Source organism: Semicossyphus pulcher, unplaced genomic scaffold (genome assembly GCF_022749685.1).
Source record: "Semicossyphus pulcher isolate SPU_LCO1_2020_fin unplaced genomic scaffold, fSemPul1.0.p SCAF_8, whole genome shotgun sequence".
In the NCBI taxonomy this organism is placed as follows: domain Eukaryota; kingdom Metazoa; phylum Chordata; class Actinopteri; order Labriformes; family Labridae; genus Semicossyphus; species Semicossyphus pulcher.
The window spans coordinates 3,121,689-3,265,867 of NW_027211759.1; the positions used below are offsets into that span (position 1 = coordinate 3,121,689).

General features: G+C 43.9%; 5 protein-coding genes across 7 annotated transcripts in view; 3 read left to right on the plus strand and 2 right to left on the minus strand.

Annotated features, from left to right (window-relative positions):
* Positions 1–12,058, plus strand: part of hyal4 (hyaluronidase 4) — a 15,613-nt gene extending 3,555 nt beyond the window's left edge. The window contains exons 2-4 of the mRNA XM_069687224.1: positions 6,713–7,702; positions 8,675–8,764; positions 10,043–12,058. Of these exons, the coding sequence (XP_069543325.1) occupies positions 6,746–7,702; positions 8,675–8,764; positions 10,043–10,543 (1,548 nt within the window). The 5' untranslated portion in view covers positions 6,713–6,745 and the 3' untranslated portion in view covers positions 10,544–12,058. The remainder of the gene's footprint in view (positions 1–6,712; positions 7,703–8,674; positions 8,765–10,042) is intronic.
* Positions 12,059–15,760: 3,702 nt separating this feature from the next.
* LOC138612852 (hyaluronidase PH-20-like) lies at positions 15,761–20,874 on the plus strand. 2 transcript variants are annotated; one of them, XM_069686336.1, is made up of 4 exons: positions 15,761–15,843; positions 17,283–18,207; positions 19,422–19,511; positions 20,311–20,874. In XM_069686336.1, the coding sequence occupies exons 1-4, from the start codon at positions 15,776–15,778 to the stop codon at positions 20,638–20,640; spliced, it is 1,413 nt and encodes a 470-aa protein (XP_069542437.1). In that variant the 5' UTR covers positions 15,761–15,775; the 3' UTR covers positions 20,641–20,874. The 2 variants fall into 2 exon arrangements, with proteins under 2 accessions (XP_069542437.1, XP_069542439.1); XM_069686338.1 differs by having other exon boundaries at positions 15,830–15,856.
* Positions 20,875–28,352: 7,478 nt separating this feature from the next.
* LOC138613400 (hyaluronidase-5-like) lies at positions 28,353–30,033 on the plus strand. Its single transcript, XM_069687066.1, has 3 exons — positions 28,353–29,282; positions 29,417–29,506; positions 29,614–30,033. Exons 1-3 carry the CDS (start codon positions 28,353–28,355, stop codon positions 30,031–30,033), a joined length of 1,440 nt encoding a protein of 479 aa, XP_069543167.1.
* A 14,162-nt stretch (positions 30,034–44,195) lies between these two features.
* gpr37a (G protein-coupled receptor 37a) lies at positions 44,196–52,346 on the minus strand. Its single transcript, XM_069686765.1, has 2 exons — positions 51,400–52,346; positions 44,196–46,338 (listed from the first exon to the last, which is right to left on the minus strand). The coding sequence occupies exons 1-2, from the start codon at positions 52,318–52,320 to the stop codon at positions 45,505–45,507; spliced, it is 1,755 nt and encodes a 584-aa protein (XP_069542866.1). The 5' UTR covers positions 52,321–52,346; the 3' UTR covers positions 44,196–45,504.
* A 1,632-nt stretch (positions 52,347–53,978) lies between these two features.
* On the minus strand, positions 53,979–111,055 carry pot1 (protection of telomeres 1 homolog). 2 transcript variants are annotated; one of them, XM_069686409.1, is made up of 20 exons: positions 110,996–111,055; positions 100,520–100,653; positions 99,393–99,465; positions 97,592–97,692; positions 94,561–94,668; positions 92,502–92,576; positions 87,575–87,701; positions 84,821–84,951; positions 84,399–84,692; positions 80,934–81,089; positions 59,678–59,862; positions 59,388–59,470; positions 57,745–57,771; positions 56,976–57,132; positions 56,609–56,808; positions 56,336–56,471; positions 55,486–55,568; positions 55,056–55,150; positions 54,428–54,533; positions 53,979–54,310 (listed from the first exon to the last, which is right to left on the minus strand). In XM_069686409.1, the coding sequence occupies exons 2-20, from the start codon at positions 100,637–100,639 to the stop codon at positions 54,171–54,173; spliced, it is 2,397 nt and encodes a 798-aa protein (XP_069542510.1). In that variant the 5' UTR covers positions 100,640–100,653; positions 110,996–111,055; the 3' UTR covers positions 53,979–54,170. The 2 variants fall into 2 exon arrangements, with proteins under 2 accessions (XP_069542510.1, XP_069542508.1); XM_069686407.1 differs by having other exon boundaries at positions 53,979–54,328.
* Positions 111,056–144,179: the final 33,124 nt, after the last annotated feature.

A 144,179-nucleotide genomic window follows, 5' to 3' on the forward strand; every position in this document is an offset into this window, starting at 1 on the left:
TGTGATTCATGGAAAGTCCTGCTGCAGAGTCATGTTTCCGGGGGGTTGAAGTGGTGACGGAGGGGACGAGCTGCAGTTTGGTCTGGATTTCCATGGTTCATGTTAAGGTGAAGTCTCTGTTTGCTGATGAAACACTTGAACAAGTCAGTTGGAGTCACCAGTTTATAAGGCTGAACACGAGGCTTCCTGGCAGAGGATTCACATGTCATTATGTGGGTGGATCTACTCGCCAAACCACCATTAACTTTACAAGAATATTCACGGTACCCAGAGCACGAATCCTTGAGATTTCTGTGACCCTCTGACCCTCCAGTGCGTCACAAATCTGCCATGGACCAACCAGCAGAGGTTAGTTTGAGGCATTAATCGTCTTGTCATCCCACGTTTCTAATTATTTTAATCAATAGTTTTTGGAGGCATCAGAGGAAGAAGGTTTGAGTTCCAGGTCTGAAGTATTGTTAACACAGAAACCTGAAAAATGAGCCTGTAGAGCTAGCCCCTCGCTTACGACAGTGCTAAGAGCAAAAGCAGCAATTTTATATGCGTCAGAACAACCAGCATGAAGACGAAACATTTTGTTAATTGATCCTAACACGTCTATAAACCCAGTTCTCCTCTGTCTCCACTAACTTTACCCAGGCTAGCACAAAACATAAGCTAGCCTTCAGTTTCTTTAGGCTCATACAAGCTGCACGAGCTAATCTCTGTAATCTGTATGTGTTGGACCGGATTTTGGTATCGGAAGTGTTCTGGTTTTTGTTTGCAGTCCAAGTATTGTTGACCAATCACATACCAGCAGGGGCTGCACGATGCCGTCGCCTCACAGCTAGAAGGCTCCTAGTTTGAAACCCCGGTTCAGACGTAGTGGGCCTTTCTGTGTGGAGTTTGCATGTTCTCCCCGTGCATGCTCGGGTACTTCCTCCCACAGTCCAAAGACATGCTCGTCAGGTTTATTAGAGACTCTAAACTGGCCATCTGTGTCAGCCCTGTGATTCACTAGCGGTATCAGTCAAGGGTGTAGCCCACCTCTCGCCCAATGACAGCCCCCCGTGTGACCCTGAACAGGGATAAGCAGTATATGGATGGACGTACCTGCAGGCTTTGGTTGCTTGCAGGAAAAACAGTCCATGTGTAACGCCATCCCGGGTCCCATCTGAGGAAGATTCCAGCTTTTTATTCATCTCTATGAACAGACAATGAACAATCTGTTCTTGGACGTCGTATCTCAACTGCATTCTTGCTTCTCAACTTGCTCGTCAGGCTGTAAACAATGCAGCGCACAGGAAGGAAGTCTTGGGTGGTCCTTCATCGCTAACCGCCGGCTGCAATGGAAGCCCTGAAGGCTATATCGCTGCTGCCGATGGGTTCAAAGATTGCACGCTAGCTAACTAACTATCTGACAGACTAACTAGTGACAAATGTTCATGAGATGTTGTAAATAACAGGAGCTTTATTCACTCAGTGCAGGGAGCATAACAAAGACCTTTTCTCAACCTGCTACACTTTCTGCTGACCAGTCTGAACATAAGCAGGGATGCACGGAAACCTCTGACTAATGTGGTTGCTTGTTTTTAATCGTTGTTAGCAGTAAGATAAGATAGCTTTGTTTTAAATGCATGTATTTAATACAGGCAGGCTCAATCAGCATACAGCAGTAATCCTGCAATGGTTTTTAAAGCTTTCGTGCAGTTACAATGTGACTTGGTGACGTCCGGTTGCTGTTGGAACATATTTACGTGCCAGATGGCGAATGTGAGGGAATCTGTTATTCTGGCTCCTGCCCCTCGGCCCTCACTCAGGGGTTCGGCTCGATTCCCAAACATCAAACCGAGGACAGGCTTCTCCCTCCCTCCTGGCATCTCTGAATGTGCTCAGAGTGCTCTCGTCTTTTTCCTCCCTCCATCAAACTGTCAGCTTCATTTACTCCCGCGCGCAAAAATGTTTTCTTTGGGCGTGAGGCTCACTCCTTCTCCAGGAGGAGCTGGTGTGAAATGAACTCGCTGGAGGTTGGAGAGGTGGCACAGCAGCACACTTACATCAAAGATAAACGCTGCTTTCCTTCAGATAAGAGTTCAAGCGCTGATCTGCTATCAGCTGTGAGGTGTTGTACAAACATTCCTGCCTTGTTGCTTCTGTTTGACCTTTGCCCTTCATCATCAGTCAGATTCAGGGACATCGCTGAGAAGCCAAAGAACTGTCCAAACTTCACTCACTGGCTACTGTGGCTCCAATTTCACCCAAAATTTCCCAAACGATGAAAATTAGACGTTCTCTCTCTTTCCTAGTTTCTGCTGAATGAATGGAGCCGCTCCACCAGAACCACAGACATCAACAAAGTCTTATCTTAATCGATGCCAGACCGGCCCGCGGCTCCAAGCTCCTCTGGATAAATAATTCACTTTGACACAAAGCCAAACCTGAACTAGACATGAACTTCAGTTTAATCTGAGTCTGCTCCCTGCCGTCTTTATGATAAGAACCATCGACCCGAGCAAGTGGAGGTCCAGTTCAGCCTCCCAGGTGACCCGGTCTGCGCTCACAGGGTGCCAGATTTACTCCAGCTCCTTTGATTAAACAATAAACAGTGTGAAGCTTCCATCCATCCATTATCTTTACCTCTTACCCCGTTCAGGGTCGGGGGCTGGACAGCTACCAGCTGTCATTGGGCGAGAGGCGGGGTTACACCTGGACAGGTCACCTGTCATTCACAGGGCTGACACACAGAGACAGTGTGATGAAATTTGAACGGGGGTGGTAATGCATATGGAAAGAAAGAAGGATTTAAATTGTATTGTACAGCTTCGTTTGAGATCATCGGGTGAGAGAGCAACACTGACAGAGATTCATGGAGCAACCACCGGGATCTTTATTTACAGGGCTGAATAATTTACACAGCACCAGTTAAACCCACTAAAGAAAGTCTTAAAACGTCTCTGATGAAAGTGGGTTAAAAAGGGGTAAAAGTCCAATAAAAGAAAGGGCGAGCAGAGCCAAGAGTCCTTCAATTAAAATATGAGGTTAAAAAGTCTCTCTGGTGAAAACAAGGGGAGACGACCGAACTCCGTTTGTCCTGGTTGAGCCGGTCGCCTTCCTTACTGCCTCCCACCGCTTGGCAGAGCTCCTCACTCTGCTGTTGCGTGTACTTTGCGTCGTGATGCTCTGGATTTTCCTCTTCTATCCAGCTGGCGTTCGGGCTGTCACTCTGTCGTTGCTCTTCTAAAGCAGGCTGTCTTTCTGTTAGCGCCGCCACCGAAGTTCTCGTTAATGCGTCCCTTGTTTGTCCGTCCTCGTGTCCCGCTCTCCTGTCTGCTCTCCCTCCGCAGTCCGTGTCTTTCCTTCCGTTTTCTGGGTTGGATGCCCTTCCCTCAGCCGCCGACTGGACATGGCGGCCATGTTCCCCATTTTCATTGGTGAATGAAACTGTCAATTAAAAGCAGGGCTACACAGCTGCAGGTAATCACACATTAATCGTCACCTCAAGGCCAGAAGTATACTCACGATCACGAAACCAAAAGCAATCCTAGAAACACAGCAGTCATAAAATCAATTAAAAAACAAGTTATCATTAAAATCATGAATAAAACTCAATATAAAAACATGCATAATAAAAATGTTCAATCAATAAATAACCTTAAAATCAATCCTTCCCCCTTTTTAGAGACAATTCAGAGTCACGAGTGAACCTAACGAGCATGTCTTTGGACTGTGGGAGGAAGCCGGAGAACCCGGAGGGAACCCACGCATGCACGGGCAGAACATGCAGACTCCACACAGGAAGGCCCACTACGTCTCGAACTAGGAACCTCCTAGCTGTGAGGCAACAGCGCTAACCACCTCACCACCGTGCAGCCCTAAAAATAAGCAGTGTTTTAAAATGTTCTTGCTTTTCATAGCTTTGAAAAAAGTTGTAAACATCTCTTGCAGAAACTTGCAGCCACTGTTTGTGAGATCTTTCAGATTAAAAACGGATCTCTACAGAGATGCACAACCATGTTTACGGCCTCCAAGCTTATTGAGAGGAGAGTGATCCATCTGTCACACCTTGATGCTGCCTAACCAGGAGGAGCAGTTAGTAGTACTCTGAGATTTCATGCTCACGTGGAAAACTTCCAAAGAGAATAATCAGAAACATTCCTACCATCAAATCAAGTGTGCCCCGCTCGCTGCCAGGCTTCTGATGGAAGTGGTTTCAGCTCCATTATCCCTCCGAGCATCCATACGTTCGCTGCTTTGAAAACCGATCTGTTTTCACTAAGTGCGGCAGGCAAATGATTTCCAAACGAAGGGGGAAAACTGGCAGGAAAAGAAAGGAGGGAATAGACCTTGATTCCAAACCGACATATTTCAGAAGGGAAAGAAAACAAGGGGAAGCGGATTCATTAAAAGTGTTTAATAGTGCTTTTCAAGAACACTGCTGCCTGAGAAGATGGAGTGTTTTCATACTGCCATCCTGGTTGACTTTTTATTTAATGTTCACTTGAAATCTAAATTGATGTCTAAGTTTTGTATCACATATCTTGGGTCCCTTTTATGCCAGTATAACACCAAACAATGACTCTGTTGTTTTATCTATATTTAACGGAACCTTTGAGCTCGTATTTCCTGGAAAACATGTTGATGAATCACTAACCAATATCAAGTCCTTTTCTGCCCATAACTCCCCCGAGCTTTCACTGGACCTTAAACTGTATTTCTCTGAGTGACACAGAAAGAAACTAGGCCAAAACAACTTACGCTCAGAAGTCAGACGTCTTGTTGCCCTCTCCGTCTGCTCCCCGGCTGGACGTTTGGGACGCGGAGACGCAGCACACTCGAAACCTCACCGAGACATTTGGCACAGAGGTCTGTCATTGTGGCCTGAGGCTTCAGCTCTGGTCAGAGGAGGACTACATGTGGACGGGAGAGCGGCGGTCTGTTCAGCTGAGGTCCTCCCTCCAGTCCCTGGGTGTCAACTGACTTCCTCTCTGTGACCTCTGACCTTTGTGTGCCGTGGAACTGAGCCAAGAAGTATTTATGTTTCTGAGGACTGTGGTGGTCAGGGGATGAAAATAGACGTGGAGTTTGATTTAACACAGAACCAGAGTTTAGATGTTAGCTGCCAGTTGTTCCTGTATCACCATGTAGTTGTTTTATGGACTAAATCTTCTTTTTGTCTGAAAAACAGAAACCAAAGAAAAGACTAACCAGGTGATTTTTAGAAGCTGGATTCAAAACATGTTTAAAGAAATAACTTGATCAAATAAAAGCTTTTTTATTTTCTCCAATCAATTAATCAACTCGTTGTTTCATAGTATTTGTTTCTGTAAGACAACTCTGTCGATCTATCATCCATCCATCCGTCCATCAATCCATCCATCGTTCTATCTGTTCATTGGTCTGTCCAAGAATCCGTTCAAACATCTGTCCGTCCGCCCGTCCATCTACACATCCTTCTGTCTATTCATCCTTCTATCTGTCCATCTATCATCCATCCATCTTTCTACCCCTCCATCCATCTATCCCTCCATCAATCTATCCCTCCATCAATCTATCCATCTACCCCTCCATCTATCCTTCTATCTGTCCATCTATCCATCCATCCTTCTACCCCTCCATCCATCTGTCCCTCCATCTTTCCTTCTATCCCTCCATCTATCCCTTTACCCCTCCACCCATCTATCCTTCTACCCCTCTATCTATCTATCTATCTATCTATCTATCTATTTGTCCATCAACCTATCCATTGTTCTATCTGTCCAGCCATCCATCCCTCCATCCATCCCTCCATCCATCCCTCTATCCGTCCCTCTATCTGTCTATCTGATGGTGGCCTTCTGTCTCTCCGGTCCCTCATGAGGAATGTAAATTGAATTTCCTCAGCTGGATCCTGACGGAGGATTTGCTTTGATGCTGAATGTTCCAGATGTTTTACTCAGACGCAAACATGGAAAATCTATCGGCTCATAAAATCACATGTAAGATCCGAAGCTCCCACAGAACTCTGCTGTGAGTCGAACACTTTAACACTCAGACAGACGGACAGTAAAACGGGCGTTTATTCAGACGACACAAGCGGTTTGGGATCTGTTGAGCTCATCCAGCTGTTACATCCATGAATCCACTGAACAATAGAAATCCAGTCACAGGGTCACGAGAAGTTGAAGAGACGTCTGCAGACGGGCTCAAACACAAGCTGTCATTAAAAGCTTCGGTTCCTGCTGTATGTTCTGCCAGTCGGCCAGCATTGTGAAACACTGCAGGAGACGTGATGTCAGACGCTGTGTGGAAAACACCGGAGGTTTCTCCGTTTACACTCGAACGCAATGTTTGGTTCAGGAGGTAAACAACTTCAGACTTAGAAAAATACGTCCGATGATCCATTTCCTCTCTTGTCTCTCAGATATTTTATGTATAAGGTTATAGTTTCTCGTGATGGTGTCACCTGGAGCTTTTGGTAAACCTTCGCACCTAAACTAAGACAATGTTAACATCGGTCAGGTTTAGTTAAAGATCAGGGTTTTGCTTAAACTATAAAGTCCTCGACATTTGTTTTCAGACAGGACATACAGCCATCTCCAGGGGAAGGTCTTGTATTGTAACTGCGACTCTGTTGTGGAAAGAATTGTGTGTACATGCACATACATGCTGTGATTTTATCCAAATTATACGACCATGCTAAAAAAAGTTGGAAAAATACTCAATATTGATGTTTTTTCTCTCTCCCACCTTTTAGGATGATTGACAGCTGCTCCTCCTGAACCCCAGGATGCCTGTGGTGCCAGTGGGCGGGTCATCCTCCTCCCAACATGTGGTACCTGTCGCCCTCACCTGCTCCTGGCTGCTCCTGCTCTTCCACGCCGCCTTCGGTCAGAAACCCGCCAAGCTGCCTCTGATTGGCCGGAAGCCCTTCATCGCCGCCTGGAACGCCCCGCTGGACTTGTGCACCATCAAGTACAACATCACCACCAACCTCGACCGCCTCTTCCACATCCACGGGAGCCCGCGTGCTGATTGGACGGGCCAGAACGTCACCATCTTCTATGCCAACCGGCTGGGCTACTACCCTCACTACACACCGCAGGGTGTCGCCGTGCACGGCGGCCTGCCGCAGAACTGCAGCCTGGACCTGCATCTGTTCAAGGCCTACCAGGACATCAACCACTTCATCCCTGCGGAGGACTTCCGGGGCCTGGCTGTCATCGACTGGGAGTTCTGGCGGCCTCAGTGGAGCCGTAACTGGCACAAGAAGGACATCTACCGGCGCAAGTCGAGGGAGCTAACTGCCAAGGCGTACATTAATGTGACCAAGGCGCAGGTGGAGGAGCTGGCACGGCGGCGGTTTGAAAAAAGCGCCAAGGCGTTCATGCAGAGGACTATACAGCTGGGGACACGCCTTCGCCCCAACGGACACTGGGGTTTCTACCTCTACCCTGACTGCCACAACTACAACCTGCACGAGCAGAACTACACGGGCCTCTGCCCCCTGCTGGAGCGGATGAGGAACGACGAGCTGCTGTGGCTGTGGAATAGCAGCACGGCGCTCTTCCCCTCCGTGGCGATCAGGAGAAGCCACACCAACAGCATCAGCAACCTGCACTTCTCCCAGCACCGGATCCGAGAGTCGCTGCGCATCGCCTCGCTGACGTCTAAGGAGTACGACCTGCCCACCTACGTGTACCTGAGGCTGGGGTACCGAGATGAGGCCCTGGCCTTCCTCACCGCAGTAAGAGCTGACTTTATCACACAATGTTTTATCTGAGTTTATTATTAAGTGATTTACATACTGAGCTTATTTTCTTGTATTCTCCTGTTATCATTGTCCTGGTGCACAACAAAGGAGTTCATATCCTTACTCTGATTAACTGGACAGGCTTATAACAGACCTGTAACAGCCACAGGTGCTGTAGTTCTCACTTCTAAAACAAATTGCCTGCCCTGCCTTTAAAACAACCATACCTGCCTCGCTCTGATGCACACATGACTGGAGATGCTCTCACGTCTGTTTCAGCGTCTGCAGTAAAAACATCATTTGTTTCCTTTACCAGAAGCAATCCTACTTTAACCCTGTCTGCACAAAGACCATACATTATTATGTTGATTATTTTCTGTTTCATCCATCTGAATCTGAAAACGTAACTAGTGAATGTATTAAATTATTTGAATTACTTTACAATCCACAGTATCAAACTAATGCAACTTTTTCACATGTTACAGATCTTCTGCATGAATGATGTTCTGTTTCTGCACGCCTGTTTGCACTCATGGTCATTGTTCTGTGCCTGAATTTAATGACTGCTGCCATCTAGTGGAGATGCACAGAAAAGGCAGCCAAACACTAAACGCTGTGGTTTCCTTCCTCGACCACATTTTGCTCACTGCTCTGCAGATATCCGTCACCCTCTGAGGCCCTTTACTTTGCATAATATCATAGTACACATCTATAAGTCATTCTGTCGGTACAGATGACATGTAGTTATGTCTTTACAGCTGCATTATGTAAAAAAAAAATGATGATGATGCTTTATGCTTCATTAATTGCTTCCTGCCACTTGCTAAACCCTAAATGAATGTTCCCTCTATTCACCTGCCTCTCTCAAAGCTTTGGACGTCACAAGAGCAGGTGCTGCTTAAAGTAAGTTAATGTGTGTTCGTGACAGAAAATGTGAAATCTGAAGTCTGTCTGTGTTTCCTGCAGAAAGACTTGATCCACACCATCGGGGAGAGCGCTGCGCTGGGGGCTGCAGGATTCGTCATCTGGGGAGACCTTAACCTGACCTCGTCCAGGGTGGGTGTCCTGTGCTATCTGCTAAAATCCCACAAAATCTTCCCTCCCTCCTTCTCCCTATTTAAGTGACCTGCTGGCTACTGATTCAATGACAAACAGGAAATACTCAGAAATAGATTACACTGTATTTGTTGTGTAGACAGACGTGCTGTTTTCACACGTGAGGAAGTCTGACTGTTACTTTGATGTGACAAATATTCTTTTTCAAGCTTCGTTGGACTCCAAACTAACCACAGCAGGAAATACTTGGTGAATTCTCTTTGACAATTTGAAAGCGACGCATTCCTCTTAATCGCCTGCAGAAGTTCTGTCTGCATGAAAGAATAAAAGATAATCTAAAAAGCAGTTTTCTGGAAAGCTAGCGAATTAGAAGAAAGTGGGCTTTAAGGGAGGGCTGCCTGGAAACATGAGCTAAAAGAGCCCACAGAGGAAAAACTGAGGGCCAGTGTAGCATAGAGAAGGATTCATTACAACTGTGAACCCTGCAAAGCTACGACAATATAGAGCTGTAACATGTTCTCTCTGACTCTCCTGATGTGTCTGCTTGGTTTGACAATCTTAGTTAGCTGCTACACCAGAAGTCAACTGTCGTCATCATCTCTGTACTAACCATAGATTTTTAACTCTACTTTGATGAGATTGAACGCTCATTTAATTTAATTTTCGGCCACTAGGGGGTACGTTACCCACACAACACGGTGACTTACACAGAGTCAGGTGTTATTTCTTTCCTATCTTCTCCTCTTGAGGACAGTGCTGACAAAGCTTCACTTTTTACTTCTAACAAATCTGCATCATGATGTTGAAATGTGGGCAAAGGTAAGAACCGTTAATAACAAGTTTCTCTTTCTGTAACAATGCAGCATGCGGGAATGGAAGGCTCGACAGGAAGTCGGTTATCGCTTACCGCCCGGCACGTTCACAGGTGTCGTCAGAGGCGAGATCGTCTCAAACTATAGCCGATGGGATCTGAGATTGATTCTTTCCTAACGTGGCAAACCTAATCATACTCTGCTGTTATCAGCTTGAATTCATTGCCTCAAAAGAGCTACAGAAAGAAGTTCCTGGTTTTGGGTTAATACGGTACTTCCCGTACGACCACTCCATCGCACTTCGTGGCTCTCCATATTATGCACTTGACTTCATTAAGGCTGCATGTTGCAGACAAGAAATATACTTCCAATTAACATACTGTAGTTTGATATTTGTGCAGAGGGACGCACAAAACTCAGTCCGACTGAACCTCACAGTAAATGTTGTGTTGTTGTGTTTCCTCAGCATAACTGCTCCAAGGTGAAAGCCTTCCTGAGCCACCGCCTGGGTCAGTACATCACCAACGTGACGCGAGCCGCCGAGGTCTGTAGCGAGTATATGTGCCAGGGGAACGGCCGCTGCGTCCGCCGGGACCCCCTCTCCCCCCATTACCTCCACCTGAGCGGCAAGAGCTACCGCATCAAGAACTCAGGCGATGGAGACTTTACCGTCACTGGGTGGCACTCGCAGCACGAGCTGCAGCTGCTAACTGAGAGGTTTCGATGCCACTGCTACGAAGGCCACGAGGGCGAGCGCTGCGACAGCATCAACATAGTGAAGGAGGACGACGGGCCGTGGAGGGAGGACGGGGAGGACGAGCAGGAGAAAATGAGGACGAAGTGGGAGGACGAGCAGGATGAACAGTTGGAGGGAGGGCAGAGTGACGCTCCACGGACCAGCTACAGCCTCCACCTGATGCTGCTGATGCTCCTGTTGAACTTATCGTTAGCAAGAACAGTCGTATGATGCAAGCAGGAGCCATTTTTAACACAGCTGTGTACAGGTGTTACTTTTCAACATACAGACACACACACAATGTCTTTGTTTTTAAGATGAAAGCAGGCATGCATCCATACATTATATTTACTCAGTCTTCCTGTAAGAACGAGGTGGTAATAACCAGCGTAACGTCAGATGATCATCCAGAGCTGCAAAAGCACAAAACAAACACTGAAAGTGATCCTGTTATCACGAGAAAACCAGCTTTGTCATCTCTAGGTAACAGGATAAATAAGTCTCCAGCAAACAAATGAAATTACTCGTCATCACGGGAAAACTTGGTAAATAAAATGTATGGATGCATGTCCGCTCAGGGCTTCCGTAGCAGAGGGAACCAGGCTAACTCCTGTTTGGCTCACAGGAAAACAAACTTCCTGCAGCTAAACGCCGAAACGAGCAAAATGATTGGTGTTCAATGTGAAATGAAAACAAAGAATGTTTCTGACAGCCGTCGTGTTGAAAAGTAACTCGTGTAAAGTCTCTTTTTGAAGGAGTGAAATGGCACTTTACATGATACAGAGATTTAGCATGTTGACTTGAAACATGAAGGTCCGGTTGATTGTAAAACAGGTCACCTGGTTGAACGATCCGCGCGGCCTCAGCAGCAGGAATGTTCAGCTTTATACTCTGTTTGTTAAACTGTGGACTGCATCGCTTTCAGCAAAGAGGCAGGTTGGAAAAGATCTCAGTTACTTTTTTTTTTTTTTTACTTTTCAGGCTTCACAGGATAATCCTCTAGTTCCTTTCGTGAAGACACAACAGCCAAGACTTTTAATGGAAACCAAAGGGTGATAATACTAACCACTCAGCCATATGCAGGAAAGTAATCACTAACATTTGATGCTTGGTCTGTGCTGTTTTTGAAGCCATCCTTAAAAGTGTCTTTCTGAATTTTTTAAATCACAGACCTTATTTTTTTCTACATATTTGATGTTCTAAATAACCCATAGGTGCAAAAGGTTTTTGGTTTTCTCTGCAGATTGCTTCAGTCGGCAGCCACGAGTCTTTATGGCAAACGTTCCCAATCAAACGTTCACTCAGAGTGCTTGTTTTTGCCACTGACAGGATGCCAACATTACAGGAAGCATCCCTACAGATACAGCCAGTTATTTTACCTTGCAGAACACGGGCGTTGCTGGTCTACCTCTGCCTTGATCTGTTGGTTTGTTTGACTTGTTATGTTGTGCTGCATCTTAGCTAACCCTGACAAGCTAACAATGCAGACAAGACTAACCAGTCTAAGCAGCAGTGGACCAGCGACTGCTGTCTTCTGCAATGTAAAATTACTGTTTTTGTCAATGGAGTCTGGTGGGTGAGAAAAAAGTGATGTAACGGCTGTTTCTGGTTTCCCAAAAAGGATCTTCCTCTTAACAAAAAGGTCTGTGTCTGTAGGGATCCTTTCTGTAATGTTGTCAGACACTTGGAATAACAATCTGAGCCCATCAGTGTACGGTGGCCAACAAGGGCGTGCTCGCTGCAACGGCCCATGTATCTGCAGGCGTTTGCTCTTGCATTTGTTTTGGACTTTTGCACGTTATTGACTTTTGCACGTACACCTTTGCAGCGAGACTGCCCTTGCCGGCCACCAGAGTCCAAGGCCGAATTTAAGTGAAATCTCCTTCAAGTTCATTTGTAATGACAGGAAACTATTTCACTTGACATTCTACATAAAGTTTGTATATCTATTGTGTCATATTCGCTGGTAGTACAGCTCGTCAGGAAAGCCCCATATTTGAGCCTGTTGGGACGTTATGTGACGTGCACATCTTGTAGGTGCTCTTTATTTCACTATATTATGTATCTGTATCCTGTCCTTTACTCTTGTTGGTTTTATAACTCCTAACGATAGAGGATCGGGTTTGTTTTTTGGTGATTATGTAGAGGTGGATGTTGCTACATCTCAGTTCAGAGGATTCAGATCAACAGACTGTGTGAACCTAAAAGAGATATCTTGTTGTGGCTGAGAGGACCAAGCATGTCTCTACCTCTGAAGCTGCTGTACAGTACTGTAGGTATGACGAAACACTGAACAGGATGTAAAAGATGGCACATACTTTATCTGGACTCATGACTCAATACAGGTTTCTAACAGCTACTTCTTGCCAAAGTTGGTGGTTCAGTTCAAATCAAAGTGTATTTCTAGGGAAGTATATTAAAAAAAATGTCTCCTGCAAAAGTATGACTGGAAAGAGGGGGCTGACTCTGCAGGTTGGAGGTCTTTGCAGGTGTGTTCAGACCAAAAGAGACAATGATATACACGGCTTTAGGTCATTTGGGAAAGTTGCTTTGTTGCAGGAAGCTGTGCTTTCATCAGCTCTGAGATTTGTCTTGATGTTGCATCCCAGTTGGTCCCCTTTGGACTTTTGTTGCAAGTTGCTTGTCGTCTTGCAGGCAGACCTGACAAAGCATGGATAGACTTTCTAGGAATCTGCATCCTGATTTGAGTTTTTCCTGCATCCTTTCGTCCAATTAGTGCAATTAAATGGTTAATTTTGGCGTCCTGCTGCTGTTGGAGGCCAGATTTCAGCCCACTTGTGACTTGCGAAACTGCCACTCAGCTGAGACAGATGGACAGACGCTGCACAGCTGAAACAGAACGCTGGTAGTTGGTGTCTATCAGAGAAATCTTGGTGCTGATCTGAGCAGCTCATCACACTGGGCACTGGTCAGCCTCAAGTAGCAGGAAGCATGAACACAGCTCCTGGGGGAGGCAGTGAAACGAAGTGAGCTGTGTGCTCTGTGTGGTGGAGTCATGAACTCTAACCTGAGAGGGTGGTTATTGTTGCTTTTGTTTTAGTAATGAGATTAAATAAAATGATCCGACTGTCAAACTCTCTCTCGCCTGAATCGTTCCAAGCTTTACCCGTAATCCAAGCAGCTACTTAAAAATCGTTCTTGTCATGAACTCCACCCGCTGTCGATGGCAGAATTCCATTGGACGTATGTGGGGGAGGTCTGTGTTTTTCTGCCAAAGCTCAGCGTAGTTTGACCAGTAGAGTAAGAAGATGGAGGAGTCCGAGGTGAGGCAGGACATGTCGTCTTCAGGAGTCGATGCTGCATTTGATTTTAAGGGAAATGCAACTAAAAGAGGACTCCAGGACTTGTTGGCTTTCGCTCTGAGAAAAAGACCTTTTGGGACGAAGTTCACTTTACACTTGAGTCTTTTTACTTCACACTCAGTCTGAACACACCTTCACGCCTCAGCAGCATTGACTGCACACAATGAGCTGCATAGTTTTTCTAATAAACTTGAGCTGGCTAACGTTAAGAAAAACCTGCAGATTCACGATTGTAATTTAAAAGGTCAACAAAAGCCAGAGCAGAGGTGGAGATGGGACCATCCCCAAGACGTCTCATGAAAGTTTTTGTACCTCTCTGGTCTTTAAAGTTGAACATGTAGCATCTGTAACACTGATCCTGTTTTAAACTGAATCAGTACGTTCATCTCAAACAATCCTTCAGGTCTGAAGAGTTTCTCTCGACTCACCATGATGCAGTGACCGTTTCCTGCACTTATTCTGTATCTTTGTTCGAAAGATTGTAAACTAAATATGCAACGAGCACTATGCAACACATGAGAAATGTTACCTGAATGTAAATGCACTGCAAATAAAGACTTTTCTTCTGTACACCTGCGTCTTTTTCTGTGCACACAAAAAGAGGATTTCATGGGAGCTGTTGGCGGCCATGTTGGATAATAGAAGAAACAAGTTGTGCACGTCACGTATGATTAGTGTAAGAGCCTTTCAAGGGTGCTAGTGTGGCTGCAAAAAAATATCCTGAAGGGGAACGGAGATGGAAACAAACAGTAAGTTTCTACAGCAGACCTGAATTATCTCTCAGCTGGTTTCTGTCCAAAAGGAGGAAGAGGTGTGCGCGAAAAGTGACGCTCGCTGCTTTCTCACCAACGATGACACATGAAAAATATCACACTCACAATGGTTCATCCGTGGGAAACAATTCAGAGACAGAGAACTGTTCCTGAAGAAGCTGCTCAATCAAAGAGTTGAACCTCTCGATAGTCATTAAAACGACGGGAAGCTCAGAACAAAAGTGAACAAAAGGGGGATCAATGAGTCGTCGATGAGTCACCGGTTTGGGTTACCATCCCTGACAACAGCTTTTTGATATGGGGCAACACTGGCGGAAAGTTGCGTCAAAGCCTGGGCTGTTAAAACACTACCATCTTCTCTGCATCACTTTGCAATAGTTAAGACAAAACTCACACATGAAACATAAAAATAGGCAGTGAATAAAAAAAGGTCAAAAGCGAGGGAGAAGCATGCAGAGGAAAAATAGGCCAAACATTCCCCTCATGTAGTCAGCAGCAAAGAAAGTGTGACCGACTGCAGAAGACGGTACAAGATGTGGTTCTAGTAACAAACGCACTAACTTTGGGACTTTCAAATAACGAGAACACAGAATACAAGCTTCAAAAACGTCGGTACCAGCAGGGTGATTGCCTAAATGTTGTCACCAAGCCAGAGGCCTTCTGCTAACTCCACAATAAACACTACAAACACATGTGATAGAGACATTAAACAAAGGGCACATTTGAGGTGACGGCATGCAGAAGAAAAAAAGGCCACTGTTCTGTAGGCAGCTCAGGCCCAAGTCAGATAATGCTAAATATACTTTAACCTTTCCCTTTAATCATGCCATCATCAGTTTATCTGTGTGTTTTCTGTACGGTCGGTCTGCACTTGAGCAGCTGCTGAACTGTACAGAAGAGCGGAAACTCTCAATGCTCTGTCATTGTGTTGCAGACATTGAAAAAAGGAAGTACTAATACTATCTTTCAATCTATGATATTAAATGCATGATATGCATGATGAGTGTAATTAAAGTTTAATAATTAAAGATTTGTTGAACTTTTCTTCATCTCGTTCACTTTTCTTTTAGTCGTTTTGGTGCTTTAGTCTAAAGTTGTTTCCACGCCTCCTCATGGCAGAGATCCTAAACACGAAGGTCTCTGTTTCTGCTTTAAATCTGACATTAGAAACACAATACGAATGGTGAGCTAATGTTTCCATGTCTGTAAATGTAAATAAAACCAGTAACGAATAAATATAATTAAACCACAGAAAGTTTTGTTTTTTCAACCAACAAGAGACTAAAAAGAGTAAAAGTCCAGGCTGGACCTGAAAACATCGATCAGATAACGATCGATCAGAGTGAAGAAACAATTTCCTCCGACACATGAAGCAGCAAAAAACAGACGAGGCAAAGAGAAGTTCAGAATCAGCCAACAGTCTGAGAAGCAGCAGGTAAGAGCTGATGGTGAATATGTAAAAATATTTACTTACTGTGTCTGATATGATGAAGGAGGTTATTGTGTTCATGTAATCTTAAACATGTGTTTTCAGTTTTAGAGTTTGTGGGATCTTTTAGCATATTGGTCGCTAACTGTGTGAAAATTAAAGTAATTTAAAATCACTGTTTGTGCGGTAAAATAAACTTATGTTGAGTTTATATTTATTTATTTAGCTACAAACATTTTTTTCTTTTTCGTTTTATTTGGTATCACAAAGTGATTCACGCGTAGACAGAATCGTATATATGAATATGCTTACAAACTGTGGTAACCATGTTAACATTATTGTTGCACATGTCAAACTTATAAAGTGTGAAATGTTACTCAGCAAGTTTTATTTTGAAACTCCAACTGAACGTCTTTATTATCTGTGGTGTGACTGCTGTATTTCAAAGGCTAAGGGATGTTACATATCTACTAGGGCTGTCAATCGGTGAAAATATGTAATCGCGATTAATTGCATGGTTGTCCGTAGTTAACTCGCAATTGATCGCACATTTCTTAGCTGTTGTAAATGTCTCTTAAAGAGACATTTTCCAAGTTTTTTATCCTCTAATCAACATGGGAATGGAACAATATGCTTCCTGCAAATGTCTGTTTATGATGATTGTAACATTCCAAAACAAAGACAAATACTGTCCGGAATATTCTAAAGAATAACCTCAAAGGTGCTGCATGCTCAGAAAATATGCTGAAAGCAGAACATGGTAAACTGAAGCCCAACCAGCGACAACAGACGACATGCTGACCTGAATGTAACATTCAGTAATAAGTCAGTGAGTCTGCAGCAGGAGATAAAAATAACTTCATTTTAGTCAAAGTTTGATCACTTAAAGACATTTTCACGACCTGTGGCTCTCTGCATCAGCTGTGTGCTCGGCCGGCAAGTGGTATTTAAGACTCGACGTCCTCCGGTGGTAACTCCGTTCACATCGACAGTAACTACAAAGAACTTTTGTCTTGTCGAGAGAACCATCTAGCAGGGCTTTGTGGCTGAATTTACCATTTAAAAGACCCTTTTCTTTTTCCATTTCTGCTCAGGGAGCTTCCTAAATTTCCCAAACTACGGGGCGGGCAGAGGGTCATAATAATAGAACGCACATGCGTTAATCGTGTGTCAAAATAAATAGTGGCGTTAAAGGGAATGTGCATTAACTCGTTATTGTCAGGTTAACTTTGACATCCCTAATATCTACCAATGCTAAGTTGACTGCAGAGAGAGAGTAACTAGAATGTCATATAGCATGAATCCCAGGGCACAGACCAAACTGTCCTATTTGATGAGTTTCTGGTAAGAACATTATACAGCAAACCTTTCAGGTGCAAGAGGAGGTGAAAAATTGTGAAAAGGGCCATTTGGAACTGATTTTTGTCTTTCCTCCTTTTGTCCAGAGCCACCATGATGACCCCGCCCTTCATGTCCCACATTCTCTTTTGCATCATTGGCTCCATCACCACCATCTTTGCACTGCCGCCTACAGAGCCCCCGCTGATCCAGCGTCACCCCTTTGTAGCTATATGGAACGCTCCCACCGACAAGTGTCGACAGCTCCACATCCCACTGGACACCGCAGCCTTCCAGGCGGTGACCACACCCAAAATTGTCCCGGGTCAGTTCCTCACCATCTTCTACGAGGAGCGCCTCGGCCTCTACCCCAAAGTGGACACTGCGAAACACAAGATCTACAGAGGTGGAGTCCCTCAAAAAGGCAACCTGACCGAACACCTGACAAAGGCCAAGGGTCAAATAGATAAGTACATCTCCCAGGATTCCTCTCCTGGACTGGCAGTCATCGACTGGGAGTCCTGGCGCCCACTTTGGGACCGGAACTGGGGAACGAATCGTATTTATCACAAACTGTCCATCACTCAGGCCATGCAGATGGCCCCATTTTTATCAATGAAGGAAATCACCAACCTGGCAAAGAGAAACTTCCAGCATGCCGGGAGACGCTTCATGAAGAAGACCCTCAACCTCGGCATCAGGGAGCGTCCGAGTCGGCTCTGGGGCTTCTACCTGTTCCCCGACTGCTACAACTACGACTGGAAGAAGACTGGCTACACGGGAAAGTGCTCTGCCAAGGTCCAGAAGCAGAACGACCAGCTGCTGTGGCTGTGGGAGTACAGCACCGCCCTCTTCCCCTGCATCTACCTCCATCTGAAACTGAGAAACTCCCCCAAGGCCACGCTGTTCGCCCGCAACCGAGTCCAAGAGGCGATGAGGGTAGCGAAGCTGCCTAAACGTCCATACACTGTACCAATCTATGTTTATTTAAGGCCACTGTACCGGCAACAGACCGTGAAGTTCCAGAGCCAGGTGAGCCAGCATGCTTACAAGAAATAAGCCTATTTTAGTTCTTCGAGTGGACTTACAATAAAATAAAAATATTAAAAACCTCTGAATATAACAAAATCACCTCTAACTATGACTCCAGTGCAAAAACTGTACTTGAATGAACACCTCTAAGGCAGTGTCTTCATTGAACTCAACCCACTCCTGCCACTGTTTCCAAAGGTTTTCCAGTGGACAGTGTTTTACAGAGAATGTTGGTGTGGTTGATACTCAAACATCATCCATTACCTTGGCAGCCAGATTATCATTCTCGCATACAGTCCCCTCACTTAATTGTAAGTCTAGGACTTTTACAGTACAGTTGGGTTTCTTGCCGGGTTTAGCTCCCGGGCTGACGTAAATGTGCCTGGTCTTCTTTATTGTCCCAACCACTGTAAACCAGCTCAGTACTGAATGCCCTGTAGCCAAACTAGCCTCCTTCCTGGTCCGTGTTTAATGGAAGGCTGCTGTCGGTTGTCTCCTTACTTGGCTCCTCGCTGGCTCCTCGCTGGCTCCTCGCTGGCTCCTCGCTGGCTCCTTCACTGCCCTGGATTTAAAAACCTTCTCCTCTTGGTGGTCCAAAGCTCCTGTCATAGCGGTCCAAACACTAACACTCCCTTAGGGCTCGTACTTTCCAGTTTGGGCACTAACGAAGCTAAGTAGCTGACAATATGATGCAGTTGCACTCCAACCAAGTGAATGAACTTTGACCCTTAAACCAATACCTCAGGTCATGGATGGACGGATAGATGGATGATGGATTGATGGATGATGGATTGATGGATTGATGGATAGATGGATGGATGGATAGATGGATGGATGATAGATGGATGATGGATAGATGGATAGGTGGATGGATGGATGGATGGATGGATGGATGGATGGATAGATAGATGGGTAGGTTGATGGATGGATGGATGGATGGATGGATGGATGGATGGATGGGTAGGTGGATGGTTACATGAATGGATGGATGGATGGATAGATAGATGGGAAGGTTGATGGATGGATGGATGGATGGATAGATAGATGGGTAGGTTGATGGATGGATGGATGGATGGTGTGCCATACAGTTCAGAGTAGAGAGCTCCACAGAGCAGGAGCAGAACAAAGTGCAGTTGAATACTAAACAGAACAGAGAGCAGCTTGAATGAGAGAATCAGGATGAAGGTATAATACATGTATGTCTCCTCTTTCAGAAGGACCTGGTGAGCACGATAGGAGAGTCTGCAGCTCTGGGAGCTTCTGGGGTCGTAATGTGGGGAGGAACCAAAGACTACAACAACAAGGTGACCACAGTTTTCTGCAGCATAGAAGCATAATCACTAGATGGATGGCTTTATCTCTTACAGTATGAGAACAGTCTTCCTCTTTAGTATACAATATTCCCTTTTTATTTTCACTGACAAAGTTTCCTCGCTGAGTTGCAGCTCAGTGTACGTCACTTAGCTGGAAAAAAGCACATAGAATTAAAGATGTAGGAGCCTAAATTCAGTTTACCTTTTAAATGCACAACATGTCACTATAGTAGGAAGGTGACTATATTGCTGCTTTCTAATCACTGCGCCCCTTTAAGCTGCTTTTATCTGGGGAGAAGGAAGTTTGGCTGCAGTCATGCAAGCAGAGAGTGAAGCCACCTCTCTCGCTCTCTTTTGGATCACTTTGGAGATGGACAATTATTTGTTCCAGTTTTTTATTTAAGTAAACTTTTTACCAAGTGGTCCTGTGGATTTTGTGGTGTTGAATACGACTGAGGGAACCTTAACAGCGTCAAGCTAAGGCTTCATTCAGTGGAAACCTACAAAAGACATGTCGCGTCTTGGGTCAGTTTCTTTGCCTCCACAGCTGTGATAAAATACTGTGTGTGTAATAATCTTTACGGGTCTGAAAAAGGGGAACACACATGACGAGGCTTTAATCAGTAAAAATCTAATCTGCCCTTGTTTCCTCTTTTTGAGGTGTTTGCTGCTTAACTGACAAATGTGAAGAACAATGTGGCCTCTTCTGCTTTTGCCTGCGTGTAATATCATCATCATTCTGTCCTTATACACCTGAGTCTCACTTTTAAACCCCGCCTCCTCCCTTCAGGGTTCCTGTCTGTCTCTGTCTGAGTACCTGGAGTCCACCTTGAACCCCTACATCGCCAACGTGACGGCGGCCGCCATGCTCTGCAGCGAGGTCTTGTGTCAGGGGAAGGGCCGCTGCGTCAGGAAGAACTATGACTCCGCCCACTACCTGCACCTGAACCCTGCCAGCTTCAGCATCATGAAATCTGACAGGAAGTACGTGGCGGTTGGTCTTCCATCGGCAGCAGACCTGAACACCTGGGCTGAAAACTTCACCTGCCAGTGCTACTTGGGATCGAGCTGCTCACCAAAACTGGTGCGTCCGACTGCAATCAAACGCATCTGGGTTTAATCTGTTCACTGATCAACAGCATCATACATGATGTAGTTATTAATGTAACTAAACTACTGTCTATCATTACATGAAATTATTACCTCATTGACATTGAGTTTCTTTTTAAGTAGGAAAATGTAAGGGAGAAAATAAACATTTGGCAAGTTGCACCATGAAATGTGTCGTAACTCCAAAATCAAATCAGACAAAAGGGGTTACGATGACGTGAAAACCCAAAGACAACTAAATAAAGATTTTCTAAAACAATATTTTGCCTTTTTTGGTTTTAATTGACAAGTGAGCACCACGTTAATTAAATCTGATTAATAAGGATAATTTGATTAAGTCTGTCAAGGATATAATAATCTAATCAAGTCAAGTTCCAAGATCCAGCACTCTTACCTGTAGTCTCGGTCTTTATAAAGAGAAAACACAAGGTGTTAGCAGCCCGTCTAATAATGATATTATTGGTCAGTTTATATAACCTGTTCAAAAAGTATGACAGTGAATTGTATCTGTGTTATCTTGGCACAGACGCAGCCATGATGATGGTCTGCTCTGAGAGCGTGTTGAGTAGTAACGAGTACGACTGATGAGGCTTCTCTTTGGGGGCTTTGATGTTGCGTGTTGCCATAGCGAGGAGTTTGACTGACAGCCAGTCATCCAATCATGACGATCACATACCGGGGAGCTTTTTGAGTCGTCCAATCATGATTCCCAGTTTGTGCTGCGTACATACTCGATAGTTAGACAGAAACTTGACAACATCGAATTTTACAACATTCAAACTTATGAACACACGCAAGTCGTCCGGGTCATCGTGCCTCAAATCCAAGTCAAGTCGCAAGTCATCAAAACAGTGACTCGAGTCGACTCGAGTCCAAGCCACCAAGTCTCAAGTCCACATCTCTGCTAATCTCAGACAAGTTCATGTAGTTTTAAGACTGTATCAAGATCAAGGTTTGGACTGAAACAACAAAACTATATTAGATAAGAAATGTTTGTGCAAAAAGTTTACCATGAAAGACTGATGTGGTTCAAAACTATTGTGAGTAAATCTGGAAGTTAAAAAAAGAGTACATTAAAAAAATCTGTCAAAATATTTTTTGAAATCGAGCTGGTCCAAGTTTGATTAGAAAGACACAAAAGACAAAGACAAGTCCGAGTCAAACACCCATATGAATGTCCAAGACCACTTACAGCCTACAAGACTGTCAAAGTCATGACCAAGACAGGTCTGTCAAAACATCAGACCTCGTTGGGACGCCAACAAGTCTATAGTCTCTTTTACACATGCACTGCTCCTAAAAAATTCCCACATTGTCCAGGTGGGCTGCATGTGTGAATGCAAACGGACACATTTTTCACCCTGACTTTAATGCAGACTTTTTCCTTCTAGCCTCCTGATTAAATATCTGCAAGAAGTCGGGGTGAGCCGATGTGTGACGGCAGCAGGTAATAGTCAGGAACATTCAATACGAGCAAGTGGGCAGGGTGATGACGTTTATATCATGTGACCGGTGTGAAACCAGAAGAGCGACACACAACAGGATGATTAAAAACATCCGAGGTTGAAGAAGAAGGATCGTTTACAAGACAACAGCTAAGATGTCTGCAGACTGCAGAGATGAAGAGATTCAGGAGCATACTTATTACGTCATGTCCGGCCTCATGAGGAAATCTCCCGCTGGCAACTCTGGAAAATCTCAGGGGCAGACTAGCTAAAAAATTTTCTGGAAATTGTCAGGAGTGCATGTGTGAAAAGAAGCTAAAGTAAGTGAGTCAAAATGCACACAGGCTTAATTCAAAACACCCACGAGACAAAGAACAGTCTGAGTCAAGTTCCAGTAAGATCATCCAAGTCAAAAAAAACAGAGAGATGGCAACGAGTCAAACGACCCAAAAAACAAAGTCAAGTCAGAGTCAAAACATCCACAAGACTGCTCACGTCAGAATATTCTTGAGGCTTTGTCAAGTTAGAGTTAAAATGCCAACGAGTCAAAGGTCAGTCTGACATGAACAGGAACATTTGACATGAAGATATGAAGGGTAAAACTGAGGTGTGAAACTCTTACAGACCTTTCCCTCTGCAGACATGTTGGCTTGTCATAGCAGGAAAAGCTCAGGTAATGTTAATAACATCACTAATGGATCTTTTCCATTAAGGTGTGCCAGTAAAACAGCAAGTAGAACATCAAGGCTCGGGCGCTGACGCACATTAATAAAGTACAGTCATTATGATGCTCATATTCATGTAGGTATAATTTATCTGTCGTCCAGGTTCCTTCTCGTCTGCGAGCAGAAATGATGAGCTCTCGGGTGGAAATAAGATGAGTCAGTATTATGAAGATATAACTGAACATCTCCCTGTGACTGCAGCTCTTTTGAAAATTAGCCAACAATCCTTTTAATTTGTATCCTCCTTTTGTCCTCACCGACTGCAGACGTGTAAGCTTTGTGCACCTTGTAAACAGGAGCTGTAGAAATAGTGTTTGTGTAGCAAACCGAGCACAGCAAAGTTCGAAGGCTGTATTTGTTCAGTTTAAGCCGCTGTGACGGTTATCAGTTTTGGGATATGTGCAGGTCCAGAGAACGGGCCGTCCCCATCACGTCATTATTATCCACAGAAGTTGAGGTGGGTTTAAATTCTCTAAATTCTCCGGGTTAGGTACCTGCAACATTATCCTCTTAGCTGTCGCTTTTCTTTTCAGTCGGCTTGGTTTCAAGCCAAAAGAAAATGCCGTCAACACATTGTTGTTTGGGTCAAAAGCCTTTGCTACCTTCCTTGTATTCTTCTCCTTCCTTCTTTAGCATCTTGATTTATGCACTGGTCCAGGTGGCGTGTGTTTACTCCAACATAGCGAGCGGAGAAGTGAAGGTCATGTGTGGCCCGTCGAAGAACCTGAGATTTTGACATGCAAAATATGAAATGACATTCCATTCCCCCCTTTCCTTAAAATAGAAAGAGGGTCAACGCTTTCCATCCATCCATTATCTACACCGCTTCTCCTGTTCAGGGTCACGGGGGGGCTGGAGCCTATCCCAGCTGTTATTGGGCGAGAAGCGGGGTTACACAGGGACTGATCACCAGTCAATCACAGGGCTGACCCACAGAGACAGACAACCTTTCACTCATACTCACACCTACAGGTAATTTAGAGTTCCCATTGAACCTAGCGAGCATGTCTTTGGACTGTGGGAGAAAGCTGGAGTACCCGGAGGGAACCCACGCATGCACGGGGAGAACATGCAGACTCCACACAGAAAGGCCCACTTCACACAGGGCCAACCCTGTGACTCACAGGGCTGTATTTCCGCTCTCTGCAAGTGTTGCGAGTAAACAGTAATCTACTATGACTGAACAAACAAAGACAAGATGGATGACTACAGATACAACTTCAACAAGAAGTGAAAATCCAAAGAAGAAGAAACAAACTCGACGCTCAGATGAAGCAAACAGTCTGAAAAGGAAAGCGACCGTCAGCCAGGAAAATCAAGAGTTACAACCGGAGCCGACCATGGACGTCACACATGCAACACTGTCTGGATATCTGGGAAGTGTGCTCCTGCAGTTACCGTTTATCACCACAGGTGCTGCCAAGGAGAACGAAAATGGGATCTTAGAGATCATAACTTTAAGCAACGATAAATAAAATATGTTGATTTAATGAATAGTGAGTATTTATGTTCAAATTAAAACATTGTTATCATTGCTTACATTTAGGATGGTAAAGGTTATTGCCATCCTCCATGGGCCTGTGTAGCGTCTGGGCTCCAGACTTCCCTTCCCCCCCCTTATGAGCAGCTCTGTTAGCTTATGTTAGTCGTATGTGTCAACACATGTCGAAGCATTGGGGTAAGATCTCAACTTTTTCTTAACGCCATTCTGACAGTGTGAGCACATTCTTTAGAAAGGAATCAGGCCAACAAGTTGAAAGGTCACTGACACTACCTTCCAGCTGCAGCAGCATTTCCGTCTTTGACACGTTTGTCGGTTCACAACACAGAGACAATCAGGATAAACAGATAAGAAAACGTATACTAATACGGATCACATGCTAATTCCAGGTGTAAATGGGGTCAAAAGGTCAATAAATTTCAGATTTGGATTTTAATGAGGAGATAATAATGAAGCCACAAGCAGAAGCATGTCGGTCTGATGACAAACTGTGCTTTTATAGAACTAGTACAAGACGTTTTTGATGTTTCATCGCTTGAGAGAGGCCAATAGCTGCAGGCCCGTGGTGTCTGTTTGTTATTGGCAAGTCTCTTTCAATTCTGATCACATAAAACTCCAGTATTCAAAGATTGCCAAACATTTCTTATGGACTCTATGTGTCGGCCACCTGTTTAAAAAGACAACTGTGTGTAATGACTTATGTTTAACAGACTAAGAGAACCTGTTTTTCTGGTCAAACTTCAGGCAAACATGGTCCCTTTGTCAGCTCTTGTTGTCATTAAGCAGTAGTCGCTGATGATCTGTGACGGAGCAGCTGTGATTCATCTCCCTGCTGATGAAACCAAGTAGATTCCCTGCTCTTTAGTACATTTCCAACCACAGCTGACCAAGTTCAAACTCTCATCGCATTCTTTGCATGTCCTGACAGAGCCCTCGGATATGAGCGGCACTTGTGTCCACACATTGTCCTCATCCCGGAGCTTCCTCGGATATCTTCCTCCAGGCGGGGAGGAGGAGGGAGTTCATCCTCCACCTGGAACACATCAGGACATCCCAATAAATAACAGAACACCTCAGGCCTGCAAATCATTCTGCTCTGACAAGTTTCCACAAGTGTTCTGCGCCTGTAATTGAAGCTCCTGCGACAGCTTATTTAAAGAGGAGCTATTTGGACTCCCAGAGGAGAACAAGGTTAGCGTTTATGACAAACGGGTAATAATTTCACGACTCAGCGAGCGTGCAGGTCGGACGGCAGGAAGTTGGACCACCATAGCAGGTTGGTACTTAGTTATTTACACCTCATTTTACTGCCTAGTCTTGGTTCAAAGGTTTATTGGTGTTTTCTAAGAGTTTAACCTGAACGTTACTGGGGTCGAGTTCACCAGCAGCTGTGTTTTAACCCTCAATATAAACTTTGAGTAAGCAGTGTAGTCTCTGTAAAGTGATAGATATAAATCTGTCAGGCTGTAACCTGCCTGGAGACAAAGATACTGTAGTTACACATCCGATCCAGTGAGTGTGTAAAACTATCAGTCAGTGCCTTTAACAGTGTTTATAGGGCTGTATAATCAGCAGAACAGGTGAATGAACATGGAATCAGACAGGTGCACAGATTAGCTTAAAGAGTGCAAAGCAGGAAGCTGTTTCTTTGGGTCTAGATGCACGACTATGAGACTTGTTGGTAGCTGACTATAAATAGTGGTAAACGTCTGTGCAGCATCTGTAGTGCGTCTGGTTTCAGTTTGATCTTTTTGTTCTTAAATGTGTTGATGCTGTCAGACGAATGCCAAGAATGTTCCATAGATAAATCAGAAGATACCAAAGGTGAACAAAGATTGTTTGGATCCATTGTTTTCATATTCAGACTAAACTTTCAGCCTTCTGTGTGCCCTGCTTCTGTCCTCAAGTCTGTCAGCTAACCGAAGAGCTTTACAAACAAAAATAAACATAAGGATACATTTGTAGGTAAGTGTAAAAGACAGATTTAAGGCAATCATTTCAGAGTTTTTCCGAAATACACTTAATCTTTTTTTTTTTTGTCCCGAGAGTTTAAATATCAGAATCAGGTTTATTGTCAAGTAGGTTTGCTTGAATGAGGAGTTAGTGTTGGTGTTTTTGGTGCAAAAAGAATGATCAAAGAAGTAGCATTAAAAATAAATAAAAAGAGACAATAAGGAATAAATTAGCCAAAATAAAAAAATAAAGTAAAAAAATATGTACAATAAGTGTAATGTAAGAGCTGTACACTGTGCAGGTATGTGCAAGATGATGGTGAGTGCAAATACCTAACAGTACAATAGAAGATAGTCTACGGAGTGTGTTAGCTTAGCTTAGCTTAGCATGTAGATGAACACAGTTGGAGACAGCTAGCCCGGCTTTGTTAAAACGTAACAAAATAAAACTTACCAGTCCTTCTGAAGCTTACAAATACAGACAATGTTAATCTTTTGTTAATCTGTGAAAAAATAGAAGTACAAACTAAAACACACAAAAAATGTTGTTTTGGGGTTTTGCGTTGGATTAGCTAGCCTAAAGACCTAAAGTGTACTTTCCCGACATTTTCAAACCAAGCTGTTACTGACACACAATTCTCACATCGTGTTTTTTGTATGAAATTAAACAAATGTGTTTTTAACTTGTGAGCTCGAGACGTGTTTGTGTACCTGGATTTTGTTACCTTTGGACGGAGCCAGGTTAGCTTTTCCGGTCTTTATGCTAAGGTAAGCTAACTGCCTCCATGTTTAGCCTTCTGTATGACATGAGGGTTGTATTGCTCTTCTCGTCTAACTCTAAAAAATCAAGCTATTATTTAAAGTAAGACTCAGTTGTAACAGTGGCAAAACATGGGTTTAAAGCTGCATAACTGTTCATGTGACTTTTAGGTAACATAAAGGTGAAAAGGATCAACTCTGCAACTCATACAGTCGGGGTTTTTTTTTTGCTTCTTTTTGCTTCTTTTTGCTTGTACACACCCTGATTAACCTCCTGCACACCGTCTAACCCGCACTAAACAGCAGATATCTGTCATCAGAGAGTAAATGGCAAAGAAAGTAGAACATCGAACTTCTTAAGAGCCAGAAATGTTTCTCAGGAGTTGAACCAGAGCAGAGTGGAGAATAAACATTGGCAGCTTAGGATAAAGTGCCTGGCTTAAGGGTCCACAGTCTCAGTCAGGGAGGGAGGGGAAAGTGTTGTCGGTCCATGGCAGCTTGATTTGTTGCCACCATGAAGCTGCTGATGCTTCATACCTCAACAATGACAGACTCAGCCATTTGTTGTCAGGATATTAAAAACACATAAATCTTGCTTTAAGTCGAGACATGTGGTGCTGTGTCACCGTTACCATGTGGAAAATGTTCCAGCTCCGTGTTTTAACTTGAAGTGGAGGTCCCTCTGATCTGCTGGGATGGAAAAGAATCAGGTTAACTAAGTTTGTCCTGCAGTAAACGTAAAGACTCGAAACATATTTTTGTCACTGAGTAATCAGTGTAAACACAAATCTAGAGCTTCACACTTTTCCTTAACTTCATATAATAAAGATATTTGTTCAAAGATTTATTTATCATTTTATCTCAGTACAAGAAATAGTTCAGAATTAGTTTTAGTGTTTTAGCCCTCACAGCTAACGCGCTAATTCATATACAGTTAGTACAACAGTTCCGACCAAGTGATCTGATTGGACAAGAGGCATTCCATGAGTGCTGATATCGAGTTTAACACCCCTCGCCTCAGCCGGGTGTTCTGAATACTGTTAATTAACATCACAGCAGACTGTGTATGTCTATATTAATCAAGCTGGTTCCTCTGAATCACACAGCAGACGCTTGGGGAACCAAAAGGGTTTACTCTTCCTGTTGGAACAATAGAAGTGTGTTTGTTGCTGTGTTGACATTTATTGACCAAAAGAACTAAAGTTGATTGAGAACCACGTCTTGAATTAGGACATTTTCTCACCTCCAAAAGGTAAATGTATTTAAGAGCTGAAGTTTCTGACCTCCTAAATGATCTGTTTCTGTTTCCTTCTCTTCACAGATCATTTTACGATTTCACAATGAGCCATGTAAAACAGCATTTCCTCTCCATCTTCATCACCATGTTGGCTCTGCTGGGCTCAGGCCGGGCCTTACCGAGGACAGACCCTCCAATCGGTCATGACCAGCCTTTCCTTTTCATGTGGAACGCTCCGACCGAGCTGTGCGACATCCGCTTCGGCATGCCACTCGACCTCTCCTACTTCCACTTTGTCAGCAGCACCCTGAAGACTGCGACCAACCAGAGCATCTCTATTTTCTACACCGACCGCTTCGGCATCTTCCCCTATGTGGACGAAGACACCGGCGAGATGTACGATGAGGGCCTGCCGCAGCTCATAGACCTGCAGGAGCACCACGAGCTGGCCGTGGACGACATCGAGTACTACATCCCTGCTGACCAGCCGGGCCTCGCTGTGCTGGACTTTGAGGAGTGGAGGCCGCAGTGGGTCAGAAACTGGGGCAGCAAAGACATCTACCGGCAGATTTCCATCGAGACGGTCCAGAAGAAGAATGCGTCTTTGTCCGACGACGAGGCGGAGGACCGAGCAAAGATCGTGTTTGAACGTGCAGCTAAGAGGTACTTCCTCCGATCGCTCCGCATCGGGAAGAGGCTGAGACACAACAGACTGTGGGGTTACTACCTGTACCCCGACTGCTACAACTACGACTACAACCAGGACATGTCCGGCTTCACCGGAGAGTGTCCCGCCATCGAGAAGGTCAGGAACGACAAACTGCTGTGGCTCTGGAAGGAGTCCACAGCACTCTTTCCATCCATCTACCTGGAGCTGGTGCTCAAAGACTCCAAGCAGGCCCGGCTGTTTGTCCGTCACCGCATCCAGGAGGCCATGAGGGTGTCGATGCTCCCCGACAGCTCGTACTCCGTCCCCGTCTATGCCTACATCCGTCCTGTGTACAAAGACAGCATCGACGACTACATGTCAGAGGTCAGACACACCTTTGAACGCTCTGCACATTCAGACTGCAGAAACATGCATCATCATGCTCCAGAACTTAAATCTGTTGGAAAATGCAGCCTCCTGCTCTTTCCTGATTGTCTGGCTGTCATTTTATTTTGCAGTTTGATCTGGTGAACACCATCGGAGAGGCTGCTGCTCTCGGCGCTGCAGGAGTCGTTTCCTGGGGAGACATGAACGTCACAGACACAGAGGTACAAACTGAAATCATCATTCATTTCTGGGAACATTTTTACTTCTTAATCTGTTTGAAACTTTACTTCAAAACAAAGAACTGACCTGATATCCCATAATCCTCTAGGACTCCTGCTTTGATGCTCGACGCCACCTGGAGAGGATCATGAACCCGTATATCCTGAACGTCTCCACAGCGACCCAGCTCTGCAGCCGGGCGCTTTGCCAGGGTCGAGGTCGCTGCGTGAGGAAGCACTGGGACGACGACGTCTACCTTCACCTGGACCCCAGGCGTTTCCGGATCCAGCGTCAGCAGCTCGGCGGCCCGCTGACTGTGACTGGGGGCCTCTCGCAGGATGACATCAACTGGTTCGACCGAAGCTTCGACTGCATGTGTTACAGCGAGGAGCCGTGCAGGTCGGTCCTGACGCCCAACATCATCTCTGAGGCCGTCGCCACCCTGAGGAATCACGGTGCTGACAAGTCCTGCCCCTTCCTGCTGCTGGTGATCCTGCTCTGTCTGAAGCATGTCCTGATGGAAATATAAGTCAAAGCACAAACATGATACCTGACAGAGGACGGCTGGTTTCAGGCTTCTTAAGGACAGTGTCACTGATATTTCATTTTTTCACAAAAGAGTTATTTTTTGACTGATTTTACCTGCAATTTCATAAAATATATTTTAAAGTCTGCCCAGTCTCTCAGTCTCTTTCACACATGTTCTTTTGTAAAGCATGTGAGCACAACATACACTACCATTAGGTTTAAGATATATGAGCATTATTGTTTTAATTAAGGTCTTAAAAAGAGGTTTTATGGCATCTCTTTGATATAAAATTAACACATTTGCAGATTTCCATTACATCATTTTCAATGTGTTAAACTCTGTATGTCTTTTTAAAAAACAATGTCAATTCAAGGGCTTCTGGATCTTTTAGCAGTCTGGTACAGACATAGCCTACATGTTTCTGACATCGGCGGATTAATTGATAATGAAAGTAATTTTTAGTTGCAGCCCTAATCAGGACATTGTCAGACAAAATGTGTAAATACAGCAGCTGTAAAGTGTGATCGGGTGTTATATGATAGAAGGTGACAAAAGGAGCATCACAGGGCAGGTAAGGCCTGCCAATGCACTTCAGCTTTTTCAGTGTCCTCAGTGCAGAAACGTCCTCAGTGCAGAAACGTCCTCAGTGCAGAAACGCCCTCGGTGTCAGCTGTTTTTTGTCGCTGTGCTCTCAGTTGAAAATAGTTCAACTTTTGGAACACCGCCGCGCTCGTCAATGTCACTTCTCCCTCACCGACCAATCAGAATCAAGAAGGGGCGGGACTTCTGATGTCAACTTTGTCAACAACAATGGCGGAGGAGAAGCTCATCCTTTCATCTTTTCAAGGGTACATGTCCAGGTGTAGAGCTGCTCTAACGCCAGGACACGATTCCTTTCATTGTTGTTATGTATTCTTTGTAAAATTAATAAAAACAAATATTAAGCATACAGAGCGATTTAAAACAGACCTAACAGTCACTTCCAAGAGAAGCGGAAGTACTGCCAGCGAACTTCCGTAACCTAGCAACAGTAAGCGCTGGTGAGAAGCTCTCTGAAATTGAAGTTGTGGATGCTGCCAGTACAAAAAAAGTGCATTTACACGGCTACATCCAGCTAGCCAAGCCTTTCTGGTGTACCAGTTGCGAGAAAATCCTCTGGTGTAGGTTTTACCTTTTTCACTCGCTTGTTGGTTGATTTTAATATCTGGCTGATCTGGTTCGGTTTCTTTAATCTGTAATCTTTCACTTAAACTTCTCCTCTCGAACGGATTTTGAATAAGAGAGCGTACAGAGCTGTTTGCGGTGTCAGCGTCCATTATTGTCATTTCCATCACTCATAGACTGATCAGACTTCAACCACCGAGACTAACATAAGTTACCCGAAGGACGATTACTTTCTACGACGCTGATTGGCCAAATTCACGTTGATATGCACGGATTTTGCCCCAGCAACAGTCCCTGATTGGCTACTCGTCTCTGCTTTAGGGGCGCTTTTTCCAGCGCCCCTAAAGCAGAGACGAGTAGCCTAACGCTTGTTTCCCACATTTCCAATGAACATTAATTAATGTATATATATTTTTTGTATATATATATATATTACATATTTAAATAAGTAATTTTGTTAATATTAGTTTTTTTAAATAAAATAAATAAAAATAAAAACACACTCTCCACTAGGGAAGGCGGCGCCCTAGCGCTCTCTTTTGGCCAGCCGCCACTGAGTATAGACTATATATAACACAATGTGAAAGTGCATTTCCTTTGAACTCTGAAACTGAGATGCAGTCTTCTCCCCGAGGAGGAAAACTGTGGGGTTTGTTTGTATTTATCCTCCAAGGGTAAGTTTATAACTTCAACCATCTACTGTAACATCTTTCATATTATAACTGCTGTCCTTTTTGCCTAATGGCTTCAGGATGCTCCTCTGTGCAGTCAGTCATCCCATCAAACCAGACCCGTATCAGATCAACATTTGTGACTGGCCTGACCTGAATCCATCCTGAGAGGGCAAATAAAAAGAGCGTTCAGATTCTCCTGGTTTTCTAGTTGAGTAGAAAAGATTCCTTCTGCTCTGCTTCAGAGTCTGAGCTGCACTGCAGCTTCCTGTCCTGCAGGGGGAGCCATAGCTCTGTCCCTCTACTCTTCAGTCTCACTGGGAGAACGCCTTGACTGAACCACAGACACTTCACATACAGAAGAGAGGAAGACACCTATGCGAATGGGAAAACTTATCCCTGATATATAAATATAACTGATCTCTGGAAGCATTGAAACCCTCGCTTTCTGTCACTGATCGGAGTGAGGTCTTGAAGGCTGAAGAAGAAAAACATGTTTCTACCAGTTCTGGTGGTTCCACTTGTCGTGAAGAGTCACTTCACATGAATAAAGAGAGCCCTTTTTGCCCTGAGTTCAGTCTTAAAGGCTGTTCTTCCTCTCAGGGTGCACACAAATCCCTCCTAGTTCCCCGAGACTGACCGGCACCAACCCTGCTCAGCTGAGTCTTTAAATTCAGGAGAAGGTAACTCCTCTGTTCCTGTTTTGTTGTGTTATTGTTGATTTCAAAACTACAGTGTCCCTTAAGGTCAAAAGACAGAAAAAACATTTCATTGACAACATTGAAGAAACCAAAACATCATTCCCAAAACACTGAAAAACGTCTGAATTAATCAGCTTTGATGTTTTTTGTCCTTCAGGGCCTCCGTACAAAACGCGTTTTCTCAAAGCATCTCTGAGATGTGTAGGTGAAACTGAATCAGGCCAAAATGCAACAAATCCACTTTATAGAGAAGCCAGTAACTGATGCAACACTTAGACAACATTAGAGGACATCATGAGCTTAAAGCCCCAAAATGTAAATATGAATGTACAGTATTTGGAGCAGGATATGATGTCGTGCTCATGTGGGCCGTGTAGCTGTCAGCGTGTCACCGATCGTACCGACTGTGTCCTCGAGGCAGCAGGATTTTCTTCAGTTTTCGTTTCTGCTGTCAGGAACATTTCCCTCCTCCAGCGGCTGGCTGTGATCGCCTGCTGCTTCTGATTTCACACACAAGATCTGAGAGAGACACACAAGTCCACAGAGGAGGAGATTATTCTAATTTCATCACAGCACAGGCTCTAAAAAAATGCAAAATGTGTCGGCTCTGCAGAACTGGGACTGATACGGTCAAAGTATTTGGAGCCACAGAGGCTGCGATGCTAAGTACTCACTGAAGTTAAGATGATGAAGTTTTATTCAACAGGTTGTAAAAATTAAAGGGCAGAACAAAACATTCCTGTACTTCTTACAAGCAAAATAATAAGAAAACTTTTGCATATTTGGAGGAGGATTCTTGCAAAGACCTGCTGAAATCTTAAACGTAAAAACCTCCACACTGTCTGAAAAAAGCTAATTCACCCACCTGCAGAGAGTCAGGTAAGAAGGTACCACCACTCTCATGTGAGCACTGTGAATAGGAACAACTAGTTAGCAGCTAGTTAGCTAGCATGAGAGATGTTTTCATACCATTTTTCCGAACAACTAGACTTGATTATTAGCTGATAGCAAGTGCCCATCCGCTACTAGCGCAGTAAGAAGCTAGTAGTGCTATGCACCTAGAAACAAGCTAAGCTAACATTAGCAGCAGATCAGCTTACAAAACTTAATTTTAAAATGACAAAATGTATTTTGTTTTAGTGTTTTAATCATCTTAACTTTAAATTTTAAAGAGATATCATCCTAAAATGTGTGATGGGAGGACTGCTGCCCTTTTGCTAGCTTGAGCTAACGTTACACTCCCTGCTAGTGTGATCTTGCGTTGTGTTGTGTTAAAAGTATCGAAGACGAGGATTCCCAGTCCGGTTGTTTATTCTGGTGATGGACAAATAAGGCAATTACTGGAATGATCTCGAACATGCATTCAGGATGATACTAGAGCTATAGAAACACTCATGTTACCACACATACATGCAGCTTAGCAAGTGGCTAGAGGCGCAAGTGGCTAGCAACACAGCATACATGCCAATGTTTGTATCCAAGTCTATAAATGCACGTCTTTGTCCATGTCTAAACTACTCCAGGTACACTATACATGCATTGATATGATAACAGATTTGTGAACAAAAATAAACTCAAAATAATCTGCACAATGCCATGAACATGACTCTTACGTCGGTGAGTTAAACTGGGAAGAACGTAGGGTGCGTCAGTTGAGTAAAGTTGGAAATATATTCACAGATTCGGCTTTCTTGGATCAATAACTCTGCAGCGATTTTTGTGGTTATGTAATGATGTATTTATTGACTGGTACTGCAAACTATTAAGTCAAATTATTTTCCTTACTGACGAAATTGTTTACCATATTCATTTATCGTCATGAAAGGTTTTAGCTTTACATTTTCCCTTTCTGTAGGTTAGAGGCATTTAACTGAACACAATGGTGAGAGTCAAAAAAGAGCTACGAGGGAAGACTTATGGGCAATGGCTGCTGGAATAGCAGCCCTGGTCAAAACAATGAAAACATTTTAATAGTACGTTATTTTTGAAATTGAAAATTGAAAAGAAAAGAAAAAGCTTACTTATACAATCATGGAGCTAGACGAGAGCCACATTTTCAACGGAATCCAAGTGCAGCAAGTATTGAAGATATTCTTGTCTCTCGCAGTGGCTTTGCAATTTAATTGAAAGATGCTGCTGATTGGCTCGTGACTTAGTCAGCATAGGCATCATTGATATGATTGGTTTTAAGGCCATAGACCATGAGGCTGCCATGAGATGACCATTGGATTGGTATTTCGAGAGTATCTAGCTTCCGTATCGTGACGTATTTCCGAGTGAAACAGGACGTGCAGGCGGGACATATCATGAGAGGGATTTGATTTGATCGCTGAGAAGTGGGCGTAGACAGACGTTCTCCACAGCGCAGTAGCTAGCTAACCGACCGAGCGTTCTTGGTGCTCTGCAGCTAAATGTTGCAGATTGATTGGTTGAAAATGTTTGGTGCCAACTTACGTAAGAACGTGTCAAATTTAGTTTTACCGGAAGAAAAAATGATCAGATTTTGATATAAGAATACGAAGAAATTTATTTCCTGTATTTTTTTTGGCCTATATTGTCATTGTCAATTGTCATTGTATATTGTCCTCGAATTTAAGGCATAGACCATGAGGCAGCCATGAGATGACCATTTATGTATGAAGTAACTTTAGTGACACTACAATGATTTATAATGAAGTTATTGTGTATTTTATTCTTAAAAAAAATCCTTGATATTGTAGAGTAATATTATAAAAACAACCCTCATACATAAAAGCAAAATTTCCCCCAAATCATTGCTGTCGTGTAAGCAAAATTACCAGGGTGAAGTTATTGAATATTTTTGCAATTTGCAGACGGTCCCTGCGCACTCGTCTGACAGCCGTTTGTGCATAAACGCCAACGTAAGTTTGACAGCCCGGAGGACGGCTTGTTCTGTTGAAAATGAGGTTGTAGCTTACCGTCTGCCTTACTGCGGTACTTAAGACGTGTCATTTTAACATAAACAATGTTTCGCTGCAGAGTTATTGATCCAAGAAAGCCGAATGTCTTTCCAACTTTACTCAGCTGGGTGAGTCCATCCTTGGTGGACAACCATGCAAATATATTTAAAGTGACATAAAAATAATATCTAGATCTGGTAGCATGGCAAGTGGAAGCATAATTAACCATGTTACACTGGCACTGCACTGTTGTTAATGTTCTTCTGTCGTGCTCTGGACCAGTCGTATCTATGGGCAGCCATGATGTATTTTATTGCTTTGTAGGCGACTGCTTTGGAAAAGAGGAAACAGGTAGAAGCGTATTGGAGGCATTTCCGAGCTTAGCATAAAAGCTGTAAACTGGAGGAAACAGCTAGCTCGGCTTCGTCCACCTCGTCGCTCCGTGTGTAAAATGTCACACACAGTGTTGGTTGTGAAATAATCCACATTGTGTCGTCTGGAATGTGCAGAGCTCAGTGCTCAAACACACTATCATTGTTTTTCTGTGTGAATGACTGAGTTCAGCACAGTGAGATTTTATGTCACAACACATCATTTCACGTCCTCTCATCCATATTCACGAGTCGCCAGCATCAGCTGCTCTTTCAGAAGAGTCCGGTCTCTGACTGACGGAGCTGCTCTGATGAACAGCCGGCCTGTTGTGTTCTCTATGAATATTTCATGTCTGGATCTCTTCCTGGTTTCTGCTCTGACCTGCAAGTTCGACAGAAAATGTTAAAGCTGAAAACAGTCAGTGCGGCCTTGTGAAGGGGTGTTTCGTGCATTCAGTGTAGTTTTGTTTGCCCCCCCAATTTGTGAATTGTACCAGAGTGCTACCTCTGAAGGTAACAATCCTGTTGATGAATGTTAACCTTTCACAAAGCGATCTCTCTAATCAGATATCTGTATATGGATGTGGAAACTTTTGACACGGGAGCGTTCTGGTTAGTCAGAGTAATAATAATCTGGAGGCGCTGGACCTGATTTGGGTCTCGGGAGTGTTCTGGTTTCCGTTTGCAGTGCGTTTGTTAGCAAAGTATTGACCAATCACGTGTCAGCAGGCTTTGGCTGCATTCAGGAAACACAGTTAGTGTTCACGTGTAGCGCCCTTTTCTGGCAGAAAAGCTCTGGCAGGGCGCTGGGGAGAGCTGGGATGAAGCGCTTGTGAGAGAAAAAAACGCTGCACGCGGGTTTTGTTTCTATGACAACAATACTTACTACAGAGCTAACAACACGCTTACAACGCGTAAGACGATAAAAGCACAACACTTACCAGCAGCATTTAGTGTCGTTCTGCGTCCACAAATGGGCTGTTTGTTTGTACAGCTCACAGAAACGGCCAAAGTAAGTTGCTCCTCCATGATTAGTGGTAACCAGGGTGATGAGTGGCGCCCCATCTGATTGGTTTCCTGAAAAAAAGCACCAGTGACGACACCGGCCTCTTTCTGAAAAGTTCAGAGATATTCAACTTGAACGTCGGAGCGGCCGCACAAAAAAGGAGGAGCGCTCTGAAAAAAGACGCTGGGCGCACACGTTTTCTCTTGGCGGCCGCATGCAGCCGCATACGCTCTGTCCTCGTCGGGAACAACTGAAAAAAACACTGGCGCTCAGAAAAAGGTGCTACGTGGAGACGCGGCCTTAGACGTCTGCATGGAAATGCAGCTAACAATCCATTCTTAGACATTATATTCCAACCTCAACTCCGTTTTCGCTTCTCAAGTTGCTAGTTGGACTGTAAACAAGGCAGCGCACAGACAAAGAAGTCCTGACCGGATGCCCTTTATCGATAACCACTGGCTACACAGCAAGCCCAGAAGAGCCAGATGTGGAGAACAGTGTGGATGCAACACAATCCTGGAACCCATAAGTTATCACGTAAAGACGAAATAGCTTTTTATTGATCTCTATGAACAGATACGTGAATATCAGTGCAGATAACGATCCTGTGTTAGGCCGTCTCTGAACTCCAGCTCCATTCTCGTGTCTCAAACTGCTTGTCGGACTCTAAACAAAGTCCAGCAGACAGAACAGGAAGTTTTGGATCTTCTTTATCTGTTATTCAGATATGTGGATGGTGGATAACTGGATGTGAGGTGATCCTTACATCTTGGTGGGGGGTTGAATGTGCACCTACCTAGAAGGATATCAGTGCACATGCTGATGGCATCAGAGGAGCTGTACAGCATCATGTCATGACTGAGCATCGTTTCCATCCTCACAGTAAGAAAATCAACTGTTGATTATGAACAACGCGAACAGCTGATTCCTCACTGAGCTGCAGCCTCTTCCTGGTGGAGCTGTCGCCCTCAGTGCCCTTGCAGCCTGGTTCAGCCTGGTTCAGCCCGGCCCAGCTTGGCCCGGCCCGGTGCTCCTCCTGCCTGCATAATCTGCTGTCGTCCGGGGGGAATAAGAGCTTTATTGTCCCGGTTCTCCTCCTTTGTTGGGGATTGCAGCGGCAACATTTCTAGGTCACCGGCTGTGACTGAACGCCCCGCTGCCCCAACTGATTCTTCACTGAGGGAATTCACCCCGCTCCCCGTACTCACCCCCCTCCCCTCCCCATATTTCACCCAGTGCTGTGCGGGGGAACACAATTAGAAATACGCTCCGGGCAACAACAGCCGGGCTGCGATCTGTCAAACGATTCCAGCTTCTGTTTTCTGTCGGAGCAGAGACATTATGGATGCTGACTCAATCTGTTTGTCAAAGGGCTCTTTCATGCTGATAATTGGGCGGACGAGCTCTCAGATCCTTTGCCTTTTCTCATCTCTCCTCATAATTATCTTCAACCTTTCCCCTGATCTTTCTCAGTGGGGTTAAGCACACATTAATGTTCTCGCCTGAGGTTTGGATGCTGCTGTCAGAGGCTGTTCATCGCTGAGGATGTTTCGTTACAGTTAATCAGCAGCTAAATGCAGCTGCTGTATGAGCATCTAATTCTACACTCATTTTCAACAATCTTTATATTTCAAAATAAAAGTTTGTCCTCACATTTGAGGTCAACTGACTGGCATCACTCCAGCACATAAACCCTCCATAAAACCATTTGTCCTTTTTATAGTTAGATTTTTGTAACGATTAAACAAACTAAATACAAGATACAAAAACATTTTCATTGAGCTTTAGCTTCTAACATTAGATACATTCTGCTTTAAGCTCTGCAGTGTTTTAGACTTTTGTGGTTGTTGTTGCATAGTTCATCCTGAAAGTCGGTTCACACATTTTAGTCTGTCTTAAAATGAACTGTAATTATTTTTGCAATATCTTAAACCAACAGTGAGGAGTCTTTAACTCATTTTGAATTAAATACTGAAGCCTCTAAATGACCTGCAAAAGCAAACAAGACCATCAGCAAGAAGACGATTGGCTCTTCCTGTAGAAGGGTCCGCAGACTGGAGGGCCTACTGTTACATTTTACCTGAAGAAGTTTTGCAGTGAGTACGATGTTAGCCAATTTAAAGGAAGCGGGAGGAGATACTAACATGCATAAAGAGCAGGACCAGCAAAGAGATAAAAAAGTTATTATTTTAGTTTTGTAAGAGCCAAATTAAGGGTTCTTAAAGTCGAGCTGAAACGGCATTTCGAGAGTATCTAGCTTCCGTATCGTGACGTATTTCCGAGTGAAACAGGACGTGCAGGCGGGACATATCATGAGAGGGACTTGATTTGATCGTTGAGAAGTGGGCGTAGACAGACGTTCTCCACAGCGCAGTAGCTAGCTAACTGACCGAGCGTTCTTGGTGCTCTGCGGCTAAATGTTGCAGATTGATTGGTTGAAATTGTTTGGTGCTAACTTACGTAAGCACGCGGGAAATTTAGTTTTACCGGATTTTGATATAAGAATACGAAGAAATGGATTTTCTGTATTTTTTTTAGCCTATATTGTCAAATAGACCGGGGATGTGATCTAAAAGGATTAAAATGACATTTTTCATTTCACCTCAACTTAAAGCAAAATCCTAAATGTAGTTTTTTGCATGTTCTGATGGTGTCGCTGTGACGCTAACGTTTAGCTATAAGAGACAGGAAAATCATTGTCTAGGTCAGGTGTGTGATCCCAGAAGGGCAAGAGGTTTTGACCTGTAAAAGCACAGGTTTGTTTTTCACATGTTGCATTGAGGACTGAATAAATCAACCGTTTTAACTGCTATCCGATCCGGCTGCCTGTCATCTTTACATGTTGATTACAAACTACAGCGACGCGCGTCAGCCAATTCGCTCCTGGATTAGACGCCTTATTAGATTTAAAAAATAATGACATCCCTTCAGCCTCTGTTGTACTTTATGTTAAGCATACTAACTTGGTAAGATGTTTAACACTGAAAACACGCCTGACTCACCATTAGCATCGTCATTGTGATCATGTTAGCATGCTGCTTGCAGCCTCAGAGTGGACTTGTTAATCTAATTCTACCTGCACCCACTTCCTGTTTTCAGTCACAGCTGATGCTTTTTGAATTTTTACTACATTAACTGTAGAGCCACTAAATAACCCTGACAAAAACTTGCAGGAAAGAAGTGCATCATATCAGGTTTAATGCCACGATGCAGCCCCCTGCTGTCTTGCTTTCTGTTTGTGTTTCATATTTGTTTGTCGCCAAGATTTTTGAGACTTTCTGCTGTAAAATATATATTTCTGCAGCTTGATATCCCTTGAAGAAACTTGAGTTCAGTTGCATGAACTCAAAAACCCAGTGAAAACATGCTTCCTGCAGAGAGACAGGAGCTCAGAAAGAGCCTGAAGTTTCTCTTCTTTGTCTCCTCTGGATGTTAGACTCAGCAGCACCCTGCGCGGTCTGCACAGTTTCAGTCTGTTGTGTGAAGAAGCAGATTGGATTGGAAGAGTTTGAGCCGGAGGGAATCTATAAAGTGAATCAGATCGTTGCAGCTCTGTGACAGAAGCCGCAGTCCGCCTCTGCAGACGGGGGCTCGAGGGGCTGCTGCAGAGTCAGAGGCAGTTAGCAGCAGGAAAACTGTCACACTGCAGGGAAAAAAGTGGGTCTGCAGTCAAGATTCTTCTGCTGTACTCTGAGAACAGCAGGGAAAAGGATGGTAATCATGTCCAATGCTTTCATCTAGTGCTTGCGCTTCAGAGCTAATTTATGTTCTGCAGTGTTTTCTGTCTTTATTTGTTGCAAACAGAAAGTGAACCGACAGAAGGAGCTACATTTCTTACTGCAACCATTTGCAGAAAGGTAGTTCAGTCGGATCCCGACCCCTTTGACACCAGAGGCTGGGCTTCACATCGTCAGACATCAGTGGTTAGATTAAGTCTACAAATGCACTTTTCTTTTTACACCCAGGGAACAAAAAAGAGCAATAACAGAGGCAGCACTAACAATCAGATACAACGTTCAGCTTGCCCCAAATAAACATGTTTGAAGCATAGACTGAATAAAAACATGGACGCCATGACAGCTCCCTGAAAGTGAAGCCAAATCCTCTCTATCGCCCCCTGCTGACTGGCTGCAGTATAGCTCATAAAGCCCGCCTCCTCCATGTTAACAGATGGGACATGAGTCAAAGTATTAAATCAAAATACACCTCAAACATGGTTTCTGTCATTATAGTTAATTCTTATCATGCTGATTTATGTCCAAGTGTTCATTTTTCTGACAAGTTTACTTTAAATTAGTTATTTGATGCTATAAAAAGGGGGTGTGGCCTCATGATTGACAGCTCTGTTGGCAAATGGGGCTCCTGCAGCGTTCTGTTCCCGAGTAGCAGAGCAGAGGAGGAACGGCGAGAGGAGACGTAACTCCTGAGCAACACATTTCATTTTGTTGGATACGAAGATGTAATTAGTCAGACCTACTCGTTGTTGCCAGCCGTCCAGCTGCAGCTGTGCTGCTTTAAATCTGCATTAAGTTTGTTAAATCTTTGTGTTTGTTCAATGTTGTAGTTTGCTTTTAGGTTGTAAAGCATGCTGCCCTTAGACTTATCCATGTTTGTCTGATGTAGCCAATAAACTGGTTGCTGATACAAACAGGAAAGAGCCTGTCTGATAGTGAACATTCCTTATACATGAATACAGTCTCAAGGTGACCAAACCTCTGTCCCCTTTCATTTTATGATTCCCTTTATGAATGTTTTATGGCTGCTTTGATGTTTGGACATCTAACATGAGAAAAGAAAAGTGTTCTGTACCCTCCAGGACGAGTGGTTTTGTTTCCGTGGCAGCCTGGCTCCTGTCCACCAATCCGAGGGCAGCAATCCCGGCCCTCCCAGGACGTCTCCGTCTCATCCCTGAAAACAGTCCTGGGACCATTTTGGAGAAGGTCAGTGAGCAGCGTGTTCAGCAGCGGAGCCTCAGTGTACCCGTCGCCCCCTTTGTTTCTCAGTGAATGGGGATGTCTAATTACTGGAGCAGCGACTGGGGCCGCCAGCCTCGTTTACAAAGGACTCGAACACGCAAGTTTGGTGCCAGAGCACAAATCAAAGCCAAACGGGTGATTAGAGAAGAATGTGGTTTACATACAAAGAGTCCCCTCTTGTTGATTCTGTGATGAATACAATTAGACAGGAATGTTATGTAATTATCCAATAACATTGGAGGTGCTGCTCAAAGTACAGTAGAAACCTTATTTTTCAGATGCACCTGAAAGCATCTGATTTAAGAAAGACACAGTTAATGTAGGCTACATCCATACAGACCATGAGGCGATAAGCTGAGACAGATATGATTGCAGAAATATGTGTGCAGTTTAGATGTTCACACTATTGCCTGAATTCAGTAATGTGATGATAAAAGTTTCGAGAGCTGCAGACTATCTGTCCTGCTCGATGACTTTCAGGCCATGCACACATTTGCAGCTAAGAGTAAAGCTAATAGCTAAATTTATGGGGACTCTAAGGTCCAGACTAAAGTATCTCAAATGGACGTCAGCTTCACTTTGGGGTCAATACTATCCTCACAGGGTTACAAGCTAACTGAAAAAAACCCAAACACAAAGAAAATGTTTATCTTTATCAATGATCACATGCCAAATTAAAGCTTTTATTGATGCTAACTGTAGCCATGTTAACATGCTAAAAAAAAGATATTAGCATGCTAACAGGTTAACGTTAAAATATAGTAGCCAGCGCTTTAGCATGAGCTAACATGCATCACGTAGGCTGTGTCTGAAATTACTCACATTTTGTACAGTTGTCCGAATGTTTAGTGAGAATTATTATATCCTATAGGTGACTCAAAGTATCCCAGAATGCGTTGTGAAAAGCAGTGCACATACACTGGTCACTTACCCTGCTCTGAAGGGAAAACAACAATAGGAACAATAGGCTACTTGCATGTTCAGGTTAAGCATTAGCCTACTATGCTAACTGTACACATTCTAATTTCTTTTACATTACAGGCTTAAGATTACAAATTAAATGTTTACATCTTAGCAGTAGCATATTAGCATTTAAAAAAACTTACTGGATAAACATTATACATTATAAAATGTTCGCACATTTGTTTGTAGCACAAGTAGTCTTTACTATGTTACAAATATTCTAGATTTAACAATGTTAGCATGCTAACAAGCTAGCTGGCTCAGCCAAAAACCCTTCAGATAAAATGTTCCTGTCACTTTTTTAAATGATGAGTTACAGTGTGATGCTAAGTAACACGTTAAATGTGAGGAAGTCAACAGATCAACTTTTTAGCAGACTGTAGGCAACGTGCCTGCGCTATGCTAACACTGTAAAGCTCCAAGTTTTCAGGTTTAGCATCTAAGTGAAAACTGCTCATTCTGACCTTTCACATTAAGAATAATAGGGTAGAAGGAGCAGCAAGGTGTTCCTCGTCAGCAGTTTACTCATGTACCTGTTCACTTAAACACCTGCCGCTGTTTAATTTTGATGTTTGAACAGTTTATTAACCCCGCAGTAAACAGGAAGTGTTCTTCAGAGGTCAGACTGCACTGGATCAAACCAGAAACCATCAGTGAGCACTTCTTTCACTATAAATGAGCCTCGATGTATTGACCATAGTACTGTAGTGCTGTTCACTGAGGCGGCCAGCTGAGAGGCAGACTCCCCCCCCGGTCGGGGACAATGGCGTGCTGTGTGCTCTCCGGCTGGGCGGCTACGACGATGACGAAACGATGGCGAGAGAGAAACCAGCTGAGATTTGTTCTGAGAGTGACACAGCAAATAAACTGTTATCGAATGTGAAAATAGTTTCGAGTTTTGATGTTTTCTGTCAATAAAACAAAACTATTATTATTACAAATGATGTTCTTGCATTGACTTGTCGAATGCCGGCTGCTTTCTGTCCGTGCCTGAGAAAGATTGAGTTGTTTGTTGAGCTGACTGTAACTCAGAGTAAATGAGGACATGTTGTGTTGAGTCTGAACTGTACAAACAATGGCGGCTGTGTCCTCTGGATGGACGACCAGCGAGAGCCTCACTTTGCTTTTTTAAACACAATGTTTCCTTCTGCACGTCGACTTCCATTTGTTTTTCTTAGCGCAGTCTTCTGGAAGGTCTCAGCGTTCCCTCGGTTCAGCTGGGACTGTCACTTTGAATTCACAGTGACAGCCTTGGTTTAGCGTCCTCCTTCTCCCTCTGAGACCACAACTGAAATGTTCTGCACAAATCACCGCTAAAGTTTAAAAGAGGCTTCAAGAAAATCTATTTTAAAATATTTTTTTAATTAAAGTGATATTTCTCTGGTGGCTAAAACAAACAATCGCACATTACATGCTGAGCAAAATAAAAAGCAACACACTCGCACAACTGGAACTGATTTACAAGAGCACCATCAGCAAACACGACACAGCGTCAACAGACATTTCCAATATATTACTGTACGTCTCACACACTCACGCGCACAAACACAGAAAGGAAGAGAAAAGTACAGGAGCTGACAGCAGACAGGGTTGATCATTATTTTGTGTGCCCTTTACCTCAACAACAAAGTAAGGTAGCGCTTTATCTCGAGGTGTAATTTCCTTATAATTACTTCAAGATTTCAGATAATTAATGGCAAAGGCGTTTAATTAACTGCCACATGCCCGATTAAAGGTGGAGTCCAGTACCTTCAAACCTGGCTCTGGGTTATTGTGGGACCTAAATGGTTAGTTTGGATCAAACACCATACTTGTGTAATGAAGAATAGCACCAACAACTCATTGATTGAGCCAGAGGTAGACTATGAACTGTGTTGTGTTTTTGTCAATGGAGTCTGGTGGCTCTGAAGAGAGCGATGTAACGGCGCTGTCGCCTCACAGCTAGAAGGTTCCCGGTTCGGACGTAGTGGGCCTTTCCGTGTGGAGTCTGCATGTTCTCCCCGTGCATGTGTTGGTTCCCTCCAGGTACTCCGGCTTCCCACAGTCCAAAGACATGCTCGTTAGGTTCAGTGTGGGTGTGAGTGTGAAAGGTTGTCTGTCTGTATGAGTCAGCCCTGTGATTGACTGGTGACCTGTCCAGGTTGTACCCCCGCCTCTCACCCAATGACAGCTGGGATAGGCTCCAGTGCCCCCGCGATAAGCGATCTAGATAATCGATGGACCGTTAAAACAAGCAATTGACCTTAACAAAAAGCTCCATCTCTGTAGGGATCCTCTCTGTGATGTTGTCAGACACTTGGAACAACAATATGAGCTTCCCTTGAACTGTTTTGACACGTAAAATAAAGCCGGTCAAGAGATGGAGCAGGGACCGTATCAGGGCCGCGTCTGCTCTCAGCTTCTGTCTCATACGGTGACAGTGAACAAAAATAAGACTGAGTGCAGATTCAGTAAGAACACTGGTGAGTTAATGAAGAACTAAACACATGAATGCGTCTCACTAATACTGACTGTGTTCATTTATAAGATCTGTAAACAGTGAAGGACAAACAGTGACGTCTTCAGTCTGTTCGTCAGTAAACATCAACGTGTTCAACAGTTCAGGGTTTAAAAACTCAGGAGTTTACAGCCTGATGTGTCAGCGCGTCCACCAATCAGATTTCTAACTAGCTCCGCATAACTCTGTTGACCTTTGACCTCAGCAGTGTGTCCCCACAGCGGCGTACCCGGCGGAGGTGGACGCCTCCCTGCGGATGGTGCTGAACGGCGACAGCTCCAGCTCGGTGGTGGTGCACTCGTTGTCCACGTCGCTGGTGGCGGTGGCGGGGGAGCGCGGCGGGCCGCACTCGTCGCAGCAGCAGCAGCAACAGTCCAGGAAGGCTCTGGTGAACGGCTGGCACAGGCAGAACAGCAGCACCGGCGTCACCGCAGACTTACAGAAGAGCAGCAGCTGGCTGACCAGGTGCAGGATGTCCAGGGTTCTCCTGGGAACGCCGGCTGCCATGTACACGGTGATGATGTTGCAGATGTTCTCCGGGATGATGCAGAAGCCGTAGAGGATGGCCAACGCCACCACGGCGCAGTTCATCTGGCTCTCCAGCTGGATCTGCTTCTTGCTGCCGCGGACGCAGGCCCGCTCTGCCTGGCGGATCTTGCGTGCGGTGACCAGCGAGCTGAGAATGGTGAACAGCGTCGGCAGGCAGAAGTAGCAGCCGAAGTACCACCAGAGGCGAGCGCCGTCGTAGGTGAGTCCCAGGACATACAGCGTGTCCGGTAGGTCAGTGGAGATCCGGATCACGCAGCGCTCGCACGGCGTCACATCAGGCGGGTCGCCGTCCTCAGTGACCAGCTGTCGGATGAGCAGCTCGGGCAGTGCCAGCAGCAGAGCGCCCACCCAGATGACGGCGAGCTTGGCCGTGGTGGACGCCCAGTTCTCGATCATCTCGTAGTACATCTGCACATTGGTGGCAGCGCGAAAACGATCGATGCACAGGGCGCAGAGTGTGAAGGTCGTGACCCCGAGTGATGCTACCTGGGAAGAGAAGAGGAATGTCAGGTTACACTTTTCACAAAAAAGTTCCCCCAGAAAGAGATTTTTTTCCCTGAACAAGTGAGGAGAAGATGCAATGTGAATTTAAGTTTCTGAAGGATTAAGGCGTTTAGCAGCGAGGACGCAGATTACACCGGACAGAGAACCACTCTCCTTACCCGCCCCTTTTAAGTGTAGAGGACAGCCTACAGGTTCTGCTCTGCTCTAGAGCTGCCGTTGGGTTTGTTCATTCTGGGCTGCCTTAGAAACAAGACCGAGCAGGAGAAAAAAGGAAGAGGACTCGCAGTTCAAAAGGGACATTTTTAGCTCCTGCCTCAGTAGCTACTCTCCCAGCACAAAGAAACCTGGAGTGGCACAAGTGTACGTTTCCTGGTCAACACACGGGACAGTGCAGCACCAGCAATAGCCAAATTAAAAACCTTTAAACCGCTTGTGAACGTAGCCTAAATGAGACATGGACAAATGGCACATTGTGATTGTGTGATTTGCATGTCTCCGCTCCAGCCTTAACATCCTCATAAACATCCTCCATCTTGTTGTTTGTCTGCTTTACGTCACTTCAGCTTCTTCTTGGTGGCACAGATATCCACATAAAAAAGCTCTGAAGGCCATTGAAGAACAGTGATAGAAAGAAATAATATTTCAACAGTGTTTTAGATAAGTTTTTATATTAGGTCGATTTAGTTGATGAAGACTTCATTTAGACTTCCAACCCTCTGACTTTATCGACTCTGGTCTGTGTCTGCAGGTGTGTCACCTCTTCCATGATGTTACAGCTCATTACAGTCACACTAAACATTTAACATCATCAGAGTGATTAAAACAAAGTTTATTAAATGCCTGACTGTGATGAGCATCACCGTGCAGCAACGTGCAGGTTTGTGCAGAAACTGAACGAGTCACCTCATCAGCTGCAGTGAAACTAAAGAAAAGAGTGTGATGCATGATGGGTAAAACTATAACTATGATCACACACACACACACACACACACACACACACACACACACACTCTCTCAACCCTTCTGCTGTGTGTCACAAACCACATCTGTTGTGTCTCAGCTGCTGTAAACACTTCACACTGTATGAACAACAGACAGGCACATCGGCTGTTTGTAGGACTCTGTGTAACGCGGCCATAAACAGTCCTGATGTCACTCCTTGTTTCGCTGCACTGGCTTCTAAAAACACTCTCTCTTCGGCTGTGAGAGGTTTGTGATTTACTTTCTGTCTTATCCATAATTATCACCCAAAGTCTCTCAAATATCATAGTTACAGTTTGAATCTGTAATCTTGCAGTCTGAAAACACTGAATGTCTCTCCCTGTTTACTCTCAGAGCTCCGCTCGACCGGCCTCAGGCTGCGTCGTGTCACACAGGATGATGATTTAACGTTTCTTACATTCAGACTCACAGAGGACCTTTTGTTTAAAGATCAAAACTGATGCAGCATGGGAAATCTTTTTTAATATTGTTATTTCTTCAAACTTTGACTCCTACAGACGCATTCAGTTAATAGATTACTTTGTATGCATCTTATACTTACTGATATTGTTCCCTTTATTATAATTATAATTGTTATATATTGTTGTTGTTAATGATAAAAAGCAACTTCATATAAGATTAGATTTATTATAATATATCATTACTGCATTTTATTTATTATTATTTCTATTATAATTATTATGTATTAATGTGCATGCACCTGTCCTGTTGGAATCAGCATCCTGCTAATAAAAACTCATCTTTAGAAAATAGGAATTGATGCAGCAAACCACAAATATCTTTTCACATCTTTCATCAGTACACCTGTTTTTTTTCACCTCAGCCTGACGTCATATTTTGTTATTTTACTCCCCAAGTTTTAAGTTATAACTTTCTTCATGCGTAGACGGAAGATTAGTCGCTATCATTGGTCCCAAGAAGCTGAGTTTAATTTAAGTTGCAATGTATCACCTTATATGACTCTGCAGAACATCAGTCTGCAGCTGGCTGTTCTGACATAAACCAGGTAACAGCTGGTGATTAAAGTTTCTGCTATACGGTACGACATGAATGTGGCAACAGTCTGTGAAGCGACACAGAGAGCGCGTGTGTGTTTGTTGGGGTGGGACAATGTAAGCAGCTTTGAGGCCATTATGTTGTGTGACTGTTTGATGTTCGAATATTTGGACTTTGTTCATTAATTAGAAATTAAATCAAAGGACGGTGAAACCCTGAAATGACACTGAATAATGGGAGAAGACAAATATATGATAAATATCACGTAGGTCATGATGTCAAACAAAGAGAGCTGCTGCTGCTGCTGCTAAGAAGATTAAATGTGACCTTTAGTCTTTACATGTGGAAGCTTCTCCTCCATCACAGGGAGGCACAGACATGCTAACCTCATACTAACGTTCAATTAACATGTCAACAACAAAGCTCAGCTGAGTGTATGTGCACAGCTGAACATGCAGCTATATGGGACAGTTGGTTTTACCTCGTTTAATACTTTTGTCAATAATGTGCAGTGAAGTTATCGGCCGTGCTGCGTTTGGTTCTGTAAGTCTTGATGAGATGTTTCACTGACTTAGCGGTTTCACATAAAGTGAGGAGTTTCTTTAGCGGTGACATAAATCACAAACGTCTTTGACACCTTGATGCATCCAGTGGGATCCTCTCGAGAAGGAGGGGTACTTTGCCTCTCTGTTAGCTCCTAAATAGTTTTTTTTTTACAGATTCCCACCATATTTTAAAACCTGCTCGCAGAGATTTGCTGCAACAAGAGTGTTAGTGAGTTCCTACACTCATGTTGGGGGAACAAGGTGGCTCACAGGTGTTCCAGTTTATCTCTACAGGTGTCGGATGGTCAAAGTGTATAGATGCAGCTTTGTGCACGAGGGAATCATCATGTTGAAACCAGAAAGAGAAGCACACAAACTGCTGCCACGTCTGTCTCATCATCTATGCATTGTTTCTTCGACGTACAGCTCTCTGGTCAGCTGCTGGTTTTAAATGTGCTTTATAAATAAATAGATTGACTTTAAGAGTTTCCTTCATTGGAATAAAAAAAGACTGAATATGTCCAAATCCATCTGAGACCTCCTCATCCTGTTTCCTCTGATGGACCCTGATCAGAGGGGGGTCGTCTTTCCTTAATCCCAGTCTGCATTAATCCTGATCTTCCCTCTGATTGGACAGCAGGTGTCGTCCTGTTCTCTGCTGCCTGCTGCCTGATGTGACCCTGATCAGACTAAAGACCCTTCACATTAGGCCACATTAAACCTGATTTAGACTCTGAGTGCAGTCTGGAGCCGCCGCCCCCCCTAATGCTGCTTAGATGTGACCCGTTAACACGCACAAGGACACTAAATCTGCTCGGTAAAAACACATCTTTGAACACTAATACAGTTGATCAGCTTTCAGTCACTTTTAATACAACCACACTTTCAGGGCTTGAGACTCCGAGGTCAGCCCGTCGATTGCACTGTTTAAAAAGATTTATCCAAGAAGTTCTGACATTTTGTTGTGTTTAAAACTCTCAACAGAAGCTTCTAACAGCTGCTCGCAACCCAGAGGTTATAAGAAGATCTCCCTCCTTCCTCCTGACGCTCAGCCCGTGTGGTCTTACACAGGGGAAATGAGCACACCGTCTGAACACAGCGTGGTTGTGGAGCAGAAGATTATAAAATTATCTTTCAGTGACGCAGCAAAAAGGCAAGAACGTATGCAGATGGTGGCGTTTGGTGCTGATGGATAGCTCACACAAACACAGGACTTCACCCAGCAGACGGGAGTTACACACTAAAAGTTAAATCCTTTAGATTTGTCACATACCTAACCAACGTTAACTTATCTTAACCACAAACCACGCTCTTTGTTTAGAACCTAAATATTGTTTCGGTCCTGTGACGGCTCCTGACTGTGTCAAGGCTCCTGCTGCTGTCCTGTGTTTCTTCTCCTTGCAGGTAGAAGTGGGCGGAGCTAGTTACCCTTTGGTTCGTTGTCTTTGTTTTACCTGTACACACCACACATTCATTCATCACTGCGATCACCACTGATTTACAGCCTGCAGATACATAAGGATCTCTTTTAGTTTCAACTAATGAATGTTTTAATTATTTAAAAACCATGTGGTCTCCCTCTTTGTCCAGCTCACTGAGCCTGGGCCGTGACTGTAACCTTTCCACAATGTGAATCATGTATAATAGAAATGCTTTCCTCATCTCCAACGAGCACTTTGCAATGTTTTGCAGCTAATACTTTGAGGGCGACCGTTACATAATGCGGTTTTAAGAGGTCTTGGTCATTTCCTGTATTTGTCATGACAGGGTTAGTCGTGGGAGAAGTCGGCCTTTCTGCCAGAGAGCCCCGCCCTCCACGTCACACGGTCAGTTGCACCGTGAAATTAAAGGGAGGGTTCTTGCAGAATTTGGTGATTAACTTGCTCTGTATGTTTGTAGCTGGAAAAAAGTGGACATCCACCCACCCTCACTTTCCTCAGTACAGGAAGTAGTTTGTCCTTTTTGTACAGCTGACACTCAGTGTTGCTTCTAATGATTAAAATGAGGCTTCAGCAGTTTTGGTTTGTGGTAACGAGTTTGGATTTCCCTCGTTTATACTCTTTTATTGAAAACCCCTTTTGTTGCTTTCTCTCCAGCGCAGCTCAGAGAGGACACACTGTCCAGAGATAAAACTCGCTCATGACTTTAACTTTGGAAAATATTCTCTTGATTGGATGAACTCTTAGGATCTTTGGGTGAACATGTTTTTGCACTGAATGTGGACTTTAAAGGATTTTGCCACTGAGCACCTCAGTTACAGACTCATTAGGGAGAGTTTTTAATGGCCTGCAAGAGCAACAGGAGGGACTTGAAAAAATGATCAATCCTTGAATCCAGTCTTGCCTACAAAATGACGTCATGGTTGATCCTCCTGACATCAGCTGCCAGACCTGCCCTCACCTGTCAACTGACATCTAACTCATGTTCACTCAGTCATTCATTTCCATTCTGCACCATCAGCAACATCAAACCAAGAACCAGAACCCTCCCCCCCTCTCACCTCCAGGTAGGGGATGATCCTGCACGAGAACTCCCCCAGCAGCCAGTTCTTGGTGAGCTCGTGGAACACCACGAGCGGCAGGCAGAAGAAGATGATGACGAAATCCCAGAGCGCGAGGTTGGCCAGCAGCGAGTTGGAGATGCTCCTCATGTAGTAGTTGTGACACACGATGCACATGACTGACACGTTCCCGATGATCCCCACGCTGAAGATGACGGCGGCGATGATCATGACCGCGTACGCTCCGTACGACTCCGCGGTGACCGGATAGAACGGGTTTTTCACCTGCTTCCGCCTGGTCCGCGTGTCCACCGGCACGAACGGCGTGGTGTCGGGGAAGTCTGGCAGGGTGTACTCCTCCTCGTAGTCACTGGTGTTGAGGCCGAAGGGGGGTCCGGCCTCTTGTTCCTGCGCCATGGCCGCAGGCAGAACTTCCAACGCGTCCTGCGCCGTCCCACTCCGCTTCGTCCTGCCGGATTTTGCACTCCGTCTCTTCCGCCGGCTGTGACCGGTCCTCCCGGGGCTACACGTGCGTCCATGCGTAGTTTGTTTAAGCACTTCTCCCGGAGGGCATCCAGCACTCCTCGGCACGTCTGCCTCGTTTACCTTCGTGCGTAAGTATTTGGGTACATTTTGCGCATCGCTTTTACGCACAGCGCGCCGGGGTAGCTGTTTCCCCAGCGGCTCAGGGGATGAGGGCTTTACAGTATCCAGCCAAGTAGCCTGCGCACTCGCACCGCGCGTCCCCCCATTGTCTTCCCCAATGACTGTGCGCCATCTCCGGCTCTGCGCATTCCTTTCAGCGGGGTCGGATTCATAATGAGGGCTGAAAGTCGCCTTTGTTTGCTGCCAGTGGAGCTGACTGGCCACGGCCTCGCTGCAGAGCCACAAATACAGAAACCTGGTGAATGGAAGCAGCATCGTGTGGTTCTGTCTAACCCGTGAGATCAAACTGGTGCGTTTTCCAAATTGATCGACCCATCTCTGGATTCTGATAATGTGTAGAAAATAAGCGAAAGTCTTAACTTAAAAGTGGAACAACAACTTTTCCTTCATCTTTGCGCGCAACCAGCTTTCACAAAGTCTCTGGTCGCGTATAAGAGGTGCACCTGTCGAGTTTGGGTGCGTCCTGGAGCGGTTCCAGTCTGGAGGCATCACCGAGGAGACCAGAAACCAGAGCAGAAACTAGTCCTTAAACTGGGCTGGAAAAACCGAAGTGACCGTTCAGATCCTCCGTAGATGAGGGTGGAGATTGGGGTAGAGTGTTGGATCCCAGTCCGGGCATGAAGTTTCTGCGGGCTGCAGCTCCGGATCACTCGGAGGCCGGGGAGGAGCTCTGTGATATGCGGGCGCTGGGGACGCCGAGCTCCGTCTGAGGGAGACGAGAGCACCCGAGAGTAGGAGGAGGAAGAGGAGGAGGAGAGAAGGCGGGGGAGGTGGATGGGGGAGTCATCTGTCAAACCTGCTCTGATCCGATAATAAACTGTACAAATAACACACTCAACTGTAATCTGTGCGAGATTATCATGTGTGGATTATACTGTCAGGATTATTTTTTATGTGGACATTTTTTGAGATTTTTCCAGAATCTTTCTGTACTTAAATAAAGTCTCAAAGTCCTTTTTTAAAAGCAAAGAAAAACAAAGTTCTCCTTTAAAAAGATGCAGTTTTGTTGGGTTAAATATTTGGTAAACTGATGATTATAAATGTTACACAAGAACTAATACACAGGATAAATATACTGAAGGATATTACCTTAATTATTGTATGTAGAATAATGTAATTATACAAACAACTTTAATACACACATTTATAAAAAGTCCTCCAGGAACTCATTGTGTATTTGTAATTTAGCAACGAATTACTAAGCTTTAATTAAACAGCAGAATTTTCCCAGAATGCCACTGGAGTTTGATGAAAAGACAAAAGGAATATAAACTCCCGTAAAGTTCACCTTGTAGTCAAAGTGTCAGGACTTATAACAGCTCTCGTGCGCCCTCTAGTGCAAAGTGTGGGTATTACACACCAGCACTGTCCAGCACAAATCTGACCCATTTAAACTGGAAGAGAATGTTTTAAAAATATAAAAGTTTTTGGGTTCGGTTCTGACAGAAAGCAGAGCGTCTTTAGACTTTCTGATTAAACTGTGAGTGTTTGAATCTCTCTGTGTGTGCGACTATATAATAACCATGATGCTTTAAAAAACCCAAATTTCCTGTATTACTGGAAAGTTCTAAACCCCTCATGACGGATAAGCAGGTGTTTAAAAAGAAATGATGCTTTCCAAGGAAAAGGTGAACAATGTAAGGATAGAATACTTTTCCTTTTCCTACATACTGTTTGTATTTGCCCTGTGCTGCTCTCACAAATTACTTTGGACAAAGTTTATTTCAATAAAGGATCAATACAAGTCTTTTGTAAACTGCATCTTTCTGGCAGTTAACCAGCAGATGGCGCAGCAGCACAACAGATCAGTTTTAGGCAAGAAACCAAACACAAAAAGATTGAACACAGATGCTGCAAGACTGACCCAAGATCTGTAATCCTGGTTAAATATAGAGTAATATTTCTTTTATTTTGAAAGGTTCTGTGAACAGGAAACAGCAGAACTCTTGAACACACGCTCACATCAGACAGCAGTTTCACAGTATTTGAGGCTTTTAAGCAATAATTTAAATTAAAAAAACACACGAAGGATGTGAAATAAAAAGCAGGTAAAACCAGGCGCAGGTTTTCTGGTGACCTTTGACCTTTGACCACCTGCAGGTGGCTCAGGCCGGGTTGGGGTTGGACCGTGCGGAGGCGGGTTTGCTGAAGGTGGTCTGACAGATCTGATAGCGGGTGTGGTTCCCTCCTCCGTCGCCCTCTGCTCGGTACGCCGTCAGACACGTATCCAGCCACGGACGCTCACCTGAGGACACAAGCACACCTGAGACAGACTTCAAACACACGGAGAAACGCTGAGCAGAAGGCCTTAAAGGGTTAAAATGTCATTTCATCTAAACTTGAGTGAGTCTGAAAGATGCACCTGTGCTGCCCCCTGCTGGACAGAGGAAGTCCATTGTTTGACGGATGCTGTTCTGAGCCTCCTGATTGGCTGCTGCGTCCTCTGCCGACACGCTGAAGAACAACTCCTGATCAAAGACATAAAGAGCAACATCGTCTATTAACAACTGCGTAAGCATTCTTTTCTAAACACTGTTTCAGGTGGATTTCTGATGGAAGTACTTTTTTCATCTCTTCGCCCTTTAAGTGACGTGTTTGATGTCACTAATCAGAGAGTGGATCAGCACTGAAACACCTCAACCTGTGTGTAAGCAACTTCTCAAATACAGGTAGCCACGCCCTCAAACATAGCCTTCTTTATCATCTGTGTGACTCTAAATGGGACCATGATGACGAAATGAACATCACGCGGTATTTAAGAAGACTTCAGATCATAAAGTCATTATGAAAATGTTTATGAGGGAATAAATCAAGAGAGTCGGCTCATTTTCTAATCTGCCTTCAGACAGTTGGACTTCTTTGCAGCCGCCGGAGTCGCCCCCTGCTGGCCTTTAGAAAGAACGCATGTTAAAGGCACTTCACTTATGGTACGGGGAAAGGTTGAGAAGGATAAAACTCCTGACTGAGCAGGAATGAGATCCCAAACTCACAGCGTCTCTCCACAGGTAGACGTCCAGCGTGTCTGTGGCGTCCCGAAGCTCGAACTTCATCAGCAGGACGAACTGTAGCAGCTGAACGCCGAGAGCTGTGAACCAGAGGCATTAATATTTAATGATTTGATGATGAAGCCACCAGTTTCATAACTCTTCTTGATGGTGCATTCAAGGACAAACAGAATTGAAAAGCGAGTTACTTGGTATTAAATCAGAGAGAGAAAGTGCAATCAGAGAGAGACTGCAGGTTGTCATTTGACAAACAGCTGTTTGATTTTCTGTTAAGAAACAATCCTCTGAACTTGACGGTTTCTTCTGTCAAAGCTGCATTCAGTCACTTTTTAGCAGCAGAACAAGCTGAAAACAAAACTGCTGTTTCCTGTGTGTCTTCAGCCTCCACACACTGAAACCAAACTCTCTCTCTCACCTTCTGCAACGATCTTCTCATCGATCAGCTCCACTCCTTCGACACACGGCTCCCTCACTGCGGCCTCGGAGCACTGCTTACACCTGAAACACACACAGGAGATGATAAAGAGAATCAGCCGTGGGATATTTGTGCAGGCCTCCTGCGCTGTGAAGAGGTCTCAGACATATCCTCTAACTAACCCTGCATGTACCAACTGTTCCATATATTCCTGTATATTTAAAGCTGGTAAAAAGTTATGCTCTTTTCACCATCAGACTCTTCTGACAAAAACGTGCATCACATGAGAGTTACTGGTCTGCTAATCTGTATTTACAGATTCTGCATAGAAATGTACTCTGAAGGCACACGACCGGATTTTGGTGCGGGAAGTGTTCTGGTTCGTAGTCAGAGTAGCATTGACCAATCACGTATCAGCAGGCTGCAGCGCCGTCCATTAGGAGAGCAAAAGCAGGCGGAACATTATCTAATGTAACGTTATCCCGGCTCCCATCAGCGCCATCTGACGACGATTTATCTTCTTATTCATCTCTATGAACAGAAATCTGCATGCTAACAGCTAACAATCTGTTCTAGATCTAAAATTCAACTTGAGACAAATCAGCCTGATGTTTTCTCTGCCTGAGAGATTGCAGGTGTGCCGCTGCACAACGTGTTAGTCATTATGTTGTTTTGGATCCAAACTAACTCTTTGGTTGGATGCAGCACTTAACCAGCAATTCTTGTTTTCTTTAAGGTAAAATGTTTTGAAGAGAGAAATGTTTCTGGTTACAAAAAGCATCTTACATGCTTTTACACAATATAAGGTTGATGCTTTAAGACTCGACAGAAAACTGCTGAATTCACTGACCCGTAGTATCTCCTCCTGCCTCTGAACAGGAAAGGTGCAGAGAGGTCGAGCAGAGCCAGGTGACCTCCTGATGACCTCACGGGGACGATGTTTTGGTAGCTGGACGCAAGTCGACACGTTTCATCCAGAGTCGAACCTGCGAGACAAGAACCTCTGTCACCCGGTGTCTGAGTTAAGGATGTTAACCTCATAATTTTATCTTTAAATGCGTTCATAACTGAGTTAATGATTTGCTATATTAAGACAAAAATGAAGGTGTCAAGCTTTCTTCACCCCTGAGGAAGATGAGCTCCTTGGATTTGCCCTCAGAGACGAGCTGGGTGGACAGGTGAACTCCCATAGCTTGGTTCAGGGAACCTCCAGGGACGTCGACCTGCCCAGAGAGCGCCCACGCTGGGGGAGGGCAGGGTTCGGAGTCGCTGGACGCCTCAGAGAAGAGCTCAGCCACATGTTCATCATCTGGGACCTCCTGCCTGAGAGCACGGAGCAGACGTGCAGAGGGCGAAATCAGTTTTAGAAATCCTTTGAAAACGGCCTCTGGCTGAGCAGAGCTGCAACATATGATCAGTACAGTCTTTTGTGCATGTGATAGAAATACAACTCTAAACAGGTTTAGTGTACAGGTAAACATTGAGCCTACATAGTCGTGCACTTGCTGCAGTAGAGTTTCAGAGCCTGGTGGAGTCTGCGCGGCTCGTACGATCTCAGCTGGACTCTGACGTGGTGGACTCGACCCGGATTGGCCCGCTTCACCTGGGACAGCGTCAGCGGCTGTATGATGTGACCGCAGCTTCTCTCTGACACACAGAATAAACACATAAACTATTCAGTTCAAACTGCTTCATAAATCCCTCCAGGGGCAGAGGCAGATGTGCAGACAACAATAGACTATACACAAGAGCTAAAATAAATACTGATACTGAGTAGACTGATGAATAATTAGACAAACTGGTTAAATCAGAGGATCAGCTTTGATAAAAAGGAGCATTCAGTCATCTAATTGCAGAGGTGACGAACGATTAACAAGCAGGTAAAACATAACGACGTCCTGATGGGAACAGAGACGATTCACTTAAAGAAAAAGTCCTGAAGAAGCTAAAATACTTTGAGCCTTTCGGAGGATCTGCTGATTACAAGAGGAGTTTGGATCTCGCTGTTTCACACGGAAAGAAACGAAAGATCACACAGACACAAGCTGCTCCCGGGTCGCACAGGTACGTGAGACCACGATACGCAGACAGTGACTTTTACAGACTTTAAAATACTGTTTTTAAGACTCCATAAAAGGGAGCATTAACATGTTATCCTTTTACACACCGCTCGTCTTTAAGGCTGTGTGTCTCAATCTGGAAAGAAGGCCAGTTAAACCGAACACCAGACCTGCTGAGCGGCCGCAGCGTGTTTCTTACCTGTGCTGACCTCCACTGAGAGAGGATCTGAATGAGAAACAGAGAAACAATCAGGAACTAAAACATTCACAGGAGAACAAAAATGTACAAGTAAGAGGCCTTGAAACAAACTTTAAATAAGCAGGCTCTGCTGTCGCCTCACAACCACTTAAAACATCTTTACAAAGAAAAATCTACAGATTAAAAGCTGAGAAGAAGAAGAACAACAACATGAAGAGTTGTTCATGTTACACACACAGAATTACACACATGCACAAACAGGACCCTGTGGACATGCACTAATGGAGGGATGTCACAGTGAGGGAGCAGTGGGGGATCCGGTGCCTTGCTCAGGGAAAGGGGCGGGCACCTCTCCAGGTAACAGCCCCGATGCCATCGCTGGTCCGTTCCGGGACTTGAACCGGCCACCCTCCGGTTCCCAAACAAAGTCCCTACAGACTGAGCTCCTGACTGAAACTTGAAACACTATGCCAATTTACTTTTATTACATTATTCTACTGAAATGAGAAGGACATGACAAGTATCTTGAAGACTTTAAACGGCCTTCCCCCTGTATTAACTTCCTGTTTACTGTTTTTGCCCTCTCAATCATTACAATCTGCAGCTGGAGACCTGTTGGTGACTTCCAGCTTACAGCTTGTGGAAAAGGACGATCCGGCATTTTAATGGCCTCGATCTCTTTAATGTCTTTACATATTCAAACATATTTCTGTTTTTGTTTTTGTAAAGCAGTTTGTTAAGAAGAGTGAAATATTGTTTGTACTTTCTCATTATTCTTTGAAAGTACCAAACGTACCAGGAGCCGGTTTAGCTCAGAGGTTAAATCTTGCGTCCCATACAGAGGCTACAGTCCCCGGGTTCGGCTCCCACCCTCTGCCCTTCCCCTGTTTCTAACACTGAATTTGAATTGAACTCCACCTGCTGACTCTTGTGGATGGTTCTGGTTCTTTCTCATGATGCCTTCGAAACACTGAATCACTGTGAGGCCAAATTGTAAAGGTATGTTTTTGTGCTCTTCCTGCATCCCACAGTTTGTGTCCACTCAGAGTTACACAACAGACATCGGGCCTGCAGGTCTGAATGAAAACCCTTTATAATGCTGACGAGCTGTCTGTCTGTGTGTGTGGAAACCTTCAGGTCAGAGCCAAAGTTTGCACTTATTGTTTAATCCCTGGAGAAGTTTGGGCTTTTAGAAGAACCCTGCTAATGGAAGCAGCTCAACCCATCCATACATCCAGCCTTTCCTCACTGACGGAATCAGTCTCTCCGAGCAGTCAGGATGCTCTCATTTCCTCTGCGGGGAACACGTTTTTATTTCTTTGTATTTTGGTAAATTCGAGTAGTTCATGATATCATTCTCAGTCATTGCAATGTTTACCCCCATGTTATCTCCCATGGAAGGCCAGGGGATGAATAAAATAAAGGAAGGAAATGCAGGGAAGAGAAAGTGGGAATGACATGGGCCGGGTCAAACCTGAGGCCGATGCAGCGAGGACTCGACACGGTGCTCCACAAAGCATTTTCTTAATTATACGCTTACCAAGTCTATAATCTTTAATTAAATGCATGTAAATAAAGTGAATGTGAGTTTGGCTGCAGCGCAAAACTGGAAAATTGGAGACCTGTCCAACATCGGTTCCTACCCAGAGACTCGGGTGGAGTGCTCCAGATCTCCATCATGTCGGAGTCACTCAGCTCTTCATCCTCGTGGAGGGCTTCAATCACTCTGCAGATACACAGAGAGGAAGAACAGAACTCCTGATTTAGAGACAAAATATAGTAAAGAAATATCTAGAAGTTCCTCTCCAAACCAGATGATAGAGACCTTTAAACCCTCGACTAAATGAACAGCAGCTTTATGCACACACAGTCTGCGATATGAGAAGGGAAAACCTGCTTCATAAGTTTATTTGTCCCTCTCCTCCTGCCGTACCTCTTCAGCTCCTGCACGTCGGGGCTGTCTACTGGAAGAACCCGGACCCCCCTGCCGTACGCCGTCCCTCCGTGCAGGTGAAAAGCCATGTGGTCCACCTCCACGCTCTGGCTGCTGGTGAGGCCGGGCACCTTACTGGATCCTGGGATCGCACGGAGGTTGTAGATCCTCAGGAAGTCGCCGGGCTGATGAGTCAAATAACCAAAAATACATTGATAATGAGGAGCTATAATCAAAGTACTTATTACCATACATATAGCATCTTGGTTCGGGTGAGAGGGGTGAGCAGGTTAGCATCAGTATATCTTAGGCTGCAGGTGGGAGTGTATTGGAGGAGGTGGTCAGTGAGGTAGGAGGGGGGAGGATTGTGAAGGGCCTTGGAGGTGATTAGTGGGATTTTGGAAGCCAGTGGAGGTGTCGTAGGACAGGGGTGATGTGGTCTCTGGTGCGGGAGTGGGTGAGCGGACGGGCGGCAGAGTTCTGGATGTGTTGCAGTTTGTTGAGGATGTTGGAGTATGTGCCGTAAACTAAAGACTGCTGTTGCAATAGTCCGGTCGTGAGGTGATGAAGGCGTGAACGAGTGTTTCAGCAGCTGAGAGGGTGAGGGAGGGGCGGAGACGGGCAATGTGTTTCAGGAAGAAGGCAGTTTTGGTGATGTAGTTGACGTGATGTTCAAAGGAGAGAGACTGATCGAAAATGACACCAAGGTTAATTTTTGTTAAAAACATAACGCAGCTGTGTTTACTTCCTGAGGCTACTTCCTGTGAGTGTTGTCAATCTAGCGACTCTCTCTCTCCCTCTAGGCGACTTTTTCTAAAAAGCGACAAATTTAGCATCTTTTCCAGATCAGTGAAATATATCATATTGTATTTCATGCAGCGGGCAGGAGGAGGACAGCGGCCAATCGGGCAGCTCGCTCACCTGCAGCTGTGCTGTGATAACCGCCACACCGAACCATCCCGGCTAAAGATGGATAAGGACAATGATGGTTTTGAAATTCACCTGGCACTTATAGGCCGGGGTTTTATTATTATTTCTTTGAGTACATAAGAAATCTGCCTTTCAAGCTGACGTCAGTTTTGATGGCCGTGAGGGTTTTATTTGAAATCTGTTCAGAGGAGAGAATCTGTGTTTAACGTTTAAAAGATGCTGTTAAACAAGAGCAGTTTAACTTAAACTCTTTTGTGTTGATTCTACATTCATTTCCTGATTTTACATTTACATTATTACGAGCTTCAGTCTTAAGAAGAAAAAAGCGATTGATCACAGTACGTGCGATTAATTAGTACATTTTTTAAATCGATCGACAGCCCTAATATTTATACTTTCTCTCCAAATGAAAAATGAACATACAGTTAAACTAACTGTGAATGAACTCCTCTCTGACACAGACAGCAGATGGCGATGTTGCACTAAACACGCGGTCGGTGTGTGACAGTGATTCACAGGCGGCTGTGAGGACTTGGTTCGGAGGGTTTGTCTTTATGTTTTTTTTCCTCTCAGTTCTCCGTCACGACGAGCCTGCAGCCCTCTCCAATCTTTCCCCCTCTTCAGCAACAAACCCTGAAATTTCTCTGAGACATTAGATTGTTCTCACATGACAGGTTTGGGTCAGTACAGGAGGACCAACATACCCTCATGTATGACATTTAATTGTATTATAGCAGGAGAGCAGGAGAGAGTGAATCCTCTATAAGCTGCGGCTGCCTTTAAATCAATTTTCTCTGTATACTGAGGGAAGTTGGAGTCAGTGTCAGGGTGGATTAGCTGCTGATCTCCTGAGGCCTCCCCTCCTCTGAAGATCCACATGAAGAGCTAAAAGAGGAGAACTGGGAGGACTGGGGAGCTGCACCCACTCACACGCGAGCGTTTTATAATCTGGCATTTTGCCTTCATCTAAAATTATGCCCACAGAAAAGGATGCTACATTATGAACTGATGAGTGGAGACGCTCTGCTGCCTGTGTGAATATCACGATATAGGTTTTATCTTCTCCGTGTCTTTATCTCCGAGGAGCACGCTGTATGATAAAGATTTTTATATCAACAATAGGCGGAGCTTTCCAGCTGCAAGGAGACTTCGCTTGGCCCGTTTCCTGCCTGAACAGAAACGGCTGGTGGTTGTGAAAATGTCCAACTCTCAAAGCAAATGAGGAGGAGGCGTGACGTTATTTTTAGTTGTGCGAATTTTATCACTGCAGCGTTTCTATTCACCAAGAAAGCACATGTTAGCTTTAGCTAGCAAGAAGTGCTAACCAACTGTGTGAGTGTCAGACGCAAAACGGTCTGACTTATGCTTCGTCTTGGTTGGATATCTTCCACTTCTTCGCCTTCCTCCATTCTTCTTTCCTATTTCCATTCTTTTACCTTTCTTTTTCCCTTGTCCTTTTTCCATCCTTCTATCTTTCTCCTTCCCTCTTTCCTTTGTCCTTTTTCCATCCTTCTTCCTTACTTTGTTCTTTTTCAATCCTTCTTCCTTTCCCCTTCCCTCCTTCCTTTGTTCTTTTTCCATCCTTGGACATTTTTCCTTCCTTCCTTCGTCCTTTTTCCATCCTTCTACCTTTCTCTCTCCTTCCTTCCTATGTCCTTTTTTATCCTTCTACCTTTCTCTCTCCTTCCTTCCTTCGTCCTTTTTCCATCCTTCCACCTTTCTCTCTCCTTCCTTCCTATGTCCTTTTTTATCCTTCTACCTTTCTCTCTCCTTCCTTCCTATGTCCTTTTTTATCCTTCTACCTTTCTCTCTCCTTCCTTCCTATGTCCTTTTTCCATCCTTCTACCTTCCTTCATCATTTTTCATCCCCCTATCTTTCTTCTACCAACTTCCTTTCCTTTTTCCTTACTTTCTTCCTTCGTCCTTTTTCCCTTTGTTCTCTCTCTCCTTCAATCTTTCCTCCTCCTTGTACCTCTCCTTCATTCTTCCTCTTTTTCTGTTGCATCTGGACGGTGCATCATCATCAACATTTGACCTGGATGATGTCACACTGTTAAAACGTGGCTTATTTAGTACCTGGACTTCAAATCAAATGTTGTGCTGTAAATTTAACTTCATGTGCCCCCCTCTTTCACACAATGTCAACATGTACCCACCATCTGTGTTGACAATATTTCTGCTCCTTCAGCTACAGAGGCAAGACGGCGACCACAGGTTGTGTGATAAGTAACTCCTCTGTCTTTGTATTGAAAAACAGGGTTTACATTAAGTTACATTTAATGCAGCGAGGCCAGGAGGAGCAATCTTCTTCTTCTTTGAGTGATGGTTTTTCTTTCAGCTCTTTAGCAGCACTTTCTGAGCACATTTGCAAACATGCTATTTGACTATGAATCATTATTAAGATCAAATAAATCCCGCTGTGCCAGGAAGCAAACAGTGAGACCAAACAGACAGTATTTTTGTTTGCAGAATCCCAGACTCTGGCCTGGATATATTTCCTCTCCAGAGAGCTGAATGTTTAGCAGAATGAGACAGAAGAAACAACAGTAAGAAGCGGAGAGTCTGGCTGTGTTTTCTCAGAGCTGCATGAGAGTTTAGCCGAATCTTCCACAGTCTGTGTTTGGAAACAGGTGTCGAGAGAACTGCGAGAGTGACTAATGCAGCGAAAGAACACCACGGACAGACGGCAGAGCGAGCACAGGCGGTACCATGTGGCGTGCGCTCGGTCGAGTTTCCTGTCTGTGTTCGTATATTAAATCCTCTGCAGCAGACAGGTGTGATTATAATGAGCAAGTTTAACGGTGAGCAGAGAGCACTAACTTTAGATGATGACAGGATCATGACTCACCTGATCAGAGTACATGCGACAGCACAGAAGCTTGCTGAGACGGTTTTTTTTAGATGATAGTTGGTGCTGCAGTTCTTAGAAAACCTTCTGACAGCGAGACAACTTTTCATTAGTCGTTTTTCAGATGCTGTTTATGTAAGCGCAGCGAGGGGGACGATTTAAACCAGCTCCTCTTGTTTTTAGAAAACTGAGTATAACATAAGAAACAGAATGGACCACATCACAGAGAGGACTGCGACAGAAACAGACCTTTTTGTAGCTTTTGCGTCGCTTTCGTCAAAGCTACCAGACTCCATTGACAAAAACATAATTTTTACCCTGTAGAACGCAGGATTACGATTCCTCCCTTCCGACAATCGTAAGCAATGTTCCTGTGGTGTGAGGGATGTTAAGAGTGATTTTACTTCCCCCGATCTGATCGAAAGAACGTCGTGGCCGCAACGATTTTAAATATTAAACGTGTTGAATATTCACGATCTGATATCCTGTTGTGTGGGGGGGACCTCGAGGACAGCCGAGCACGCTCTCTGTGGATCGTCACGTGGAACCAAATGACAGCCAATGGGGAAGCAAGTTGACTGAAGAAGGAAGCACTACAACCGCAGCCATGGCGACAAAAGCAGACGTGCAGACTCCATCGCTTCATCCCACTTCCTGATCATCACCAATTCTTCCTGCCCGTCGTCCGCCATGTTTGTTTACTCTGAAGTCTCGTTTGACCGCGAGAGATTTAGTGAGATTTCCAGCTGTGAGAGTCGGTTGGTTGCTGGTGAATGAATGTGTTAGTGTGTGCTGTGTTTGGGTCACATCGTTGCTCCCCACACACCACAGGAACAAAACCGTTCAATCGATCATTGTCTGTCGTCACATTTTACACATCTGTTGAGATTTCAAAAATCTTTCAGCGAGGGCCCGGCATTAGTCTGTTTGTGTTGAATAAGAATGGACCATTTAAAACTCCCGTGTTCTTCAAGGTAAAATTTCTGTTTTTGTCAATGGCGTCTGGTGGCTTTGAGGAGCGCGATGCCAGGGCTGTTTCTGCTTAAAAAAAGGATCTAACCTGAACCCCAAAAATATAGAAATAAGGCCCAGGCTTAAAAAATACCAGAATTCCCATTTACCTTAACTCAATCCCTACTGAGCGATTATATTGGCCCTGTTTTGTACTTTGTAACTGCAGATGATTGGACGCAGAGGGCTGTAAGCCTTGAATATGACTTACATAAAAAGGTATAAATGTATGTCATCCAAACTTTAACGACAACAGAAAACAGGCATCAAAGCATTATGTTGGAATCACCCAGATAGATTCTCTGTGTGAGGATAATTGGCTGTCTTCATTAGAACGTATTACATTAAGGAAATGAAAGAAAATCACCTTTTAGATCAATCATCACGACAACAGTTGGTATAGCAACAGACAGCAGGAGAATCAGCGACATCATTAAACCTTTGTGACCGTCTTTTTGAGCTCTTTGACCAATCAGAGCATTCAGCCGAGACCACACTTAGTACAATGGGCACATTATCACCATCAGCATGTGCACAAGGGGCGTTCAGGGACTGTAGGACACAGTGGTTTCACAGTTCTGACAGAAAAAGAGTCCCTGCGGCTTTCCCTGCAAACAAACCATTTCCTTTTTAAAGAGGCTGGGGGAGCAGAGAGGAGCAGCCTGCGGCGGCTTCTGTGAGCTCTTGATCTGTCTAAAAACTAAACACTCCACCGTCCGCCCACTGCCCGACAGACAAGACGCCGCTGCCGCTGTCTCATGGTATTAGTGCTGCTCAGCTGCGCGCTGAAAAGGGATTCCTTAAAATTCAAAAGATTGCTTTGGGCTTCCACGGCTTCTCGTCGGGCTGAGGCTCCATAAAAGGCGCCAGAAAAAGTTGTGCCCTCGCTGAGAAGAAGAAACTGTTCATTTCACACCAGCTTCTTTATGAAGCAGCAGGAGATGGATTAAAAAGCCACACAGATACAGCTTAACTCCGCAGTGGGCTGGAAAAGCAACTGGATGTGGAACGGGGGACGGGACCAACTTTCAGCTTAAACACCTCCACTGCATCCTGAATGAAACAATTAGGGACATTTGGAAGGAGTATTGACATGGCTTATACAATGCTAACACCTAAACATCGATATTAGCATATATTTCTATCAATGAATTCCAAGAAATGTGAGAACAGAAAGGTCATATGAAAGCAACGTCTCCTTTACGGTCTCCTGGGAAATTTGTGTGAATAACTGAATCAGACACATTTCAAAGCATCTCAGCTCACTGGAGTTACGAGATGACCTCGCTCGTTATCGTCATGTAGCTGAACGGCTCATTCTCCCTGAAGCTTAATAGGCCTGATATTATATTTCATAAAGAGTTATAATGACTTCTGACATCGGCGGAAGTGCTCTTTAATTCAGGCGAGGAAAATCATCGTGGGTAGAGCTGTATTTAATTATCTTTCCACCAGAGAGCACTGATAACTTTATTTTTCAACCACACAACGTCCCAACAAAACTCTTCCTCATCAGATTTTCAAGCTCCACTACTGCGGGGACGGCCCCTTCCCAATCACAGGAGACCCTGCGGCGGCCAGCAGCACAACGTGAGCGATCAGAGAAGGTTTCACTTTAAGACCTTCTTGTTTTTGTTGGTTTAAAAGCCTCCAAATTAATTATTGACCTTGAAACCTTGTCGAACTTTGAAGCTAAGCTCTTAAAGTGCTCAGAAAAATAAATATTTCACCGTCTACAGTTCCAGGAAAACTGGCTGAACTCCATCTGTGATGAAGATCAATGACTGCTACTCCCAAGAATGAACTTCACAGCTTCCATCCAGCATCATCTCTGCACTCTCTGTTCTGTCCAACACTTTCACATTGTGGACCAGAACTTTTAAACCTCAGAGACAAAATCCAAAGTATAACAAAAGTTCTGAAGCATTGTATTGAACACTGAGTTATATGAGGAGGTCAGAGGTCATTCATGACATCCAGAGGGTAAAACCATCCCTGTGTTTTCTGTAAGGCCTTTCTTTCTAAGTTGCAGAGATGTTTACAATCATAACGCCTGCCCTGCACTGGAGAACGTTTTACCCACAGGCTTCCGCAACGACAGAAAGCCATGTAAAAACACGGCGTTGCGTGGTTCAGTGTAAAAACGGCAAAGGCGGCATAACAGCAATGTAACAATAGTATAATAGCAATTTAAAAAGGGCTACTGTGTCTCACAGGTAATGAAGGTCCAACCATCGCTTCACATCCAGACACGGTGACAGAAGCCCTGAGGTCTCCTCCACATCATTGAGCATCACTATTTCCATGAGGCAAGGCAAGAAATTCAAAGAAGATTAAATCGTTTAGTTTTATCTAAACTTAAGAAAAGAAAACGCAGAGTTAAGACGGCTCGGACCGATTTACAGCAAACCATCAGGATGACGGTGACACGCCACAGATCCAGATAAATTATCAGGACTTTATTTCTAAATTATAAAATCATCTGTGACGTTGAAATATCAAACAATCACAGAATAAGTTTGCTTTAAAAGTTCCTCAAACTTTTAAAGCAACAAGGAAACAAGACTTTCAGGTATACGCAGCATACGTCTGAGACCACAGAGAAGACCGTTAGAAACTGCTTTGTGTTAATAAACTGTCTTGTTGTGATTTCTCATATTTGTATTTTGTCTTTCTGACTGTCTCTTGATCTCAAAAGACTTCTAGATCAAATAAATGAAGCCTTTTTGAGTAGTATTCACTGTGGCACCTCTTTGTTCATCAATACTTCTCATAAATAATCCACTTTAATCGCTGTATTGTTCGGTAGAGTGCTCATGAAGGATCCCTGTCATGCCCTGTGTTTTCTGTTCTGTCATCTCTCTTTATGAATAAAAGAAAGAGGGAGTTGAGGAGGCTTCAGAAGTCCTGTTCCTCAGAAAATCCTTCGACATGAGATGTTTCTGAAGAAGTGAGGAGACTCGAGACGATTTTACTCTGAACATGTTTTTCCTGAACACAAGGTTGATAAAGAGCCAAAAGAACAGACTGTCAGACAATCTGACAAAGCTGGAAACTTAAAGCTGTTTTAAAACTCCTCAGATTAAGCTTAACGCCCACTCTCGTCACAGAGAGAGAAATCTGACCAAGGCTGTATTATCTTAAATAAATGATCTGTGGTGAGATGAAGCTCCACTCAGACGAGAGCTGGGTAATGAAGCGATGTGAACCTTCGCTTGTTGGACTGCTGACTTCTCAAGCGCCAGGAGAAACTGCATTTCTGTTGCGGTCGGTGGTTTCTGGAGGAGATTTGAGCCCGCAGGCCGACATGAAGTCTCATTTCCCTCAGAGCTGTGTTCACTAAACAGGAAACAGTGTGGGAGTAAAGAGCGCGCTGCATTAGCGCGCGACCCCCCAAAAAACATTCAATGACATGGAAATGTGCACTCAGTCGACCATGAGTGCTAAAAATGAGATAATGAGCGGAAGCAGTTGGAGCTGAACACAGACTCACGATGACGACGTGTAAACAACAATCAATGGCTCAAACTTCCTCCACAGCACGCCGGGATGCGGCCATGACAGAGAACACACAAGCAGCGGACTGAACTCCAAGAGCACACACGTCACTCATTTAGTTAATTTTACACAGAAAACAGGAAAAATATGGTTCATAAAGACGGGACACACAAGGTCTACACAATAAATAGCATTTTCATTATCATGCTAGTATGAACGTCCGACCGCCTGAACTGCCGTGACTCAATGTGCACTCACACTCAGAATACAAACCCCTTCAGTTGAGGCCCTCGACCATTTGGCCATGCATTTACACCGTCTGGCCAATAAGATTACGCCCCAGCTAGCCGTCAGCTACCCTTAAATTAATGGTTGTCAGTAAGGCTGGGTTTAAAAAATCTTGCCAGGCTGTGTGCTGTCAGCTAGCCAGCTATTGTCAGCAGTGACACCTGCAGCGGAATCCGTTACACGTCGGACAATTCAAGTTAGCAACTCCGGCCGGGGAGAAACATGATGCCCGGTAAGCGGGAAAAATACAAGAAGAAATACACAAGGGGCTGGTAAGAGAAAACAGAATCAAAGAAATGATAGGACGTGTGGCTCGAGATAATACAAAAGCTTTTTGTCGGTACTGTAAAACCGAGATCGCAGGGGGTGAGAGAAGTTGTCCATGATGGATGCCAGTTTTGATAGCATCCTCCTCTCACCCACCTCTATGACCTTCTGAGTTTTATTAATCTGTGTATTTTATAATGCATTTGGCAATGATAGCAATGCTGTTAAAAAGCTGTGTATATGGTTTGACGGGTACATTTTGAGTTCTAGTATTGGGCTGGTTTTGTCACACAGACCTGGCAACCCTGATCTTCATGCTAAACAAAGTTGGGTGACCCGGAACTGCGTTCGGTCTCTACACTGATTATTTTAGTCTTGATTTTCTAAGATCTGCTGGACAGGGAAAACCAAACGTCTGGCAGTTTATTTACTTCAACATTAAAGTTGGATTTGTCCAAAAACAAGTGCATTTTAGTTATCAGGGTTGTGCATTGTGTGCATCTCCACACTATCAAACCTACTTAATCATTTATCTGTGAAAGAAGATATTGTTGGAAACTAACAACAGAACATTTGTGCTCTGATATTACAGCTTTCTTTTCCATCATCACATCCATCTGACCATAAAGGACTGTAGTGTTCAGTGAGCTCGTGTGCAGGCTGCACCCTCTGTAAACGTTCTGGATGTGGACTTGGACAGCGCTCAGAACTTGCTGAGTTCCAGGGAAGTCTCATGATCTGTCCACGAGTCTGTGTGAGGAGGTTGGCACGTTTAAATTCAGCCGATATTTTGTTTAAAAAAAACATCATTATTCATCTTTTCTGAAACTCTTAGTAGTTCAATCAGCGGGGAAGACAAAACAAGCGGAAAACAAAGCTTGAAACACAGACAGCAGATGCTGTTGGACTGGTGGCTCAGAGGACTTGGCTCAGAGGCGTGTTTAAGATGCCAGCAGAGAAACTAAAGTCGGAGGATCATCAACATAAAATAAGATGAATCCTTTGGGAAACACGGATCTCTGAACAAAGCGTTGTGCCTTCCATATTTCATTTTTAGTAACATTAACGGCACTCAACACCAAGTGCTTGTGTGAGTGTCGTGTCGGGCTTTAATACCAAAACTGTGAACTGATTTTTACTGAAGCCTGGCATGCGACTTTAACAAGCACATATCATTCTAACAATAGTGTTTAAATAATCTGTTGCTTTCTAATTAACGGTAGACCTATAGGAAGCAGGATTCATGCTAGAGACAGGAGCAGGAAGACAAATGAGGCCCCTGTAGAGGTAACCAGATACAGTAAACATCCGCACTGTAGATTCTGCTGAGGCAGAGAGAGAGGAACGAGGAACTAGAAACAAGAGAAATGTAAGGAAAGAGACAGGAGGAATTAGAGACACAGTGCAGGTGAGAATAATGGAGTGACTGGAGACTGGTGGAGAAGAAGACCAATCAGATCCATTACTGCTGACTTCAGAAGTCAGCTTTCAGGACCGACACTCAGAGCTCACTACGTCTGAATTCACCCTTAAAAAAAGTCTGACAACAAAAACCTGAAAGAAGCTTTATTGCTCGTCACCTTGAAACCTTAAATCAGGTGATACAGTCTGTATCAATACTATCAACCACTCTGCACCTTTAGAAATATAAATCAGCTCACATCATGGGAAAAAGAAAATGCTTCTGTGCAGGAGTAGAAGTGAAAGCTTCTGCGTACTCATCTGGGAGACTTTGTGTTTGGTTCAAGAAAAAGACAAGAAAAGGGATGAAAATCTTACAGGAAGGAAAAGTCAAGCAGATGGCAGATTTTTCCATTGCATGAAATATCACAACAATATTCCTGTCCCCCAGGGGATAACCACTGGGTCCAAATGTCACCATATAAGAGTTAAGACCAAATACCGTAAAATCAGGAATATAAGACGCAGTCTGTTGCTGGGGGTATCCCACAGGATCCATCTCCGGCGCATGCCGTCTGCGCCGCGGTTCTGGTCCGTCAGACCCAAGCAGCTGGATTCGCAAGATCACAAGATCGCGCGAGAATTGCGGAAATCAGGCATCAACGTTAAACAGAGCAACACACAAACAGTTCAGTTTGACCTCCGAGGTTGATAATCTGCTCATCTGGAGATCATTCTGTGATTTTTGTGCTTCTACCATGGCTGAGTGCACTACTTAATTAAAAGTGATCTTTGTTCAAGATTTCAGTTTGTTGTTGTTATGAAAACGAAAAAAACGGGAGTCTGTACCGGTCTGTACGTGGTGTTTTATTTTGAAATGACTGGATGCTGTATGCTGGTTCCGTGTGTGACTTCCTGTTTGGAACGATCTGCTCTGTTCAGCTTGACGCGTGCTTGAAGCGGCCTCCGTCAAAAATAGACCCAGCGCGAGCTTTAGCGGAGGGACGCCATCGCCTGGGTTAAACACTGTAACAGAATAAAATGCCTCTCTCTGCATTTTGTACTGGTATATTTGACACACCGGTGTGTAGGAAACAGCCCACTTTTTAGATGAAAAAAACGCATTAAAAGTGTGTCTTATACACCGAATTTTACGGTACCTGCAAAACTTAAGACGTGATCCGATCAGCGTTAGCTCTACTTTGTGTTAAGAGGAAATTAGCAACTGTAATATTCCTGTAAGGGATTGTTTATTGCTGAAACTGGGTGATGTTGCTATTCTTGGCCAGGTCCCACTTACAGAAGAGTTCACAAATCTGGTTAAATAAAGGTTAAAAAAAGATGGTGAACAAGGCAAACATTAAGCCTGCTAAACATTAGCATGTTAGCTTTGCCATTTGGAGCATGCAAACAAGACTGTTCACCATTCGGTCGTGCCGTCGTGCTTCTTGCGCTACATTTGATTGTTTGGTAAAACTGTGATGGTAGGATGTTTGAGCAGACGTGTGACCAGTGGGAGCAGGTTAGCATCTGACATTAGCATTTAACTCAATGCAACTTTGTGAAATACTATTTCATCTCTTCTCTTAAATCGTAGCCTGAATATTTCCATTGCCTCACAGAAACGAGCACGTCTGTTTATATAAAATCACAAAGTCAAGTCGAGTCACGTCAAATCAAGTCACATTTTATTCAAATAGCCCCAAATCACAACTCACAGTTTGCCTCAGGGGGCTTTTCAAACTGCACAGCGGGCTGGTGTTTCTGACTGGACGCCGCTTTCCGAGCTCGGGCACAGGAAGTGGAGCTCCAGCACTCTTTATTAGCGAGTGTGCTGGCCGGCATGTTTTTGTAAGTAATATACTGTACAGTGAGTGAGGCTCTCTATGCAGACGTGTGTGTGGATGCTAAAGGTGTTGGACAGATGGCGAAATGTATGTCACATGGAGCCTCGCAGCTATGCACACACAGAAGTATGATATCTGGTAAGGACTCATCAAAGTCGCTTAATTCTGTGACTCAAATGTAACGTCAGTACTTAAGTGTTTTGTGTAAAAACCGTATGAGGTACAATGTCCATATACAGAGGGCCTAACAGCAGGCAGTCCACCATGATTTACATGTTCATCATTTGCAGACATGTTTCTGAGCATTTCTCCTGTTGAAGTTGTCAGAGAGACACAGCGATGGTTAAATGTGACATTTTGGTGCTTTAAGTCTGCAGAAGGTTTCTACCTTTCTTAAACAAGTGCCATCCAAATAAATGTTTAATCATCTGCTTGTGTCTGTTTCTGAGAAAATCAAAGATGGAGGAGGCAACACACACATTCACACGCAGTCTCCAGCACTCCTCCTCTCGCTCTCAGCTCCTCTTTTCATCATAATGGGCTCCTCTCCCTCCTAATGGCCTTCTTCTCACAGAGACGCCTCAGTCGATTTCACACAATATCACTGATGATTCACCAGAGGAGCCGGGTAATTGGGGAAATATTCCTGTTCAAACACTTCTTTAGTGGACAGGCTCCCAGTGTGTGTCACACTGTGTGAGCGTGTGGTGAACTGACTGACGGGTGTTAAGAGACAAGTGTGAAAATATTTCAATCAAAGGGACATTTTAACCATGAAACCTCATTCGGAGCTTCACTTTCAGGCTTTATGTGTTCTGAATGGTTTCGTCTGCAGCATTCAGAGGTCAGATTGGGGTTTGTGTGACGGTGTGGATCCTCCTGTCAGCCCTCGGCTTGGGTATCATTTCAATTTCATCTGGTTTTTATCACATCTCGGTTACAACTCCAAGTTATTTTGGAGAGACAAAAACAAAAACAAACGTGTAGCCAAGCGTGAAACACTGTTAAAGACACTGGAAACACCAATCAACAACTGCCTGCTCACCCTAACCCTGACTATGTGATTTAGGCGTATGTATAGAAAAGTAAGCATCATTAAAGCACAGAGAAATATCGTCATTTAAGTTTGTTTAAGCCTTTCTGATATTGGGTGTGAATGGTGCATGGTTGCAGGAATTACTTCCTCAAAACCAAACTTAGTTAAAGTTTCACAGCTCCTCAGCGGTTTACACGCAGCGTTAGCGTCGTGCGAGGTCGATTATTACGGAGGCCGGGTGTTCAGCGTCGACTGCTGTTGTCTACTTCTGGCTGTGGGAGTGCAGTGCTGGTTGTTAATGATCTATTCTAGCTGGTGATTGTTGAGTGTAAAGATCCTGACATTTTACAGCCATCATGCAGAACATTATTCATAGATTTGAGAACAAATAGGCTAATGTGTAATGTGCATGTGTACGCTAACTAAGATATCACTACAGCTCTTTAGGGAACAACAGCAAGGCGAGGATTAATGTCCTGACAGTCCCAGCCTGAACAGGCGGTGTAAAAGGGACTAAGGATAGTTTAGCAACGTATCGCACCATTCAGTGTTCCATTAAAATAATACTCAGACTGCAGTGCTTCTGCTTCTTCCTCTGACGCTAACACGGATATAAAAAGCTGCACGCTATGAGGTGTTGCTGTGCACATAATCCAGGAGTTTTCGACAACACGGTGACATTGTTAGCACGTGAACAGCAAATAATTAGCATCTAAAAATGCTAAAATGTAATATAAGAGTCTGTTTCTTTTAAAAAGTACAAAAGACTTATTTTTGTAGTTTTATTCTGACTCATTTATTGATCCCATAGATTAATATTGGGACCTATTGGGAGGGCCCCAGGATGGAGACAATAAGTGTAGAGGATTAAAACACTAATTAAATAGAATGGGACGGAACAGAAGCAACGAGAACTAAAAATAACCTGATCCCAACATCATTTTCACACCTCTGCGGAGAGTTTTCACACACTTGACAGTCGTCTTCTCATGCAGAAAAATACAGAGTCTCACTTCCATCACGGACTTCATCACACATGTTCTTCTTTCAGGTTCACACTCAGCTGATCAGGCCGGGGCAGGTTCATCAGCAGTAAAAATAAAGTGGTGTAATCACAGGTCAAACACACGACAACACAGCAGACTTCACACAGCCTGTAAGTCCAGCAATACCAGATTCAGAGGGCTGATGTAAGGGAGAACAGCCACTCACTTTGGCTTTAAGGACAGAGTCAAAACATTTCTTTCTGAATGCAAAACGTTACAAAATCATAAAGACTCTAAAGACGGAACCCACAAAACGACAGTGTAAACAGGAAACCCTACATGGCCAAAAGTGTGTGCATACCAAGCACTCAAAGTCCGGAATCTTTCACGAATACACCAAAAATCCAAGTCTGACGGCAACACTCCAAAACCCATTCATAACCAGGGGACACGGCAAAGGCCTAATGAGACATGGCATAACCCTGAAGCAAGATCGCCATTAAGATGATCCAAAACCTGATACCTAGAAAACTCACACAAATCAAGAGCTTCATCAGGATACTCCAAAAAGCCGTCCAACAGGGGACACTCTGGGATTCTTGTGTTTATTGCAGTGATCACAGTATTAGTTGAATACTTTTTCATTAACGACCAATCACCATTTGGTAAACACATGAATATTCATGTAAAACCACATTCATGTACGTTTTATGGTTTATATAAACACTAAATCTTTCCTGGTCCTTTCACACAGCTGAGCTGAGTGAGTCTTCCATTGCTGTGTCATGAGTAATTCTAGTTTAGTTATGTTGTTGATTTGTATTTTGGTGTTTTGATATTATTTCCTGTTTCACCTTGTCACTTTGTCTCTTGTCATTGTTTAGTTTTGTATTTAGTTTCTTCTGTGTTGTCAGGATTTAGTCTTGTTTAGTTAGTCTTGTATTTGTTTCACTGATTAGCCTCACCGCCTAAGTTTATTTAGTCTCTGTGCTCCCGTCTGGTTGCTGGTTCATTGTCTTTGTCGTGTTTCCTTGTTGCTCCCTTGCGTAATGTTTTTTTCCCTTTGGATTATTTTGTTACCTGGACTCTCACTCAGTAAGCCTTTTGTTTTGCCTTCTGCCTTTTTGTTTAAATAAATACATATCCAAGTCTGCTTCTGGGTCCTTCTTGTTTCAACTGAAACCTTGACAGCCTCATACAAAAAGCACATCGCTGCCTGTTACTTTTCTCGTTTGTCCCATCTCTAACATCCTAAAACACAAAAACTAATGTATGGATCATTGTGCAGAGATCCATCACTGGTTTGCAACACCCAAATAAAAGACACGTATTAACAACCTGTTGTTTTCATGTGGATATCTTGGACATAAATTCTGACTTGGGTGTAAAGACTCTTATCCCAAAGACCGTTTTTTAAACTGTGTTACTAAAGTGTTCCTTTAAAGTGTGCCTGCAGGACTAAGCAGAAAACTATCCTCCAGCTCTGAGGCTTCAGGGCGAGGTCATCATACATTTTACTCCACTAAACCAGTGACCTCAAGACAACCAGGGACAATGTTTACATATATAAACTGGAGGCAGCTACGGGATGTAAGTGTCATGGTGTTCGTAGCGATGCTAATTTGCAACACCTGTCCCTAGAAGGGCTTTTATAAAAGATGAGCTCAATCGAGGCATAAAATCAAACTCATTACCTCGTTGTTCTAAGTTAAATAATGTGTCTATGAAGTTTATTTACTGCATTTAGATGTGGTTAAAGACATCCTGTGTAATGAACCTGCTGTGTTTGATCATAATGAGCTCTTTAACGCCTGCAGGGTCGAGTGCAGATGTGCGTCACGAGGACGAGCGGAGAGCTGCTCACAGTGAAACACAGAAACAGACCCAGTGAGTGAACTGACAGATGACCGCTTCATACTGCGTTAATTAAACAAAATAATGAGAAGGAATTAACTTCACTTAAGCAGACAATTGGTAAATAAAGCGAATATTAAAGATCATCATCGGAGTAATTCACGTTGTCTTCTTTCACCATTACAGGCGTGAACTCACTGATGACTTCACCACAGGAAGAAGAGGCTCCCACTGTGTTCAGAACTAATTCAAGAATTGTATCACAGCGATTCAGAAGAGAAGAAGAAAACAGCCCCAGTCTTGTTTTGTTGATTTCAAGCACATGGATGAGAAGAATGATGGATGAAAGACGACATTCAAAAGCTGCAGTCAAGCTACGGTAAGCTGGGACGTACGTGTATCCATGATTCAGAGGAATATGATCACGTTGGAAATATCACCTTTTGGGCAGGATTCTCAAAATATCAACTGAATGGGGACATTTTCTGATTTGTGGATTACCATTTTAAAGTCTCGGGGTTGGTATTTTAGCTGTCGCCATCTTGTTTTTGGGATCCAAGTCTGAGGCCGTGGTTCTCTGCAGGAAAACAATGGATTGCTCCCTCCAGGTGGGGAGTGAGTCTCTGCCTCAAGTGAGGGAGTTCAAGTACCTCGGGGTCTCGGGGTTCACGAGTGAGACAAAAATAAATCATGAGATTCACAGACGAATCGGTGCAGCTTCAGTAATAATGCCGACGTTGTCCCGGCTGAGCCTGAAGGCAAACTTTTTGATTTTAGCAGGCGATCCACATTCCTTCCCTCACCTGTGGTCACGAGCTTTGGGTAGTGATCCAAAGAATGAGGTTGCAGATACAAGCGGCCAAAATGAGTTTCCTCTGCAGGGCGTCTGAGCTCAGCCTCAGAGACAGGGTAAGGAGCTCGGACATCCGCAGTGAGCTCGGATCAGAGCCACGACTTCTTCGCGTCAAAAGGAGCCAGTTGAGGTGGTTCGGGCATCTGATTAGGGTGCCTCCTGGGCGCCGCCCTGTGGGGGTTTTCCGGGCACTTCCAACTCAGAGGAGACCCTGGGGTAGACCCAGAGCTGGCTGGAGGGGTTATGTATCCCGTCTGGCCTCGGAACGCATAAGAATCCCCCATGAGGAGCTGGAAAACATGGCTGGGGAGAGGAATGCCTGATAAGCGGAATAAAATGGAATGTATTTTTCAATCCGCCCCGAAGTGACCACATTTGGACTACTTCTCTATCCTGGTTGACAGGTTACTATGGAAACGAGTTCATGTTAGGTTTATTCTTGAAACCTGTTTTCTCAACAACTCTAGAAAATACTGATGAAAAGCTGCCATATAATATTTATATTTACTACAGTATTTTTATAAGATCTGTTGACTGTGTAGAAAGTTTCAAGGATGCAGGGAGAGTCACTGACTCCAAACCGACGCGATGGAAGAACTTTTAATGTCGCGTGTCAAAAGGGATGGGGCGCAAACTCTGTACGGTGAGCTCCCAGGTCCCTCCCATCCATCCATCCATCCATCCATGGAGATGGAGATGATCCAAGCTGTAATTGGGCAAGAGGCGGGGTACACCCTGGACAGTTTGCCAGTCAGTCACGGGTCCTTAATTGTCTGAAGGCAGCTCTATTCTTCAGGCCTGTTAACATCCCTCACACAGCAAACGACAGCTCTTGTTCTCTTTCGTACAGAAAGGTTTTTGTACCTGCAGCCATTGCACCACTAAACACAGCTAGCAGGAGAGGATGCACCTCACACATATAAGTTGGCTGATAAAATATGAGACTTTAATGTCAATTCATTTTTGCATCTTCTTGCAACACATTTGAAGACGTCGCTCTTCAGCACCAACACATGTACGTAATTTCTCTCGCCTAGCCTTTGAACACACTGATCACACACGGCTGCTCAGGTAGTTAAGAGCATCAGGCAGTTCTACTCGGAACATCACGTTTTTAATACAAAAAGAAACATCTGAAAACACTGACTACGAGCTGAGCTGGAGCCCACAAAACCTTCATCGAACAACCATCCGAGGCCTGCAGGCTTTAGAGAGCTGTTTTAGGACTTCAGTGATGTTTAAATCAAGGTTATAATAAAAGATTCTATACAAGCGAGCACACAAGAAGTCTTTGAGTAATCTGAAGGGCAACAGCTCTCCTTCCAGACTTTTATTCAAAGCAAGTACAGAAGCAGCAGAAAGGCCCTGAAACTACCCAGAGGTCAACGCAAACTCTTCAGACTCCTGTGTGTAAAGTCAAACAGTGGCTGTGAGGGATAAGCTCTGCAGCAGGAGGTCAGGGCACGTGGTTTCCATAGCTATAATCAGTGATCTCTGCTGTTAGAGCAGAGTTATTTGTGATTATTACAGGGTGGACGTCCTTCTATGGAAACAGTGAAAAGGACAAATGAGCTCCTGCGGTTTCCCGCCTGCTCTCCTCCGTCGCTTCAGCCGCCACACAGGCCGCTTTGGACTGATTACCAATGTATAAAGACGAAAGGACAAAGAGCTCGGGGTGCTGAAACACCAAGAATAATCCAAAGAGAAAGAAAAAGGCATTTATGGCTACAAAGAGTAATTGAAAATAAAACTCTATTATTTGTAGCAGGAGAGCTTTTATACTAGAGGGGCCATTACAAAGATAAAGTGGTACATTTAGATGAATTATTCCAACTATTCCTTCTCTTTTTCCAAGCAGCTACAGAGAAAGAGATGACATTGGAAAGATAAGACTTTATGATGTCATAGTATGTGGTCCATATCGCTGTTGTGCAGCCTGATGACTGTGGAGATAAATGATGGTGGCAAAACAGCTCTTAATATAAAGCAGACCAGTAAAAAACAGCACTTACTTTGACCTCAGAGTTAAATATATACCAAACATCCTATAACCATTTCAACTCAGCAATAGAAATAAGTCAGTTCCTACATCGGGGCGGCTGTGGCTCCGAGCTATGAGTGAGAGTGCATCTTGATGTGAGATTGCCGTCAGTGTTTGAATGAACAGGACGGTTCAGGTAAATGTTCAGCTTTTATATACACTGCTCAAAAAAACTAAGGGAACACTGAAATCAAACATCAGATGTTGATGAACGTATAATTGAAGTGGAAAATCTTTACTGATGTACATTGTATGATTTGTTGAGAACAAAATGATGTAACAACGGTCATTGGAAACCAAAATCATCAGCTCATTGAGGGTTGGATTCAAAATCACACCCCAAATCAGAGTAAAAAATTGAAATCACAGGCTGATCCAACGGACGTGAATGTCATCATGGCGACTCCTGATGCGACTCAGTCGTGTGTATGGCCCCCACGTGCCCGTGTGCATCTCGTACGCATCTCGTGCAATCTAAATTCTTATTTTCACTGCAAATAAAACCGTCAATGAAACCGCCACCATTTCGTTTTTACTAAGCTTAATTCTGAAAATATCTTATTGCACTGTTGTTCTTATATTAGGCACTGTCTCTTGGCATTCAACCTCTATACACTCTAAACTGTATATGTCAGTTAGTGTATATTGGAGTGTAACTTTGGAGCAACTGTCTGAGTTTTCTTCGGGGTTAATAAAGTTCTGTTCAATCATGAACAGAGTGCAAAACCGTTTTTTAGTTTCGTTTGTAATAGAATTACAGAAGCTAAACTCCTGTTTTTGATTATTGTGATTCTTGGATGATCTTCAAATGTTTCATATTCCTGAATTCTGTACAAGATAAAGATGATGTTAGTTTCATATTCTATGTTCTGAGTGTTACGGTTTTTATTTTAAATCATTTAAAACAGAATCATGCAAACGACTAACTCACATGGCCAGGATGCAGCCGCCTGCTTCTCCCTGTACGTTTTCACCACCTTGTGCAGAGGTTCATCCTCTGTACAAGGTGGTGAAAACTGGGTCTGAACAATTAATCAAAATCAAAATCGCAGTATGGCCGACTGCCAGTTTCAAATCACAGGAGGCACAATATTTGTTACAGGTGAAGTGTATGTCAAAGTAGCGTTTTAATTTAAATATCGTGCTGCAGACGTTCTGCAGACATCTCGGTTTGGTACAGATCCTCTCACAGATTACACAATAATCATTTTCAATCAAAATTAGAATAACAATGTCAATATTATCATTCCCTATAATATCGCCAATTGCAATATAAGTGAAAAGTGAAAATAAACGCAGTTAGATATTTTTTCAAAATCATTCAGTCCTAAATGAAACTTGGTGATTTTTTTAACTGTATAACCCGATGACATGAGAAACAGAAGCCTCAGCTTTCTGTTGCACACTTTAGATCGACTGAAACAAGATCATGAACGAAACACAATTGTGTAGCTGTCTGTGGGTTTAAAGATTTAGTGTTCGTTTAAACTTTTAATGCAGGAAATATAACATAAAAACAGTGGACTAGTTCACTGGTCAGGTAAATAAGAATGTCTGCCAGCAGGTGTAGCAAGAGAAAAAAACATGAAGTTTGACGACTACAGATTAAATCCCTTCGAGTCTGACTGGACTGTAAATCCATCTGTTTAATGTGACCGGCAGGTAAAACAAGAGAAACGCTTTATGCTCTGGTGTCAGTGTGGATCGTAAAACGATGCATTCAGGGTCCAACAAAGCTTTGTAATAAACCTGACTGAGAAAAACAGGAGCGACACGAGTTGGAGAGAACGTGTGTGTGGTTTGACTTGTAATTCAATGTGACTCTGCGAACGACACGACGTAATTTATGTCTCAGAGACCTGAATCAAGATGGATGTGCTTTCCTGAAACAGTCACACACACGCACACACACGCGCACACGCACACACGCACACACACACACACACACACACGCGCGCGCGCACACGCACACACACACACACACACACGCGCACATGCACACGCACACACGCACACACACGCACACACACGCACACACACGCACACACACGCACACACTTATTTCACAGCAGACTGACTCTGTAAAAGGCTTGGTTGGATTTGTCCGGTGTTACATTCAATCTAAGAAGCTGAATGAATGTAAAATCTCAGACACAGTCAATCCTCTGACAAATACACACACACAACAATGTGTATTATTACATGCGTTTTGTTTGTTCTTTAGACAGGGTCCCTGTTTTTTTACACACTTAGGATATCAATCCTCAGTGCACCAGTGTGTGAACCACCATGTCTGCGGATAACAGACGTATGTGTGTCAGATTTGCCCGAATCAGGTGCTAGAATAAAAACATCCTTAAGATCTGACGCAATAATTATAATGAGTGAGCTCTGACCTTCAGCTTCCGGGCGGACTCCACGTGGTTGTCGTAGACGAGGATGTTAGCGATGAGGTTCTCTTTCTCTGTCGAAAAGGAGGACGGCCCCTCTGTGACGTTCGGCTCCACCAGAACCTTCAGGAGCGTGTAAGGACACTTGGTACCGTCCCACACCTGAAGACAGACAAAGACGTGACACACTGTACATGCCGAGTTTCATGTAGGCAACATGTTTCATGGTGGTAGTTATACAGCACAGATTTTTGTATTGGGGTATAATTATCATGCGCTGATACAGCCTTCCCGACAAAGTCAAACAGAAACAGCGCCAGTCAAAACTGGCTCACACTTGAGGGCCAGAATCCTCTCCTTTAATTGAGACAGCTCGTTCACGTTGGACACATTTCTTAGGTCAGATAATCAAAAAATCCAAGTTCAAGTAATAATCTCAAATATTTTCATGTAAATAAATGTCTGTAAGTCTCTCTCTCTCTCTGAAGGAGGTAACACAATGTGACTGAGCCTATGGCCCACTGATGAAAGCCTTTGCATTTGCAGTATATAGTATTATTATGGACTGGGTGTCTGTGGCGACATTTATGGAAAAAAATCCCAAGCAGCGCCCAGTTAGTGACACGTTTTCCATCAGCCAGCAGTGGTAGGTCTGCCAGAGAGGGTAGGCGGAGCTAAGCGGCTGCTTTTCCGCTCTCTGAAAAGTGTTGCGAGTAAACAGTAATCTACTATGGCTGAACAAACAAAGAAAAGATGGATGACTACAGATACAACTTCAACAAGAAGTGAAAATCCAAAGAAGAAGAAACTCGACGCTCAGATGAAGCAAACAGTCTGAAAAGGAAAGCGACCGTCAGCCAGGAAAATCAAGAGTTACAACCGGAGTTTGTTATAACTTTCAAAGTAGGTGAGGCCTTAATATTTTACACCGACAGGTGCACTGTAAGATGTCTGACTCATAAAGCTGTCACAGATACCACTTTCCTCAAAGTGAAAAATCTAGCAGGAGGGAAAAGCGACCGTCAGTAACTGTAACAAAGGGAGCCAGCCATAGAGGTCTGTGTGCTCCTGTAATTACCGTATATCACCATTTGGTGGCGCCCAACAGGACGAAACTGAAATCTTTCGAGGTTGTCAGTTTAAGCTGAAAAAAAAACCCGTCCTTGATTAATGTATGAATATTAATTGACCTTCTCTTACCTGTCAAAGTAGTTGCAGGTAAGTTTCTGTCAATCTGTCATCAATCAGCGTATTCTTTAACCTCTATGAAGGGATGTCATGAAGTTTTCTGCCCTTCATTTTAATCAAAGGGATCAAGGGCAAGAGACAGCTGGCCTTAACAAAAGAACTGGATCAGGCTCAACAAAGCAGACTGTTGCCAAAGCTGATCATTAAAAAATGCCTTGATTAATAGTAATAGAAATCCTTGAGGTTGGATCGGGACTCTCTCGCTGTGAGATGATGACAGCCATGACAGACCTTTCACAGTCAGATTATTCACAGTAATACAGTGGAAAGCAAAGAATGCTGAACAAACCTTTGTTGACGTTGATCTCAAGTGCTTAAGAAAAGGTATTAAAATCTATTCTTGGTCTAATAGGCGTTTATGATCTGGAAAGCGTCCTCTCTGGATGTACGTGTGCTTGTGTAACAGCAGGCAGCGCGCTCAGAGCAGCTTTGGAAATCAGTGAGAGGGGGCTGGCAGCAGACCAGCAGTCACTGCCAAATCCTGCTCACATTTATCTCCTCTATCAGCCTCACTGGCAGCAAACCAGGCTCCACTTAAAGCCTCATTTCTGTTCTGAAAACCGAGGTGGCAGGTAAAACAGCTCGGGACCGAGACACAAAACACGAGACCTCCTCCCACCGAGGCCACTCCGAGACAGATGACGACTGAAGGAGAGCAGCTTCATTATAAATGTATACATACTCTAACAAGACAACAAGTCACATTAACATCGACGACAAGAAATAAACAGGGGACTACGGGTAATAAACACAAGACGGTGAGAACTAACAGATATAAGCTGACAGTAAACAGCCTCAGGGGAAGCTTCCTGGTGACTGTGACGCTGCAGTGTGAACGTGGAGGGATTCTGAGTTGTTTACCTGCAGGAAGCGTCACACACTAAAGGTGAACGTCTTCCTCAGATCTGCAGGTTATTAGCATCGGTCTGTGATGCTGAATCCTTTCAAATCAAATGCAGTGGTTTGGTACAGATCCCCGCAAAAATCACGTTTCTCAATGAAAATGAGAAAAATGATGGAAAAATTATCATTCCCTTTAATATCGCAAATCATACTGAAAGTGCAATATAACTCAAAATAACCCCAATTAGATTTTTTTTCTCCTAAAATTAAGTTATTTCATCCTTCAGTTTAGGCCGACAATTGCACCAAATTTGAAGACATTCTCTCGTAACGCTTCTGTGATATCGAGTTCACAAGAATGAGGCGGGAGTGTCACGTTATGACTTCAGAGCGAAGCTGACTTTTGGGTAAAAAAGGTCATCAGTTAATTGTATCCTGACAGACATTTGTATGAAATTGTGTCATAAAAAGCACATTAATCTCGAGTTAGAGCCACGGTGACATTTGACAGTAGATGCTGAAAAGTAGCCTTTGACCTTTAACGGTAAATGGTAAATTAACTACACTTATGTTGCGCCTTTAAAAGTCTCCCAACCACTCAGAGGCTTTCGGGTACACGTCAGCTTTCATCTATTAATACGCAAGGCGTCATCGTGGACGTACACAGTCACACACTCACACATCTAATTTGGGATTTTGAAACATGCCAAATGTTATTTTAAGCTGTGAAAGTATTCTTGTTTTGCCGAGTCTGACGCAGCACAGAGGCGTAAACATGATGTTTCTGTAGTCACGATGAGTTCATGTGAGATATGGGAATTTAAAGAACACAGGATGATGCCGGCAGCCGCGAGGATGTCTCATGTCAGGACACATTCTTGAGTTATAGGGTAGCTTTAAAGAGTCTTGGGTTCTTATGTGCATTCATATCTTTGCTTGAACAACAAATCTGGTGTTTCCTTTTCTCTTCAGTCATGTAGTCACAGTCCAAACTTAACATCTGTTCACTCTCCTTCCACCCAATAAGGCAAATAAAACATCAAATTAAAGCACAGTTATTGTACGTTTACTCTTTAGTGATGTTTAACCATTAGTAACCTGCATAGCCAAGCTGTCCCTGAACGCATCATGCAGACAAATATGGACGCATGAAGCTGCTGCTGCTTTGCTAACGTGCTGCTTTCACTACAGGCTGTGTAGACTTTGTGTGAAGCCCAAAGGAATTGAATGTATCGCAGCAAGAAAGTATTATTAAAGACCTACCAATGAAATTAACACACTGACATTTTCAGCATGATATCAACAAGCAGAAGCAAGCCAGATGGTACACCTGCTTCTATTCCCTCTGACTGTAGCTGCTTTCAGTGCACACTGTCTTACCCTCAGCAGGACGCAGGTGGTGTCGATGGGAGCTTTGGCCAGCAGCTGGCAGGTCAGGTCGAAGTAAACTTTGGGCTCAACCGCAGACAGAGGGATGGTTGAAGGCAGAGGGAGGAAACCCTGGCTGGCAGCCCAGGATCGCAGCTCCTCCACCATCCGTCGGTCATCCTGGTCGAAGTGGAAGGAGCAGCTGGAGGTCCGCGGCTCCACAGGTCTGCCAACCCGCCCGTCAAACGTCAACGCAGAGAAACCGAAGGTCTTGACCAGCTCGATGGAGTTATTGTAGGAATGAGGCTGTGAAGAGGAACAGGCGATCATCTGCTAGTTCCAAAAGTCCTGCTTTTAAAATGATAAAACAACATGCAGATTTTGAATTGATAACACAAGACATGGCTTCTAAAGAACCAGTCTGTAATCCAGACCTTGACTCCGTGCAGGCGGACGATGTCTCCGACTTGGAAGATTTTGGGATGGTCCTCGATCTTCTTACAGAAGATTTTGCAGAGGATCTCCTGTGTGGACTGATCTGTAATCTTCAGGATGGAGCAGAAATCTGTGGAAAGAAAATGGTCAGAAATAAAACAGGGCAGATTTTTTGTGTCTGTCTGTTTGTGTGTTTCTCCCGTGTCTGCTCAGATGGATTGTTTTAATTGTTCACTTTAACAGACGCCTGAAGGATCCACAAAGATATGAGGGAGTCTGGACAGTTTCCAGTTTAGATGATTATTTCTCTTTATTTTCCGTCCAAAAGCACACACACGCGCACACACACACACACACACAGAATCATCAGCATCATCCTGTTCTGCATGGCTTCAGGTCGACTCAAACTGAACAGTCTTATGTTATGTACCTCGATTGCTCCTCTCCCATAACTCTCTGCCGTCAGCTCCAAATTGTGAACAGGGAAATGTAGTAAACGACAAAACATTGTTCCAGAGGATCAGTGGATTAGATGAACGCAGCTTCCTGTACGATGTTGATGAGCACTGAAGCTTTTAAAGCCGGAGCAGCTCTTTCAAACTCAGACTTCAATTATTACTCCATCAACACATGAACTGAAAATATATTCTTCCAGCCGCTCCTCTCCACACCTTTCTGACAGTGTTACGGGGATAATCAGAGACACTTTCCACCTCATCAAACCTCACACTGATCCACCTTTTATCACTTCACCAAAGAGTTTCTCTTCTTTGCGGTCCGTCAGCTCGTTTCAGTCTCAAAGGAGGTGACGAGGTTTAACTTTCTGGATCACGTTTTGCAACAAGTTGTCTGTCTTTCATACATTTTTTACAAGTCTCTAAAAATATTCCCAGACACGGCTGCTGAGCAGCTTAACGTCACTGTCCGTGGTGCTGAAAGGCTGCTTTTGAAACAGTTCTGCTCTTAAGCTCCGCAAGAAGAAGTTGTTCCACTTTCACAGACTGATAAGATTACAGCTCAAAATATCTGAATGTCTGTGAAATAAAAACATGATATAGTTCTTTATTCTTCAGGTAAAACAACAGAATTACAACTTCATTCTCATTATGTCATGACTTTCTTGAAAGATATAGAATTTTATATTAAAACTGACTGAATCTCATCATATTGACTTTTTCACACCATGATGATCTTAAAATATTTAGACTTCTTTAAAAAATGCAACTTCATTGTAAGGATATGACCAGGGCTCGACATTAACCTGGTATTTTCCTAGTGTCCTGGGTGATCCGATCACAAGCGCTCAGCTTTAAGCCCAGCTGTTCACACCTGGCATTAACGGGCCCCTCAAATGTGTCTTCAGTGACCACGTGTGATCGGATCTCACTTTCCCGCTCAGATCGGCGTCCTCACTGCGCTGCATGATTATAAACTGCTCCCTGCTGGATCACATTATTATAAATCGATAAACTGGTTTGGGATCGTCCCGTATTAATAATTCCTGACTCGGGGTTCCCACTCTTTTTAAGAAATCATTTTCCAGGAGTTTTTCTTGACAATTCAGGACAGCACTTGCTGACAGACAAAAAAATGTACTGTATATATTTATAGCAGTAAATGTCGTGAAGCAAGACCACCGGTATACATTTTCATATGCACTTCCACTTTGGAGCGCCAGCTGCCTTTGGAAGACGAGCGGCATATCACTAAGGGTATCGGCACATGCCGCTGGCCCCGTAGTGGCATGCCATCAGCAACGGCACATGCCGCTGAACTACCGGCACACACAGCAAAACTATGTCTGCTGCATGCCATTGGCCACTTTTCGATCTCGGCGCTGCTGCTCAAAGGGTTAAAACTCAAGCTCAAAATACAGCCACCACTAGGAGGAGACACTGCGTGCCAGGAGAGGGCATACCTGTCATACCGCACAGCGTATTCGACCAACATGCAAGTTTAAAACAAAAATACGAACCTAGGTTTACGTAGGCGATCCGAGTGAGGGGCTGAAATACAGTTAAAGTTTTCCCGGACATCAGAAATTATTTCCAGGATATTTGGTCATTTCAACCAATTTCCAGGTGTTTGCATGACTGGAAAATGGGTCTCTAAATTTCCAGGTTTTCCAGGTTTTTCAGGACATGTGGGAACTGCTAAATGAAGAAAAAATGAATGCCACCATTTTAAAAAAATAAAATTTCCACTTATCAATTTAAACTCTTTTTTTTTTTATACATGGATTACTCTTTTGTTAAACAGCCAACTATTTTTTGCAACACAACATGCAACATTTTAATGAGATCAGAGCTGAGACGAGACCGATCATTTCATCACTTATTTTTTGAAAACGATGGCTCCCTTATTTACCAATACCCACTTTTTGAGATGTATAAATCCCATTAAATGGTTTTTCACCAACTTTTTCTCTCATAATATTAGTTTGACTTTATTCTTCAGATCTCAGCAGAAGCCCTAATACGCCTACATATCAGTTCAGTGACTATACACCTGAAGACTTATAGCAAGCATTATGACTCTTTTTATATGCTAATTGGTAAATGTTAGCATTCTTACATGCTTAACTAAGATAGAAAACATTATAAACATCACACCTGTACTTAAATCATAATGTTAGCATTGTGAGCTTGTTAGCGTGGCTCGAGTGATCGCAGTGACTGAGTAAAGACTACCAGCGCTTCTAGTTTCAAAACAATGTTCCCTCATTCCTTCCCATCATTTGGTCTGTGACTGACCTGTACCACGGGACATATACGGCTGTTTGAAGAAGGTCACCACTCCGTACACGTTGACTGCAGGTCCCGCCTTCAGGTCGCCCAGTCGGACATACGTGTATTTTGGAGTCTTGGTCGCCCTTGAAACCTGAGAGGAAACAAAGTATAAAAGAGGCACCAGAAGCGCAGGTTAGCATGTTGCTAGCCAAAATTTAACAACTTTGCACAAGCCTAATACACCTAACACAGGTTTACAGCGTGTAATTAAATACAGTATTCACAGTTTAGTCACCCGTACATTCAGTCAGGTGTAGTTAATCTCCCCTGCCTACCTGAGTTATCAGTTTACCAACACGTTGTGGCAGCAGGAGCACATCTGCTTTCTCTTCTGCTCTGTTCATTTACATTTGCACCTTCTAGATGAAGACGAAGCTAATTGTAGCTGATGCTACCGCAGCGCTTCCTGCATGTGTTTCATTATAAATGTGTTTTATTTTGAAGGCAGGGGTAATGTGAAACAACAGCTGACGAGTTAAATATAAAAAATGTGTTTCACTTATTTTTATTCTCGTGGATGTTTGAACTTCACTGTGCAGAACAATGTTTGAGAATATTTCAACATGTGTCTGCCAGTCCGTGCTTAACTTAAACTTAGTCTTACTTTCGGACACACGAGCAAGAAACAGCTTTATTTTGTGTTTAAGCAGGTTTAACTTAGTAAACAGGTGTTTTACAGTTTAATGTTTGAATGTAATAAGCGTACTCTTATCTTCCCCCTCCATGACCCCTTCCTGTGAATGTTCAGCATTTGATTTCATCACTAATCCCCACATAATATAATATGTCTGAACAGTACAGCCTCGTGTCACATTCATCCCCACAGGGTTTTAACTGTGCGTATAACAGCTGTTAAACATTCATGCTAACACGCTAACCGTGTGGACAGGAGCCGCATCATCACAGTCTGCAGCTTTTATACAAACTGGGGACTGATGCTGATGATTCAAACATTATTGGTAAATAACTAATAATCATGTCTTGAGATCTTGGCATTTAACTCAACACATTTCTAATAAATGTTGAAGCTTAACGAGTGATCAGAGCCGCAGATATCCCCGTGTCTTTCACTGTTCCCTCAGTCAGGTGAGAATAATAAAGATCTGAAAAATGAGCAGCTGCTCATTAAAGACAAAAACCGACAGAGGCAGTCTGTCCAACATTTATTTTTTAACATTATTTGTTCTACAAAATGTGTGTTTTAATAATCACAGCTCCACCACACTTTGTTTCTTTAATCTGTGAGACTTTATTGTTCCTTAATGTTCAATCTAAACATAATTGTGCTGTTAAGTTAGCTCAGAAGAGACTAGCATCCAAACTTAAGCACCGATTCCCACCAGATGTCTTCATTCATGTTGCTTCAACACCTGCCGAGTCATTGGCCGCTCTTTCAAACTCGCTCTGCTCATCTTATATTATAGAAAGGCCTGAGGAGCTAGCTAGAGTTAGCTCTGTCAAGGTCACGAGTCTCATGAGTGTGGTCAAAAATTTAAGCCCTGCAACTTCTGCATTATGTACAGTGGGGCAAAAAAGTATTTAGTCAGCCACCAATTGTGCAAGTTCTCCCACTTAAAAAGATGAGAGAGGCCTGTAATTTTCATCATAGGTATACCTCAACTATGAGAGACAAAATGAGAAAAAAAAATCCAGAAAATCACATTGTCTGATTTTTAAAGAATTTATTTGCAAATTATGGTGGAAAATAAGTATTTGGTCAATAACAAAAGTTCATCTCAATACTTTGTTATATACCCTTTGTTGGCAATGACAGAGGTCAAACATTTTCTGTGAGTCTTCACAAGGTTTTCACACACTGTTGCTGGTATTTTTGCCCATTCCTTCATGCAGATCTCCTCTAGAGCAGTGATGTTTTGGGCCTGTCGCTGGGCAACACGGACTTTCAACTCCCTCCACAGATTTTCTATGGGGTTGAGATCTGGAGACTGGCTAGGCCACTCCAAGACCTTGAAATGCTTCTTACGAAGCCACTCCTTCGTTGCCGGGGCGGTGTGTTTGGGATCATTGTCATGCTGAAAGACCCAGCCACGTTTCATCTTCAATGCCCTTGCTGATGGAAGGAGGTTTTCACTCAAAATCTCACGATACATTGCCCCATTCATTCTTTCCTTTACACAGATCAGTCGTCCTGGTCCCCTTGCATGATGTTTCCACCCCCATGCTTCACAGTAGGTATGGTGTTCTTTGGATGCAACTCGGCATTCTTTCTCCTCCAAACACGACGAGTTGAGTTTTTACCAAAAAGTTCTATTTTGGTTTCATCTGACCACATGACATTCTCCCAATCCTCTTCTGGATCATCCAAATGCTCTCTAGCAAACTTCAGACGGGCCTGGACATGTACTGGCTTAAGCAGGGGGACACGTCTGGCACTGCAGGATTTGAGTCCCTGGCGGCGTAGTGTGTTACTGATGGTAGCCTTTGTTACTTTGGTCCCAGCTCTCTGCAGGTCATTCACTAGGTCCCCCCGTGTGGTTCTGGGATTTTTGTTCACCGTTCTTGTGATCATTTTGACCCCACGGGGTGAGATCTTGCGTGGAGCCCCAGATTGAGGGAGATTATCAGTGGTCTTGTATGTCTTCCATTTTCTAATAATTGCTCCCACAGTTGATTTCTTCACACCAAGCTGCTTACCTATTGCAGATTCAGTCTTCCCAGCCTGGTGCAGGTCTACAATTTTGTTTCTGGTGTCCTTTGACAGCTCTTTGGTCTTGGCCATAGTGGAGTTTGGAGTGTGACTGTTTGAGGTTGTGGACAGGTGTCTTTTATACTGATAACGAGTTCAAACAGGTGCCATTAATACAGGTAACGAGTGGAGGACAGAGGAGCCTCTTAAAGAAGAAGTTACAGGTCTGTGAGAGCCAGAAATCTTGCTTGTTTGTAGGTGACCAAATACTTATTTTACCGAGGAATTTACCAATTAATTCATTAAAAATCCTACAATGTGATTTCCTGGATTCTTTCCCCCCATTCTGTCTCTCATAGTTGAAGTGTACCTATGATGAAAATTACAGGCATCTCTCATCTTTTTAAGTGGGAGAACTTGCACAATTGGTGGCTGACTAAATACTTTTTTGCCCCACTGTATGTTACTTGTGATCTGAATCATAAAGGAGGACATGGGCAGCTCGTCATTCAAGGCAGCTTTGACCGAGGCCAGCTCGCCTCCGTGCCTCTCCTGCTATTAGCCTTTCGACTGTTCCTGTTGTTGTAAATTGTTGTAGGTGCAGGGTTGCTGTTGCTTAGAAAGATCTCTAGTTTAGCAGCACACACAGGCCCTTTCAGTCACAGCTTGCCTCGCCATATTTTGTTATTGTCAACCAGTTTTACTTCTTCGTTAATAAAAAACTTATGTTGCTTCCCTCCTCTTATAGCTGGGTCTTAACAGGGGCTGATTGATCATGCAACTAGCAACCAAAGGTGGCAAACAAAGGTTCAGTCAGGACTAAAATGTCATAGAGCGTTTACATATATCAAGGACTGCATGTCCACATTATGGACCAACTTCAGTATTTTGAAGCTTTTTAACAAAATATTTGATGGTAGTAATTAGGTTTGACCTTTTCTTACCCCCTATAAAAATGATGGATTGTATCGGTTGTTCCAGGGATAATTAAGTCCCAATATCGTCTGTTGTTGTCCAAGCTTTGATGAGTTCGGTAATTACATTGTGAAAAATGTTCCAGAGAAATCTTTTATCTTGTTCAAGGTAACAGGGTTTTCCTTATGGTCACCTGTCACCAGCGGAAACAGGACAAAGCACCAAACCAACAGCTACAGTCGACTATCGTCTTCAGTTACGATGGATTATTCATCGCCGTTTACTGCGTTCTGTTGCCGCTGTTGTCCCCGTGAAGAGCACTCGCACGAGTGCACCAGTCTACGCAGGAAGATAACAGGAAGCTGTAGCGGATGCTGCTTGGACCCTACACGTTGCCACGACAACGGCAAGAGTCACTAAACTTAACTTTTTTTCCACATTAATAATTATTTGTAAGATTTCACCGATATATGTAGTCATAAAGAATCTAATTTCACTGTTATATTTAAGTCAAATATAGTTTATTTTCTTTCCTTTGTTGTGTTCATCCTGGATAATAAAGTTTTGTTGTTGGTCACGTGACCATGCTGCTCACAGGCCAGGTGCAGCGCCAGAGAGAGAGAGAGAGAGAGAGAGAGAGAGAGAGAGAGAGAGAGAGAGAGAGGTGGCGCGAGGAAGCGGTCACTTTTGATTCTGTCTTTTGCTCGTTTTATCTGTTGATCTAACGGGCGTACAAGTTAACGATGAATTATTTTAACTTGTTTAACTTTATTTGTAAGAAAATAAGAATCACAGATTTTGCTAAAGCTAAATGTGAAATGTTCTCCTTTATTTTGTAGTTTTCACGGTGTTTCACGTGAGTCTTCTGTGAAGATTAAACATGACTGTGGACATCAGTATGAATCATGGATTCCTTTAAAGACCAGCAGTTATAGAAGGGAGTAAAAAAGAGTGTTACAAGTGTTATTTCCAAGATAGAGAGAGCTTTGTTACAAGCTTAGGACAACAAAGAAACACTGAAAAGCATGAGTTCTACTCGACAGGGAACAACCTTTTAGGCTAACGTTAATTTGTCCTTGAACATGTAGCTCTTCCTTCTGACATCATCAAACTACGTCTTTTATAAACGTTTCATGTGGTAGATTGTGCTACAGTATTTTGTGCATTTAAAGACACTTCACCAGTCAGACCCAAAAGTCTGATAAGACCCTGATCCAGCCCAGTCGACTGTGTGACAGCTAACATCTGATATAAAACGTCCTGACAGATACAAGACCCCAACAACACAATCCGGCAGCCTCTCCAGCTAACCGGTCCTCTGATTCTGACCTTAGCAGAGCTCGCGGAGTTCCTCTTGACGGCCGGCTGGGATCTGGGGTCGGGAGGAGTCGGCAGGCGGGAGACCTGAAGGAGGGGAGACAGAGGAGGAGACGTTACAGGGATGTGGGATCAGTGAAAAGCCGCCACAGCGGACTGAGAGCTGCTGGAGGAAGAGCCGTGAATGACAGGAAGGGTGAAGGGAATAATATCTCTGACATGTCAATCATCTCAAAAAAAAGAAGTAAAACTTTCCTCAGAATACAAATTGGACCGAGTTTGTTGTAGTTACACACGCTCACACTCTTAGATTTTGGGCTCGACTCTCATCCCCTCTGCAGCAATGCTTCTAGTATCTATAGACGAATGTGTTGCACTCCATCCACGACAGTTTGCTCACTCAATTGCTGTACATTAGGAAGAGGTGAGAGCAGGTAAACACGAGAAAAACAGAGACAGGTGTCCAGGTGGAGGTGTTTGTCTGATGACGTGAAGTGAGAGATGAGTCATTTTCCTTTTACCGACACACACACTCACACATATATAGCTGTGATGCATTAGTTCTGACTTCGTCACCATACCACTGATGATCGGCATCCTGGGTTTAGGTACCAAATGGTTTTTGAATTTGTGCAGTTGAAGGGTTAGAAAATACTGAATCAGAATGAAGGCCTTTGTTGATTTCCTTTTGCATGTATGCATGCATACTTTTCGGGGCGGGGGGAAAAAGGGTTCACTTAAAATGAGATACTTAGCGGCCCCAGAGTGATGAGTGTTTGGGTCTCATTTTAAGAGATTCAAACAGCCTCCTCTCTGACGGTTTTGATAGTTTATCTTCATCTGAACGTCAAATTTGTTTGTAGATTTCCACCTGTTTTTAAAGTTTAAAGATCGGCAGTCATCAATCGTTCCTTGGTTTGCTCAGCAAGATTCACTTTTTACCCCCAGGACAGCAGAGACCAAAGAAAACAGTTCAAAGTCTCCGCCTGCTCTCTCTGTGGCAATAAATACTGCTGGATGATGGACACACACAGAGAGACTTTCCCAGGATTATGTTTTTGGCTTTTGCCTTATTACATAGGACAGCTGAAGAGAGGCGGGAGGAGAGAGTGGGGGGTGACATGCACCAAATGATCAGACCGGGAGTCGAACCTGCGATCAGTGCGGACTCTGTATAAGGGGCGCCTGCTCTACCTGAGTGAAACCAGAGCGTCCAGGAATGTTGACTCAGCAAATGTAAGGCCTTTCATTGGAGGACCATTGGCTCAATCATCTTTGTTCTATTGAGTTAACTCATTCAGCCAACGTGTTCGTCCAACGAAGCTTAAACCAAAAGGCAAGTGGACTTGGTTGAAGCTCTTGAAGACGTTTTACCTCTCATCCCAAAGGCTTCTTCAGTTCTGAACTGAGCTTCGAATTACCATGACCTGGATGACCGAGAACCTTCGCAGACGTGCAACAAATAGCAATGTTAGTCAGCAGGTGGCTGAATGCTAACGTCAGCTGCTGGCTAAAGGTAGCTACTGGGATGTTTAACTTTGAAAGTGGACCTGACGTCCCTTCTATTCATTCTCTTTTCAGTTGCTGATGAATCGTGTCAGATGCTCTGCATTCACAGAAGCAACCTGCTACACAGCAGCCGGACATTATAACGGAATTTGAGCTTCAGACCCAGAGGTGACATCAGAGAAAAATGGCCGCCACGTGAATTAGGTAAATGGAGGATTTTTATCGAGGGACATTCCCTCTTTCAACGTCATTTGGGAGAAGGGAGAACTTTTAATGTACTCTGTGGAACTAAAGGCAGCTCAAGGGTGATTTGCACTCTACACTTTACACTGTTCTGTCTGTTTGGCCTGTTTCGACTCAGGCCACAAACAAACCGCAGAAGGGTTAGCATGAGGCAGACTTAGTCCGTTTGGGAAGGAGAATCCAGGACCAGTTTTTTTGCAGGCAAACGCACCTGTGTTTGTTTTAGCTGTGAAAGCTCCCGTACCGAAATGTTGAGCCTGTTTGTATGCAGTAAATTCATGTACAGAGAACATAATACTTAGAAGATCAAAGTCCTCACATAAATGTAGGCATCGTCTCCCGACAGCAGCAGGTTACAGGGGTGCAGCTTGTCCTTATTAACTGTAGGAGATTTGCCCACGGTGAAGCCAGAAGCCACCACCACATCCTGCAGGAAAACACAAGATCATCAACAACAAGCAGAGAAATCAGGGATTAAAACTGTGAGAGCAGAGAGGGATAAATTTACATCTCCCTTCCCAGAGGGAGGACAGATTGAAGCAGCAGATGTTGCGTCCTGGGAGACGTTAAGTAAGACGTCACAACAAGCCGCCGATGATAAGCCGGTGTGAAAAGTGGAGATTGTCTTTTGTTTGGCGTGTCAAGTGCCCCCGAGACGGATTCAAAGCCTCCACTCAGGGCTGACAAAGGGACAGCAGATAGTCTGAATAATCACGTTACAGAGACACGCAGCCCGACAACAACTCTGATCTACAGCCGAGCACAGCGACTCAGGCTGCCACGACTTCCTGCGCTTTGAGATGCATCAAGACGCCGCTGTAGAGAAACCTAAAGAACACGGTGAGATGACTCTGACAGCAGGATTACCCCTGATGTGCTCAGTGTCCCCGACGTCCAGGTCAAAGGCAGACTCACCGCTCTGTAAACAACATCACCTCCCACTGTGTCCAGATGTGACAGTGTCAGACTGAAAGGAAACTGGCACAGAAAGCTGCAGCAAAGATGATTCAGAGCTGCAGGAGGTGAACTGTCACACCAGAACACCGACACATGAAGTTAACCGAGCTCTGGCTCATCTGTCCTTTGAAGCAAATTTAAAGTTGAAGTCTTCAGGACTGAAGTCTGAAAGACTTCGATTTGGTGACACCCACAGTTAACGCGGTTTAATACTTTTTAAACGCAGCAAAAACTTTGCAAGCAGCTCCTGTCAATCAAAGCAGCCACGTCCTCAGTTACACATAACTTAATACAACTTAAAGGACAGACTTCTCCAGTAAAGTTGTCACTGATAGAGAAAAGAACTTAAGAGACCAAAACTGTTTTTGTACCAGGCTTTAAAGACGCTGTATAATTAGGCCTTTTAAAGGGCCAGTTCAACGATTTTCAACCTCAGTCCTATCACGCTATTACGTGGAGCTAATGCGATTATGGTCGGGAAAAAAATCGGTTTCACTCTGTGCCTTCGGAGGACGCTATCCGCTTCTCCAATGGGCCCTGGAAAACCTCCCCCAGACTCCGTAAAAACACGTCATCTGGCGAAGGCCAGGGAGCTCGATAAACTACACTTCCTCAATCTAGGACGCCCGCCTCCGATGTCGTGTCTCGTTCAAAATCGTCATGTTTCGGGGCGCTGGTTTGGCTCGGTTGGTAAAGCAGGCACCCCATGTATAGAGGCTACAGTCCTCGTCGCACTGATCACAGGTTCGACTCCCGGTCTGCCGATCCATTTGGTGCATGTCATCCCCCACTCTCTGCTGCCCACATTTCCTGTATGTCTTCGGCTGTCCTATGAATAAAGGCAAAAAGCCCCAAAAAAAATCTTAAAAAAAAAAAAAAAATCGTCATGTTTGAAATGTAGACGGCAGACCATTGCCGCTCTGAGCCGTTGCCTGCAGCAAAAACGGTAGTATTTCACTCCAGCGTCTCTCGCTGGGCCTTTTAGAGGGAGGGGCGCAATGCATGCTGGGTGTTGTAGGAATGTAGAATGGGCGAAACCGCGAGCTGTTTGTATAACTTTCTCCACAGCTATGGCGCCAATTTCAAATATTATAGCTTGTACTGATTACGGAGAACACCAGCTTTGACTGACAGCAGCTTTTTGCAGGGACAAATTTCTCCTCTATCATGGAGCTCTGCACTGATTGACTCTCTTAAGCCTCAAGTGGTCTTTCGAGGAACTGCACCTTTTTGCATTGCTGCGTTTGCTTGTGGAGGCTTTATGCAAAGGAAACTGGAATCTAGTGTGAGCAGGGCAGACTTTGCAACTAAAGGTATAAACTGTAATAGAGGAGGGATATCGTCAACTCCAGTTCATTAACACCCATGTCTGTAGTTCTGTCCATATCGGCCTCAGATTGTTTCCATAATCTAATAAACACACCACATGTAAATTAATTAATGTCATCCTACAGATTAATGTCCGACTTATCAACACATCAAATAAACCACTCCACTCATAATCTTGTAAAATGACATGACGGACACGAGGTCCAATGACTCGAGCCTTGTTTATAATAAAAACAAACAACATAATGCAAACTCATCAGCATCACATGAATGTTCATCATATCAAAAGCTGACTACAAAATGATCAAAAATACTTTAAAACAGGAAACGAATTAGGAAACACAGGTTTGTCTCTCGTTTCAAAGAAAGACCTGGATTCCTCTGCTGATGAGATGTCTAAAAGCTGTAGAACCACAATAACACACACAAACAAACAAACACAAACAAAAACACAACAAGAAGAGAAAATAACTCAAACTGTAAATTAGATTCTGCAGCCAGACACCATCAGTCTGAATCATCACCCTCTCCATCCACACTTCATCACAACACTCTAAATATAGATGCATATGATTCAGGGATTTGTGTATTTTATGAGCACGAAGGAGGTGATAAAAGTAAAAGACAAACAGAGCAGACGCTGTGCAGGAGAGGGATGAAACTCCAAAGGGCTTACAGTCAAAACATCGCCTCTGTGATTTATTATTTATCCTGATACTGTGGATATTTGTTTCCTTATCATAATGAGGCAGGAAAGATGAAGACAATTACAGCAGCAGCTAAAATTGAAGAGGAGGATGATGAAAAGAGGGAAGAGGAGGAAGACAAATGAGAAGAACAGGAGGATCCATCAGCCGAACTGTCCAAAGGAAACGTATCATCATGTTTCGCTTATCGAACAGCTGCCTGAAAAGTTAATAGTAGTAACTGTTCTTAAAAAATATGAACATTTAAACTATTATGTGAATAAACCATATTTCTATCTGCTGTAAATAACACAGATATTAACACCACTGCTGCTGCAGAGTCTTATCATTGTATCTTTGATGACTAGTCGAACATACCCTTTGATTGACAGCTTCGTTGAAGTCCTTGGCCAGCGCTCCGAGCAAGACGACGTTAATGGACGAGACCTGAGGCGAGGTGTTCGGCCGGGAATCTTCTTCTGCAAAACAGCAGCAACATTTTTATTACACTGGAAAGAAGTAAGGATGCAGAGTCAAGCTTCACATCAGGATGATGAGGCGTTCAGGTGATCAGCTCCATCATGTCTGACAGATGCGTGTTTGTGATAAACATTAGGGCAGAAAATTCAGGAGAGACTGAATTTATAGCATAATTCTCGTGATCAGAAAGCATTTTAATTGACAATATAGTTCAGGAGAACATAATTGGCAAGAACGTTAGTAAGTAACTTATTGTTAAAGTTATTTTTTAAGCAGAAATGGAAAAATATCTTGATAGATTTGCTGATTTTCTTTGTCTTATGTGGTAAAAAAAACATTTTTTCACAATTTTCTGAAAATGTTTGGACTGAATAAATCGATTACTCAACAATAAAAACAAACTGCAGACCGATTGATCGTGAAAATAATCGTTAGGCTCGTAATTTGACACAAAAAGATTGATTAACTTTTGTTCTGAACGCAGCTCGACTTTGACTGTCGCATCATTTATGCTTTTTTTTTTTTAAATCATGCTTTGTCATGTTTGTCTGCAAGACGCCAAACAAACAACTCTTAAACGCTTGTTTTTTTGAATGGTGTTTGGTTGAACAATTTCTCATGCAACCACAGGACCAACCAGGACCTTTTCTTATTACCGCTCTCATGCAACCAGGACTTTTGGGACAAAGTGTCACATGAATTTCACACTCAAATTGACATTTAAGGAACTGGTTTGCACAGTTTACATCCTGTGTACAATGACGCAGCTTAAACCACTTAAACTTTATATCTGCGGCTAATTAAACAGGATAGTCATTCATCCAGCTGACATTTCCCTGGCTGATATATTCCATAGATGAATGCAGCGTCACTCTAATGTGTTGTGTTGGAAAGAAACCTGTTAGATTCACTGTGTGTGCAAAAAGCTGTCTCTACAGAGCCTTTAAAAACTACAACAACAGAAACAGGGGAGACATTAGTCAGACCCCACAATCCCACAATGCACCAGCAGGCTAAACGCTGACTCCAAACTGACAGATCAACAACACAGGACTCATCCTGCAGTGGGACACGCAGGCGAGGGGGTGTCTGAGAGCTTAAATGTATAAAAGGAAGTACGTATGTCCTCGCCACAATAAGAGCCTCGGCTCTCTGTGGCTTTTTAATCAGGCTGCTCGGAGATAAGAAGGCCACAGACAAGACAACAATGGCCTCCGTCTGCTTTTGCAACCCAGACCAGCTAAAGAGCTTACCACACACACACACACACACACAGCCCCGTCAGATCCACACACACACACACACACACACACACACACACACACACACACAGTATAACGGACCTTTTCAGCCTCTTTTGGCTCCTTGTTTTGGTTTCACAGCACATTAACTGTCCTGTGTCTACAGTATATTTCCATCAGCAAGTTTTAATTCCTGTCGAAGCTTTGGATTTTGAAGCTGTTGATCTGTTCATTAAATTAAGCTGCCTGTGGAAGAAGAATATTCCTACTTCATACTGGAGTAAATGTGAGCCTGTGACGGGCAGGTTGATGAATGGATTCCTTGTAGCAACAGTTTCTTTTAAAGTACAACAGCAATACACTCAGCAGCCTGCTCTACAAACTGATTTATAAAAGACAGAAACAGGCGGGTGCTTGGGCCACATTCAGGTGTTTTAAATGCACATGTTGAGCGTTACCTTGGATGACAGTCTTCAGGATGAAGTTGTCAGCTGCTAACGACACCAGCGGGCCTTTATGAACCACTTTCCCCTGGAAGAATGAAAATATAATCACTACACGTATAGACGAACTGAGAAGCATTTAGCTCTAACCGAAGCGCTGCGCAGTTTCACTGAGGGCCCGTCAGCGGATCAAAGCCAAATCAGGAAAGTGAGCAGCGTTGATGAGCGCCTCTGGGAAATGAGCTGCGAGAGAGAAGGTGGATTATTCTGCCGCTTTGGTTTTCATTAATTTTATACTAAAAAAAAAACAAGGATACGGCATCACCTTAAAAGACAAAATAAGGTGGAAGGGAACAGACGGTGGCAGGTAGAAGTACATGAGCTCCACAGGAAGGATGTGGTACCTGTGAAGGCTGTGAAACACCTTTGACTATTCGGTTTTCTTAGATCGTATGCAAATTCTTCTGAGCATTTTTTTAAGGATCCTATTTCCTTACCATTAACATCAATCCTTGTGTAAATGTAAGTAACAGCATAGCTTAAAGTTGTAATCTCAAAGATCTGTTTCATTCTCTTTGGCGCCACCTATGGTGATAAACGGTAACTGCAGGAGCACACGTCCCAGATATCCAGACAGTGCTGCATGTGTGACGTCCCCGGTCGGCTCCAGTTGTAACTCTTGATTTTCCTGGCTGACGGTCGCTTTCCTTTTCAGACTGTTTGCTTCATCTGAGCGTCGAGTTTGTTTCTTCTTCTTTGGGCGTCGCTTATATACATGAAAATCTTTAAACATTAACACTAAAGACTTTTTGAGGCAATTCGTCATCTAAATATAAATCTGTCAGGATTTAGGAGACACCCATCTTTCTACGTTTTTAAAAGACAAAAAATTACTATGTTGGCCCTAAACCTGGTGTTCGAGAGTCCCAGACAATCGATTGAATCACACTTATAAATCTTCTTTAAAGACTGCAAACAATGAAATTATACAAAATGTTGATTTGAATATAGAAGACGTTATTCTTATATTATAATATAGATACATTACTAAATTGTCAAATAAAAGGTACCAACTCTAATGGACACATTTTCCTCTCCGAGGCTCAGTACATTGAAAACCAAACATAACTGTGTTGACAAACCTTGACTGTCTTGTTGGAGCAGTCGGTGCTGCTGCTGATGAGAGAGATGGGAATACTGGTCAGGTGTGTCGGTACCTGGGCGCCTGGCCCCGCCCCATCTGACAGCACATGGACAGGCATGACGTCAAGGTGACCTGAGGGAAATGAATCCATGAGTGACAAAGAGTTAATTAGACTTATTCTTGGTATTTGAATAATGAGGTCACCAATGAAACATCTTAAAGTTTATCCTGTTTGGAAAGAAGTAAATGTCAGCGGTTCCAGGCTTTAATCTGTCATCTGTCGAAGAAGACAGCACGCACTGCTGCTGACAGACATTGATCCAAACTGGGATCTGTGGTTTTAAGGTCTCTGGTTTGTACAGTGTTACCGCCCTCCACCACAGACCACTCATTACCAGGATGAACCTCTGACAGGAAGCACCAGATCCATGTCGACAGCGCGGCGGGAGGGTTAAAGTCTGTGAGGCGCTTCACGGAGAAACCCAGAAAAGTGTTGGCCGTGTTCCCAGCAGGTAGCACGTTGCTTCCTGTCAGAGCTCGTTAGTTTGATTTCCTGCCGATTTGACTGGAGAGTCCCTCGGTGGAACCTCGTGGAGCGAGGACGGCGGAGCGGGAACAGGCTGCGAGGCAGACGAGCTGCTCACTCGGCCGTGCACTCAGCTGCTCAGTCAGGCAGAAAACCGAGACAGGAAAAAATAAAATCAAATAAACCTCTCTGATTGGGACCGGAGGGGAGGAGCCAGAGGCCTGATTAGAGCATGATGAGTGATTCATTCATGGGGTCAGAGCTGCTCTGTGAGGAAGGTAGCACAGACGATTCCTGGATCTAAATCTGCAGCTGCTGCTTCATGTCACTCTGTGAGTCTGACTGCCCCACAAACTGCAGGTTCATTAACCAGGACACTGGAGCTGCAGCCTGAAGAGATCCGAAACTGGATTAGAAAAATGAGAAACGACTGGTTGCTTTGTATCAGAAGTAGATCAAAAAATGTGTCAGGTGAGGCGCTGCTGTAGCTCCGTCTGCAGAGCAGGTGTATGCCATGTACAGAGGCAAACGATGCATCGACGGTGGCTTTGACCCCCACTTTCTCTTCCTCGTGTTTCCTGTTGATCTACAGCTGTCCAATAAATTTTTGGCACAGACCAAAAGTGCTGAACAGAAACACAAAGAAGGCACTCTCAAAAAGAAAGTGTAACAATGACAAAGGTAGCGAGAGCCTTGACAACAGTGTGCTAAACACGGTGACGTTCTTAATGATTTAGCCATTACAGTAGAAGCTTTTCATACAGCTTTATAATTGCATGGCTCGTTAGTGAGTGCACACAGGAGAAAACCAGCAAGTATCCGATTGGTCTTCGGGTCTCGCCAGATTTTTTCTTGCAAAATGTTGTCAGTTGAGATTGTTTCTTTTTACAACCTGTGAGCACTGCAACTGGCAATGCAAGCAAAGGCAGAAGCTTCGACCTTTTCACTTCACAATTAGAAACTACAACTTCTGCCACCGAGTTGAATGTCGTCACCAATGATGGTAAAAGGACTGTACTTAAATATCGCTTTTCTAGTCTGCGCCCACTCAAAGCTGCTTTTACGCTACATGTCGTTTACATACATTCACCCTTTCACACACACACACTCACACACTGATGTGCCAATGTCCAATCAGATCAATGCCCATTTGTACCCAATGGCTATAATGGCCACAAAAGCATAAGTAGGCCTCCGTTTGACAGGAGAGGTTGCACCACAATCACCGACATGTTAGACATAATACCAGAGACGACAACACAGACTTACAATCACACGCTCTGCAGAGAAACAAACAGACTTTCCACTAAGAATAAAACAAACAATAATAAACTAGAGGAGATATCTCTAACTAGAATAGTACATACCTGAGGCCACAGTGACTTTGACCTTTGACCACCAAATATCTATCTTGACTCAGAGAGGACGTTTGTGCCAAATCTAAAGCTATTCCCGCCACCTGTTTCAGAGGTATCTTTGTTCATAAGAATTAAGGGAAGGATGGATAACATGAACACATACTGCCCAAAGACAGTATAAAAAGATGGAGGACACGACAGCTCGCTAAAAGTCAAGCCAAAACATTTCTAACGCCTCCTGCTGACTGGCTGCAGTATAGCTCATAAAGCCCGCCTCCTCCATGTTAACAGATGGGACATACGTCAAACTATAAAATTAAAATACACGTCAAATAGATTTTTGTCAAACATGGTTTCTTAACATGGTTATTTGATGCTATAAAAAAGGGGTGTGGCCTCATGATTGACAGCTCTGTTGACAAATATGGCTCCTGTAGCCGGTCTGTTCCCGAGTAGCAGAGTAGAGGACGATCGGCAAAATAAACACGTTGGCGTAAGTGTGTGTTTTAGTTAACGGAAGTGGCAATTTCTATCTCTATCTCCAATCTCTACTGCACAACTCTGGCTCCAAATGACGTCACCATCGCAAGATGGCAGCACCTATCACGGGGCTGTTTTGGCATCAATTTCATTCAATATGAGCAGATGGAGACCTGTCGTCCATCTATATACAGTCATTGATACTGCCTCAAATTCAGCTTCATCCTTTTGTTTTAACTCAAATGAATTTAGAAGTTCGTTAACCTTTAAGAATCAGAAGAAAAATCTGAACTTTTTCCCAACTTTAGATTTACAGAGATAAACTGGTGTGATACCAGTGGCTCCATGGTCACACCACATCCTGCTTGTGACATGACAACAACCCCCCTGTGCGATAAAAACCTGACACCTGCACCTGCAGGACCGTATCTGTACACACATGGACCTGACCTGTAGTCTCCTGTCGCTGCTTTGTTTGTCACCTGCAGTAAATGAATGCTACAGACTGAGCTGAAAGTCACAGTCATCCCACAGAGCAGCAGCATATCAGAGACCACCAGTCGGCTGTAAACAGTCCGCCTGATCCCCGCCGAGGGACAGCAGCTGACCCCTGCAAAATGACATGCGGCCACTCGGAGCAGCCAGCGTTTTTTCTGCTCCTTAGAGCGTCACAGAAAACCCACCGCAGAGCAGCTCCGGGACCCTCATTAACTCAGAGGGTCACTCAAGTTCACCCCAACATATTCGTTCATGGGGAACGGAGCGGCTGAGAGGGACACTGCTTAACCACGGGCTCGGTGCAGCCATCAGGAGCACAAACCAGACAGGACTGCAGGGGAGGGGGACGCATTATGTTCCCACACACTGAAATATGACTGACCACTTCCCTTCAGCCAGACACAGTGTCCCTACCAGCTCGGTAAGTCTGGTCACTTCTACTGATGACTTGTAATCTTTGAGGAGTCATCTGCTAGCTTTCTAAAAATCATAGTGATTACACTTCTGAGAATCATCACGACAAACTTCAGCTCATGTTTTCTGCAGCAGAACAGCTTCTTGTGTCGGTCTGAAGCAGATATTCACGCTTATGGAAAGTTCAATGACTGTAGTGTTAGTGTTAGTTACGTCTCCTCTCGCCGTTCCTCCTCTGCTCTGCTACTCAGGAACAGAACGCTGCAGGAGCCCCATTTGTCAACAGAGCTGTCAATCATGAGGCCACACCCCCTTTTCATAGCATCAAATAACTAATTAAAAGTAAACTTGTCAGAAAAATGAACACTTGGACATAAATCAGCATGATAAGAACTAACTATAATGACAGAAACCATGTTTGAGAAAAATGTATTTGACGTGTATTTTGATTTTATAGTTTGACTCATGTCCCATCTGTTAACATGGAGGAGGCGGGCTTTATGACCTATACTGTAGCCAGTCAGCAGGGGGCGACAGAGAGGGTTTGGCTTCACTTTTAGGGTGCTGTTATGTTGGCCATCTTTTTATACAGACTGTGGAACACAATTTGTAAGAATTAGCTGCTAAAGAGTAAAATTTTAGAAGGAGGATGCAACCTGGTAACGTCATTAAAAAGCACCAGTAACTTCAAATGATGAAAACTCTGCAGAAAGGTGACGGGACTTTGGCGCTCTTATTTTTTGTATATGTGCTCTCTCCACATTGAGAGGCAGAGCGGAGTTACAGTCCAAACAATCATTCACACACACACACACACACACACACACACACACACACACACACACACACACACACACACACACACACACACACACACACACACACACACACACACACACACACACACACACACACACACACACACACACCACAGCTCATTTAATACTCTCTCCCAGCCTCCACTTAGAAGCAAACTACACTCTGCACTCACATATTTAATTGCTGCTTCACCATCTCCAATCTTCCGCAGCACACGCTCATTAATTATGGACAGAGGTGAACTCCAACACACACAGCTCAGTGTTGGAACTGAGGGTTCATTTTTATACAACACAAACCTCCAGCTGCCACAGGCGCACGCTCCAGCAGTCTCACCTATTGAATAAATAAAAAAATAAAGCGGCACAGCTCAGCAGGTGATTTCAGGGGTTTTTATCAGGTCAGGAGCAGCTTGCGAGCGCAGAGCGGGGGGAGTGTGCCCGGGGAGAGCGGCTCAACGGCGCTCAAAGAACACCATTTATTAAAACCATTTAAAATCAGACTTCAGTGCCGAGTCACCGGCTCTCTGTGGACGACAGACAGACAGACCTGGGACACAGACATTAGTGTTTAAAATTGTCTCACATCTCACATCTGCGTTAAACCTCCTCCCGGGGAATAAAAAATAAGTTTAAATCCTAATAGAAGCCACTTTGTTGCTGCTTTACCTGCAGCTCCTCCAACTACACAACCACCAACTACAAACACGGAGCCTCAGGTTTAAAGTACAATTAGAGAATTTTTAAACCTTGCAACATTTGGGCCCTAATGACTAATAGGTACAAAAAAAGTGTTGGAATTGCTCCAGCAGATTTCTTCAGCCGGCAGTAACTAACCTTGCAGAACATGCAAGTTGCTGGTCTACTCCTGTCTGGATTGGTTGGTTATTGAGTTGGTTTTAAACCATTTAAAGTCACCCAAGTCACACAGCAACAAACCGACCGGTTGAGGCATTGGTAGACCAGCAACTCCCATGCTGTGAGAGGGAAAATGACTGTTACTGAGAGTGACGTAACGGCTGTTTGTGGTTCATAGAAAGTATCTTACTTTACAAAAAAGCTCTGTTGGGATCCTTTCTGTCAGGCTGTCAGACACTTAGAGAAACAATCTGAGTCTGTCAGTCGGAAAAATAAACCTTACAGAGGACATTGTTGTCTGGGTGAATTTGCCCCGAAGGATTTGCATACATTGCAAATATCACAGCTCGTTTTGCGCCTGCTGGCTGAAGCAGTATACAGGAGCAATTGCAGAACGTTGTGTACCCAATATTATTTATTTACACCCCAAAGTATGTAAATCAATAGGACCTAGGTTTAAAAATACTAATACAACCTTATGAAGGTATAAATGTTGGCCATGTTGGTGGAGCTGTGAGGGTTCAGGTTACAGGCCAGTTAATCTGCTGGTCATGTAACTGGCTGATATTATCTGATTGAAGATATATTGAAACAGTCAGCAGGAAGAGATTACCTCTAACCCTGATAATGTTCGTGCCTTGTCCAATGAAACTTGACCAGAACAATCAGATAAAGGATTATATATATTTTCATGTTGTTTTATCCAATTCATCATCAAAAGAGGCTTTAAATATTCAGAGGAACCAGAGGAGGTAGAATGATACCCACAGTCTGTGCAGAGGATAGTATTTTATCTATGCATCCCCACAAATCATGTGTCTTATCTCCTCCTCTGCCGCGGGTTGCAAACACAGATCTAAAAGGTTTATTTCCATGCAGGCTGGAGGAGTTTCCTCTGCAGCAGGAATCAGAGAAATCCTCCCAGAGGGCGGAGAGAGACGAACCTTCTTTCACCAGCTGAGGCTGATAAGCTGACATTGGTTCAAAAATACAAACCCAAGCCACCACAGCACACAGAGGAACTGCAGTCTGCTGTTCACCTCAGCCACAGTATGAGAAACGTGGTATATGAACAGGTGACTTTTAAAACACATCAAAGATATGCCCTTAATGATGATGAACGTTTCTGCGCCTGTAGAAGCAGAGTTTCTCTGGGATAAGCTCCTCAAGATTGAAAGAGCTGCTGACTGCAGACTCCGCAGGGAGCAGCTTTTATTGGTTTAATGGAGATGGTTAGAGGGTTTAATGAGCTGCCATTGAGGTATCAGCTCCCTGCAACAAAGATCGCCCTTTTTGGCTGAGAACCACTTGAGGCGAAAGCTGTCATATAAGACTGGATCAGCAGGTCGTCTGTAATTACTGCGTCAGAGAAGATGACAACTTAATAATGTCATCTGATTGCACTCAGGTTTTAAGTCAAAAATCGTTCCTTACAGCAACGTAAGATATCAACTTAATAATGCTGTGGGATTAGAGACGTAAGAATGACAGCCCGTCGTGCTGAAAGGTGACAGACATCTAAACACTTCAAAATGAGTGCCTGAAGTCGACCTGAATCACCACAAAGATTAGTAAAGCCCTGTGATTGCCACAATGCTGAAAACATGAGTGTAACTGCTGAAAATAGAATATAGTAGAATTTGGCAAAATGTAGATGCAGTTCGTTCATTCCTCCGCCACAACAACACAAACGCACACTCATGTGAAAGAGGAGCACTGAGGCAACAGAAGTTCACACTTAACATTCACAGTGAAGGTAAAAGTTGCGCCGTGTAAAGCGTTGAGCTGAGACGAGCCTTTTCCACACGTGCACTCCTGACGATTTACAGAAAATGTCAAGACAGTCTGCCCCACACGTCGCTCACAACGGGAGATTTTCCCTGTCGGATGGGCGGGGTCTCATGAGGCAGGACATGATGTAAAAGTATGCATTGGTTTCTTGCAACTGGCAAACAATGTCAGCTTGGCCCTCACCGCTAGAAGCTCACGACTCTTTTCATCTCTCCAGTCTGCAGACGTCTTTGCTGTCGTCTTGTAAACGATCCTTCTTCTTCAACCTCTGACGTTTTTAATCATCCTGTTCTGTGTCGCTCTTCTGGTTTCACACCAGTCGCCCACTCACTCGCGGTGAATTATTACGTGCTGCGGTCACACATCCGCTCACCCCGACTTCTTGCAGACATTTTACTCAGAAGCTGGCAGGAAAAAGTCTGCGTTCACACCTGCAGCCCAGCCGGACAATGTCAGGACATTTTCAGGAAAGCAGGCATGGGTTTCAGCTTGTACAGTCACCAGTAGCTGGTTAAAAAACAAAGGTAACTTTATTTAACAGCTGGTAGCAACGTTAGCTGGGTGAAATCAGCTGGTCCAAATGAGCAATTCAACTAACAGCATTTAAAGCAAAGCAACTTCCAAATGACTTCTATAAATCAGGAAAAGGATGGATTTTTTAGTTCTATAACTATTAATTCTTTGATAAAAACTTATTGCAGAGACCATGGATCCACCATGAGTAAGCACTTGGAAACAGGCTCATTGGTAAACAGCCATCTGCCTCGACGGCTGGGCAGAGAAAGTGGAACAGAGGGAGAGGCAAACTCCTCTACCATCCTATACATGAGTCCCAAGTTTTATCTTTAAGATGCACATTTATCTGAATTTCCCAGAGATGAGGGGCATTAACATTTTCAGCCGTAGTCTTTAAGCAGATTTAAGCTTCACAATGTTCAAGTTAAAGGCTGCTCTGCTTGGAACCCTGAAGCTGTGCCACATTATAAAAAGGAAAAATCAAGCAAAAAACAAAGAATTTGGTAAAAGATTAGACGGAAAAAGATTCATAGGGTGCTTAATAAACTGGGGAGGTAAGAGATATAACCTCGACCTTTTTGGAATAAACTGGTGAGGATTTAGGGTAATGGGCAGTTTAAATTGGCTTAAATTGGCCAGAGGAGTCGGTTAGATATCACACCCACATCTAACAAACTAATGTTCTGCTTCAGAGAGTGCATAGAAACTGGTGTCCTGTCTCATTGTAAGCTGCCATGTTTTGTTTTACTATGCCTATGTGGAAGAAATCAAGAGAGACAGCAGAAGATGTAAATTAATCTTTCCTGCCAAAACTCAGCCAATCAACAAAGTGAAAACCCAAACACGTGGGAGAGAGAGCGGCGGCGTGTCGAGACGCTGCGTTTGCTCCCTGACAAACAGTCCTCTCTGTTCGCTCAGCCGACGCCGGAGAGTTTGCCAAGACACAAACCTTATTTACTCCATATTTGCATAATCTTTTTCTCTTTTTGTGGGGATGAGAGAAAGTAAGGCTCGACTGAAGCTGGACCAAAAGAAAGAGAGAAAGAAAGAAAGTCCCAGAATAGATCAGGAGAGAGGATCGGCCCTGTGTGAGTGTGTCCACACTGGAGCGAGCTGTGGAATCCCAGCTGACCAACACGGTGCTGTCATGCTGCTCGTCATCTTTAACCTCACAGGGCTGACACTCCTACAGCGGCACCACAGTCACTTCCTGCTCTGGTCACCTGTTACGTGACCGGAAACACCTCCACATTTAGTATATTACTATTTTGGCTGCTGAAAGGTCGGATGATATGAGGAAAACATGGAACTACAATTTTCTCTGGCAGATAATGGCAGTGTGATTCGTTTGTATTTTCTATATATTAGTACGACTACTTTAGTCAACTAACATTACTAATTTACAACATTTACAACAGAAATTTGGCACTTGCTGCAGATAGAGTAGATTAGTTGTGGTTTAAACTTTTCAACCCAATTCAGAAGAAAACTTGCACACAGGCTGCTGGTGTTTGTTGGTGATGGTGTGTCACGCTTGTGTCATATTGACAAGCGGTGTGTCACATGCTTCAGCACGAAAAAATATGACATGTCATCAGTGGACCACTGACAGTTGTCACTTCTCACCAGCAGGTACCATGTGAAATTGGAAGCTAATGCCATAACATTGTAGTGGAGAAACATTCAGCTGCCATTCATTATAATGACCACAGTGTTATATTTTTTATATAAGCCATCATAATACTGTGGGAAGTTGTATGTGCTCGCTACTGTTACATAAAATACCAGCATTTTTAAGCAATAAACAACAGCACCATACCACTTACAATCAGATAAATGATACTAAATCAAGAATGTACATCATCAAGATGTAGGGCTGAGTCATCATATTCATTTGTATTTATATAACACTGAATCATAACAAGTTATCTCATGACCTGTTTGTTACATTATTTTCAGAGACCCAACATTAATCTACCACTGGCAACCATGGCAAGGAAATAAACTTCCTTTCAACATGCAGAAACCTCATTTTGGATCAGACTCATGGGTGAACAGCCTGCTAACCCCCAACTACTGTACAACTACTAAGTAAATCATTTTGGAGATGTGGGGCTGTGATATCTGGTCAAACTGTGCAATTAATATACAGAGGAAGTTTGAAATGATTAAATTGGTGCTTGATACTTGCAGATAATTCCTGGTCGACATCATGAATGAGATGACTTCGGGTGGACAATGTAAATATTTTTGCAATGTGAAACTTGTACTATCCAGTAGTTGGCGGTAATGCAGCGATTATGGATGTCAACCGCCATAAAACGCAACAGAAGAAGATGTTCAGCCGTTTTACCTGTTTCTATTAATTTCTTACAACTAACATTAACAATGACCCCATACCAATATGGCAATACACGCAGTTTTTTTAGCCATCCAAAATTCGGCAACAGCGAGTTAACTGTCAGCTAGCTAGTTAGCCTGCTAGCCATCTTGAATAAACACTACGAAGAAGGGTTTGCAGCTTAGCTTCCCGTTTAGCATAAATATTATCGTCTTGTGGTTATTCCAGGAACACACTCCAAACTAATTTGACATCGCTTAAGTAAGTAAATACACAAAGCAAACTACAAGTGAGATGGCAAAATAATCTCTATCTGTCGTATACCGTATGACGTTAGTCCAAACTCAAGTAACGTTAAACTCCACTCCAAAACCATCCAGTTTGAAGTTGTATTATTTCTCTGCGACTTTGCAAAAAAAAAACAGAAATAATTACCGCGTGTTTTCGAATAAATAGACTGTATTGGTAAATTCGGCACACTTATTAAAGATAGTTAAAGGTTTTTTTAATAACATTTCAACTCATACCTTGAATCACAAGCCGTGTAAATTACCTAGTTTTGGGGCTAATTTGAACATCACTGAGTAGAAGGAGTACGCCGAATTTTAAAGGGTAATGCAAATATGTTTAAATTGACTAATATAGTACTGTACGTAGCATATGGTAGTGACAATAGGAAATGAAACCAAAAAGTCTGGGGGTTTTTTTTGGGGTCTGACAACACACTTTCTCCTTTTAAGGCAACGCACTAAGCAGGCTTCTACAAATTAACGAACAACAAACAAAGAATAAACTAAACATCGTGATAAAATGCTACTCTTAAGCATACATTATGTCAACGTAAACACGTAATTACATGGTTTTGAGAACTTACGGTTGCTCGAGCTGCTGGTTTGTTTTCCCTCGCTGTGTTTCGAATTCACAAGCTGCTGTAGCGCGCATGCGTGCAGGGAACCCAGGGGCAGTACCTATTTGAGTACCTATTTATTTATATCAAGCAGAACTATACTTTAATGAAATAGAAACAGATTATTAAATTAAAAAAATGAAATGTAGCCAGAAAAAGAGAAGAAAAATAAATATGATTAAATATTACTTCTATTTAATAAGGCCTACTATAACAAAACCACCATCTCCTATAGCCAACATTTGTTATATTGTTATTCAACAACTTGATCAATAAAAACCTAAAGTTCGTCGCACTACCTCAATTTCCAGCTTTCATACACTAGTATTTACTCCTTTCAGTGCATATACTTTAATCAATACTCCAAACCAGCCCCTCCCAAATGTCACATTATGACTTTGATCATTTAATGAAATTAGAATATTTTTCTATCACTGCACTTCATGCAGGCTTCAGGCCACAGGTTCACTGTGCTCTGTGTGACACTTAGCATTTTGTTTTGGCCTTCTGACAGGAGCTGGAGTCTGTCAGGGAGAGGAGGTGTGATACTGACAACAGGAAGTAGACCTGCCAGAGTCCCACGCTGACTCCAGTCTCTGGAAGTGACAGTCCTCCCTCTGTGATTGGTGTGTTTCGGAGGCATTTCTGCAGAAATCAGTCCTGTCAGGAGTCAAAATAAGGTGAGCTGCTGAAGTGCAGATGCTTCTGGCATCAGAGTCTTATGTCCTTTTCAACACAGAGTATCTGCTCTGAAGTGACATGCATCTGTGTAAAGTTTACTCCTGCCATGTGTTAGTGATCCACCCTGGCCTGTTCATCAGCTTTCATGTTTGAATAAGTAATCTCACAAAAATCCAGAATACATTTACACTGAACAGTATTTCGCTGCCACCTGGCACACACTGGTGTTATAAACCTAGTGTAAATATTAGTCCTTTCTCATTCTGTGTTATCTGTTCTTATGAAATGTCTTCATCACTGCCCAAGTGCCATTCTAACTCCTGTGGATGGAACTCCTGACGAGCGTTAATCATGGATGTATTATTAAGACATAGATACCAGAACCAAAGATTGGAACCTGTTAAAATCACTCCTCTGATGCAAAGGCCCTAAGATTTTCTTGCTTCTGGGTTTTCTTATATTTACTGCCCACAATACTCGCAGTATTATCTCCTGCTGACCCTGGTTGCAAGTTCCTGATTGGACCATTGTCTTAACATTGTAATGATGTGACAGATATTTTTAATAATGTTTCTTGGCAGGAGGAATGTTTTACAAATGCAAAAACTCCACAGATCCAAATGATAAGAAAAGAGTCATTAATTGACCTTGTCTGTAATTCACTGTGTCCGCTGAATAGTCTCGGGTCTCTCTTACGGTTCTTTCACACCTGAAGTGTTGTCTATGGGGAAAATGCGTTTTCGGGCTACAGCAGAATTTTTACTGCAATACCAGGAGTGACCACTGGGCAAAAAGCGGAAGACGGCCAGGCAGTTTCGCTGCAGACTTAAAAGTAGTGTATGCGATTTATTTTGGATGCACTTGTCTTCCAGAAGCTCGTAAGCTCATTGTACAATCATGGAAGAGAAAGGTAGTTGCAAGTTAAAAGTTTTTCTGGTTGTTTATGTTTAAAATCTCGCTTACTCTTGCTGCTTTTTTACTAACCCAGTTTAATTGTAATAGAACAAAAGTATTTTTCAATAATTTATTTCCACTTAAATAAAACCATATTCCCAAATAAAAACATATAAAACAACATTTTAAACCCATAGCCAGTGCATGTGTCATCAGACAGCAGAAACATGCTCGCAGATTAGCTCAGCAGCTCCAGACAGTCACGTGACCCTCGCCCTGCAGGTCCATCATCTGTCTGGCTAGACGAGACTCAACCGTCTCATTTCATATCAATCTGCCGAGTAATTATTGAGATATCTTTGTGTGCATAAATCTGGATTAATAAGCATTATTTAGCGCGGGGCAGAAACAACAACTTCCCTCTCATCAAACAGCTGCTCCGCTCTGAGCGATCACCGGTGTCATGTTCATGTTACATTAAAGATGGAAACCTCAGAAGCTTTTACAACCAGATTACTGACTGTTTAATTAAATTGAAAAATGCCAAACACTCTGCGCCTGTAGCCTGATAGAGAGCATAATTCTGCCGCCGTATTAGCAGAAGGCTCATTTCTCAGCACTAATGAGTTTCTCCTGCAGAGACACATCACAGGAGCCGGCCCGAGGTTCTGTTCCTGCTTTATGTTTCTAATCAACCGTCCTGCTCTGTGAAGAATATCGCCAATAAACCTCATACAGGAAGCTGTCCTCCAGATGCAAAACAACAACTCTGATATTGTTCTATTTGTCCCTGTTGCTGGCGGTACAAAGGAGAGAGGGGGCTTCATTGGGCTATGATAGATACTGTTGACATTGACCTCAGGCTGCTGCTGCCTTCAGTCTTGAAATGGAAATCTGACCTCAGATATCAACACGGCTGTTTTGCATCTCCACATCCACTGGAAGTGTTTCAGAAGCAGCACAGAGTCAGTTAGTGCTTGTATTTCCTCTTTTTTTTAGGGTTTAACGAAGTTATAACCTCCTAGGAAGTGCCAGAAACTGCAGTTCCTCTAGTGGCCACTTGAGGCTGCCTCTGAAGGCGAGTCAATCCCCATAGAGCCCCATGATAAATGTCTCACTTTACAGCAGAATTAAACTTGTTTACAGCCTGGTACAGAAACCATTTTAGTCTCTATAGCTCATTTCTCTATTGTCAAGTGTCATTGAATAATTATATTCAGACATAATGTTATGATTAATAAAGGCATGGTTGCTTGGAGTGACATGTGGGAGCTGCTAGCCGTCTGTGGTTCCACCTCAGCGCCGTAACGAAGCTCTGCCATAATGCCACCTTTGTCATTTTACATTGGAGCGAGCCACGCTGGTGTGTAGCCACCCCGCTGTGTGTTTTTATGTAGCGTTCCGTCGTTGCGGAAGCAAAGCGTGCGCGAGGTGTAAACAAACCTACACACCTTCTCACACACGGCGCTGTTCCACCCTGCCGGCTCCGCTGTTTAAACTGACGCCGTTACGCCTCTGTTACTACCGCCGAAGCCAACTCAGTGGCGGAACGACTTCGCCCCACCATTCTGCCTCCGTGCGTTTTACACAGAAGATGGAACGTAATAGAGGCGTAATAATGGGTCAGAGGTTCGATCCCCAGCTCCCTCACGCTACATGTCGAAGTGTCCTTGGGCAAGACACTGAACCCCAAATTGCTCCCGGTGCCATAGCCAACGGGTATGAATGTGATAACTAATTGACAGTTGGGCACTCTATGTAGCAGCCTCTGCCATCAGTGTGTGAATGGGTGAATGTGACATGTAGTGTAAAAGCAGCTCTGAGAGGTCGCAAAGGCTAGAAAAGTGCTATATAAATACGGTCTATTGACCATGTGTCAGCCCTGTGATTGACTGGCGATCAGTACCCCAGCTCGTGCCCAATGTGAACCTGAACAGGATAAGCGGTATAGATAATAGATGGCTGGATGTTAGCAATAATAAGCAGGTGTCACTGTCTGCTCTCACCATACCTGCTTGTTAGCTTGTCCATTGTTTCTCACACATTGATTTATTTGCGGCGGCCCGTGCACGTACCTTTTCTCCACAGAGAAAACTGCAGGTTCCTTTAAGTTTAGCGGTTCGTGCCATTCACCAACTGCTCGCTCTTTTAAGGAGATTAAAGCGACATTTCACAAGCTGTCTTTTTTTTCACCTCCAGTCAGCTACCACCACAAATAGAATCTCATTCTGTGGGAAGCACAGAACAAGAAGAACAACAGTTAACCTGCTCATTGGCCAGCTAATGAATCTGCCACTGATAGTAGCTTCGATAACTTGGCCTTTGTCGACCCCTCGCTCCTCTCCACCGCTTCCTCTCGTTCAAATAACTTCCGGCTCCAAAAAAATCAACATGTTGGTGGTTGGTGCTTTAGAAAAGACAGTCGACAGTCTATTGGTTTTAGGCTTGGTACTAAATGTTTTTTTCTTTGTCACATCAAACTAAACTTGGAATGAAAAGCCTGCCGTCATCGCCTTCTCCTTGCAGCATCCAACTCTGCCTCCCTGAGCTCTCTGTGTCTTTTATAAGTCTTTGTACTCTCGACACTCTTGATTGTACTAATGGAGATAATGGAGCAAACTCTCAGTCCGTCCTTGAACACGTCCATGATGTCGCAGTCAGTTGTACAAATGAGAAGTGACAGAAGCAGTTGTGTGGAGAATGAAAGAGGTTTATACAGAAGTTCAATCTGTTAACTTTCACTCCTCCGCACTTTTGATCACATCACACAACTAAGGACGCAAATGAGAAGTCTTTAAAGAGCGCACTTTACATTTCCAGGACTGCTGTAAAGGGTAAGTCAATCTGCTGAGGAAGGTCCAAGGCAACATTCATACATAATCCCATATATATAATAACCAGGAGGCCTGATGCATGCTGGGTAGGTCTTTGTGTCACCCAGCAGCAAAGCAGATGAGAGAAAATGTCCATAAATCCTGCCAGCAGCCTCAGGGGGAGGAAGAGCTGATTTACTCCTCCTGTCCAGCCCTCAGATGAGCTCCATCATCCTGCGAGGTGGAGGCCGGGCCCTGAGGAGTGCAGGTGTTATACTGTGTTTCTGCAGACTGAGAGCTGAGGGTGGGCAGTCCTGTGATCCAGACTGAAACACAACCTGAACCCTCTGCTCTGTGATCACAGCTGTTCATTACGCGGACAGCAGCCTGGTGGAAAAGCAAGGAAAACACTCAACAGGTGTCCACCTTTTAACTGTTGTTATCACATATTTCTACTTTATTTTTTATGTATAATTCAAAGTCTAGTTTGTTGACTTGGATCAGACACCAATTAAATGCATCGCATCATAAACAGGCCAATCACATCAAAGTGTCGTGCATCGCATCAAACAGCGATGTGGGTTGATTTTCACTTAGTCGAAGCCAAGAAGGAGACCTATAACTACCCGGGCCCGACGCATATCGTTAGTGAACCATGAATGGGACAGAAGAGAGTTCGGAGGACCGATGGAAGTATTTAGTTTCACCAGAAGCAGCTGTTAGATCGCTGTCTTCAAAGCTCTCCTTTACCAAAAACAGTCATTTTACCTGACAGAACACGGGTCTACCGCTGCCTTGTTGCACGTCGTGCCACGTGAGCCCAGAACCAGTGGGGCGGCTGTGGCTCAGTGGTGGAGTCAGTCGTCTTTAGTTCGGAAGATTGGTGGTTCGATTCCCAGTTCCCTCAGTCTACGTGTCAAGGTGTCCTTGGGCAAGACACTGAACCCCAAATTGCTCTCGATGGCATAGCCAACAATGTGAATGTGATGACTGACAGTTGGGTACTTTACGTAGCAGCCTCTGCCATCAGCCTTTTTTACACTGCGGTTCTGCCTCAGCGCCGTCATGCAGCCTTTGTCATTTAACATTGGACCGAGCGACGCCAGCGTGAAGTCCACCCAGTGTGCCACCATGCGTGATGTGTAACCTGCCGGCTCCGCTGATTACGCAGACATCATTTCGCCTCTGTTACTACCTCCGATGCCGGCTCAGAGACGGAACAACTTCGCCCCACCGTTCCGCCTCTGTGCGTTTTACATAGAAGACGGAACGTAACAGAGGCTGATAATCCCCCCTTGAACTGGCAGTGTGAAAGGGGCTACTGTGTGAATGTGTGTGTGTGAACGGGAATGTGACATGTAGTGTAAAAGCAGCTCTGAGTGGTCGCGAGACTACAAAAGTGCAATATAGGTACAGTCCATTTCCTTTTAACCAAATTAACTCTTTGAAACACCACACAATAACACAAACTAACCGATCGAGGCAGCGGCGGATCATCACCAACTCCCGTGTTATGGGAGGTAAAAGTACTGTTTTTGTCAATGGAGTCTGGTGGCTATGAAGAGCATCTTGCACCTATGGCTAAAAACGCCCCCGTGTTTGAAGTACAACTTTTCCCACATTTAAACTCGTTAAAACACCTGGTTCAGAAACTCTGGTCCAAAACTTTTCCTCAAGTCTAGCTCTCAGTCACGACTGACATCCATCCGGAAAATGAGTCTGGAAAAGCTGAACTCGGTCTAATTGATCGCAGAATTAATACATAAGTTAACAGAGAAACTGCAAATAACGTTTTTATGAAGTTAATTGCTGCGGGCTGATAGAGAGAGAGAGAGAGAGAGAGAGAGAAAGAGAGAGAGACGTCAGCAGTGGATCATTTCTCTGATCAATGATAATGTGAAGGAGCACGATGGGAGCCTGATAACAGCACAACAGTGAGGAATGAATGTCTGGATCATTACAGACACGAGGAATCTCAGAGCTAATCAGTCAGACAGAAACACCACACAGGAATATTAACAGGAAAGTTTGATGGACTAAGCCTTCACTGGAGGTCTACGGCATTTAAAACATAATGATCAATTATTCGTTTTTAAATATTTACTATTTCCTGCTCTGACAAATAAATCAATCCTGTCTTTAACTGAATCAACTTTTTATTGCCTGTTAAGACGATGATGGGTGATGGTTCCTCTACTAGACAGGGGTATAAAAAGCATTCTTTCTTACTGCTGTGTAGTTGAATATATATTTATTTACTATTTAGTTACATCATAGTGTCTTATTTAAGGAGAACTATTATTCCGTGTTTGGATACCTACCAATCTGCTAACTGTTTTACACATGTATTTCACGTTTCTGAGCATATGGACTGATGTTGAAATACAATAATGTTCTTCTTTGATGGAGAGGAGTAATGTGCTGAAGCTGTTGCACACTCTGCAGTATCCTCCACCCTGGGATCATTAATGAGCTGTCATGTCTACAAACTGCATCAGTCTCTGCCCGCCTGTCACAAACAGGAAGTGAACTGCTTCCTTCATGCCACTGCAGCTGTAATTAATGGTTAACTGTGATTCAGCGGGCGAAGGCCTCAGAGGGATCACAGCGAGGATGCTTCGAAAACTCTAAAGACAAAAATAAAAGGAATTTTAAAGGGAAATTGCAGAACTATTTAATCATTGGGAATATTTGTAATATACTTAAGATTATTATTTTACATATATTGGGTTCTAAATGATTTTATTTTGATCATTTGGAACAAAATATATGTAAAAAGGTTGCTTGAGACGGTTTTCCCTGGCATGGAACGTATGATGGCTTTGATGTATTTCTGGAGGGCTTGACCAAAATACATCCACATCCAAAATAATATTCCAGCCTGATATTGTTACTCTAAGTTTCTGACAACTTAACAGAAAAGATCTGTACAGATTATAATAATTTGTTGAAGAGTAGGATCCATTTTGAAAGCCTAAACGGCGCTCATTTCAAAGCCACCAGACTCCATTGACAAAAACAGTAATTTTGCGCCTCATGACACTGGAGTTGCTGTTCTACTGCTGCCTCGATCAGTTACTCTTTTTGAGTTATAGTCTGTAACATGAGTATTGTGTACTCTTACAGAGTACAACTTAAGTACTCTGCTGGGTAAAATTACTATTTTTGTCAATGGACTTTGGTGGCTATGAAGCGAGCGATGTAACAGCTCTTTAAAGAGGGGGGATTTTGCTGTTTCAGGTTTAACACAGTTTTTTCTACATGACATCACAAAGTGCAGCCTCGGCAGGCTTCGGAGAGCTGGCCAATCAGAGGAGGTTTCTTAAAGGGACAGGGTTTTCTTAACTGTAAATTATGCTAAGCTACTCCACAGGAATCACAGAGTGAAATATGAAGCTTGAAATTAGCGTAATACCCCCCCTTAAGTATCTTATGTTCAAAAAAGAAGGGTTTATGTCTTTAGGGAACGTTTATGTAAAGTTGTTAACACCTAAAATAGTCCCTCTTTTGTAGGTGCAGGCTGACGGTATCTACTGGAGAAACAACTTAAATTGTTTAGACCCCAAAATACGTTGATTGTTCCCAGGTTTAAAAACTTAAAGCAGAGCAGAAAGTACAGAGCTGCCAGAGTAATATATTTACACAAATAAGATGTCAGACCAACTAGAGTTGTAAGAGAAAACCAAGGGACTGTAATGTATTTGCTTTCTGTGCAGACAGCTGTTAAGTACAGTCAACTTTGCATCACACTCATTAGTTCCTCTCAGCAGCTGCAGTAGCTGAAGGTGAGTAACCGAACAATCAGTCCCTGCTTAAAGACAGACTCTGAGCTCAGCGGACCCCACCAGGATAATGACATTTACAGCAAAGCGGTGACCGTTAGCGCCCTCGGCCGGTCCCCTCTGTCTTCCTGCGGAGTCACACTCCGTCCTCAGAGGGGTTATTATGGCGAGCAGCGGGCCGGCAGAAGGCCTCAGAATGAAACCAGCGTGCTCTTTATGAGCCGCCTGGAACAGAGGGTCAGATATAACAAGGCCGAGGTGATGGATCGTTACGGAGCCGGTACACGCGTGTGTGGGGTGTGAGTGGGTTTGTGACGCCGTGTTTGACAGCTGTGGAGTGTCATGTCGAGGTGAACGTACACACAGAGATGGTTTGTTAAACGTCTCAGGTGTTGGCCAATCAAACGCTACAAAGCTGAAGAGTAGTTATTTGTCATTTACGTCTATGTTAGAATTACATCAGCTGCTGCAACTCTTAAAATGTTATTAACTGCAACTAAAGTTAGAAATTGTCTTCAAGCTGGGCTCGTTGGCACATAGCTGGTGCAAAATGTCCATCCATCCACCCATTATCTGTACCGCTCATCCTGTTCAGGGTCACGGGGGGGGGGGGGCTGGAGCCAATCCCAGCTGTCAATCACAGGGCTGACACACAGAGACAGACGACCTTTCACACTCACATTCACACCTACGGGCAATTTAAAATTCACTAGTGAACCTAACGAGCATGTCTTTGGACTGTGGGAGGAAGCTGAGTACCCGGAGGGACCCCACGCATGCACGAGGAGAACAGACTCCACACGTGTTTTATGTTTACTGTATCCATCCATCCATCCATCCATCCATCTATCATCTTCTGCTTATCCGGGGCCAGGTTGCAGTGGCAGCAGGCTAGGTGACCCAGGCGTTCCTCTCCCCAGCATCGTTTTCCAGTTCCTCCTGGGGGATTACGAGGCATTCCCAGGCTAGACAGGATACATTATCCCTCCGGTGAGCTCTGGGTCTTCCCCGGGGTCTCTTCCCAATTGGACGTGCCTGGAAAACCTCCACAGCGAGGCGCCCAGAATGAGTCCTAATCAGATGCCCAAACCACCTCAACTGGCTCCTTTCAATGCTAAGAAGTAGCGGCTCTACTCTGAGCTCTGATCTCTAAGGGGAGTTATGTTTACTGTAAATGATTGCACAGGAGGCTTAATACAACTTTAGCCAGAGCTATATTTATTGATCCCTCATGGTAGCATGGAAGCATCGTATGCATGGGTCAGATCTCCTCGTCTCCAAGGATTCACTGCAGACCAGATGTCGTATAACTCGAAGTAATGTGCAAGCACTTTACATATCTTTGTATAACATGCACCAAAAACACCAAGACAAACTTCTTGCTTGTTTAAAACTACTTGATTGATGTTTCAGTGTAAAAAAGTGACATATTTCAGCTACAGCTATGTCATATATTTCTTTAATCTTCTACTTTGAGGAGATGCAGCAGCAGAGTGAAGTTTGTATGGAAACAGACGGAGGGTTTGTTTGTGCGGCTCCATCACCAGAACCATTACCCACTCTGAAGTATTTGTTTAGCTGTTTAATTAAAATGACGTGTGACAGCGACGCTCCTCTCGGCCTGACTCTGAGCCCGTTTGTCCGAACCAACTTATTTGGTTTCATGAGAGAGATGAAAGTCATTCACCTCAAACAGGATCTCAATTATCATACTTCAGCAGCCGAGCCGTGCTAAGAGAGAAAAATGGCTCATTATTGGAGTCGCTCTGGTGTAAAAATGTGATTAAAGACATTCTGCATTCTGCTCCGCTGCCCACTAACTCAGAGTTATAAAGTGGTTAAAGTTAATGAATCCTGGAGGACAGCTTCACACCAGCTGGATTTAAATAATCGCAGACGCTCATTTGTCAATCACAACTTTAAAGAACTGAGGGGAGAGCTTTCTGAAAGTGAACAATCCTTCATCATGAAAGATTTTGCAATTACATCCGTCCTGCTGCTGAGCACTAATCTGTTGTGTTTGGCGTTTTGCATAATAACTACAAACGCGTTGAATCCAGAGGGACGCGCACTCTCCTCCTGCTGGATCACAGAGTTTGATAAGAGACCGTGAAGATGTTTAAGCATCTGCGTCTCTTTAAAACACCTCTGAGAAAGGAAACTATCGTGACATGCTGATGTTCATCTGTAGCCCTTTTCACACATGCACTTCGCTCCTGAATCTGTTCATCTCTCCATCTTTGCTGTCGTCTTGTAAACGATCCTTCTTCTTCAACCTCAGGTGTTTTTAATCCTCCTGTTCTGTGTCGCTCTTCTGGTTTCTCACCGGTCACATGATATAAACGCTATCACCCCGCCCACTCGCTCGCGGTGAATGTTCCTGCTGCGTTCACATCGGCTCACCCCGACTTCTTGCAGACATTTTACCAGGAGGCTGCAGGAAAAAGTCTGCAGAAAGTCGGGGTGAAAAATTCTGCGGTTTGCGTTCACACATGCAGCCCGCTCATGAGATGTCAGGAGTGCAGTGCATGTGTGAAAGGGGCTTACGGGTCCCACTCAGGTTGTCAACATAAACTGACCCTGTCACACAAGTCAATTTAAAGCATTAGCACAGACCAGATGCAGCAGGCAGAAGGTGTCATCAACTTACATTAGGACAGATAAGTCCATCGGGAAGAGTTTGGGATAGGATGACACACTCAAGTTACACCAGTGTTTGGGCTTACCTACAATTCAATGAGTGCATTCCAGGTGTTTTGATATCTAACATTAAAGATGCACTTTATCCAAATGGTGGCTGGAAGACTAGAAGCTTTGTCAGCTTGGATTCTCTGCTGTCGTTCGCTCCGAAACTCTGCTGTGAACAGGTAAAATGCCAAAATCAATTGAACCCATTGTCTTGAATGTAAAGAAATACTGACGTTTCTTTGGGGGCAGTCTCTTGTGGCTCTGTGACATCACACTGCTTCCTCGTTCGTCACCTGAAGGTTATTTTTGTCTATTTTCTAAAATGAAATGTTTTTCTTGCCCCACTCACAGAGCAGAGAAAACCCTGATGGGATCAAGACCCGTCACTCATGGGTCATGCCATATCCACGATCTCTCCAACTATAAACCATTAAACTTCAACCTTACATGATCGCCATCTTTTCCTGTTAGGTGAAGGTTTTTAGGCTCCTTTGTGGATGCAGACAACTCTGTAAAGCTTTCGAAAGCTGTTTTACGTCCTTGCAGAATTAAAATCTGTCTGCAGAGAACCCAGAGTCTGAACTCGGCTGTCCTGCAGAGAACACGTCTCTACAACCTGCAGCAAACCTCCAGGAGACGCTTTATCAGCACCATACAGATGCTCATGTTTGATCCGACGCCTGATTTCCTTTTTAACTGCACAGTAAACTCATATGCTTTACCTCTGCAGTGACCCCGCCTCGTCTGCATTAATATTTCACTTTGCCTAAAAACTTTAAATGGGAGCGAGGCGTGCCACTCTTTAATTCCAACACGTTAAATAATTGATGCTGTTGGATTCGGATGCGCTGCAGAGCTTCAGTAACGTCTCCACTGGAGGAAATTTACATCCGCTTACCCACTGATCTACATTTCCCATCAGGCCTGAAGTGCCTGCCAAATGCCTCCCTGAACAGAGAGACATGAACAGTATCAAGTTAATTCATTGTTCGAGTTCTGTAGCTGACTGTTGAATACTTTTATTCTATCCGCAGTGAATGTTTCTGCATCAGGAGCACAGACAGAACCAACACGTTCTCGCTCACTGCTCGTCAAATACGGCTGTTTGGTCGACGGCTCTGTGCGCTTCAATTACAGCAATGTGGTTTCAACTGAAGCTTCATTTGCACACATGCAGGGCACCAGTTTCAGGTGTTAGACCTTCAAAACAAAGCTTGCAGAGTTTTGCACATGAACAAGTGCCGTCCTGCTTCCTCCCACCGTCCAAAGACATGCTCGTTAGGTTCATTGGTGACTCTAAAGCCACTTTCCCACTGGTAAAAAAAACCCTGCTAACACCCGGCTTTTTGGCTTAGTGGGAAAGGTTACAATCAGCAGTCAGACCCGGGTCACATGACTCTGCAGTAGACCCGGGTAATCATCGCCTCGGCTCCGATTGGCAACAATGGGAACACAAAACCCGTATCAAATCGCTAATCTCCGCCCCCTTTCCACATTTGTCGGCACTGAGTTTGATAAACAGTCTGAATGAGGAAAAGATACAACAAAGACCTAACCACCGTAACGTCTTCACTGGCCTCCATGCTGCTTACCAAAGAGTATAATGTAAGTTGTTTGTGCGCACTATTGCTTACTAACCCTGTTTCAGGTGCGTTTGTGACGTCAGACGGTGACGCAGCAGAAAAGAGACCAACAGGATTAAAAAAACCTGCGTCAACGCGATCATTTTGGTGGGACAGGGGTACAGATTGCCCGTAGGTATGAATGTAAGTGTTAAAGGTTGTCTCTCACACTTATCACCAAGCAGCTGTAGACCGTACTCTTTGTTATTGTCATGAGTTTCTAGTTTAGTTCTGGTTTTGTCTTGTATTTTGGTGTGATATTATTTCCTGTTTTTCTTGGTCACTTTGTCTCTTGCTGTCTTGTTAGTTTTGTGCTTCCTTGTTCTCGTCATTGTTGAGTCTACTTTAGTTCTGCATTTCATTTGTGTTTCATGGGTTAGATCATTTCCTGTTTTACTCTGAGTGTTCCACTTCCTGCCTTTGCGTGTTTTCCCGCTTGTTTGATTATGTGCCCCGCCCTTATTGTTTTCACCTGCCCCTTGATTGTCTCACCTGTGTCTGATTAGCATCACCTCACAAGTCTACTTAGTGTTCGTGCTCCCATGTCTCAGTGTCAGTTCGTCGTCGTCTTTGTCCTGAATCCTTGTCGTTTGTCGAATGGCGTGCTTCTACGTGATACCTGTGGCGAATCCCTCTTTAAGAGTCCTGTGTTTTCCTTCTTCGAGTTTGGATTATTGGTTGGACCTCTTTGTTGGATTTATGTTACCAGGACTCTCTATAAGTAAGCTTTTGTTTGTTGCCTTTTTTGTTTAATTAAATATCAAGACTGCACCTGGGTCCTCTCCCTTTGTGTTTTTTTGTGAACCGTGACAGTTATATTCTCACAGAGACCAAACTGAATCTACCATGTACTCGGCAACAGTGGCAACAGGAAAACTTCCTTTCAACAGGCAGGAACCTCGAGCAGAAGCAGGTGACCAACCATCTGTCAGCACCGACTGGGCCAAGAAAGTGGGAGAGAGAGAGAGAGAGACAGTCAGAACACCATGAAAGTAACAGAACTTACTTTGGTACAGATTTAAAGTCATGTTGCTTAACTAATTGCAGAAGTGAACATTGACCTGCTGCTGCTTGTTTAACAAACAGTGATTTATTTTCACGGCTCCAAAATAAATCTTAAATCCTGAAAGTTAAATCACCTGCAGCTTTAAAGCTACACACCGATAACGACGGGGGTCTTCAGAGGACAGTCCTGGATTTGGATCCTCTCTGGGAGGTCTGTTTACTCCTTTATAGTTCTTACAAAATACTTCCTACTCCTCCGATTTCAGTTTCTACTTTCTTCTACAAACTGGCCTGAACCTTGAAACTTCACAGCAACTCTGAGACACGCTCTGAACTCTTGCCGTGACACCTCACCATCCCCGCTTTCCTGTTTGTTGGATCATTCGTCCTGACTTCAGATGGAAAGTGACGTTCATCACATTCTACTCTTCTCTGTGATGTGTGATGCAGCAGCTGTAATCTTAGAGGTTTCCTTTGACAAAGAGGCCTCAGATGATTTAATGTGCCCAGATAGAAAAGTCCTTGAATAAATACGACCTCCTAATGTAACTGAACTCTCAAGAACAGCTGGTAAATGAAGCTTACTTCAAGATTGTAATTGTCAGGAATACTTCGATTCCCAATGCCTTCCAATATGTCTCTCCCTTCACCTGTTCTTTTGTTCAACGAGAAAACATTTAGCATAGATTTCTAGTTTAAAATCCAAACTGGTTTTAAGACCAGAGACTGGATGTCTGACGTGACGCTGGAGGACGGGGAGCAGCTCGTTCTTCCTCTCGGCCTTCACACACTCATCATGCTGCACTTTGTGCTGTTTTTTCAGCTGCTTCAACAAGTTAGTCGTGTTGCTTTGCGGCGCAGACGCAGGTTTCATGACCTCTTTGCTGATTATTGTTTCTTCTTAACATCACTTAAACCTGAAACACCTCCAAACAAGCGCTGACGAGCCGTTTCAGGGGACCAACTCTTCGTCTTCTGTTCCAGATGTTTGACTTTAGTTTCTCCGACCGTCTCTGTTGTTCACTCTTCCACTCTGTGAGGTAGGCGCTCATCACATGACATGCAAGCTCCCCCAAAAGTGAAGCCAAACCTCTCCATCGCCCCCTGGTGAGAGGCTGTTAGTTTAGGGAGCGCTTGATTTGATCTGCAGTTTTCTACGGGCGGAGTGTTTTAAACGTCAATATCACGTCAATCATTTAATCGTGGGAAGACGTGATCAGGATTAATATTCGATTAATGGTGCAGCCCTAACACATCCTGTAATTTCTCAGAAACACCACAGGGAATTTCTTCTGCATTTACATCTTAATGAACAACCTCCCCCGACGACCTGATGGAGAGAGACGTTCTCTGGTAATCGTCCATTTCTACCGTCACGACTGCTGATTCAGCACTGAGCAGTTTACATACACATACTGTGGAGAGTTTACTACTTTCAGAGCTTCTAAAGGCGTCTCAAGGAGTCGTGTTTGGTGATACCATCAGACCTTTTTATGCAACACCATAAAACTATGCACTCTAAAACATCTTACTTATCCCTGCTCTGTGCACAAACAGCTGGCTGCATTATAGGTTTTGTTCTTGGAGAGTAAAGTGTTTCAGGTTTGTGCTCTGCTGCTTGCTCTCTCATGTTTTCGGGCTGTAAAATCATTTGTGAAGCTCCTGAGGTGTTTTAACGTATCAGCAGGAAGCTGCTTTTTTTCCTCCAGCGGGGCAGAAAATGTGAAACGCTTCAGGGAGTTTCATCAGCCTCTGAACTGAGACAGAAACTCCTAAAGTGCTTTCATCACTCCGGGGAAACACAGGATTTCACAGCTCTCTGCAGCGATTCCTGCCGCCGGGGACTGAAAATGGCTTTCTGCTGTGGAATACCTGTAAGAGCAGGAATACAGGGAACAATGATGTGCACCGACGTTAATGCTCATAAAAATCCTGATTTATAACCATTGGCTGAAAAAGAAGCTTTGTGTATGAAGGCGAGAATCGATAGATTGCTGGATGCTTTCACAAGGTTGCAGCCTTTTTTACACAACAATAAAAAAGAAGCATCAAGGGTGAGTTATGTTTGCTTGAAATATTGTTGTTTCATATTTTTATTTTTGTTCTGGACCAGGGAATAATCTTTGTATCACCACGATTCTTCTCTGATTTACTGGCTGACGTGTTTCAGTCGGCACAAATTTGGTGACGCGCAAAACTTAAATGTGCTGCAATAAGTTGACAACTTAAAGGTTTGGGAGGTTTTAACTTCCTAACTGGGTGACTGTTAGAAGGTATATATGCTGAAGTACTGCACGCCCTATAGGCTATATTAGGTTATATTATACTCCACTTCATTTATAGGGTAACTATTGTTTCAACGAGTAACGTAACATGTTAGTTCTGCAAGTTAAGTAATCCGTTATTTAGTCACTATTCCATACATCCAACAGTAATCTGTTACTGGAAAATAAATCACTGTATTTCTCTTTTCCTTTTGTCTCCACTAAAACAGAAACTCCCCGAAGCTCTGTTTCTGTTTCTCTCTTACTTCCTGGCAGATAGCAGAAAGGTAAACACAGCTGTGTCAGTGCGCATGCGTAGCTAGCTAACTCAGCTAGTGAGCTGTCAGAGAGGACGGCGTTTACTTTGTGGAAATATTCACATTATTTTGAATGTTTGGGCGAAAGGGACGAGAACAACATGACGGTGAAATGTAAGCTGTGTCTGGAGGAGAAGTGCTAGTCAGCTGTGAAGAGGTCGACTTCAAATGTGAAGAAGCATCTGCAGCTAAACACAGCTCGGCAACACTGGTGGGACTAAGAGCCTGTGTTGTATGTGTCATGGAAACAGCTGTGCCTAATACTGTACGCCTCTGCCCAGCTCACTGTCAGATTGTAAGCATACTAAAGAGCTGTAAAGGTTATACTGTGTCTGTTATGAGGCTGCAGAGTTACAGACTATGGGCCATAAACAAAGCGAGAAAAGAGTCGATACATTCAAAGGTCACCGTACAGCAGGCTACACGCCGTCCTGATGATATAACCCACATGTGTAATGAGTCACAAAGGAGGTTTAATTTTTGGTGACACAAAAGTAATCTAACGTGTTACTTTTCTCAGCCGGTAACGCAGTAACATAACGAGTTACTTTTAAAAGTTACCCTACAGTGCTCATGAGAGAGGATGCAGGTGTTAAGCACATTTTCTAGATCTGGAGCTACGTCCACTTCTCCTACACAGTTTTTAGTTCTTAATATTCTTTTGTAGAACTGCATTTTTTTTTACACTAAAATGCTTTTTGTTTGTCTTTTACAACCTTACAAAAGCTGCTGGAGTTACACTACTGCTCTTATTATTTCAGAATCAGGAGCAGAATTGGGTTTATTACCAAAAAGGTTTTTACCTAATGAAGGAATGTGTTTTGGTGTTTCGGTGCAAAAACAGTGAACACAGAAATAGAAACATGAATTGGAAAACAATGAATGTGTTTGTCTGTGACTCTACGGTTATTAAGAAGAAGTGTAATTAGTCCAGCTTTTACTTCCTGTTTTAGACCGAACACACAACAAAAGATGAACTCAGATTCCACCTCTGAAAAGACACAAACACACACACACACACACACACATTCTGAGCCACCCACAGACAATTACAGAATAATTACAGAACTCATTATTTGCCTCAGCAGGAGGTTCAGATGGCTTCTCTGTTAAAAGGAACATTTAAAATAAGTGTCTGGAACCACAGCTCGGATTCAAGTTTAAGTAGAACTGCAGCAGTAGGAGTTAAATCCATGACATGGAGGGTCAAAGGTCAAAGCCTCAAGAAGAAGCCCATGGGGGAAAATAAACCTGGCTTTTGAGTTAAATGTAAGTAAATAAATTGGGTATAATTTTGTTTGTTAAAGACACACATACTGTATATATCGTTTCACACTTTTCCGCCAGTCTACAGCTCGGTTCACTGATACACCGAAAATCCACAGATGCATTTAACCAATCGGAGCTTCAGTGTCCTTGAGAAGTTGCAGGATCGTCGTCTCACTCCTCTATAAAACACAATCATTTCCTTCATGTCAGCTGCAGACAGCGTCACTATTCTGACACTTCAAATTGAATTTCCAACTTCAGCCTGGCTCTGGGTTTTTCTCCATCACAAGACTTATTGCTGTGTCACTCTCAGGCGCAGCAATGCCACTTTATTTTTCCATTATTCCTGCTGATAAATATTTTGGTGTCTTTGTTTTGGTTGCGGAGGCATTAAAGTGTCACTTGAAAGTCATAAAGAAAGAAGGAAATGTTCTGAGGAGCACTTGACACTTTGTTTTATCAACCGCACTTCAGATCTGATTCAAATCACGCTCATTTCAGCACAGATGATGCTCACTGTTATTACAGCTCTCGTCATCAGGCTTCACTACAAACAGCACTTATAGTCACTGAATGTTTATTTCTGGACAATCAAATTAGATTTCTTTCTGACAACAAGCCTCGACTAGCAAGATGGTTGGTTGGCGTGTGAGCTGGTTGGTTTGAGGTTAGTTTGTTGGTTACTTCGTAGTCAGTGGGTTGTTTTGCTTGTTGGTTGGATTATTGGAAAATTGCTCTGCTGGCTCTCTTGTTGGTTGGAAAGTTAAGTGGTTGGTTGGTTGTTTGGCTGGTTGATTAGTTGGCAAGCTTGTTAGCTAGCAGGTTGGTTGGTTGGTCGGTTAATTGGTTGGTTACTTAGTTAGCCGACTGGCTTGTTGGTTGGTTTGTCTGCAAGCTTATTACTTGGTTGGCTTTTTGGTTTGTGGGATGATTGGATGGTTAGTCAGTTTGCTGGCTAATTTGTTCATTGGTTGTTGTACTGGTTGATTTGATGGCAAGTTTGTTAGCTGGCAGGTTGGTTGGTTGGTGAGCTGGGTGGTTGGATGTTTGTTTAATTAGAAAGGTGGTTGGTTGGTTGATGTATGCTGGATGCTCTTTTTGCCTGATGACAGCCTGAGCATTGAACTTTAAATCTTTGAACTCTGAAGCGTAAACCATCAACAGTTAAACATGTAATTCCCTGCAGTGAATGTTCAGTGTTGTGATATGTGGCTCTGTTACAGTCATGGCTGGTTGTCGGGGGTAAGAAAGCAGATCAGCTGACGGCTGAGAGCTTCAAGAGGAGGATTTCTTCTGACTTACTGCCACATGTGACACAATTGTATTTACAAAGAGGTGGGTTTGATTTTTATGCACACAGACAAGAAGATGGGGTTGAACCGCTCAGCTCAGCGTGAAGCGACGTCTGAAGACAACATGTCGGCTGACAGCGGGAGAGGACTGATGAGTAACAGCTGAGCTAAAGGCTCCCGTGCAGCTGCACCTCTCATCTGCACTGACAGATTCAGGACGGAAACATCGCAGCACATCGCAATCTGCATCAGCAAGACAAACAACAATAACTAAACTGCACATGTTATTTGGGGATTGAAGAGTTCAAGTTGTGAAGACGCACGTTGCATAATGTGAATTTGCCGGGTTGAATCAGCGTACAGGAGCTCAGGGCGGTGACACTGTGGGAGGAAACATTTGAGTGTAAGTGATTACAGTGAAATATAAAACATCTTTTCTTAATTGACTTAATGAGTCACTTAAATTGTATTTTGTAAAAGACAAAGCTGAAGTTTATTTACTGAAAAATGTCAAATTATATGTTGTTGCACCAAACTCAGATTTGGTCAGAGTCTGCTGAAGCTGTGAACAAGACCAGTGATTCAAAGACATCCCACTAACGTGTGGAACAATCATCCCTCAGTTGTTTTTGTTTAAAGGAAAAGTTCAGGATTTAACGGATCATCTTATTTTTTGTAGTTTTGGACATTGTGTCTCCTCAGCTTAAAATAAGCAAACCAAGATGCAGTATGGTTTCTGTTAAGGTGTTGTAACTCACCATACACACAACACACACATCCAACTAATATATAGCAACAGTTTAAAATCATAGTTGATGGGAGTCAGGAAGTTCTGAGACTTGCAGACTTGGGAATCTTTGGGCGCCGGTTTAGCTCAGCGGCTAAATCGTGTAACCCATGTACAGAGGCTACCGTCCTCGATGCTGCAGCCCCATGTTCAACTCCTGCCCTCGGCCATCTGCCGCATAAAAGACCAAAAAAATAACCTTAAAAAGGACTTGGGAATTATTTGGGGAATGATATGGATATGGTAATGTTTGGAAAATGGTTGGATGATTGGATGGTTAGTCAGTTAGCTGGCTAATTTGTTGGTTGGTTGGTTGATTAGTTGGCAAGTTTGTTAGCTAGCAGGTTGGTTGGTTGGATGTTTGTTTAATTAGAAAGGTGGTTGGTTGGTTGGTTGGTTGGTTGATGTATGTATTGGCTGACTGGCCATTATGTTAGTTAGCCAGTTGTTTGGTCTCATAATCTGCTAGCTTACTGGTTGGTTGGTGTTAGTTTTTTGGGGTGGTTGTTTGGCTCGCTTAGAGGTGTATTGATCGATATGTTAGTTAGCTGTTATTGGGTTGATTGCTTGGTTTTGCATTTATGGATATGGCTATGTTGGGAAAATGGCAACACTGAACCAAGGTGAGGACTCAAATGCAAGACTCAGCGACAGGATGCAAAATCAACGTCTGTTTAAGCAAAAGTAGGGTTTGTTACACAGGAGGTCAAAACAAAAGGCAGATTTATCCAGAAACAAAGAGGCAAAAGGTCAAGTCCAAAAACACATAAAGGTCGGATCAAAAAGGTTTACAAAAACACAAGTGAATGTTGTCACGAGGGAACAAGAGGAACTGATGCAGAAGGAGGGGAACACACAGACTAAGGTCATGTCCACACGTACACAAGTATTATTACCTCCTTCGTTTCCAAACAAATCCCGTCCACACGAGCACGGTTATAACAGAAACACTGTCATGAGAACGCCACACCAATAGGCAGCGATATAACTCGGTCATGCAAAGAAGAACAAGAATCACGGCCAGTCAAAAGTCTGAAAAAACCCATCCTGTCGCCTCTGTTCCTCAATGTAGTGGACGAGTACCTGTACATATATGTGCATGTAACATGTTAAGTCCTGTTAAGCATCACTGTTTATGTCACGTCGGTCATTTTGTAAGAATGTCGCCTCATTCGTGACGCCTCACAGAGGAGATAACGGCGCACAGCCTGACGTTACGAGCCAAAAACGCCGTTTACCCTGTCTACACGTCTACACGTCTCCGTGGAAATGAAGTTTCTAAAAGTCTTCATCCTGGCCGGAGTTTTACAAAAGATCCGTTTTCAGTGGCCTAAAGCGGCAATTGCGTGGACGAAAGGCCAAAACGCAGAGAAAAATCTGCATTTCGAAAAAAGACACATTTACGTGAGGACAATCTCAGCGAGTGGAGACAATTAGACGCAGGTGAAACCCATAAAGGCAGGGCAGGTAATCACACAGCAGGGAAACACAGGAGAGCACAAAGCGGAGGATCTGAAACCAGACACAAGGTGAGTATCAAAATAAAACAGGGAACACAGGACATGAAACATAAGGGTATAAAGGGAACGTAACCAGCCAGGGGACGTGGAGAGAACGTAAATGAAAAGAAGCAGCATCCATCCTCTGATGTGGGACTAGTACATTGTCTTCTATCATCCTACAACAGGAGAGCTAAATTATGTTTACTCTGGTTACAAGGGAAACTGTCCTCTTGAGAAACACGAGGGGATCAATTCTTTTACAAAATGGCCCAAAATAACGTTTGTTTACCCTCCAGTAACAGAGGCTCCAAGCAGCTGAAGAATTATGACTGTCTGTCGGGAGCAAAGCAGGAAGTTAAGTGATGTTATTAAAGAGAAACAGAGTCTGCAGGAGGGGGACACCTGGGAGGATACATGGATTTACAAATATTTAGACACGGGAGGCTGTTCGTTTCTCGTTTCTAACTTTTCTTTCACCGACGACCTCGGGGAGGTTTTCTTTGAGACCATGATGATGGAGCTCCTCAACCCTAAACTTCTAACCAGCGGTTCTTGGGCATGAACCAAACTTTAGCCACAGTGTACAAAATTAGAACACAGTTTTATTTTAAAGCAGCCATCTTGTCCTGTCAGCAGGGCTGTGTACACATCACATTCTTGTGTTTCTGTGCCTCAGACACCCTTGAGAAGGACGTCTGGAAAAAACTGCAAAAATGCGTCAGCAGCAGATTTACTCAAATTTCAACATATCACCGTTTCAGTTCTTTCTCGTGATAGTGAACGGGTATGAAGCTGCTTTGAAAACAGGCAGAACATTCCTGCTATATCTTTTATCCAAACCATTAGAGACAGAATACTAAAGGAGAACTGCAGTGTAGTCAGACACAGATAGCCCGCAGGTAACAGTTCGAGGAGATCAACAGTCGTGTGGTAAATAGTTTTCCTTCAAACGTGATGATTCTCACATCTTTCCAGGATTATCTGGCTCTTAACACCGGCTACAACTGACATCTCACCTTTCAATGCACAACCTATTTAATTCATCTTGCATGGTCTAAAGTGCATTAAGGCAACTTTTGCATGTTCTGAACACCAAGACGTGCACCAGAGGCAGATGGGTAGTGTGATTATACAAAGGTACGTTTAACAGTGTCGCCTTCCAGTCCCTTCAAAATCCAGGTGCACCTGTACCTGGTGCAGACCCCGAGGCTGGGGTTTGACCATAGACTGTATAAAAAGATGGCCGACATGACAGCTCCCTAAAAGTGAAGCCAAATGCTCTCTATCGCCCCCTGCTGACCAGCTGCAGTATAGCTCATAAAGCCCGCCTCCTCCATGTTAACAGATGGGAGATGAGTCAAAGTATAAAATCAAAATACACGTCAAATACATTTTTCTGTCATTATAGTTAGTTCTTATCATGCTGATTTATGTCCAAGTGTTCATTTGTCTGACACTTTTAATGAGTTATTTGATGCTGTAAAAAGGGGGTGTGGTCTCATGATTGACAGCTCTGTTGACAAATGGGGCTCCTGCAGCGTTCTGTTCCCGAGTAGCAGAGTAGAGGAGGAACGGCGAGAGGAGACGTAACTAACACTAACACTACAGTCATTGAACTTTCCATCAGCGTGAATATCTGCTTCAGACCGACACAAGAAGCTGTTCTGCTGTTGAACACGCCGACATGCCGGATCTGTGCTGTTTTTTTCGGTAATTTCAGTGTGTGTTTTGATTAGTGGCTATGGTAGCGCAACCCACCGATCTCTTCTGCACAACTCCAGCTCTAAATGACGTCTCCACTGTTATGGACACTAGTCAGTAGATATTTCTGTGAGTTTTTCTATGATCTTCTGTTGCGCTGGCAGTTTTGTTTAGGCCTATGAATCTACCTTGTATCTGTCTGAGCTCAGAGCTTGGTGTCGGTCTGGGGCTGGAGCAGGAATCTCTCTGAGGTAACCGTGAGTGTATCTTTGTCCACTGGCAGAACCATTATTAACAGCTCCGACTGCATATAAGAAAATGCGCTGATTTTAAACTGATGAGTAGGAGGGCTGCTGTGCGTCCTTGTGTCTGACAATCAGTTTCGTTGCTTTGTGAACCCCCACATGAAGGCACACACTGCTGTCTGAATGATGCACTCCTTAGAGAGCAGGAAGATATTGCACACTGACTTCCGACCAGGTTTTTGTTGCTATTTTGTTGGGTTTTCTCTAACTGTATTTATTGAATGAAACACCTCTCTGCTCCTCGCTCTGTAAGTGCATTTTCAGATAGTGTCCTCGGCTCTCTTTGCAGAAAGTAAAGCTTGAGATTGAGAACATTTAGCAGCTCAAAACCTGATCTAGGCCGGCTGAAGGATCCTTTGAATGTTTTTTTAGTGCAGTTTAACCGCAGCGTGTCTGTGTCTTCTCAGCGGGGCTCCTGCGACCCTCTGCTGGATTCCGACACAATCACAGAAGCATTTCTTTGTTGAAAATCTGTTTAGGTGTTACTCATCACACTTATCTGTCCGCCGCATGTGTTCTTTCCGGCTGCTGCCTCATTCTGAATGCATTACAGCAAAAACATTCATCCCCTGTCAAACAGTACACCTGTACGCTCAGATACACTTCACTGATTCTCTGCTATCCCCGCTCTCCTATTTACATTCCCTGCACCGCTCAGCTGCTGAAGGGGGGAACAAGCGGCTGGAGGGCCTGCAGCACAGAATTATTTAAACATGGTGTGTGTCTGTTTGCAGAGAACAAAACACACAAAGTCACCGCGGAGGAACAAATGGCACAAATCAACATCGTCATCGTGGTCGTCTTGTGGTCATGTTGATCGGTCACACAGCCTGAGGAGCGTCTGCTACCTGGTGCCAAGTTTGAAAAGTTTGCTTTGAACTGTGTCTCACCACCTCCCTGATTATGTGAATAACATTCACTGAATCACGGTCACAATAACTGATTCAAAAGTGCGTTTTACAAACAAACTAAACACCCCAAAGGCCTCCGAACTTCAGCCAAGTTCTCATCCAAAGTTAGTGTGGATTTGAAGATTTGAGCACAAGAAGCTTCGTTAAAGAAATATGGAGAGCAACAAAAACAGGCCAGCATAAATTAGAGCATGTAGATCAGGTGATGCATCTAAAGTCAAAGAAAGAGTTTCATAGTTGTTGAGCCACAAACTCAAAAGATTATTTAGATTTCAGGCTAAATAAAGAAATGACAAGCAAAGCCTGCAGTAAAGCCCGCTAACAGCTTAGCTTTCTTGCTTAGTGGGAAAGGTTTCAATCGGCTTTCAGACCCGGGTCACATGACTCTGCAGTAGACCCGGGTAATTATCGCCTCGTCTCCGATCGGCATTGATGGGAACACAAAACCCGTGTCGACACGCTAATCTCCGCCCTCTTTCTGCCGCGATGCTGTGCTCTGTCTGTAACTTCTGCGACTCCTCGTCATCTCAGCTACAAATTCCCGTCTCCGTCCGAGCAGCGCTCGAACATCGTTCCAACTTTGTCTGTGCTGAGTTTGATACACAGACTGAATGAGTAATAGAGACAATAAAGACCTAACCACCGTAACATCTTCAATGGTCACTAACCCTGTCTCCAGCGCAGACAGGAGTATACTTCACTGGCAATGGGAAAAGAGACAATCAGCATCTACAAACGGGTCTTCCCGGGTCTGAAAAACCTGCGTCAACATGCTAATTTCACACAGATCATGGCAGGCCCAACAGGTAAACAAGACCGACATGCAGCAGGTAACAACCAAAAGTCTAAAAACAGGTCCAAACAGGGAGAGTGGACTCTACGAACATGCTGGAAAACTAGTTTTGGAGTCTTCATGGCGTTAAAGCAGTGTCGGACTCATCGGCGGTTTTGGTGTTAAAATCTGCAGTTTTCCTCCTTTTTCACGTTTCAGGAAGAACTTGACCTCAGAGGAAATTATCTTGGTTTTTATCTGCAGGATCTCCAGAAGACGTGGTGGAAGCCTGGGTTTGCCTCCCTGAGTCTAAATCAATAACAGCAGTGATGAAGAAATGAAAGCGAGCGTCCTTGTTACGTTATGAGGAAGGTTATCTTAATCAGAGTGTGTGGGAGTGATTCTGACAGCAGGTTCGGGAGGGTAAACGGGATGAGTTTATTAGCCGGTTTATCGGCTTTCTGTCACTTTCAGTCTGAAGATATTCAAATAATATTTAATTCTCTAAGAAGAAAAAAGGATCTCGGCTTTGATGCAAAATTTGTAGCTGCCAATCTCACAGTTGTACTATTTTTTAGTACTTATTAAACCATGATCTGTGTGAGTTCTCCATCCTGATTGGCTGCAGGTTGTTCACTTACGGCTGATCCACTCATCCTCCGCTGTGCAGCATCTGCAGCAGCGAGCCCCTAATGATGACTTCTGCAGACAGATGGCAGAACCCAGAGCTGTTAGCGCTGAAGGTGTCGTCCTTGGTTCCAGATCTGGTTTCTGTCTCCCACAATCCTCAGGGTGTGTTTGTGAATAAACACTTTGCCTCAGAGCGACGCCTTAATGAAGAAAGATGCAACTTTCCCTCAGAGCCAAAGTTATCAGTACATAATGCACAATGAGCGCGACAGCACAGCATGTGGGCTGTTAATTTCTGCTCATCCAGGATGGGTCATACGCGCCCGCAGCGGCTCCTGGGGGCCGAAGCTATTCATAGACCCAGAACCAGGAGGGAGGAGACGAAGAGGAGACTGTTAGAGAGAGAGAGTGTCATCCTGCACCTGTGTGTGTTTCAGTGCTGTATATCTCAGAGTTCAGTCAGTTCAACAAAGAAAATGTAAGTGCAAGCAGGCTGCAGCGGCCCAAACGGTTTCCTTTAGGAGAAACAGGCTGCAAAGTCGGAAACGATGCAAAACCAAAAATGCAATTTAAGTAATCACAACAGCAGCGCTCCAGCTCTGTAGTCGCATGCTTCCAGGCTGTCTCTGCAGAGACCCTGCAGTCGGCCTTCACCTTTTAGGCGGTGTCTCGCCCCGAGCCAGCAGCAGAAGCTGTGAGGGCCGGACTCTGAGGGCGCTGGATCGGAAGCACAGATCCAAGAGGAAGCGACCTGCGCGTTTGACCCCGAGAGGAGGGGCCAGCTTTAATTATGTGTTTACAATCTGCAACCCACAAATCCTGCGTAAAAGCTGCTTTAAATGATATTTGAACCAGTCGTCCAACCCTCTCAGCCACATACGGCTAATTGTATTGTCTTCAATACGTCCCACAGAGTTGTATCTTAAATTACTGCTCTGCTGTTGGCAGGCAGCACGTCCTCATACCTACATGTTACCTTGACGAGGTTTAGGCAGCACAGATATGATTTAATTTAGAGGAAAGATAGTGGCTCAGGATAAGACTGATATGCTACTTACGTTAGCTAAAGTCTGCGAGACGAAGCACGCATTATGTCAAAATTCAAGTTTCATTGGACACAAAAGTCTGTAATGATTCCTTTTACATCAAAGTACTTTTCAGACATTGTTTGGCCAGATACTGCGAGATAAGAGACGACGTAAGAGATATGTGATTTACATTTAATTTGATTACTTACCTTTAAAAGTAGATAATATGTGTTGCAACTGCTGTCAAAAGAATAAGAGATAACAAATCTTACGCTGAGTACACACTACAAGATAATCAGGCTGATTTTAGGCCCGATTCCCTCCTTCAGACTAAAGTAATCAAAGTGTTCTGATGGTTCTAAAGATGATCTCTCAGATGTTCCTGTGGTGTGAGCGATGTTAGAGTGATTTTACATCCCACGATCTGCTCGAAAGAACATCATGGCCGCACTGATTTAAATATTAAACATGATCAATATTAACGATCTGTTATCCTGTTGTGTGGGGGGAACCCAGAGGACAGCCAAGCACGCGCTCTGTGGATCGTGACGTGGAACCAAACGATAGCCAATCAGGAAGCAAGCTGACTGAAGCAGGAAGCGCAACAACCGCAGCCGTAAAGCATAGAGTAACATGTCTAGCCCGTGTTCACGCCGTCTCCACCACTTCATCCACAGTTTGTTCTTTTTTCTTCCTGATCATCACCAATTCTTCCTGCCCATCGTCGGCCATGTTTGTTTCCTCTAAAGTCTCGTTTGACCAACAAAACTGTTCAATCTGTCGTTATCTGTCGTCATGTGTGTCAGCTCTCTCACATTTTACACTTCTGCTAAGATGTTAAACATCTGTTAGTGTGGGCCAGACTTTATTGCTGTCCTTTGAGTCGATCCTTCACTTCCTGTGTGAAATCTGTTGTGCAGATGAAAGCTGCACTTCGGCACACTTGACTTAAAGCCAGCCCATCAATACATCAAAGACCTCAGGGAACAATGTGAGGTGTTTCTGTCCAGCAGTAAACCTGCTCCGTCTGCAGGCTGATGTTTATGTATGAGTGTGCATTTTAGCAAAATTCAATTTGTAAAACCATTTTTTCATTATGCAGATTATAAACAGGGAACACACACAAACGCCTGAGCGACACAAACAGCCGACACACACAGTAATCATCTGATTTACATGTTAATATCACAGTGAATGATCTGAGAGCAGCCTTATCTGAATATGAATGTGTTCAATCTACTAAAATTAAACCCAGAATGCAGCGGGAGAGCGCGCCTCCTCTGACATGTGTGCAGGCATTATGCTCAGGAAATGTCAGCTATAATGTGTTTCCATAAAAAACAAAGACATCTGAATTATCGTGTGGCAGCAGTTTAGTTCAGGGAGCTGACGGTGAGGCGTAAACAGACGAGCTGTCACTCAGGTGCAGTTTCTTATAACCTGGGAGGATTTGTTTTTCGTGGACAGTTTAAAGAGCAGCAGTCTCTGCTTCACTTCCTGCTGCACTTTCATCACAGCTGGCATTTTGAGTTCAGGTGGAATCTGTGTTTTTCTCCCTGCAGTCGGCTCAGCTCATAAATCAAGAGTGAGAAATGAGAACTCAGCTCTTTTGTGATTCACTTTGTCAGCTTTATATCTGTGAGATTCTCAGCTCAGGGTTTATTAAAGCAGCTCTGAGGAACTTTAGGTTGTTGTAGGCGCCCCCTTGTGGACAGAAACTGCATGCATGGTTTGGTAAAGATTTCCATCCAGCTAGCATCTCATACAATTGTTTTAGAAGAGCGTCAAAGACACAAGAAAATATTTTTAATATTATGTTTTTGCAGGATGCAGTGTGATGAGGTAAAGTATCTACTTGTAGGATTAATAACTGTAATATTACAGCAGGTAGGGCCTGTGTCTGCTAACAATGCTTAGCAGAGATAGCCGCTGGCAGCGCACATAATAACAGTTTAAAGGCAGCAATACGTGTGCAACACAAAGACTGTATAAAAAGATGGCCGACACGACAGCTCCCTAAAGTGAAGCCAAACCCTCTCTATCGCCCCCTGCTGACTGGCTGCAGTATAGGTCATAAAGCCCGCCTCCTTTTCTCACAAGTTAACTTTTAATTAGTTACTTGATGCTGTAAAAATGATTGACAGCTCTTTTGACAAATGGGGCTCCTGCAGCCGATCAGTTCCTGATTAGCGGAGTGGAGGACGAACGGTAACTAAAACAATCACTACAGTCATTGAAGTTTCCATACCTGTGAACGTTAACCTCAGACCAACACAGAGAAGCTGTTCTGCTGTTAAACACGCCGGCGTGCAGGATCCTCGCTGTTTTTTTGGTAAGTTAAGTGTGTGTTTGGGTTAGCGGAAGTGGCTACGGCGGCGCCACCTGCCGATCTCTACTGCGCAGACTCTGGCTCCAAATGACGTCACCATAGTAAGATGGCAGCGACTATCGCAGGGGCTATGTTGGCATCAATTTCATGCAATGGGAGCAGATGGAGACGCGTCGTCCATCTATATATACAGTCATGTCAATACAATTGTATTGCATCGGATCATATCGTATCTCATCGCACTTCATTGTGTCGTATTATATCGCATCGTATAGTGGTATCCAATAAAGCATTGACCCCTGCAGAATTTTTCATGATTGACTTGATAATGTAAATTCACATAAAATGTGTGTTGGGAGCAAAATAAAGCTTCTCTCTTCCCCAGAAACATGTGTGTCTGCCACATGTCAGAGGGAATCTGAGAATGTTCCATTCTGCTTTGAGCAATCAGAGGCTTCGCTCGGAGCGAGGTGGCTGAAAATTGGAGCGATTTGGAAGCACAACTTTCTAAGATGATGATTGCTTTCACTTCGCATCCTGAGGAAAAACGCTCGTGTGTTTAAATCAGCGTCTGATTGTGTTCATACTCATCAGCGTGACAATCAATGAAACAATCAATCGGTTAAACTCTGGTGTTTGATTGGTGAGTCCAAAAGGAAACAACAATCAGTGCTCACCCCAGTTTGTCTGTTGAAAGGAGAATTTGTTTGTCGCTCTCTATCTGTTTAATGACGTTTAATCTGCGTCTCCTGCTGTGACTCCTGTTTGGAAGAGTCAGAGGAAAACTAGAAAACTTATCAAACTTTATATATTAATAAATAATGTTTATATACGTGCTGTACCAAGAGTACAGTGAACGCATGCTTCTCTCAGGCTGAGCAGTGAGCAGTGAGCTGTGAGCTGACCGACCTCGCCTGAACGTGTCGCTTCAGCTCGGAGACCACCTGCGACTGAACCCACCTGCAGCCAATTAAAACCTCAGAGAGTCAGAGAGGAGCTGTGACCCCCCTCCTTCACACACACACACACACACACACACACACACACACACCTCAGAGCTGTGAATCAATAGCTGAGATGTTAAAAATAAACTTGCATTTGCACGTCAGAATCAATCAGGGAGGACGTGTTTCTGACGACATGACGTGGAGCCTCCTGTGAAAATGGAAAAACACAGGATCAATATTTTCATTCTTTATATGAAGAATGAAAAAAGCTCTCAGCAGCAGAGGGAGTGTTAATACACAGATGATAGAAGATGACAGTATCAGAGCTGCAGATTTGATTATTGGATGATCCTGCTCTGGTCAGCAGCCTGCAGGTGTTCTCTCCTCTCAGCTGCTGCTTCACTGCTGCGGAGGGAGTCTGAGTCTTTAAGGCGGGGTCCACACTACAAGATAATCAAGCTGATTTCTGACCTGATTCCCCCCAGGACTCCAAAGCCCTGATGGTTTAAAGATGATCCGTCCAGATGTTCCTGTGGCGGGATGTTAAGAGTGATTCTACTTCCCCCGATCATCTCGGAAGAACGTCGTGGCCGCACCGATTCCAAATGTTCAACATGTTGAATATATTATATTTCTCAAACATGGTTTCTGTCATTATAGTTAGTTCTTATCATGCTGATTTACGTCCAAGTGTTCATTTTTCTGACAAGTTTATTTTTAATTGGTTATTTGATGCTGTCAAAATGATGATTGACAGCTCTGTTGACAAATTCGGCTCCTGCAGCCGATCAGCTCCGGGTGAGCAGAGTGGAGGACGATCTGCGAGTGGAAACGTAACTAAAACAATCACTACAGTCACTGAAGTTTCCATACCTGTGAACGTTAACCTCAGACCAACACAGAGAAGCTGTTCTGCTGTCAAACACGCCGGCGTGCGGGATCCTTGCTGTTTTTTCGGTAAGTTAAGTGTGTGTTTGGGTTAGCGGAAGTGGCTACCGCCGCTTCACTCGCCGATCTCTTCTGCGCAGACTCTGGCTCCGTATGACGTCACCATCGTATGATGGCAGCGCCTATCACAGGGGCTATTTTGGCATCAATTACGTACAATGGGAGCAGATGGAGACGCGTTGTCCATCTATATATACAGTCATTGGGGGGAACCCCGAGGACAGCCAAGCATGTGCTCTGTGGATCGTCACGTGGAACCAAACGTCAGGAAGCTGACTGAAGCAGGAAGCACAAGATCTGTTAGTGTTAAAGCAGTTTAAGGGATATTCCAAAATGTCCCTCCATCTTTGCAGGGTTCCACGCAGAAGAGGGCTGCCTCGTGCTCTCGTGTCTCGAGAATAAAGTACTAAAGGAGCAGGTGTGCTACTTCATACAGCAAAGGACGAAGGTGTCTGCAGAAGTAAAACTTAAAGATGAAAGAGATCTAAACAGACTGCAAGTGTTTTGCAATGTTTGAACCGTGTAAGTTTGAGGCCTTCGTGTCAGGGGTTCGATCAGGACAGTTCTGTGGATTTAAAAGACAACATGGTCTTAGTTAGACAGTCAGTACGGGACCCCTGCTACAAAATAAAAGCCTTCGTGCATGATCTTTCTATTAACACGCCGAGAAAGAATGAATCAAATGAATTACGATCCGAGCTCTGAAGTTCGGACTGCAGCCGGAGACTCGCAGCGTTAAGCTGCTCAGAGATGGGATCTAATATTGATGATAATTTGACTGAAGGGCAGATTCTTCATGATCAGTGTTTGAGTTTCCAGCACCGCTCTGAACTCAAACTATAACTGACACCAGTCGATGTAAATCACATAAAACAGGACTCTCTTTAACATTCAGTATAAAACTTTCCATCTGTGCTTTATAACGACTGAAGCCTGAGTTGATCCGCGGTCCCTCGTATCCCCCTCGCCCCTGAAATGCAGATTCATTCAAACAATGTAAACTTTGGTGGAGTAATGGGCCCCGGGGCGACCTACAGCGGCGCGATAAAAGTGCTTAGTAATGAGAGGAGCCTTCAGCGTGTCTGTCAAAGAGCCAATTAGGCTGAAGTTGCAGGATTTCCTGTCGGTGTCAGAGCGGTTTACGGAGATAAGACGCCGAGAGGAAGAAGCTCAACCTGCTGGAGTCACTGTTATCACTCAGAGGAGAAACTGTCGCTCCCGCTTTTATTCTCCGTCACATCCATTACGTGTGTGTGTCTGGGATGTTGTGGTGATGTGTGTTATTGTCAAGGTTTCTACATACACCTATAGATGCAAGCTTCGACACATCATGAGTGATGTTACCTGGGGTCATAAAGGTCTTTCACCCTCTCCCGGGCGACCCAGACGGGATGGATCGGGCTCCAGCCTGTGTGTGAGCAGCATGTGTGTCCACGGTTCACCCCGCAGGACCCACAGCCATCTTTACACCATTTCTGCATCAGAGGTCTTCTTTAAGGCTCTTCTGCTGTGCAGTCCTGCAATCCCAAGCCGCTTGAGGACCCTGCAGAATGAGTGGCACCCGACCTCGAATGGTTCACACCTGGCCCTCCATCCCCTGCTTTGACACGAGCCCACGAGCCCCTCGTACTTGGCTCTCTTTCTTTCAAAGGCCTCCTCCGCCCGGTCTTCCCAGGGAACAGTCAGTTCCAGCAGGACCACTTGTTGTGTTGTTTCCGACATAAGCACCATGTCTGGCCTCAGAGCGGTCACTGTGATGGTCTTCGGGAATCTGAGCTGCCTCTCAAGGTCAACCTTCAGCTGCAGGTCCCTTGCTGGACTTTTCTGTCGCTGCAGCCTCTGGCCGGGGAGAGGAGATGGACTGCCTCGCTATGAGTGATCCCTGTGCTGAATGACATTCACTGTGACCCTCAGGACCTGGTTGTTGCGCTAGCAATAGCGCTCCTCTCCAAGACTTGTATGTGGTAGAAAAACTCACAGACATGATGTCATGAGGGGCGTCCAGGTAGAGCGTGTGCCCCGTGTACAGAGAGACAGAGAGAACCAAGGTCCCGTCTCTTCCCCACATTTCCAGTCTCTCTTTAACTCTTGTATCAATAAGACAGAAAAAATCTATTAGAAGCTGAACGCTCCGAGTCTGTTCCAGCTTCAGTCAGGAAACGTAATTGCTCTGATCTGATTTTATTTTATTTGTTTTGTTTTGGCTTTGCTAGTTTGGTGATAGTAGAAGGAATATTCCCAAAGGCTTTTATTTTGAAGGTTAGGCTAATTATGTTAGGATATTTTCTTGTGTTCATAAGACTACAGAGAAAAAAATAAGACAACTTTGTGTCTTAAAGCTTTCCTCTTCTTTCCACGACTGTACTATCAATTTTCTACACCGCTTATCCTGTTCTCCTGGGGGGGAGAGACGGGGCTACACCTGGACTGATCACCAGTCAATCACAGGGCTGACACATGAGGTGCTTTTCGACAGCAGGAACTTTCCCCAGGAAGTAGGAACCTATTGAGGAACTCGACAGCTGGAACCAGGGTCTAAATTTAGTTCCGGGGTAATTCATTTACCCCCTGAAACGTTCCTGCTCGGGGGGTAGGACTTTCCACATGGCCCGGAGCTTTCAGGGTGCGGCCTGCAGGGCTGATTGTTTCTGATTGGTCGAGTAC

Excerpts from the sequence above, each read along its gene's own strand:
- LOC138612852 (XM_069686336.1), top strand. The coding sequence starts at position 15,776 with ATGAAGCAGCAAAAAACAGACGAGGCAAAGAGAAGTTCAGAATCAGCC. Across the intron at positions 18,208-19,421 it reads CCGTGAAGTTCCAGAGCCAG|AAGGACCTGGTGAGCACGAT; the intron begins GTGAGCCAGCAT and ends CTCCTCTTTCAG. Across the intron at positions 19,512-20,310 it reads CCAAAGACTACAACAACAAG|GGTTCCTGTCTGTCTCTGTC; the intron begins GTGACCACAGTT and ends TCCTCCCTTCAG.
- LOC138613400 (XM_069687066.1), top strand. The coding sequence starts at position 28,353 with ATGAGCCATGTAAAACAGCATTTCCTCTCCATCTTCATCACCATGTTG. Across the intron at positions 29,283-29,416 it reads TCGACGACTACATGTCAGAG|TTTGATCTGGTGAACACCAT; the intron begins GTCAGACACACC and ends TTTATTTTGCAG. Across the intron at positions 29,507-29,613 it reads TGAACGTCACAGACACAGAG|GACTCCTGCTTTGATGCTCG; the intron begins GTACAAACTGAA and ends ATAATCCTCTAG.
- gpr37a (XM_069686765.1), bottom strand. The coding sequence starts at position 52,320 with ATGCTGCTTCCATTCACCAGGTTTCTGTATTTGTGGCTCTGCAGCGAG. Across the intron at positions 46,339-51,399 it reads GGATCATCCCCTACCTGGAG|GTAGCATCACTCGGGGTCAC; the intron begins GTGAGAGGGGGG and ends TTCTCTTCCCAG.
- pot1 (XM_069686407.1), bottom strand. The coding sequence starts at position 100,639 with ATGCCTGTCCATGTGCTGTCAGATGGGGCGGGGCCAGGCGCCCAGGTA. Across the intron at positions 81,090-84,398 it reads CCACCTGCGTCCTGCTGAGG|GTGTGGGACGGTACCAAGTG; the intron begins GTAAGACAGTGT and ends GTCTGTCTTCAG. Across the intron at positions 59,471-59,677 it reads GACGTGCAGGAGCTGAAGAG|AGTGATTGAAGCCCTCCACG; the intron begins GTACGGCAGGAG and ends GTGTATCTGCAG.